The following is a 142,782-nucleotide window of genomic DNA, read 5'->3' as shown; positions in this document are numbered from 1 at the left end:
CCCTCTCCCTACACTTTCCCATTATATGAACATATTTTCGGTTTTGCTTATGGCCATTTGGGTTGAGCTATTTAATACTTGTTGCTTGCAAACAGAAGAGCTAAACAGATCCGGCATATCTGGGGATGCTCGTGTTTTTGTTTGTTTTTGTTTTTGTTTTTTGAGATGGACTCTTCTCGCTCTGTCGCCCAGACTAGGGTGCAGTGGCACAATCTCAGCTCACTGCAACCTCTACCTCCTGGATTCACGCCATTCTCCTGCTTCAGCCTCCTGAGTAGCTGGGACCACAGGCACCCGCCACCACGCCCGGCTAAGTTTTTGTATTTTTAGTAGAGACGTGGTTTCGTCCTGTCAGTCAGGGTGGTCTGGATCTGCTGACCTCATAATCCGGCCGCCTTGGCCTCCCAAAATGCTGGGATTACAGGCGTGAGCCACCGCGCCCAGCCAGGATGCTCGTTTTTTTCTGTGGGCTGAGAGTAGCCAGCTCAGACCAAGCCTCTGACAAGAGAGCCTGAAGTACTGGGAAGACGGATTGACCCCTCCTGGGGGCGATTTTGGTGAAGCCCCTAATTTGGGTGAAGTTTTGAGATCCATCTAAGATTGGGCGAATGGCCTCCCTGGGAAAACAAGAAACAGACATAGGCGGCTGTGGGTGGACAGGCCCCAAGTTAGTTTCAGATGGAACCTGCTGGAGGGAGCATAGCACAGCAGTTAAGAGCCTGGGCTGCCGTGTTTGATGTCTGGGTCCAAACTGGCTTCTCAGGCTTTGCCTCTTGTTCGTTAAGCCATGCCAGGCTCCCTGCCAATCTGCTGACAATGAAGAAGGCAATCTCACATAGACTTGGGCTGCTCTGGTCCCTACAGAGTTACACCTCGCATTGTTTTAATAAATTAATAAACTGGCCTTCTGCTTCTTACGTCACTCCTGTGGGCTGGGTTAGTGGACATCTACTGAGAGTTGGAAAATTCAGTTTGTGTGAATGCAAGGTTGAAGGTTGACTCTGGATTGCGAAACATTGACCAGGAGGCCTCTGGGAGACAGGCTGTCAAGCGTGGTAGCTCCCTGTTGCTGCCCGTGCTGGCATGCTTAGATTCTTGTCCAACATTTATTGATCATCTTCTGTGGCATTTGACATGCTTGGCCTCTTTTAATTGTCCTGCCCTCACTGTTGAGGAGTTCCCATTTGGGAGACCTGCCCCAGGGGCCTAGAGGAGGATGCTGCAGTGGAGGGGTAGAAGGAGGAGGGGCAGGCCTGTAATCCTCAGAACAGCCCTCCTCTGTAGCACACTCTCTGAGCCTCATTTTGAAGTGACTAATCTTCTACTTTGAAGATCAATAACTCTGAAACGTGTTCAAAGGGAAGTGGAAGGGTGAAATATAGCAGCAGCCTTCAAACTGGATTTCTGATTCTGTTGGCCAAACCAAGCCCTGAGGCTGTGGCTCATAAATTGTTCTGTGTCTCCCACACCAGCTACCTGCACAAGAAGGACAGTGATGGCGGGTGGCACAGCAGGGCTGGTAATGGGGTTTGATTGACAATGGTGTCAGGGACGTCTGCCCTGTGTCACTGAGGCTGTTGGTACCTGATGGATAAGAAGCAGGCTGCCTGCCCCAGCCAGGCCCACATGGGGACAGCAGGGTCTTAGTGGGGCTCCTCAGAAGCCAGCAGTCTGAGGTACTGAGACATTGTAAGCCATTCTCAAATCCACACTGAGGACTTTTCTTACTCATTGTTTTCTTCTTTCCTGGATTCCTGATTTTGAAAATGTGGTTGCCAAACTCTGTATATAAAGTGATGTAATAGTTAAGTAACTATATCCATCAGAATTCCTTCCAGATAGAGCCCATATTCCTAGTTGCTAGAATATACAAAGAATGCTGAAAGCTCAACAGTAAAAAACCAATCTACTTAGAAAATGAGCAAAAAATGTGAACAGACATTTCACCAAAGAGGATATAGAGATGGTAAACAACCACATGAAAACGTGTCCAACCTCATTAGTCATTAAATGAGTGCAAATTAAAATCACGAGATACCCCTACACACCTATCAGAATGGCTAGAATACAAAATAATGAAGACACCAAATGCTGGCAAAATGTGGAAAAACAAGATCTCTCCTACATTGCTGGTGGGAGTATAAAATGGTACAGCCACTTTGGAAAACAGCTTGGCAGTTTCTGTAAAAGTAGACAAGCAACTACCATGCAGCCCAGAAATAAAAACTTGTGTTCACACAAAACCTGTATCCAAATATTCCTAGCAACTGTATTCATCATCGAGACTGGAAACCATTCAGATTTCCTTCCATAGGCAAATGGTTTAACTGTTGTGTGTGCACACCATGAAATACTATTCATTGATAACGACGAGTGAACTATTAACAGATACAACAATTTGGATGAATTTCCAGATAATTATGGTGAGTGGATAATGTCAATTCCAAAATGTTCTATACTGTATAATTGCATTTTGATGGCAATCTTGAAAGAACAAAAGTATAGAAATGGTGACTAGATTAGTACTTGCCAGGCGAGTGGGGAGGAGATGGCTCTGGCAATAGAAGGGTGGCTTGAGGGGTACCTCTGATGGAACTGTTTCATATATTGATTGTGGTGGTGATTACACGAATCTGTGCATCTGATAAATTGCATAACTAAATGTGCACTTGCACACGCACACACACAAATGAGTGCATGTGAAAGGAAATCCGATACAGTGGATCATATCTAATATGGTGGGTCATATCTGAATACAGTGGATTATCAACCAGGGCTTTCTTGGTTATGATGTTGTACTACAATCATACCATAGGAGGAAAGTGAATGAAGAATATATGGAATCTCTATATTATTTTTTCCAACTGTATGCAAATCTACCATTATTTCTCAATAAAATATTTAAAAAAGAGAAACAGAATTTTAGCCGTGGAGTTAATTAATTAATGTGTTGTTTTGACCCGTTTACCTTTTGGGGTAGATAAATCCAAATTGCTGTGACTGGTCCCAGGAGGACCCATAAAAGTTCTATGGTCGGTCCTAGGAGAGTGGTCTCTGGAAAGCAGCCCAGGATCAATAAACTGCTGCTGTCTAACTTTGAGGGCGCTACCTCCAAACACAGCCACATTGGAAGTCGGGGTGTCAACCTAGGAATTGGGGGGAAACACAAACCTTCATTCCTTAATGGGAATCCAAGTCAGGGGGGTCATAAGTTGAGTGTCAGAAGAGAAAGATGAAGGAGGTATTATTAGTGCCTGTGGGCCGAACTTGAAGTCTAGACACATTACTTAATCATTACATTCATTCATATAGTAAATATTCACCAGGTACATATATATTGAGTGCTGGGCTAGTTTCTGATGATGCAAAAATGAATGGCTTTATTGTCTTTGTCCTCAAGGCCCTCATGGTCTAGTGTAGAAGGCAGAATGTAAATATTTACCATTCAGTATGATATGTGCTGCTGCAGAGCGTGGTTTGGGCACTATGGGGAACCAGAGGGCATGGAGCCTGGTTTGGAGGGGTAGGGAAGACTTTCTGAAATATGGGAGACAAGTTGAAACCTATCTGACAATGGCAACATGCAGGAGGAGGCGGGACATTCATGGCACAAGGCCAGCATGGCAGCAGTGTGAGCTGTGATGGGCGCGATCCGTTCGAGGAACTGCCAGGTGCCCCATCTGGACCAATATGTCCGAGCTGGGGGCCTGGCATGAGGGTCATGCGGTCCTGTGGGTGCCAAAACAAGGTGGTTAATTTTATCCTGAAAACAATTGGCATCTACTGAGGAGTTTTCTTTGGGAAGATGTAATATTAAATTAGAATGGGCAATGTATCTCTGGAAGCAGAGTGAAGGGGGAGCTGGAGGGGCAAGCCCAGAGGCGGGGCCGACACTGAGCTGCATGGTCCCTGCAGTGGACAATGTGAGCCTGAGGTAAATGAGCTGATGTGGGACTGATGGATGCAAGGTGACAGGCTAAGTAGGGACCGTCATTGCTCCCAGTCACACTGCAAGCTGCAGCAGGGCAGAGCCATGTCTGATTTGACCCCAGTGCCTGACCAGAGTTGGGGCTCAGAGTTTGTTGAGTGAATTCTTACTGCATGGCCAGGGTTTCTGGTCCTGGCAGCTGGGTGGATGGAGGGGTCGTATTGAGAATCCTGGAGTGCAGTAGTAGCCATGTGTGAAGAGTCAAGCAGGTCTGCAGCCTGAGGATGAGTGTGGCAGCAGGAGGGTCCTCTGGGAGCTGGTCGTGAGTTTGATATGGACCGTGGGATGGGGCCCACTTTTGTTTGTATCCTGGGGTACAGAACACAGCTCCATGAAGGTTTGAGCTAGGCAGGTGAGCCACGCTGGGAGCAAAGATGGTGGTGGCTAGGTACTTGCTTGTCCCTAACAGAAAGCCTGTCTGAACTGGCTTGGCCTGAATAGTTACAAAGATCTACCCAGATGGCAGGAGAGCTCCTTGCCCTGAAGTAGAGGTGTGGCTGAGAAGGAGAAGTCAGAGTTGGAGAGGGGTACCAGGATAGGGTGAGGTGAACAAGCTGGGTATGGGTGCACAAGGCTGGAGCACCAGTCCTATGTGTGAAGATGGGAGTCAGGTTTTCTGCTCCCATTTGACCCCCTTTTCCTAGTGGTGTACCAAGGTAGGAACAGACACATTAGGACAAGGACACTGCCAGCATTGGCTGCTGTTCTGAGAGCAAAAGCATGGCTGCCATGTGAGTTTTTGTCTTCAGTATAGTCATGGTGCTGAGAATCATGCTTTGAAATCCGGCAGCTCTGTTAAAAACTGAGCAAGGTGTACTTCGGGGTTGTATTGAGAAGAGTGGTGTTCAGCTAACTCAGGAGGGAAGGCCAAGGAAAATCAGGCCTGGTACATGTCAACAGGTGGGATCCAATAGCCAAGCACATGGTCCTGTACACTGTACTACCCAATCTTCACAGCAAGGATTCCAACTTCTCACCAGGGCCTAGAAAATTTGCCTTCATGTCAACCACCACCTTAGCCCTTGACTTTGCCCAACAGACTCTTCCCAGGTCAACAGCCACTTCCTCCCTGGGGCTTAACAGGCATTCCTTGAATCCTGCCCTTGAGTCCTTCCCTTTTTTGTGAACTCATGGCTGTTTTCATTGTCTGCACACAGAGCAGTGGTCTAAGGAGTGAAGGGTTTGGGAATGGACCGTTTCCTTTCTTAGCTTGCTGTAGGGAATGTGTTTCAACTAAGCAAAGTGGAAAAACAGAAGTACAAAGCAAGGGTCCCAGACCTGAGGGCTCTGCAGCTCTGGAATCTGGATTTTATTCCAGATTCAACACTTAGCAGGGAGCTCAAGTGGTCAGCCCTGTGCTTTACAAGGCTGATTGAGCAGCACCCATAGTAGAATTGTCAGCATAAAGTAATTGAAAGGATCAGAATCCAGGGTTTTTTAAGTTGTTTTTGTTTTTAAGTTTACTTCTCTTTAATCGGTCTCACTTTATTGACCAGGCTGGTTTCGAACTCCTGGGTTCAAGTGATTTCTCCTGCCTCAGCTTCTGAAAGTGCTGGGATTACAGGCGTGAGCCACTGCACCCAGCCCAGAATCCAGTTTTAAAGAGTTTATTCAAGCCGAAAGCTGGGAATGACCATCTGAGAAACACAGACTCCAGGGAAATGGGGCCAGGGCTCTGAAGTTAAAAGTTAAGGTCTTGCTGACATAGGCAGAACACAAAGAAATTTAGTAACCTTGTAGAACATTTTCTTGTATAACTTTTCTTGTTTAACTTTGTTGTTTAACATTTTCTATGCGAGGCTGGTTTATGAGTTACAACGTATAATTAATTATAGGTTGTTCCCCTATCCCCACCTTGTTTTCTTTTCTCTACAGCTTGTTTTCATTTCCTTTCCAATTTAAGAATGTGTTTAACATTCTATCCCAGACAATGTGATGGTCATGAAGTCTCTGTGAGAGAGGACGAGACGGGCGGATCACGAGGTCAGGAGATCGAGACCATCCTGGCGAACACTGTGAAACCCCGTCTCTACTAAAAAAAAATACAAAAAACTAGCCGGGCGAGGTGGCGGGCGTCTGTAGTCCCAGCTATTCGGGAGGCTGAGGCAGGAGAATGGCGTGAACCCGGGAGGCGGAGCTTGCAGTGAGCTGAGATCCGGCCACTGCACTCCAGCCCCGGCGACAGAGCAAGACTCCGTCTCAAAAAAAAAAAAAAAAAAAAAAAAAAAGAGGGAGTTAATCTGTACTGAAGATCAAATCAACAGTGAAGAGGAAAGGGGTCTCCCCTGGAGCCCTTCAGTCATATACAACATTTTACACAACAATGTAAGTAAGGAAAAAGGCTGATCTATAATCAGAGAAACAAAGGTTGCAGCTGCCTGTTTACATGACTCAGGTCCCATGATCAAATTCCCTTAAGGCTCAGAATATTTTAAAGTTCCAACAGCTTAGATTTTGAATTGCTTATTTTCACAGAATGGATCTGCCTAAGGAGGTATGTGTGGGAGAAGATTCCAGAAGGTCTTGAGACACTCCAGATGAAGGTTAGTGTGGGGCTGTGCTGCTGGAGCACCGGAGAGTAAAAAGAGGCAAGTGATTTATAGTCTCATTAAATATCGACAAGTTTGGGTTTTCCTTTAGAGTTGGGCAAGGCTTGGCTTGACTTCTTTCTCTGCCGGTCTCCATAAGGCTCAAACATGTTCTGATTTTCAGGTTCTGAAAAAGCTCTCAGGGAAAAAGCAGCTTCCATTCTGTTTTTTTGCACTTTCTGAATTCCACTTCCCTTCGATTTTTGGCCTGGTCATTTCTGTCTTACCAGCTTTTAGATGTCCTTGAGATTTTTCTTTTCTTTCATTTGTTTTTTTTTCTTGAGACAGGGTGTAAACCAAAAACTCTTTTATTCTTTTTTTTTTTCTTTTGAGACAGGATGTACACCAAAAGTAAAATTCTGAGGCACCCCCACCCTGCAACCATCTGAATGGATTTCCTCCTGGGCCAGGGCATTCTTAACCTGAAAGACTGGTTCAGGCCATGATGGAAAGTAGAGGTCAGACAGGACTCATTATACCTCTCTGATGAGAAGCATTTACAATCTATTCGCTCTGAAGCCTGCTACCTGGAGGCTTCATCTGCATGGTAAAACTTTGGTCTCCACAACCTCCTGTTGCAACACAGACATTTTCTTTCTATTGATCCCAGATCTTTAGATAAACTCAATCAATTGTCAACTAGTCAATTTTAAATCTACCTATAACCTGGGAGCCCCCAACCTCTGCCTTAACAATTCAAGTTGGCCGGGCGCGGTGGCTCAAGCCTGTAATCCCAGCACTTTGGGAGGCCGAGACGGGCGGATCACAAGGTCAGGAGATCGAGATCATCCTGGCTAACACGGTGAAACCCCGTCTCTACTAAAAGATACAAAAAAACTAGCCGGGCGAAGTGGCAGGCGCCTGTAGTCCCAGCTACTCGGGAGGCTGAGGCAGGAGAATGGCGTAAACCCGGGAGGCGGAGCTTGCAGTGAGCTGAGATCCGGCCACTGCACTCCAGCCTGGGAGACAAAGCCAGACTCCGTCTCAAAAAAAAAAAAAAAAAAAAAAAAAAAACAATTCAAGTTGTCCCACCTTTCTGTATAGAACCAATGTATGTATTAAATGTATTTGATTGACATCTCATGTCTCCCTAAAATGTATAAAACAAAGCCATACCCCAATCACCTTGGGCATATGTTCTCAGGATCTCCTGAGGGCTGTGTTATAGGCCATGGTCACTCATATTTGGCTCAGAATAAATCTCTTCAAATATTTTACAGAGCTTGACTCTGTTATGCCCAGACCGTTTGTTCCCCGAAAAAGACCACCAGAGTCCAGAGTCAAAGCCAAGCGGCAAGGATCTTTAATGCAAGTTCGAACTTGGTCCCTCCGTTCCACAACATACAGGAGGGCCCTGAACAATGCGTGCGCTTGCCTTTTATAGCCTAATGTAAACAGGACTTGTAAAGTTGCAGAGGAACGAGGGAATTCTCTAGGTTACAGCATTACAATTGGTTAACATTTTAAGTTTATACATTTAGCAGTTTTTTTATTGGTTCCCGCGCTCTCACAAACGGCTGTGTTCTTATTGGGGATTTTCCAGGTGGTGTCCTTCTAAAGTTGAGATATATGGTAGTCTTTGAATTGAAAGATATATGGTAGGGAGACATATGGTGGGATGAGCCCAGGAAGTTGAGGGATATATGGAGGGGAGACATATGGTGGGATATGTTTATACTGGGCTCAGGAAGTTGAGAGATATATGGCAAGCACTAGTAATTAGAACAGAAAAAGAACAAGACAGGGACTTTCACATTGCTTGTCTATACAACATCTGAAATCTATAGATAACATTATCGGTTAGGTCCGTCGTCAACTTTTAACTAGGCTCAAGGCGCCGCCCGGGCTGTCTGCCTGTAGGGTCAACTTCTAACTAGGCTCAAGGCGCCGCCCGGGCTGCCTGCCTGTAGATTTCATTTGGTCTCTTTCAACTCTTCATTTGTTAATAATCTCAGTCTGTCGTCCAGACTGGAGTGCAGTGGTGCAATCACGGATTACTGCAGCCTCTACCTCCCTGGGCTCAAGCGATCCTCCCTCCTCAATCTCCCAAGTACCGGAGACTACAGGCATGCACCACCATGCATGGTTAATTTTAAAACTTTTTGTAGGGATGGAGGTCTTACTGTGTTGCCCAGGCTGGTCTCAAACTTTTGGCCTCAAGTGATCCTACCACCTCAGCCTCCCAAAGTGGTGGGATTACAGGGAGAAGATTTTTATTTTATTTTTATAGAGATGGGGTCTCAGTATGTTGCCGTGGCTGGTATTGAACTCCTGGGTTCAAGTGATAACCCTGCCTCAGCTTCTCAAACTGCTGGGATTACAGGTGTGAGCCACCATGCCCAGCCTGGGAGAAGACTTTTAAAACATATTTTGTTTAGGCCGGGCGTGGTGTTGAGGTCAGGAGTTCAAGACTAGGCTGGCCAATATGGTGAAACTGTGTGTCTGCTAAAAACTATAAAAAACTTAGCCAGGTGTGGTGGCAGGTACCTGTAGTCCTAGCTACTTGGGAGGCTGAGGAAGAAGAATTGCTTGAACCCAGGAGGTGGAGGTTGCAGTGAGCCGAGATCACGCCACTATACTGCAGCCTGGGTGACAGAGTGAGACTCTGTCTGAAAAAAACAAAAACATGTTTTGTTGAGTTTGTTCAGCTGTGCATGCATAAGTTGATTGGAATCTCTCAGCCTGTCCCAACCCCACTCCAGAATGCTCTTCCCAGGCTTCCTAACAGGTATTCTTCTTTACCTGGATTGCATTTGTAGAAAACACTCTGCTTCAGTGGGAGGCAAGGAATAGAATCTTTCTCTGTCTAGGGCATACTCCTCCAGGTTATCTGATTCCAATTCTATGGGACCTGTTTTATAGTTCTCAAAGCTACAGATAACTGATAGCAATGAAAAATAATTCTTGTCTATGGACATGCAAATGCCTGTGTTCTGAAGAGAGACAACCCTTCCTCACTTCCCCCCAAATCCCCCAGTTTGCTTCCATTTTGCACATTCATTTCAATATTTCTCTTCTGTTCTTTCTTTTCTTTTTTTAGGGTGTCTCCCTCTGTGCCAGGTCAGAGTGCAGTGGTGCAAGCATGGCTCACTGTAGGCTCAGCCTCCTGAGCTCAAGAGATCCTCCCACTTCAGCCTCCCAAGTAGCTAGGACTACAGGCACGTGTCACCATATCTGCCTAATTAAAAAAAAATTATAGAGATGGGCTGTCTGTGTTTCCCAGGTTGGTCTCAAACTCCTGGGCTCAAGTGATCCTCCCATCTTGGCCTCCCAACTTGCTGGGATTATAGGCATTTGCCACTGTGCCCAGCCTATTTCAGTATTTCTAATCAATAAATGTGCCTGACCTTCAGATTCTCATTTGAATTAGCTGTCACACCTCTTCAGTTTCTTCACTGGGGAGTTAAATATAATCTTTAGCACATGATATTGTTTAGCTCAGTGTCCCCACCAAATCTCATCTTGATCATAATCCCCCTGTGTGTCAAGGGAGGACCTGGTAGGGGGTGATTGGATCATGGGGACGGGTTTCCCCATGATGTTCCCATATAGTGAATGAGTTCTCAGGAGATCTGATGGTTTTAAAGTGTTTGGCAGCTCCCCCTTCTCTCTCATTCTCTCTCTCTCACTCTCTGGCAGCTTGTGAAAAAGGTGCTCACTTTTCCTTTGCTTTCTGCCATGATTCTAAGTTTCCTGAGGTCTCCCCCAGCCATGTGGAACTGTGAGTTAATTAAACCTCTTTCCTTTATAAATTACCCAGTTTCAAGTAGTTCTTTATAGTGTAATGCCCAGACCCGCGATGACCCGAAAGCAATCACCAGAGTCCAGAGACAAAGCCAAGCGGCAGGGATCGCTTTATTTCGAGTTCGAACTCGGTTCCCTCCAGCTAGGTATCCGATCCTAGGGAGAGACCCCGAGCTTGGTGTTCAGCCGTCTTTTATAGCCAGACACAAACAAGTTACAGCAAGTTACAGAGTCACTGGGGATTTTTACAGTTGTAGGTTTACAATTGGCTGACATTTAAAGTTAAACATTAGTCAGTTGTTCATTGGTTCCTGCCCTTTGACCAAACCACAAACAGTCGCTTGCCCTGCTAGGGACTTTCCAGATAACCTTGTTGTTTTAGCATTAAGGGGAGTTTCCTGACTTTTCTGACCTCTGATATTCAGTATTTTTCCACTCCTCATTCCCCCCTCTCTCTAGTATCTTGAGAGCCAATCTTGGGTCTCATATGTCTGACTCGGAAGTCTCGGTGAGTACAGGTTGGTACTGGGCTCTCAGGACCATAAGCTGGACAGTGTTGAGTCTTTCTTTTACAAAGTTTGTTAATCTGTTTATTATACATGGTCCTATAGTGAGTAAGAGAAATATACTTATGAATGGTCGTATGAGGGGCACTAGAAGGGAGTACATGGAGGAATTCCACCAGCTGTTGGCAGCAGAGGTGAATTGTTGTTTCTGCAATTCTAGGCTGAGTTTATATAGTTGTTGAACTCGGCGTTTCTACGAGTCCAGATTCATGTATGTAGAAACAACAATCTTCTCTGAGGAAAAGACAGGTCCCTCCTTTTTCGGCCTTTAACAGGTCTAGTGCACGGCGGTTTTGTAAAGTAACTTGGGCAAGGGAAGTCAATTGTCTCTGTAATGAGGCAAGGGATTTGTCGGAAGCTTCCATAGCTATGGAGAACTGATGAGAGAGTTTTGCAGTGCTGATAAGGGAGTGACCTAAAGCTCCCCCGGCTAGTCCTGCAGCAACTAAGGACGTGGTGAGTGAGACTCCGGCTACTAGGGGGAGGAATATAGCTCGTTTTGGTCTAGGGAAAGGGGCGGAGTCCCACCTGGAAAATTCTGCAGGGGTGCGCAAGGTTAGTTGGGGGACTAGCGTGACAGGGAGACACAGTAGGGTTATAGTGGCCTGAGTGGAAAGGTTCTTATGTAGGGTCCCATTGCACCAGAAGAAAGAACCCGGAGGGGCAAAGAGGGTTGAGTTGGGAGTGGAAGTTGTATTACAGAGGGTAGTGCCGGCATTTGAATAACAAAAGGAAACTTGTGTCTGTCCAGGGTTTAGGAACAAGGGGACGTCAGGGATCGGGGGTGGTATGTGGCTATTGTTAGGGTTCAGGCTGAGAGAAGCGTTAGACGGGCCTGGAAGTGGAACTGCGGTTAACGGCGGTCGCCCTAGAGCTGCGCAGAAGAAGCACGCAGAGAGATTGCCTAGGCCAGTGGCGTTTGAGATTTCTAACCCTTCTCTTAATAGGGATAACCAGGAAAAGGGGTGGGTAGGAGTTAAAGTTGAAAGCTGGACATTTAATTCCCTTTCCTGGTTCTGTGTAGCCGCGTGTAGGGTGGTCTGGATCTGAACAAGGGAACGCTAGAGAAAGAGACGGCTACTAGGCCAGGTAGTTCCTGAAGTCAAGTACATAGCCCCTTTTTGCTGGGAAGTCCAGCGGGAGTCCCAGGGGTCCCAGATAACCCAGGTGTAGCCTGATGTAGTTTTAAAGAAATTGTGTGACTGCCACGTTTGACTGGATAGGGACTCAGAAGTTTTTAAGATTTTAACGGTGTGGATGTTGCAGGACCTATATGGACAGCTGACACTTTGTTCTACACATGAGTTATTATAATAAGAGAGTGTTTGGTCAAAGAGGAAACAAATTGCTGGTGCTGCTTTTCCTGGCTGGTGTTTAAAATCAGTGACATTTAGATGGATGGGAGTGTTACAACCCCCAGGGGGACAGTCAGCAGTGCCTAATACAGAGCCCTTTTGTTCTGTCTGAGCATAATTGGTCCAGTTCTCAGTCAGGAAGAGACGCCAAGCGAAAGGGGATGTTGCCGGGTTCGCCTGGGTTTCCCCACAAGGGATCCATAAGAGTAGAAGAGTTATAAAGGAGGTAGGTGTCATAGTTACAGTTTAGGTTGCTGACGGCATAGAACAAGTTTCAGGGGGTTTTCTTTGGTCCGGTCAACTGTCCAGGTTGCTGCCTCTCCCGTCGAGGATGTAACAAGGTCCGAGAGCGGGTCTATAGGCTTGGCGTGGGTGTGATGAATCCAGGCGGCGATGCCTTCCACTTTGAGGGCTGTAGACATAGTCAGGATCACCTGGAATGGTCCTTTCCACCCGGGTTCTAGGGTTTCTTGTCGGTGGCGCTTGATGAAGACCCAGTCTCCCGGTTTGTATTGATGTGGAATGGGTGGAGGCCCAGCTTCATATAGTTGTTTTAGCTTGGGCCAGACTTCCTCATGAGCTCTCTGTAGGGCTTATAAGGAGAACAAAAGTTCAAGACCATTATCTGTGTCAGCTTTGAGGAGATTGTCTTTAAGGTTAGGCAGGATAGGGGGTGGTTTGCCATACATTATTTCATAAGGGGTAAGTCCTAGTTTATAAGGAGAGTTACGTGCCCGGAACAGAGCGTAGGGGAGGAGGACTACCCAGTTAGCGCCAGTCTCCATGGTCAATTTAGTTAGGGTCTCTTTTAATGTTCTATTCATTCTTTCTACCTGACCTGAGCTTTGGGGTCGATAAGCACAATGTAGTTTCCAATTAGCCCCAAGGATGGAAGCCAGTCCCTGACTTACCTTTGCGGTGAAGGCCGGCCCATTATCCTATCATGACTGGAAAGCCGTACCTGGGCAGGATTTCTTCTAGGATCTTTTTGGCCACAATCTGTGCAGTTTCTTTTTTTGTCGGAAAAGCTTCTGCCCATCCTGAGAATGTATCTATAAAAACTAGTAAATATTTGTATCCATATTTTCCTGGCTTTATTTCAGAAAAGTCAATTTCCCAATATACTAGGTCTATCTCCCCTGTGTCTTTTTCCCGAGGTCTGGGTCCCGTGACTGGCGTTATTGAGTTGACATACTACACAGTTTTTAACCGTGGCGTCTACTTTTTCAGGGGCGTTTTTAATTTTTAGTCCAGTGTGTTGAATCAAATTTAACATCTGCCGCGGGCCCAGATGAGTGCTTCGGTGGATTTGTGCTATTGCCCCAACCTGTCCGGGAGAATGGTATTGTTGTTAGAATCTTTCCACCACTGATTACTGACCTGTGTTCCAGGGAGTTTACTTATCCACTGAAGGTCTTCTTCTGAGTATTCTGGGTGAAAGGGCAACTCTCTGGGCCCGGGATCAGGCAGCTGGAGGGCCAGCAGCTGAGGAGTGGTTTTAGCCACGTCTTTTGCAGTCTGGTCAGCCAGGTTGTTTCCTCGAGTGACTGGGTTAGTGGCTTTTTGATGTCCCGGACAGTGGACGATAGCCAGCTTTTTGGGTTCCCAAAGGGCAGCCAGAAGATTTAAGATTTCTTCTTTATTTTTAATGTCTTTTCCTTCAGCTGTGAGAAGCTCCCTCTCTCTGTATATAGCCCCATGTATGTGGGCAGTGGCAAATGCATACCGGCTGTCAGTTTACGGTCTTTGCCTAGTTTCAGGGCTTGTGCCAAGGCTATTAACTCAGCCTTTTGAGCCGATGTTCCTGGAGGTAAAGGCTCAGCCCAAACTATCTCAGTCTCTGAGGTTACCGCTGTCCCCGCATACCTCTGTCCTTGGTGAACGAAGCTGCTTCCCTCAGTGAACCAGGTGAGGTCTGCATCTGGTAGCGGTCGGTCCTGGAGGTCTTCTCTGACTCCATGTACCTGGGCTAGTATTTCAGCACAGTTGTGGAGCGGCTTACTTAAGTCTGGGTCTGGCAGCAATGATGCTGGGTTTAGGGTTGTCGGGGGCTTAAATGTTATTCTGAGGGGGTTTAGTAACAGCCCTTGATAATGGGTAAGCAGAGCATTGCTGAGCCATCGGTCAGGGGGTTGTTGGAGGATGCCCTCGACAGCATGAGGGGTGGTGACTTGTAATTCTTGGCCCATGGCCAGTTTGTTAGCATCTTTGTCCATCAGGGCCATTGCAGCAATCATCCGGAGGCAAGGAGGCCATCCTGCAGCTACCGGGTCCAGTCTCTTTGAGAGGTATGCAACCGGTCTGCACCAGGGACCTAAATTTTGAGTTAATACTGCTTTCGCTATGCCCCGGCTTTCGTCCATGTATAAGTGGAAAGGCTTAGAGACATCCGGAAGACCCAGCGCGGGGGCCGAGAGCAGAGCAGTTTTGATTTGCTGGAAAGCTTGCTCAGCCTCTTCAGTCCAACTGAAGGGCTGCTGCTCTTTGGTAGCCTGATAGAGGAGTTTTGCCAGTTCAGCGAAGCCAGGTATCCAGAGTCTGCAGAACCCTGCAGATCCCAGGAACTCTCTTACCTGTCGTGTTGACTGCGGTCTGGGGATCTGTAGGACAGTTTCTTTTCGAGCATTTGTTAGCCAGCGCTGTCCCCCTCTAAGTAGATACCCCAAGTAGGTTACCTCTGGCCTGCAGATCTGGGCCTTTTTAGCTGAGGCTCGATAACCCAGGTTTCCCAAGGTTTTCAGGAGGTCTTTGGTTCCTTGGATGCAGGCCTCTGGGGACGTTGCCGCTATTAAGAGATCATCAACATACTGCAAGAGAGTTATACTGGGGTGTTGGCGTCGGTACTCACCCAAGTCTTCGTGGAGCGCTTCATCAAACAGAGTTGGGGAGTTTTTGAATCCTTGTGGCAGTCTGGTCCACGTCAGTTGGCCACTTATGCCTCTCTCAGAGTCTGTCCACTCAAAGGCAAAAATTTCCTGGCTTTTAGGGGCTAAAGGCAGGCTAAAAAAAGCATCTTTTGGGTCTAGAACAGTATGCCATTGATTTTCAGGACTCAAGGTACTCAGGAGGGTGTATGGATTTGGCACCGTCGGGTGTATGTCCATTACCCTTTTATTGACGTCTCTTAAGTCTTGTACCAGCCTATATTCTTTACTGTTGGGTTTTTGTATTGGTAGCAGCGGAATGTTCCATGGTGAGTGGCAGGGGCGTAGGACTCCATGATCTAGGAGTCGGCAGATGTGTGGTAGAATTCCCTCTTTGGCTTCCAGGGCCATTGGGTATTGGCGCACGCGAACAGGGTCCATCCCGGGCTTAAGCTCAACAAAAATGGCGGGATGGTGCTTTGCTAGCCCTAGCCCTCCTGTTTCTGCCCAAGCCTCCGGGAAGCTCTGGAGCCAGGAGTCTATATTCTGGTTAGGAGGCATTAACTCCTGGTGAAGCCGGTACTCCTCCTCTAGAGTTGCGGTAAGAACAGATAGTGGCCTGTTTTGGGAGTCAGTCACTTTGGGCCCTTCTGGTTGAAAATGGATTTGTGCCCCCATTGTTGTCAACAGATCTCTCCCCAACAGGGGACAAGGGCTGTCAGGGATGACCAGGAAGCTATGGGACACTTTCCCGGTTCCCAAGTTTACTGCTCTCTGGGTTGTCCATGGATATTTCTTGGTTCCTGTGGCCCCTTGAACCCAGGAGGAGTTGGAAGATAACTTTCCATAGGGCTTGACTAAGACTGAATGTTGTGTCCCGGTATCGACCAGGGACTGGACCAGGGACCCCTCCACTTGTAAAGTTACCCTAGGTTCGGGGAGGGGATCCGAACCCCATCTCCCCTAGTCTGTATCTTGGGTAACTAGTATCGGCATAGATTTGGGCTGCCGTTGTCCTTGGCCTGGCTGTCGCTGTTTCTTTTTGGGGCAGTCTTTTATCCAGTGACCAATTTCTTTACAGTATGCACATTGGTCTTTACTCAGATTGCGCCTTGGGGCACGTGTGGATTGGGTGCTTCCTGGTGGTGGTTGCTCTTTTTGAATGACCGCTGCCAGGACTTTGGTCATTTTCTCAGTGGCCCTAATTTGTCTTTCCTCTGGAGCATCTCTGTTGTTGTAAACTCTCTGTGCTATGTGAAGGAGGTCCTGGACCTGTTTCCCTCCAAATCTTCTAATTTTTGTAGCTTTTTAAAAATATCTGGGGCCGCCTGCTTGACAAAGGACATAACGACTGCTGCCTGATTTTCAGGTGCCTCTGGATCTATAGGTGTATACTGTCTAAAGGCTTCCATTAGTCTTTCTAGATAAACAGCAGGGCTTTCTGTTTTTCCCTGTAAAACAGAATATACCTTAGCCAAATTAGTGGGCTTGCGAGCTGCAGCCCAGAGACCCGCCATTAGAGTCTGGCGATAAACGAGTAGCTTTCCCCTACCTTCTGCTGTATTGTAGTCCCACGTTGGCCTGGTCAAGGGAAGTGCTGCATTAACGAGGTCAGGGTTTGCAGTCGGTTGACCATCATCTCCAGGAACCAACTTTCTAGCCTCTACCTGGATTCTCTCCCGTTCCTCCGTTGTGAACAGAATGCGGAGGAGCTGTTGGCAGTCATCCCAGGTGGGCTGATGAGTGAACATGACACTATCTAGAAGGGCTGTTAGGTCCTTGGGGTTATCAGAGAACCGGGCATTCTGAGTCTTCCAGTTGTACAGGTCACTGGTAGAGAATGGCCAGTACTGGAGTCTAGGGTTACCTGTGTCATCGGGGGGTCCTATTTCCCTTAAGGGGAGCGCTACAGTGGAATCGGGAACTCGCGGAGTTGCCTCACGCTGGACACGCCTGCGCGTTCGCCCTGCCGGCCCTCCCGAGCCATGTTCACTTTCAGTTTCTCCTGGCGCCGCGGCCGCTTCTTGGCCCTCATGGCTTCCTGGGAGTGCGGCCTGTTGGGCTTGGGCATAGGGTCCGGGAGGGGGAGGTTAAGGCGGGGGTTCCAAGGATGCGAGGTCCTGGCTGTCAGGCAACACAGGGGGCAAGGGGGCAGTTGGAGTTTTTGGTCTTTTGGTGGTCCCAGTTGGTTGCGCGACTAGGGTTTTACAGGGTTCAGAGGTCAGCAGAAAGGGAGCTAGCCACGGGGGCGGATTTTCCACCAGATCTTGCCAGACTAAAATGCAGGGGATCTGATCTGGGTGTCCCGAACGACCTGGCAGGAAAACCCTTGATTTTACCTGGAGGATAATGGGGAGGCAAAAAGTTCCCTCGGCTGGCCAGCCTACGCCTAAGGTGGGCCACTCAGAGCGGCAGAGGGTTATTAATTTTCCCTTTTTAAGTTCTTTTTTTTTTTTTCTTTTTCTTTTTCTTTTTTTTATTATACTTTAAGTTCTAGGGTACATGTGCATAACGTGCAGGTTTGTTACATATGTATACTTATGCCATGTTGGTGTGCTGCACCCATCAACTCGTCAGCACCCATCAATTCATCATTTATATCATGTATAACTCCCCAATGCAATCCCTCCCTCCTCCCCCCTCCCCATGATAGGCCCCAGTGTGTGATGTTCCCCTTCCCCAGTCCAAGTGATCTCATTGTTCAGTTCCCACCTATGAATGAGAACATGCGGTGTTTGGTTTCTCTTCTTGTGATAGTTTGCTAAGAATGATGGTTTCCAGCTGCATCCATGTCCCTACAAAGGACACAAACTCATCCTTTTTGATGGCTGCATAGTATTCCATGGTGTATATATGCCACATTTTCTTAATCCAGTCTGTCACAGATGGACATTTGGGTTGATTCCAAGTCTTTGCTATTGTGAATAGTGCTGCAATAAACATACGTGTGCATGTGTCTTTGTAGTAGAGTAATTTATAATCCTTTGGGTATATACCCAGTAGTGGGATGGCTGGGTCATATGGTACATCTAGTTCTAGATCCTTGAGGAATCGCCATACTGTTTTCCATAATGGTTGAACTAGTTTACAATCCCACCAACAGTGTAAAAGTGTTCCTATTTCTCCACATCCTCTCCAACACCTGTTGTTTCCTGACTTCTTAATGATTGCCATTCTGACTGGTGTGAGATGGTATCTCATTGTGGTTTTGATTTGCATTTCTCTGATGGCGAGTGATGATGAGCATTTTTTCATGTGTCTGTTGGCTCTATGGATGTCTTCTTTTGAGAAATGTCTGTTCATATCCTTTCCCCACTTTTTGATGGGGTTGTTTGTTTTTTTCTTGTATATTTGTTTGCGTTCTTTGTAGATTCTGGATATTAGCCCTTTGTCAGATGGGTAGGTTGCAAAAATTTTCTCCCATTCTGTAGGTTGCCTGTTCACTCTGATGGTAGTTTCTTTTGCTGTGCAAAAGCTCTTTAGTTTAATGAGATCCCATTTGTCAATTTTGGCTTTTGCTGCCGTTGCTTTTGGTGTTTTAGACATGAAGTCCTTGCCCATGCCTATGTCCTGAATGGTACTACCTAGATTTTCTTCTAGGGTTTTTATGGTATTAGGTCTAACATTTAAGTCTCTAATCCATCTTGAATTAATCTTCGTATAAAGGGTGAGGAAAGGATCCAGTTTCAGCTTTCTACTTATGGCTAGCCAATTTTCCCAGCACCATTTATTAAATAGGGAATCCTTTCCCCATTTCTTGTTTCTCTCAGGTTTATCAAAGATCAGATGGCTGTAGATGTGTGGTATTATTTCTGAGGACTCTGTTCTGTTCCATTGTTCTATATCTCTGTTGTGGTACCAGTACCATGCTGTTTTGGTTACTATAGCCTTGTAGTATAGTTTGAAGTCAGGTAGCGTGACGCCTCCAGCTTTGTCCTTTTGACTTAGGATTGTCTTGGCAATGCGGGCTCTTTTTTGGTTCCATATGAACTTTAAAGCAGCTTTTTCCAATTCTGTGAAGAAAGTCATTGGTAGCTTGATGGGGATGGCATTGAATCTATAAATCACCTTGGGCAGTATGGCCATTTTCACGATATTGATTCTTCCTATCCATGAGCATGGTATGTTCTTCCGTTTGTTTGTGTCCTCTTTGATTTCACTGAGCAGTGGTTTGTAGTTCTCCTTGAAGAGGTCCTTTACATCTCTTGTAAGCTGGATTCCTAGGTATTTTATTCTCTTTGAAGCAATTGTGAATGGAAGTTCACTCCTGATTTGGCTCTCTGCTTGTCTGTTACTGGTGTATAAGAATGCTTGTGATTTTTGCACATTAATTTTGTATCCTGAGACTTTGCTGAAGTTGCTTATCAGCTTAAGGAGATTTTGGGCTGAGACAATGGGGTTTTCTAAATATACAATCATGTCATCTGCAAACAGGGACAATTTGACTTCTTCTTTTCCTAACTGGATACCCTTGATTTCTTTCTCTTGCCTGATTGCCCTAGCCAGAACTTCCAACACTATGTTGAATAGGAGTGGTGAGAGAGGGCATCCCTGTCTTGTGCCAGTTTTCAAAGGGAATTTTTCCAGTTTTTGCCCATTCAGTATGATATTAGCTGTGGGTTTGTCATAAATAGCTCTTATTATTTTGAGGTATGTTCCATCAATACCGAATTTATTGAGCGTTTTTAGCATAAAGGGCTGTTGAATTTTGTCAAAAGCCTTTTCTGCATCTATTGAGATAATCATGTGGTTCTTGTCTTTGGTTCTGTTTATATGCTGGATTACGTTTATTGATTTGCGAATGTTGAACCAGCCTTGCATCCCAGGGATGAAGCCCACTTGATCATGGTGGATAAGCTTTTTGATGTGCTGCTGAATCCGGTTTGCCAGTATTTTATTGAGAATTTTTGCATCGATGTTCATCAGGGATATTGGTCTAAAATTCTCTTTTTGTTGTGTCTCTGCCAGGCTTTGGTATCAGGATGATGTTGGCCTCATAAAAAGAGTTAGGGAGGATTCCCTCTTTTTCTATTGATTGGAATAGTTTCAGAAGGAATGGTACCAGCTCCTCCTTGTACCTCTGGTAGAATTCAGCTGTGAATCCATCTGGTCCTGGACTTTTTTTGGTGGGTAGGCTATTAATTGTTGCCTCAATTTCAGAGCCTGCTATTGGTCTATTCAGGGATTCAACTTCTTCCTGTTTAGTCTTGGGAGAGTGTAAGTGTCCAGGAAATTATCCATTTCTTCTAGATTTTCTAGTTGATTTGCATAGAGGCATTTATAGTATTCTCTGATGGTTGTTTGTATTTCTGTGGGGTCAGTGGTGATATCCCCTTTATCATTTTTTATTGCGTCTATCTGATTCCTCTCTCTTTTCTTCTTGATTAGTCTTGCTAATGGTCTGTCAATTTTGTTGATCTTTTCAAAAAACCAACTCCTGGATTCATTGATTTTTTTGGAGGGTTTTTTGTGTCTCTATCTTCTTCAGTTCTGCTCTGATCTTAGTTATTTCTTGCCTTCTGCTAGCTTTTGAATGTGTTTGCTCTTGCCTCTCTAGTTCTTTTTTGTGATGTTAGAGTGTCAATTTTAGATCTTTCCTGCTTTCTCTTGTGGGCATTTAGTGCTATAAATTTCCCTCTACACACTGCTTTAAATGTGTCCCAGAGATTCTGGTATGTTGTATCTTTGTTCTCATTGGTTTCAAAGAACATCTTTATTTCTGCTTTCATTTCGTGATGTACCCAGTAGTCATTCAGGAGCAGGTTGTTCAGTTTCCATGTAGTTGAGCGGTTTTGATTGAGTTTCTTAGTCCTGAGTTCTAGTTTGATTGCACTGTGGTCTGAGAGACAGTTTGTTATAATTTCTGTTCTTTGACATTTGCTGAGGAGTGCTTTACTTCCATTATGTGGTCAATTTTGGAATAAGTGCGATGTGGTGCTGGAGAAGAATGTATATTCTGTTGATTTGGGGTGGAGAGTTCTATAGATGTCTATTAGGTCCGCTTGGTGCAGAGATGAGTTCAATTCCTGGATATCCTTGTTAACTTTCTGTCTCGTTGATCTGTCTAATGTTGACAGTGGAGTGTTGAAGTCTCCCATTATTATTGTATGGGAGTCTAAGTCTCTTTGTAAGTCTCTAAGGACTTGCTTTATGAATCTGGGTGCTCCTGTATTGGGTGCATATATATTTAGGAGAGTTAGCTCTTCCTGTTGAATTGATCCCTTTACCATTATGTAATGGCCTTCTTTGTCTCTTTTGATCTTTGATGGTTTAAAGTCTGTTTTATCAGAGACTAGGATTGCAACCCCTGCTTTTTTTTGTTCTCCATTTGCTTGGTAGATCTTCCTCCATCCCTTTATTTTGAGCCTATGTATGTCTCTGCATGTGAGATGGGTCTCCTGAATACAACAGACTGATGGGTCTTGACTCTTTATCCAGTTTGCCAGTCTGTGTCTTTTAATTGTAGCATTTAGTCCATTGACATTTAAGGTTAATATTGTTATGTGTGAACTTGATCCTGTCATTATGATATTAACTGGTTATTTTGCTCGTTAGTTGATGCAGTTTCTTCCTAGCCTCGATGGTCTTTACATTTTGGCATGTTTTTGCAATGGCTGGTACCGGTTGTTCCTTTCCATGTTTAGGGCTTCCTTCAGGGTCTCTTGTAAGGCAGGCCTGGTGGTGACAAAATCTCTAAGCATTTGCTTATCTGTAAAGGATTTTATTTCTCCTTCACTGATGAAACTTAGTTTGGCTGGATATGAAATTCTGGGTTGAAAATTCTTTTCTTTAAGAACGTTGAATATTGGCCCCCACTCTCTTCTGGCTTGGAGAGTTTCTACCGAGAGATCTGCTGTTAGTCTGATGGGCTTCCCTTTGTGGGTAACCTGACCTTTCTCTCTGGCTGCCCTTAAGATTTTTTCCTTCATTTCAACTTTGGTGAATCTGGCAATTATGTGTCTTGGAGTTGCTCTTCTGGAGGAGTATCTTTGTGGCGTTCTCTGTATTTCCTGAATTTGAATGTTGGCCTGCCCTACTAGGTTGGGGAAGTTCTCCTGGATGATACCCTGCAGAGTGTTTTCCAACTTGGTTCCATTTTCCCCCTCACTTTCAGGCACCCCAATCAGACGTAGATTTGGTCTTTTAACATAATCCCATACTTCTTGCAGGCTTTGTTCATTTCTTTTTCTTCTTTTTTCTTTTGGTTTCTCTTCTCGCTTCATTTCATTCATTTGATCCTCAATCGCTGATACTCTTTCTTCCAGTTGATCGAGTCGGTTACTGAAGCTTGTGCATTTGTCACGTATTTCTCGTGTCATGGTTTTCATCTCTGTCATTTCGTTTATGATCTTCTCTGCATTAATTAGTCTAGCTGTCAATTCTTCCACTCTTTTTTCAAGATTTTTAGTTTCTTTGCGCTGGGTACGTAATTCCTCCTTTAGCTCTGAGAAGTTTGATGGACTGAAGCCTTCTTCTCTCATCTCGTCAAAGTCATTCTCTGACCAGCTTTGATCCGTTGCTGGCGATGGGCTGCGCTCCTTTGCAGGGGGAGATGCGCTCTTATTTTTTGAATTTCCAGCTTTTCTGCCCTGCTTCTTCCCCATCTTTGTGGTTTTATCTGTCTCTGGTCTTTGATGATGGTGACGTACTGATGGGGTTTTGGTATAGGTGTCCTTCCTGTTTGCTAGTTTTCCGTCTGACAGTCAGAAGGACTGTCTGTTGGTCTGTTGGAGATTGCTTGAGGTCCACTCCAGACCCTGTTTGCCTGGGTATCAGCAGCAGAGGTTGCCGAAGATAGAATATTGCTGAACAGCGAGTGTACCTGTCTGATTCTTCCTTTGGAAGTTTCCTTTCAGGGGTGACTCCACCCTGTGAGGTGTGGGGTGTCAGACTGCCCCTAGTGGGGGATGTCTCCCAGCTAGGCTACTCAGGGGTCAGGGACCCACCTGAGCAGGCAGTCTGTCCATTCTCAGATCTCAACCTCCGCGTTGGGAGATCCACGGCTCTCCCCAAAGCTGTCAGACAGAGTCGTTCGCGTCTGCACCGGCCCCCGCTGCTTCCCCTATTGGACTTCAGCTGTGGGCTGTCCCCAGAGGTGGAGTCTACAGAGACAGGCAGGCTTCCTTGAGCTGCTGTGAGCTCCACCCAGTTCGAGCTTCCCAGCGGCTTTGTTTACCTACTTAAGCCTCAGCAATGGCGGGCACCCCTCCCCCAGCCTCACTGCTGCCTTGTGGATAGATCGCCACAGATTGCTGAGTTAGTAGTGAGGGAGGCTCCATGGGCGTGGGACCCTCCCGGCCAGGTGTGGGATATATTCTCCTGGTGTGCCTGTTTCCTTAAAGTGCAGTATTGGGGTGGGAGTTACCCGATTTTCCGGGTGTTGTGTGTCTCAGTTCCCCTGGCTAGGAAAACGGATTTCCTTCCCCCTTGCGCTTCCAGGTGAGGCGATGCCTCGCCCTGTTTCAGCTCTCGCTGGTCAGGCTGCAGCAGCTGACCAGCACCGATTGTCCGGCACTCCCTAGTGAGATGACCCCAGTACCTCAGTTGAAAATGCAGAAATCACCGGTCTTCTGTGTCGCTCACACTGGGAGTTGGAGACTGGAGCTGTTCCTATTCGGCCATCTTGCTCCCCCCCCCCCCTTTTTAAGTTCTATACTGAGATCATGTCCCCTTGCTCTCACATCTTTAAAATTATTGACAAGGAGAGAAAGTGGTGTGGTCTGGGAGTTGCCCATTCTGAGGAAGTCCTGTTGATAGAAGATGGGTGGTAAGGGATATTAGTGCCTGGTACAGGACTGGCTCCGAAGCTCCTGTAAATCAAGGTAAATTAGTAAGGGGTGAGCAACAGATAACTTCCAACAACCAAGATATGTTGATCGCTAGCGCATCTTGGGCTTAGGACCCAACCAGAAGCAGATGGGCCACAGAATACAGAGCCCCAGATGAGTACCAGAGGACGTCTCCCACCGGCCTCCACTGACTGTCCTATAGCGCGTCCGCCAGGACTAGATCAGTCTCATATACAGACCCCGCGGGATTATTCAGAGGCAGAGAGACAACATATAAACAGAGCCGGCTTACTCACTTTTGCGATGACCCGTTGGCCTGGGGTCTGGTGGGCTTAGGGGCAATCCCGGACGAGCCCCCAAGATGTAATGCCCAGACCCGCGATGACCCGAAAGCAACCACCAGAGTCCAGAGACAAAGCCAAGTGGCAGGGATCGCTTTATTTCGAGTTCGAAATCGGTTCCCTCCAGCTAGGTATCCGATCCTAGGGAGAGACCCCGAGCTCGGTGTTCAGCTGTCTTTTATAGCCAGACACAAACAAGTTACAGCAAGTTACAGAGTCACTGGGGATTTTTACAGTTGTAGGTTTACAATTGGCTGACATTTAAAGTTAAACATTAGTTAGTTGTTCATTGGTTCCCACCCTTTGATCAAACCACAAACGGTCGCTTGCCCTGCTAGGGACTTTCCAGATAACCTTGTTGTTTTAGCATTAACGGGAGTTTCCTGACATTTCTGACCTCTGATATTCAGTATTTTTCCACTCCTCAATAGCGGTGTGCAAATGGACTAATACAGCACATATTCATTTTTATATCTATATTGAGTTATCATTTAACTTGTTTTTCAAAATTATCTTTTAACATGCATTTTTCTCTTTCTTATTATCTTCTTTTGCTAAAGCCTGTTTTCCAGTAGCTTCCTAAGAAAGGGTGCACAGGAGGCCCATTTTCTGAGCCCCTCCTTATCTGACAATGTTTTTGTTTGACCCTCACCTTTGATTAATAATGTGACTGGATGTTGAACTTGTGAAAGGAAAATAAAAACTTAGGACCCCAATTCAGTATGCCAAAAGGAAAAAAGAAAAAGAAGCTGAAAGCTGAGTCATGCAAGAAACTGCCTTTCCTTTTGCTCCTAAGTAGATGGCTACAGATAAAAGGTTAAATATCTCCACAGGTAGCTACTCTGTGTTTACCTTATCTTATGTAAAGTGCCCATTTACTGAGCAGGAGACAGATATGTAATTGACTATTCCCTAGCTGCTCTTTTCCCCTTGCAACATGTGGATTACCATACTCTTCCTCTATCCCCTCCAGAGAGGAATTGTTCCATGTCTGTTTCCCCCATTTAAATATTGAAGCACTCGCTATCATCTTTGGAGAAAGGGACAGATCATAGACTGTTTCTATGATTCTGTGTCCTTTTCTTCCATGCATGTCCTTAACCTTGGCAAAATATACTTCTAAATGGATTGAAACCTGTCTCAGATACTTTTTGGTTCACTAACTCTAGGATGGGAAATATTTCTCCTCAGAACTTTGAAGGCATTGTCCCCTCATCTTCTAGCACTCAGCATGGCCATTGATATTTGATGGCATTTTAAATTCCAATATGTTTATTAACGGGACCAGTTTTTTCTCACTAGAAGTTATACATAAAATACTTAAAATAGTCCCTGGAATTTAATGAACTGAATTAATGTTAGCTATCACTATTATTGAACTATTTTTTTCTCTGACATTCTTTAATATTTTAATTTTTTTTTCTAAAAGGCAGGGTCTCACTCTTTTGCCCTGGCTGGAGGGCAGTGGTGCAATCCTAGCTCACTGCAGCTTCGAATTCCTGGGCCTAAGTGATCCTCCTATCTCAGCCTCCTGAGTATCTGGGGCAACAGGCATGTGCAACTATGGCTGCCTAATTTTTTAATTTTTTGTAGAGATGTGATCTCGCTATATTGCCCAGGCTGGTCTCAAATTCCTGGCCTCAAGCAATCTTTCTAGATTATAGAACTTCTTGACTTCCACAACTGCATGAGTCAATCCTTTATAATAAATCTATATCCATCTGTATATGTCTTATGTCTGTCTCTCTACCTATCAATCTATCCATCCATCCATCCATCCATCTATTTTATTGTTTCTGTTTTTCTGGAGAACCCTGACTAATACAAAAGGTGAACCCAACTTCTTACTGAGGATTCTCAAGCCTCAGCCTCTTGAAGTGCTGAGATTACAGGCATGAGCCACTGCATTCAGTCTCTGATTGCCATTGACAATGATGTGCTCTAGTGTGAGTCTCTTTTACCCACTGTGCTGAGTATTCACTGGCCCTTTCAACTTGGAAACGTGTGTCCTTTGGCTTTGCCAAAATATCTGTAGCATTGATTGCCTGATTTCTCTCCCTCTGATCAGGGCCTCTGCAGCGTCTGACTCCAGGGCACTGTTCACCCCATATTCTATGAATGGCATCCTCTGGAGTTGTGCTGTTGCACGTGCACCTTTTATTTATTTATGTTGAAACACACTGGAGTCAGATGCCAGACTGCCTTGATCCTCTAATTATCTGATCTCTTTCTTCCTGTTTTCCATCTTTTTGTCTTTTCATTCTACTCTCCTCAACTCTTGGTTGAGGAATTTTTCATTCTGCTCATGCCTTAAAAAAATCTAAGAGCTTTTTTTTTGTTCCCTTTTTAAAAACATTCCATTGTTGTTTGATGTGTGGGCTCTCCTGTTTTCTTTCTGAGCATATTATATCTCATTTTTGAAGGTTGTATTTTCTCCCTTGTTTTAATTTTCTGCAGATACTTTTTTTTTTTTTTTTTTTTTTTTTTTTTACTTTTCCCAATTAGTTTCTTTCTGACTTTCTTCCTCAATCTCTCCTGAACCATTGTTTCTTTTTAAGATCAGAGCAGATTCTTAGGAACTTTTCAAACTGTATATGGGTGGGATTGTCACCTAGAGTGCTTTTTTTGGAGAGTAATTGGATGGTGTGATAATTAGTTTTATGTGTCAATTTGACAGGTTCTTAGGGTGTCCAGTTAATTGGTTAAACATTATTTCTGGGTGTGCCTAAGAGGATGTTTCCTGATGAGATTAGCGTTTTAATGGATGGACTAAATAAAGCAAGCTGCCCTCCTCAGTGTGGGCGGGCACCGTACCCTTGAAGGCCTGAATAGAACAGAAAGGCAGGAGAATTTGCTCTCTTGGCCTGAACACTTGAGCTGGAACGTTGGTCTTCTCTTCTCTGTGAACTAGGACTTACACCATCTGCTCTCCTGGGTCTCCAGTTTAAAGGTGGTAGATCATGGGACTTCTCGGTCTCCATAATTACATGAGCCAATTCTTTATAACAAATCTATATCCATCAGTCTATGTGTTCTGTCTATCTACCTGTCAGTCTGTTGACCAATCCAGCCATCCATCTGTCATCTATCTATCTTACTGGTTCTGTTTCTCTGGAGAACCCTGCCTAGCAAAAATGATGAGCCCAACTTCTTGTTGGGGATCCCCAGATATCAGCGGGCAGAGTATCTCCTTCTGGCACCTTCAGTTTCTCCAGAAATGAACCTTTCCATTTCCATCCTAAGGGATTGCGAGGGCTGTGGACTTGCCAGGAGGGAAGGGAGCAGAGGCCCCCGCAGTTCACAATGTAGTGTTTCCCTTAAACACAGCCCCACTTTCAGCTGGGATCCCACCCTTTCCTCCCCTGTGCTTTGTGTCCTCAAGACTGGACAGGTGTGGTTTCACCACACAATCATCTGGGGTCTCCTGAGGGAGGTGGGAGGAGGGGTGTGGTCTGCTTGAGCAGGTGAGGGAAATGGATTGGGGTGCTAGCTGGTAACCGTATACCGACTTTCATTTGTAGAGGCAGGGTCTCACTCTGTTGCCCAAGTTAGAGTGTAGAGGCATGATAACAGCTCACTGCAGCCTCAAACTCCTAGGCTCAAGCAGTCTACCTGCCTCAGCCTCCTAAGTGGCTGGGACTACAGGCGCGCACAACCATGCCCAGCTAATTTATTGTTTGTAGAGATGGGGGTCTCCTATGTTGACCAGATTGGTCTTGAACTCCTGGGCTCAAGTGATCCTCCTGCCTCAGCCTCCCAAAGTGTTGGGATTGCAGGTGTGAGCCCCTGTGCCCAGCCAGTATACTGACTTTCAGTCAACCTCATGCTTTCAGTGCCAGTTCTTCTTGGTGCCTGATGTTTGCAAACCCAGGATTTATTGGAGAGTCTCTGTTCTCGATGCCCACCCTGCCCCTCCACTCTCCCACACCCCCTTCACCTTTACCATACACTGTCCTCAACTCTTCTGAGGCTGCTCCCAAGTGTTGGGTGCTTTGATCCTGTCTGCCATTGCCTGAGGTCATGTTCTCTCCATCCCTGTGAGTTAACAGCTTTTATTTTGTTCATTCCCTTACTGTCATTTTCATAGAGTTAAAGAGGTAGGGAGGAGATAGAGGCGGGAAGTTATTCTATCACATTTGTCCAGAGTCCGCCCTGTTTTGGGGCATCAGTGGGTGGAGCTGGGAAGCCATGGTGGCTGCTGAGATTTGGAAGTACAAGACCAGGAGGAAGGAAGGAGGATGCTTAGGGATGGGGCTCAGGTATGGGGTTCAGGTAGCCCATGCGTGGTGAGGAAAGGGAACAAATGAGGAGAGTGTGGTAGATGGTAGTGTGTCCTGTTTATTTTGATGGTGGGTCAAAAGAAGGAGGTGAGGAATGGGTGGAGAGGATTTAGCCCCACTTTGAATGCAGGGCAAGGGGAAACCAGCATCTCGGATGTGCCTCAGTTTGTGCAGGGCTAAGTGGGACCCAGAACAGGAGGGGCAGACTTGGACAGGAGGACAGTGAGCTCAACTGGGGACCTCTGGAGTTTGCAGTGAATATGCAGGGTCCTGGGTATGACGCTTGGGTTGTTTATCTGGCCTAGGGGAAGTGACCAGCAGGCACATGCCTCCAATCCAGCCAGGCCGCAGGTGTTAAAAATCTCTGTAGTCACATTTTCTGGCTTCTCTGAACAGCCCCTGTAGGTGCTCACACATGTACACATGCATGCATATATATATACACACACACATATATGTGTATACATTTATATACATATATTTAGATATATTTATGTATATAAATGTATTTATATGTTTTTATATTTAAATATATTTATATATATTTATATATCATATATGTATGCACACACATGCACACAGATGTACACACATATGCACATATACATATGTACACACACACCCTGCAACTCAGACCTTTCCTTTCAGAGCTACCCCTGACGGAGACTTCCTTGCCATGTTAAAAATGAGCATCTCTTTTAGAGTAGTGTAATAGAACGTGGCACTTCTTGATAAAAATAGAATTCTTTGACTTCTGCCCAGGCTGCCTGGTAGGCAGGCTCAGAGCCTCGTTCTTTCTCAGCTTTCCATGTTATTAATTTTTAGTGCCAAAAGACAGCTTTGCTGCTCCAGGCCTCCAGCCAAGCTCTACTAGGTTGGAAGTCCCTTCTCAGCCTAATTCCCATTAGCACAAAGCTTGGAGAAGCCCCTTCCTCACTCTGATCCCGCTGCCTGGAACTGGCAGATCCGCTCCTCACCCAGCAGCCAAGACCCATGCTTCTGGTTTAGAAGGGTCCGTCCTGACAGCTCTCTCCGCTGGGCAGCCCAGGGCTCCTCTGAACACAGGACCCTGCCAATTTGTGACTCATGGCGGCACCAGATAGACACAGCTTCACCCAGCGATCTGCCGGCACTGCTGTCTCTTCCTCCAGTCCTGGGCTTCTTCATGTCTAAACCACGTGGAGAACTAGAGAACTAGGATCAGCTCTTTTGGAGATAAAAGTCACCTTCCAGCCCGGAGGCAGTGGCGTAGTCTCAGCCCGGCTCTGGAGACAGGGAGAGAAGGCTGCCATGCCCGCCAGCCCCATCCAGCCCCAGCTGGCAGCAGTGTGAAATGGTGCTTGCTAAAATGAGCCTGCTGTTGGCCTGGATGTGTGTTTCCCAACAATTCAGAGACCTAGAGAATGGGAAAGGCAAACATTGTATTCCCACTTCCCTCGCAAAAAGAGAACAGTGCCGCAGCCACAGGCAAGGCGCAGCCACAGGCAAGGCGCAGCCACAGGCAAGGCGCAGCCACAGGCAAGGCGGGTTAGAAAACCTGTTTGCGGCCGGGCGCGGTGGCTCAAGCCTGTAATCCCAGCACTTTGGGAGGCCGAGACGGGCGGATCACGAGGTCAGGAGATCGAGACCATCCTGGCTAATATGGTGAAACCCCGTCTCTACTAAAAATACAAAAAAACTAGCCGGGCGAGGTGGCGGGCGCCTGTAGTCCCAGCTACTGGGGAGGCTGAGGCAGGAGAATGGCGTAAACCCGGGAGGCGGAGCTTGCAGTGAGCCGAGATCTGGCCACTGCACTCCAGTCCGGGTGACAGAGCGAGACTCCGCCTCAAAAAAAAAAAAAAAAAAAAAAAAAAAAAAAAAAAAAAAAAAAAAAACCTGTTTGCTGGCAGATGATTGTCTGTAACTTGCCTCCTTAGTTCTTCCAACACTCTCTTCTTCCCCCTCCTCCCCTCCCATGGTCCAACCCTGAGGGTCCCACGAGCAGCTGGGAGGCCTCTGATGTTATCTCAGAGCTCCTGATCTGCTGACATTTGAAAATCTTCTGGCTATAAGTTGCTCATTTAGCAGCCGCTGTTCTGCAGGCCTGAATCCTCCTAAACGAGACCCTACACAGAAAAGTACAGAGTAAACAGTCATCACGTGAGTCCCCCCAGCCAGAGATAGCCTTTGGGTACATTTTGCAATATTTTGTTTTGTTTGCTCTCAGCCTGGACTTGCCCCCCCTTTTTAGCACAGTCGAGTTCTACTACGTGTACTTAAAAAAATTCCTTGTTCTTTTTGTTCGGCATTACATCCTAAGCATTTCCCTGCATCATCCAACCTCTATGGGATGTCATTTTTCACACACACACAGTGTCCTCTGGTGTGGTTGTATGACACGTCACTTAACTATTCCACACCCAAAGCCTCCCCTTTTCCAAACTCTTCCCTGGGATCTCCTGAAGGTAACAGCAAGATCAGAGCAGCGCTGGATGGATCCTACTCCTAGTCCCCTGTCTGGGAACGACCCTGAACCTTAACAGGGATGTTAGCTTCCTAGGGCTGCTGTAACAAATCCCACAAACTGAGTGCCTGCAAACATTGTCTGATAGTTCTGGAGGTCAGAGGTGCGGAATGAGTTTTACTAGGCTGAAACCAAGGTAGGGCCGTCCTCTCTCCTGAGGCTCTAGGAGAGAATCTGCTTCCTGGCCTTTTCTAGCTTGGAGAGCTACATTCCTTGGCCCATGGTCCCCCTTCCTCCTCTTCAAGGCCAGCAGCGTAGCATCCTCAGATCTCCCTCTGCTTTCATCTTCACGTTGCCTTTCCTTTTCTGCAGTCAGATGTCCCTCTGTCCCTCTTATAAGGACACTTGTGTGATGACTTTTAGGGCCTATGTCAGCGATCCAGGATCATCTATAGGTCTAGAACTTAATATGTTTTTTAGATGTGGTCTCACTCTATCACCCAGCTTGGAGTACCGTAGCACCATTTCGGTTCACTGCAACCTCTGCCTCCTGGGTTCAAGCGATTCTCCTGCCTCAGCCTCCCAAGTAACTGAGATTACAGGTGTGCACCACCACCTCCAGCTACCTTTTTGTATTTTTAGTAGAGACAGGGTTTTGCCGTGTAGGCCAGGCTGGTCTCGAACTGCTGACCTCAGGTGATCTGCCTCGGCCTCCCAAAGCGCTGGGATTACAGGCATGAGCCACCGTGCCTGGCCTCAAGATCTATAACTTAATCTTAAGCAGTGTCTGCAAAGTTTATTTTGCCACATGAAGTAACACTTATAGGTTCCAGAGACAAAGACCTGGCTAGATCTGTGGGGACATCATGCAGCAGACCACACCAACCCAGGGGTCTAACCCTGAACCTTGAGGCTAGCGAATGTGCCCTTGGCCCCTCTCTGCTCCATCCCCTGATGTTTACTTGTGGAGTACCCGTGCTGAATGCTCGGCTAGATTTCCTTCTGAGTGCAAGAAGAATGTGACTGCTGTTTCAGCTTGCAAATCTCACAGTGAATTTCTCTTGGGCCCCTGGTAACCTGCAGCTATACAGGAAAGGAAATTCTGGAAAACGTATTTCTAGCTTAGCTAAATTGACCCGGCACAAATCCACACAAAAGCACAGACCTCTGTGTTTTTAGATTAAGAAATGGAGTAGCTTCTGGGCTGAGATATTCTCCCACTCTTCATTCAGACACCCTTCCTCTCAGATGGTCTCTGAGGCCTCCCACAAAAAGTCCCTGTGGCCTCAGCAGCTGGATCTGATTGCTGTTGGCTCACTTCTTCTCAGGAGCTTTACTGTGGTTGAGATGATTTGTTATTCTATACTCGTTTAAAGTTACGTTATTCTTTTTTTTTTTTTTTTGAGACAGAGTCTCGCTCTGTCGCCCAGGCTGGAGTGCAATGGCACGATCTAGGTAGGCTCACTGCAAGCTCCACCTCCCCGATTCACGCCATTCTCCTGCCTCAGCCTCCCAAGTAGCTGGGACTACAGGCACCTGCCACCATGCCCAGCTAATTTTTTTGTATTTTTAGTAGAGACAGGGTTTCACTGTGTTAGCCAGCATGGTCTCCATCTCCTGACCTCGTGATCTGTCCTCCTCGGCCTCCCAAAGTGCTGGGATTACAGGCATTATCAGGAGAACCCACTCCCAATGTTTAACGTGGGTTCTTTACTATTTCCTAAGTGTCTCGGCTGGGTTGAGAAATAAAGGGAAAGAGCACAAGAGAAAGAAATTCAAAGCTGGGTGTCCGCAGGAGACAGCACATGTCGGCAGGAGCCGTGATGTTCCCCGAGCTGTAAAACCAGCAAGTTTTATTAGCGATTTTCAAAAGGGGAGGGAGTGCACGAATAGGGTATGGGTCAGAGATCACATACTTCACAAGGTAATAAAATATCACAAAGCAAATGGAGGCAGGGTGAGATCACAGGACCACCAGATGAGGTGAAATTAAAATTGCTAATGAAGTTTCGGCATGCATTGTCCTTGATAACATCTTATCAGGAAACGGTTTGAGAGCAGATAACCTCTGACCAAAATTTATTAGTCAGGAATTTTCCTCCACCTAATAAGCCTGGGAGCGCTACAGAGACTGGGACTTATTTCATCCCTTGGGCTTTGACCATAAAAGACGGAATGCCTTAAAAGGGGCTGTCTATAAGCCTACCTTCAGGGCGCATTCTCTTTCTCAGGGCTGTTCCTTGCTGAGAAGAAGAATTCAGCGATACTTCTCCTATTTGCTTTTGAAAGAGGAGAAATATAGCTCTGTTCCGTCCGGCTCACCAGCAGCCAGTTCAAAGTTACCTCTCTTGTTACCTGAACATCGCTGTTACCCTGTTCTTTTTTTTTAAGATGCCCAGATTTCATATTGTTCAAACACACATGCTCTACAAACGATTTGTGCAGTTAACACAATCATCACAGGGTCTTGAGGTGACATTCATCCTCCTCAGCTTACAAAGAAGATGACAGGATTAAGAGGTTAAAGTAAAGACAGGCATAGGAAATCACAAGGATATTCATTGGGGAAGTGATAGGTGTCCATGATATCTTCACAATTTATGTTCAGAGATTACAGTAAAGACAGGTGTAAGAAATTATGAAAGTATTAATTTGGCCTCCGTTCGGGGTCCTTGACTTTCCGCAACAGGCGTGAGCCACCGCGTCTGGTCACATTATTCTTATATACAAAACAAATACTCATCTGGGGAAAGATATCATTAGCCATTTTCCTGTTTCTGCCAGATGCACAACAGGTGGAGGTGACTGAATGCGAAAGTGGAAGTCATGATGGGGGATCACTAGTGCTGTCCGGTGAAATCAATCACAAAGGTGATTTTCCACTTTTACTGAAGAAGCATGCTATTCTGCAATAAACTCCCTAACAAATGTGGCTTTTCAAGGTCCTTAGGACTATTACCTTTCAATATTACTGGGAAGTTCTTTGCTCTTAGCAGACTGCGAAACTCAACTCTGTGATGACAAGATACGGAATAAATGCATATTAACTGAAATTCTAGGCTCATACCTATGTGAGCTTTTCTCTCTCTAACAAGATGTCAGGGCCGGTTCAGGGAGTTCATCTCCAGCCACCTGTGCTAATCATTGCCCATCCTTTCCAAGTATCTAATGACACTCCCAACCGAGGTCTCTATAATTTCCAGCCAAAAATGAGTTACAACATATGGAACATCTAATTTTCTGTTTCCATTCTAGTTATTTTATTCTTATGAGCTTGTGGGCTCCATCTACCCAGCCTCTGGGCAAATGCTCATCTGACTTCCATAGACACACAGCAAGCAGACTACACAAAGAAGAAGAGGGAGAATATTTACCAGCCATGGAACATCTGCTGTGTGCTTATATCTCATATGCATTGTCTCTAATTATCAAAAGAAGGTATTATTATTATTATTCCCCATTTACTGATGACAAACTGAAGATCAGGTTGGTTAAATATTTGTCCAACATTAACTTAGCATTTGGGCATCATAGTTGGATTAAAACTCCGGCCTGCTCATCTCCAAAAACACCCTAAGCCTTACTACACTCATGGGACATGGTTGCAGCTGCAGATTCTAAAAGGAAAATTAAAACTTGGGAACCCAATTCACTATGCCAAATAGGCAAAAAAAAAAAAAAAAAAAAAAAAAGCTGAAAGCTGAGTCATGCAAGAAGCTGCCGTTCCTTTTGCTCCTAAGTAGATCGCTACAGATAAAAGGTTAAATAGCTCCACAGGTAGCTTCTCTATGTTCACCTTATCTTACGTAAACTGCTGATTGCTGAGCATGAGACAAATACATAATTGACTATCCCCTACCTGCTCCTTTTCCTTTGTAACATGTGGATTCAGTCATGTGACCATATCCTGCCTTTCTCCCCTCCAGCTTGCTTTTCCATTTTAAATATCAAAGCCCTCAAAATCATCTTTGAAGAAAGGCACAGACTAGAGACTGTTGCTGGAATTTCGTGTTTTTTTTTTTTTTTTTTTTTACTTCCAGGCATGTCCTTAACCTTGGCACAACAAATCTGTAAATCGATTGAGACCTGTCTCAGATACTTTTTGGTTTACAAGATGGAGGCTGAAATTAAAGAGAAAGATCCTCACTCAATTCACAGAGGAGCAGAGTGGGAAAAGGACTTAGTGATGATGCCCTGAACACAGGAGAAAACTGAAGCACAGAGAGTGGATGGCCAAGTCCAAGGTCACACAGCCAAGTCCATCCGAGCAGCACAGGATCCAGGTTTCCTGCCCCAGTGCTCTTTTTGCAGCCGGTTCCACCTGTTTTCATACTATCTCAGTTCACCTTCCAGCTACATGCCTGCAATCAGAAACAGGAAGTCTGAGAGCGTGTGTGGAGCCAAAGAGGGGACAACAGTGGTGTGGTCAGTTTCATGCCTTGTGATTATTTATTTTCTCTCTTTCTTTTTGGACTTTAATCTTAAGTGGACAGCAATTTGAAGTAGTACCAGCACCTTGTTGGATTGTGCTGTTTGCGGGGGGGTGACACAGAGTGTTTTAAAAGGCAGAGCAGGTTAAGAACTTTTCATAAAGAATCAATTGAGAAAAAAATAAAATAGAAACAAAATGTCCCACATTTGGGCTGAGCACCAAACAATGGTTTTTTTTTTTGAGACTGAGTCTTACTCTGTCACTCAGGCTAGAGTGCAGTGGCACGATCTCGGCTCACTGCAGCCTTCGCCTCCTGGGTTCAAGTGATTCTTCTGCCTCAGCCTCCCAAGTAGCTGGGATTACAGGTATACACCACCACACCAGGCTAATTTTTGTATTTTTAGTAGAGACGGCATTTCACCATGTTGGTCAGGCTGGTCTTGAACTCCTGACCAAGCGGTCCACCTGCTTCGGCCACCCATAGTGTGGGGATTACAGGCATGAGTCATGGCACCTGGCCTCAAACCAGCTTTTTAATTGCATTCAGAAGTGCACCAACTAGGCACAGACCTCTGGCATGGGGACAGAATGGGAGGTTCTTGGTGTCTGGCCTGGTCTTGCAGAAATCAGGGAGTTGCAGGGACCAGGCAGCCGCTGTGCATCAGATAGGAGTTTCAGCAGCAGGCAAAAGACAGCCTGCTACTGTAGCTGAAATAAGAAGCACTTATTTTTATCCCTGAACAGAAGCTTCCAGCACTGGTTCATCAGGTCAGGGCACTGAGCTGGCATCCCCATTTATACAGTTTTCCTTTCCTTCACCTTTGTAAGATGCCTGGCACAGCTCTGAGCATCAAATATCTGTGCCGTGTGGGAGCACACGAGGGGACAAGTGGGGAACAGGGTCTCCTCCATCCTCTGTCCCCAGGCTGGCTTCTCTTGTGGTAGAAGGACCCCCACAGCACCAGGCCTCACAGCTACACTGCTGGTAAACTGCAGGTGCTGTCAAGGCTTCCTGCCTTTGTATACTGCCTTCCTATATGAAATGTTCCTTGGCAGTTGGACGGCTGTTTGCTTACCGCACGCACCGCCCTGCTGCCTCTTGGTTGCACCGGTGAGCTATTGCTCCATGACAAGCCACACGAAATGTAGCGAGCAGTTACTGTTGCCCGCATGTCTCAAGTCAGCTGAGTGTTTCTGCCTATCAGGGCCTGGCTTGGCCCACCTTGGCTGGGCTTGCTGTGGTGTCTAGGGTCAGCTAGACAGTTCAGCAGGGGACCAGCTGCTCTAGAAGAGCCTGGACAGGATGAATTGGTTCTCCTTCCATGTGCATCTTGCATCCCTCCAGCCAAGGATTTGAACCAAGGTCTCATCTGACTCCAAATGCACCAAGAGGATGGAGCCCAGAGTGACACAGAGGAAGAGGTCCCTGGATGGATGCATGGGGAAGGTAAGGCCCGGAGAGCTGATGTGCTTGAGATCACCAGGCTCTTCTGACCGTGGGGGACCTTCTCCTATGATGGTCCTGCTCATCCAGACCCAGCAGGCAATTTCCCCAAAAGCCGCTTACGGTGAACACACCTGATAGCAATAACTTAAGCATCCCCTAAGAATGACCCTTGTGGCAGGTGCAGGTGAATGTGGTTTGGAGTTCTGAGCTAATGAATCTGGGCGTGGCCAACCTGGAGATTCATTCCCATTCCTTATCTATGACGAACATCTGAGCTCCTGTCCGGTCCTGTGCAACACAGACAGTACAGGGGATCAAGGCCCCTTGTTTTAGGTTAGGTAAATGTTGCCAGGTGGAGACTGTTGGGGGCGGGTGCTAAGTGAAGATGCTATATACGCTGCATGCGTTTTGCAAGTTGTGTGGCTCTCCTGCCCAGCCTACCACTGCTAGATGCTCTCCCCTGCATGTAAGCCCCAGTAAAACTCCGTGTCTCCTTCACCAGGCCTGGGTCCCTTCTTCAGCTTCTCGAACCTGCTGCCATCCCCATTGGAGAAGATAGGGGTTCGGCATAACAGCAGTCACCGGCTAGGGAAAGGCATGGCATTTGGAGCTCCCTACATGGGCTTGACTCTAACATGGAGGGAAAGAAAATAGACACTGGGCCGGGCATGGTGGCTCATGCCTGTGATCCCAGCCCTTTGGGAGGCAGAGGCGGGGGGATCACAAGGTCAGGAGATCGAGACCATCCTGGCTAACATGGTGAAACCCCGTCTCTATTAAAAATAAAAAAATTAGCCAGGCATGGTGGCGGGCACCTGTAGTCCCAGCTACTCGGGAGGCTGAGGCGGGAGAATGGCGTGAACCCGGGAGGCGGAGCTTGCCGTGAACCGAGATCGCGCCACTTCACTCCAGCCTGGGAGACAGAGCAAGACTCCGTCTCAAAAAAAAAAAAAAAACAAAACAAAACAATAAAAAAGAGAAAAAAGAAAATAGATTCTGCCCTGCTCAATAAAGCCCTCACTGGGCCTCCCATCCTGGACTGTGGACAAAGCATATTTTTTTCCTATGAGGTCTTTACAAGTGGGTTCATGTCACTGCACATGGGTTCTTATCTGGGGTTGGTAGATTCAACTCAATTCCACAGGTTTACTGGGTGTTGCCTCCCATGCTTGGGGCCAGGAGGATGCAGGGATATGGGGTTACCACCATGCCCACTCTTCTTATGATCACAGCATGTCATTGCACCCCGTTGGGGCCTGGCACCCTGCTCTGGCACTTTGCCTCTATCATCTCCTTTAACCTCTGAGCACTGTGAGGAAGGCATTACTACTATCCCTAGAATACAGACAGGAAAATTGAGTTGGATCGAGGCTCAGAGAGGTTAAGTCACTTACCCAAGGTCACAAAGCTAGAGAGTGGCAGGCCAGCATCCAAGGCCAGAAACACGAGCTCCCTCTGATCCAAATGGTGACTCTATATTTGATCAGTGCTCAGAGAACTCTCTAAAGATCTTTATCAACTGTCATCTCTTCATTGCCCAGGCCCAGATGGGGAGCCACTTGGCTGAGGTCCCACTGAGATGTAGGGGCAGGACCCGGATGTGAGGTGGAATGCCTGGTTATGCTGTTCTACCCTCCACCAGTCACTCCTGACTGGGTATGGACACTTAGTGTGCCCCATCCTGTGTGCAACGCAGTGTGGGAAGGGGATCAAGGACCTTGGCTAATCCCAGGCATTTCCCCAGAATGTCCCAGGTGTGGACTCCTTGGGAGGTACTGCGAGGCAGGCTGGTGTCCCACAGGCCTTGGTTCCATCCCAGCTGTGCTGTGCTAAAGCTGAAACTCTTTGGGCAGCTTGCTTCACCTCCTGAGCCTTCTTTTTCTGAACTGTTAAATGGGATGATTCGACCTCTGCTTGGGTTTTGGTGAAGATTAAACGAGATACTAGCTGTAAACCATTTCATCCAGGGTCTGGTATAGAGGAAGCACGCACATGATAAATGAAAGCTCTATTGAGTATGATGATCGATCTCCCCAGGTGTCATTGGGATCTCACAGCAGGAACAGTGCCTAACTCATAACTGATGCCCAGTAAACATCGGGTGGATGCAATGTCCAATGAGACGGGTATTCATGTTCAGTTTTACAGAGAAGGCGATAGAGGCCAGAAAAGGAAGGAAGTGCCCAGGTCAACCAACTAGTAAGAGGCAGAGTTGAAATTTGAACAGGGTTCTGGCTGGCTGCAGCTCCACTGCTCCACTACTGCCCTGTCTGAGAGCCACAGGCACTGTGTAGTCAGGCAGGCAGGGAGCTGGCTTCTTGCTGTCCTGCTGGATCCTGCCCTGGTGTGGCCCTCCCTGGAACCAGGGGTGGGGCTGGAGGGCAGGGAGAGAGATCTCCTGGGAAATGTACCATCTGCACAAAGGCCATCTGCTGGGCACTCTGCTGAACGCTCTCTGCAAACACCACTTCCTGCCTGCCTCCCTGGGGGCTCGAAGCTCAGGAGGGGGTGAGGGCCCTGTCTGCGCGTGGTGAGGCCCCTGCTGGGTATTGTACCACAGCTTCGTCGTACTCAGGGTGGCCAGTGGAGGCCCTTCCCGGACTCCAGCTCTGGTCACAAGCCCAACCCCTCCTTGCTCCTGTCTGGGCTCACCTGGAATCTCCTGCCTCACTCTATGGCCAGAGACCCCTTTGGAAGCTGAGGTCACCCCTACTACTCATGCCCCTCATTTGGAAATTTCCATAATCTACCTCTTGTTAATGATTCCATCCCATCTGTAATGCTTTTCTATTTCTCGGAATTTTTCCCGATAGGCTATAACTGCTGCAAAGATAGAGAATTGCAATGATTAATATGCATTTCTGTATTTCCAAAAAGTTACCAGAATATCAAACGCATGATTTTGTCTATAGTTTTGATTAGATTCAAGCTATTTTCTGTTGATTAGATTCAACATAAAATTTTTTTATTTGTAATTTTTGTGGGTGCAGAGTGATGTGTTTATGGGGTACCTGAGATGTTAGAATGAAGCTATTAAATGTGAGTGTGAAAGTTCACCTTTTTACAGATCATGGAAATTACAAGTGACATCCTGAAGTATGACCACAAATGTTTCAAATTAAGCCTTCCTGCTAAGTTTCCAGAGGTGTGTGGCTTGGACGAAGTGTTTCCAGAGTGGACCCTGGTCTACTGAGTGTCCTGCCTGTTGCTGGCTCTTTGCAGCAGTCCATTGACCAATGCTGTCTACAGCTTGAGAGCCTCTGCAGGCCAGGGCTGCTCTTTGCACCATCCTACGTTACTATTCAATCTGCATAGCAGCCTGAAAAACAGGCCTGCTTTTCTCTCATTTACACATATGTGAAGAAGACACAGCAAGTGAGAAAACGTGACCGAAAGCCATCCGCAGGGCCAAACCCGACTTCCATGATGTGATCTGGCTACAGTTTGGAGCCCACATATTTCAATAGTTATCCCCAGGCCTGACACGTCAAAGAGGCTCCAGAAATGTTTGCTGAGTGAGTGATGAATCAGCAATTTCTGATTTTCTCCTAAATTCAGAGAATAAGTGGCTTGTCTGCAGTCAACCAGGGCGTCCCTGACAGTGGTACAAGTAAAGCCCAGATCTCTGCATCTGTGGTTCAAGGCCTTTTGTACTACACACCACTGTCTCTTTGTCATCATTAAAAACAGGGCTCAAGGGACATGTTTTCTAGCCTCAGTTCCCCATCTACAAAATGGGCCTCATGGAATGGAATATCTCTGCTTCACTCCAGCATCAACAAGCGGGGAATTCCAAAGGATTCAATTAAACTTCTTTCCATGGGCATGTTCTAAGCAGCCTCTTTGTTCCAGAAGCTGCCCTCAGCCAGAGTTGGATAAGCAATCCTCACTCTCCAGCCTCCTTTGGATAGGGATGAAGACCCCACTGGGGTCGGAAGTACAGAGGCAGACAGGTGTATGGAGTCACCTGTGAATTGATTCAAGTGAGCCAGGAAAGCAGCAAAGAAAAGAGAAACCTGAGTGACGATGTAGTGGAGGAACAGGGTTGGAAAGAGGCTGCTGGCTGTCTGGCTTCGCAGCTCTGGCTTCCTAATCAGCCTCGCTCTTGTCTCTGGTGTTCTCTGGCTCTTGTCCACCTGTCTGTGTTTCTCTTTGCCAGCTGTTGACTAATCTCTGTTGCAGCTGAGCTAGAATTCTGGTGTTTATAAGCCCGTAACTAGCTTAAGCACTAGTTGATAACTTTGGAGTTAGTGGATGACCACAGGGCTGGGCTACTAAGCTTTTTCAGTTGAAAAATAAATAAATAAACAAACACCACACCCAGCACTTTTTGTATTTCTAGTAGAGACAGAGTTTCACGTGTTAGCCAGGATGGACTCGATCTCCTGACCTTGTGATCCACCCACCTCGGCCTCCCAAAGTGCTGGGATTACAGGCGTGAGCCACCGCGCCCAGCCACCTTTGTCCTGTTTTCTACAGATTGGAAGCAATGCACAGGTCATACCTACATTCAAGGACCGTGCAAAGGATAAACTGCAGGAGGTGAAGAACTTGGGAGCTATTTTAGAAGCTGCCTTCCACACTTTACAATCTACTTTGCAGCTACACTGAGCTCTTAGCAACTCCCTGGGCCTGCTGAGCACCTCTTGCCTTTCTGCCTTTGCATATGCTGTTCCCTCTGCCTGGAATTCCATCTCTTCTGCCTTTGCCCACCTCCTCCTAAGGCCTCTGCTTAGATGCAATTTCTTTGGGCTCTTATTAGCAGCATCCAAATCTGTGCTGGTTTATTCTAATGCTTACTCTGCATCATAATTTTTCTGTTTACTTGTTAATCCCCTCCCACTCCTGCCAGTACCTAAAGTAAAATCTACACAGGGCTTGGCACATTGTGGATGCTCAATGAAGATGTGTTAAATGAGTGAATGATGGAATGAAATGAGCCCCAGCTTGGAACCCAGGGCTGTAATTTCCAGTTCTGGTCCCTGTCCGCTGCCCAGGGGCTAAGGGCTCATCTCTCCCAGGAGTCCCTGTATCATCTCAGTAACTAGACCAGTACCCAGTACCATATCGACTTCCCCGACTTTGAAGTAATTTTCACATGCAATTCTCAGGTGCACTTCCCTAGAACCTCTCTCGCTGTTCTTTGCCTTCCTCCTCTCCCTGCCTTGTATCTCCGTGGTCCTGCCAAAAATCGGAAGCTCATTATTAAACCAGGAGCTGTCTTACATTATCCCAGAGACTATAGATGTTAAATATTTGCTTCTATCTCAGCTGAGGACTGACATAGTAAAGGCTCCTTGAGATGTTAGCCGTCAAGGAGGGGAATAAAAGTTTTTCATCTGCATGAGTAATTGTTTCCTGTTTTATCCAGAGAGACAACAGATTTACATCCCAGACACATTCACACTGGGCCAAGAGCAGCTGCCATTGCAGATTCGAGTCACGTCCTTTTTTTCCCTCCTTCTCCTTCTTGGAGTTACAACAGAAGCTGGGGAGGTGAGAGTGCAGGTGAGAGAGGAGGGGGGCTCTGGAACATGTAGCCTGTGAGGAGGGAAATCAGGGTGGTGCTTGGGTGGAGGTGGGAGCTGGGCCAGGGTCTTGGCTGGTCAGGAAGGCTGGTGAAGCGCGTACTGGGGAGGCAGAGGGCCTGCTTTCCTTCCTCTTTCCTTCACACCCACCTCAACCCACTGTCAAGTCCTATCAGCTCTGAAATAGATCCTGCCTCCAGCGCCTTCTCACCTCTCTCTCCCCCGTTCCAGTCCGTGCCACCTCATCTCTTACTGGGACTTTCACAACAGCCTCCCGAGCGGTCTTGGCTTCTGCTCTCAAATCGTGCAGTGCCTTCTCTGCGGAGCCACAAGACAGATCTTTTTAATCTGCTCTCCTTGTTTTCTCACAGTCCTTGGAATGAAACCTTGGCCTGCAGCCCTGTGTGACCTGCTGCCTATTCTTACCTCCTAACCTCATCTAAGATCCCCCTCCCCTCCTCATACCGGCCTTTCTGTTTCTCAAACACTCCAGGCTTGTTCTGCTCTTGGACCTTCATGCTGTCTTTCTGTCTCCTGGGAGTCTGTGCCCCCTTTGCCAGGTCATGCAGCTGGCTCTCTGCCTAAATACCCTCTTCCGAGGGGTCTTCCTTGGCCCTGTGGTCTGAATGGTACCCTCCGCCATCCCTCCAGCCCATTACAGTGCCATAACACTTTTATTGCCATCTAGAGTAACATCAGTTGGTTTTGTTCATCATCTGCCACCCCACTAGAAAGGACATGGATGAAGCAGGGAGGCACGTGCCTGTCTCATTCACCTCTGGATCTGCTGTGTCCGGGACCATGCCGGCACAAAGTGGGAGCCCGAGAAATATTTATTGAAGAAATGAAAGGTGACAGAAAGCAGAAGGAGGGAGACTCCAAGAAGAGGTAAATTTGGTATCTTAGCAAGTGGGTGACTGCCACTGTCTGGGGGAAAGCTGATATACGAGGACTTGACAATAACGACAGCAGTAAACATCGCTATTTTGTTTTGAGATGAATTTTAGTTTCTGAAATTGTCCAAAGCACTTTTATCAATAGAAACTTGTTACACCTCCCTCCAACAGGGAGAATCAACACAGGAAGCTGCCCCCTCAAACACTGAAGGCTCCTGGAGTTATTCACAGTGCTGGGAAACAACCAGAGGAGGAGGAGGAGGACACAGGGAGAGGACATTTTTTAAAAAATCCCAAACAAAACTAAACTCTGTACATGTATATCTCGAGTGAGTAAATGTGTAACATTCAGCAAACTCCTACACTTGCCAGGTTTTATGGCTTCATGGAGGCATATAAAATGTGCTTCACAAAGCTAGGAGTCTGCACAGAATATAGGGTTCTGATTCCTATTTTATTTATTTATTTATTTTTGTAGAGATAGGATCCCACTATATCGCACAGGCTGGTCTCAAACTCCTGAGCTCAAGCGATCCTTCTGCCTTGGCCTCCCAAGGTGCTGAGACTATGGGTGTGAGCGACCACTCCCAGCCTGATTTATATTTTATCAAGAGGCAAAGATGGAGTGCACAGCTGAGCAATCTCTTGCATTTCTGGACCTTGAGCATCAGGTAGCTTAGGGAGGGTGAAAACTCAGAAGAAAGCTCGGAATTGAGACCTTTGATTTTTGCCCAGAGAGTCCAGCTAACACACTTTATAACCCAGAAGGCCTTACAAATATTTCAGAGAAGAGGCAGCATTTTTGCACTGGATAAACAAAGGTACGATAATTTCTTCATAGTTTATTTTCATTACAAGTAATTATTTTCCTGAAGAAAAATGTATATTTCTGATTTATTTCCCCTCTGAAAGGGGAGGGGAGTTATAATATTCTGTTTTCATAGCACCGTTTCTCAAGATCAAACCCAGGCAGGCATTTTTACAGCACACATTTCCATATGTCGTTGCTAATCCTTGCAACCTTGAGGAAACCTAGGTGCAAAGGGGTTGAGGAATGTGTTCACCATCCCAAAGCCGACGAAGTGCCAGAACCCAAATCCAAGCTAGGCTGTCTCATCCCCAAGGACATACTCTTGATCCTGTTCCTTATGACTTTTCTTGCAGCAGGCATGAGGGAGCAAGAATTTGGCTCTCCTGACATTTCTCAGGCACCTGGTATGTGCCAGGCCTACTGTAAACCCCAAGGTGACATGGTCTGTGTCTATCCATTCAGCATCAGAGAGACTGTGATCACGACTCAAGGCCTGAGGCACAGCTCTGAATCAGATACAGGCCTCTGGTGTTTGCAAAGGATGAGTGAGTGTGTGTACATGTATGCATGCATTGTGTGTAGGGGTATGTGTATGTTGGGGGTTGGGGGCAGAAAATTCTCCCTGAACTGTTGGTATTAAGGCAAATCTGTGATGGAGTGACTAGAGTGTGGGGACTCGAATCCTAGTTTCAAAGTGGGGACTTCGAACACTAGTATGGCCAGCAGACAGGCTGGAGTTGCTGAATTCTAAACTAGGTCTTTAATCCACTCTCCTTCTCTAAATCAGGGTAGAATTGGACTCAGGGCTGGTTCAGGGCTGAGGATGCAGGGAGATGAATGGTTCTAGACACTAGGAAGGAGAAGGGCTGGATGATGAACCTGGTGGGTCAGAGGATCATGGACTTGGCTGTATGTTGGATGTCTGTGTAAGATCTGAGTTGAGACTTTTGATTTTTGCCCAGAGAGTCCAGCTAACACACTTTATAACCCAGTGAGACCAGCCAGTGGCTGTTCATTGCTTCTGTCTTGCCCCTATGCCTGTCTGCCTCCCATAGCAGGTCCCTATAGCATAAGGAAAATGGGAACAACCTTTTCTCTGGACACTAGGGAATCTAGTTTGATGGATAAAGATGGATGGTTGTTAAACGATCACGTCTTGGGCTCTGAGTGTTCAGTGAAGCCTCATTTACCAGATCTCTCTGATGAGAAAGGTGAATGGTGGGGACAAAATACATGCTGTTACCAGAAGTCTGGCAGGGGCCATGTGCAGTGGCATGCACCTGTAGTCACAGCCACTCGGGAGGCAGAGGTGGGAGGATCACTTAAGCCCAGGAGGTCGAGGCTTCAGTGAGCTATGATGGCACCATGGTACTCCAGCCTGGCTGACAGAGTGAGACCCTGTCTAAAAAAGGAAAAGAAGTTTGGGGGGAAAGCTTTTAGGAGATGGATGATGGTTCATTTTAATTCCACCTAACATTTTAAACTTTGGTATGTCAAAAGGTGAGAATTGCCAGTGTCAAGGCACGGAAACCAAAGGAAAACCAGAGGGTTGAGAAGGTGGGAAGGGCTGCATTGTGGCAGACAGCAGAGTTACTGGGATGACTTCTGCTAAAGGAACTGATCATCCATCACCTTCAGGAAGGAGGCGCCTGGGGCCCTTTAAGAAATCAATTTCAGTGGAGGCTGTGGGCAGGTTGGCAGAAACAAGATCATGAGATGGTCTGTATCAGGAATCAGGCTTGAGGGTTAGTGCCTCTAGACTTTTCTGAGAAGTCTGGCTTTGAAGGGAAGGCTGGAGGGCTAGCACAGTACTCAGTAATAACAATACCTAAGGCAGTTAGAATGTGCCAGGCACTGTTCTAAGAACTCAGCACATTTCAGCTCATTTAATAAATTCCTTACAACTATATGAGGTATGTAGTCTTTTCATTATACCTTTTGACAGGTGAGTTACTTGCTGGAATTCACATGGCTAGTAAATACCGGAGCTGAGATTTGAACCCAGGCAATCTGGCTCCAGAATCTGTGTTTTTAACCCACATACTACATTGACCATCATGAAAAGATGGTGGTGGGCAGGCTTGTTTCTAAGGATGGGAGGGTCCTCATAATGTTTGTATTTACAGAGAGTAGGGAGAGGTGGGTTACTTCCTCTCCCAACCCCAGAAAGCCAGGCATGTTGGCTGGCATCCCTGGGACCTCAGATATTCAAGCAACCATGGCCTTGGAAATCAGGCATTCTATTTATTAGAGTTGTGTAGTGAGGTCCCCTCCATTTCATCCCCAGAATATCTCCTAGACAAGTTGGATCCTACAGGGCCTGAGTACAAATAAGATGGTACCCTCTGTTGTTATGGAGTAGCTTGGAGCTGGGCCCCAGATGCTCTGTGTGGATTAGATGAGTCATTTAGTATTTGGCAATGTAACTTGAGAGGCTTGCTGAGTTACTGGGGCATATGTCCCCACCTCATGAGTACCACCCTGACTTCTGACTTCTCTCAATCAGTGAACAGGGTTTACAGTGTCCACCAGGTACCTGTGGTATAGTAGAAGAGAGTTTGAACTTTGGAATCAAACATGCTGAAGTTCAGATTCCAGCTCCTCCACTAGCTACCTCTGTGATCTTGGCTAAGTGAGGTCACTTTTTTTTTTTTTTTTTTTTTTTTTTTTTTTTGAGACAAGGTCTCATTCTGTCTCTTAGGCTGGAGTGCAGTGGCATGATCATGGCCCAGTGCAGTCTCAACCTCCCGAACTCAAGAGATCATCCCACTTCAGCCTCCTGAGTAGCTGCAACTATGGGGCGCGCGCCATGATATCCAGCTAATTTTTTACCTTTTGTAGAGATGGGATTTTGCCATGTTGCCCAGGCCAGTCTCAAACCCCTGGGCTCAAGCAATCCACCCACCTCATCCTCCCAAAGTGCTGGGATTACAGGTGTGAGCCACCGTGCCCATCCTGATGGTTGCTTTCAGAGCCTTGGTTCTTCATCTCTAAAACAAAGATAGGAACACTGCCCATTTTCCATGGAGAGCTCGTAACACATGGGGGCCTCTCTCCCCTTACCCTTCAGTTAGATACTTAATATTTGCAAAGACCCAATTTCTTCATCATAAGAAGGCTGCCACCATGCTTGAGGGAGTGACCCATTTACAAACAATTGCTTCCTTCTGGGTCATTCTGATGGATTAAATGAGGAACCATTTAAAACCATAGCCCAAAGAGCCAGAGGGAGAGGCAGCAGAGGGAAGATGCAGGTGGATCTTCATGCACTGCATGAGGAAGCTTTGTACCACGGTCAGGAAAAGCTCCAGGCACACAAGGGCAGCCTCCATGGCCAATCAGAGCGCACCTCTCACCTCGGCAACTCTGCTAACCTAAATAGACCAGTCACACAGCAGACCTGCAAAAGAAGACATGATAATTACAGAGACCCCGGGGGACCGTCTGTGCGGACTGATGCTTTGTTTCTCCTGACCCCTCAGACCTTTCTATTTTACTGAAAACTCTCAATACCCAGGGCCTTTGTTTTGCTGTGAACACTTTCATTCCTGAGTACATTTTCTGTGAGGAGTTGGCAGGAAGGGAGTCAGAATGAATTATATTTTCAGCACACCTCTGGGTTCATGTTGACCCAGGAAACAATTTGACTAAAGGATATTTCAATCCAACAAATACTCTCTGGGCCCTTCTAATGTTTCTGGCACTGGTTTGATGCTGAGGACATAGAGATGAACAAGAAATGGTCTCTGTCCCCCAACTGATTATCAATTATCAATTATCATTGATGATCTGCCATGTGCCAGGGACTTTACAAATGTGATTACCATTTCTTACAACAACATAGTAAGGTAGATGGCATCTTTGTGTTACAGGTGAGGAGTAGGAAGTTCAAAAAGGTTAAGTAATAAGGTCAAAGTCACACAACTAGTCAGAGGTAAAACTAACCTTTGGATTTGGGGCTGTTCACCATCGAACCCTATATGCTTTTGATATAGACAGGAGACCCGGAAATACTGGGTAGAAGAGGGTGGTTCCCTGGCAAAGGCCCTACCCTCAAACCTGGAAACCTGCAGCCCTAAATGGGAAGAGGCATTCCTGTTTTCATGCCCAAAAGTTGCCTTTTGGCCCGCCATGTCCCCTATCCTATACCTGTATAAACCCCAGACCCCAGGCTCCAGAGGCAGATGAGGAGACAAACAGAAGAGCAGAAGAATGGCAGAATGGCAGAATAGCACAGTAGAGAGAAGAAAAGGAACATCTGAATGTTGAGAGGAATTTGGCTGGGGGCAGTCAGAGAGGAGATTAGCCACTAGACAGCCAAACTCCAGGGGAAGATCATCTTCCCACTCCATCCCCCTTCCAGCTCCCCATCCATCCTGCTGAGAGCCACCTCCACCCCTCAATGAACCCCCTGCATTCATCCTTCAAGTTTATGTGTGACCTGATTCTTCCTGGACACTTGACAAAGACCTAAGTACCAAGAGGGCCCACTGAACTGTCTAACACTTAAGTCATCCATGGACCGCAAGGCTAACAACGTTGTAACATGTGCCCACTTGGACTCCGGGAGTCACAGACACCCACCCATAGATGCTACCGTGGGGCCGGAGCCCAAAACGTGCTCACCCTGGCTCCTGCACCTGCCCATCTGTGTGCTTCCCCTCCGGTAAGGGGTTTGAGGATGTGGTGGCTAAACATAAGAGCTATGCCCCTGTCACACGTCATGGGACAGGGGTCAGGGAACTCTCCCATTTCAGTTTCAAATATTCCAGGTCCCCTTTTCATTTGGGACCCAGAGGCCAGTGGAGACAGAGATAGAAAGCCTGAAATAGGATCCAGGCAATATAAACCTACATGCTGTAAGCCAAGTCAGAGTGAGGCTGATGTGATAACAGAAGTCTGAAGAAAAGGTGGGAGACAATTATTCTGACTGAAAGGGAGGCAAGAGTTCCTGCCATAGGCTTGATGCTGTGTGCCCCTGGCTTCCTAACTCATTTGCAAATGGAAAATACTATTGCATTGTAGGAACCGTCTTTCTCCATTTATATGGGGAAGGAGAAAGAATGGCTGGGCTGAATGAATTTATCCCTTGGTCCTCTTCCAACAAAGCTCAGCTATGAAGGATAAATCCAGCTCTCCCCACCCCCTCTCAGTGGAGCTGGGGAGAAATCAAAAGCCCCTCTGACAATAATGAGACCAAAGTTTGCAAGGGCAGGACAAGCCCGTGCTAACGGAGAAAGTGTTGTTTCCTCAATTTGGTTTTAGACTGTCTTGTCCTATGGGAAAGAAAAGGTCTGCCCTTGGGAGAGGTGCCAACTTTATAGATCTATTAATAAAAGAACTGGCAGGCTTACAGTTCTTGCCAATGAGGAAACTTGAATGAGAGAAGCCAGGCTCAACCTTGGCTAACAGGCTGGAGCCCATCACCCTAATTTCACCCCGCTTCTCCTTACCCAAGCATCCAAGGCTAGATAGCACCCACCCAGCAGCTTCCACCTGGCCGAAGCCTGCACCTGCTCCAGACCAAGGGTTAGGTGGAAACTTGGCATGGGAAGAGAGGGCTCACGTGTGGGCAGGATAGAATCTATCCAAGAAGGATACCTGAAAAATTAAAGCCTATGAGACAAGGGGTGATCCTGAAGGCAGGCAGGAGAAAGGGCTGGAGGGAGAGGCCACTGGGGAATTTTTCCTGGTGAATACTGAAGTTACTAGATGTTTTGCCTTGCAAAACTCAAGGGAAAACTCTCAAACTCTAACATTTGTCTATTCTGTGTCCAAATTGTCCTTTTGAAATGGACCCAACTTTCAGTAAAGAAACTTGCGCTGGCCTGCCCAGCCTGGTATGCTAGTTCTGTGGAAACTGACCGGCCAGGGTGGTCACGGGAGGAAGAGCCTGGTTCTCCCTCACCAGCTCCTGTGAAGAAGGGACCTGGTCAATAAGGCAAATGACGCCGCTTTCCAACATTTGATATTGCCAAGTGCTTTTGTTTGGCACTACTATAGATTTTAAAAATGTATCTCACTTTTAAAATTTGCATTTTCTTGATTACTTGTGAGACTGAGCATCTTCTCATACAGCAACTGGCCATTTTCATCTCCTTTTCTGCAAATTCTAGCTGTTCCCTATTTTTCCAATGGGTTATTCCCTTTACTTATTGATCTGTAAGAGTTCATTACATATACTGGAAACTAATACTTTGCTATATATTGTTACTATCTTCTCTTACTCTGGTCACTTTTGAAAATTCATGTATTGTCATAAGAAGTCATACTTTTCAGTGGCTCATGCCTGTAATCTCAGCACTTTGGGAGGCCGAGGCAGGCGGATCACCTGAGGTCAGGAGTTTGAGACCAACCTGACCAACACAGAGAAACCCTGTCTCTACTAAAAATACAACATTAGCCTGGTTTGGTGGCACAGGCCTGTATTCCCAGCTACTTGGGAGGTTGAGACAGGAGAATTGCTTGAACCTGGGAGGCGGAGGTTGTGGTGAACTGAGATCGTGTCATTGCACTCCAGCCTGGGCAATAAGAACGAAACTCCACTCAAAAAAAAAAAGAAAAAAAGTCATTCTTTTGCTTTGTGCATCATCTTTAAGAAGGTCATCCCTATCAAAGGTCATAAACATGTTCTTAATATTTTCATATGTTTATTTTCCAAGGTTAGGTCTTAGAAAATTACAAAATAACCATTTGTAATTTCATGCTGTGAAAGGTGGAGGAAGGGAATCTCCTCTTCTTGCCCCCAAACCTAAAACCCTTACTTGCCTCTGAGCTGATTCTCCTTGTTCCTTTCAGTTACACTGGAAGAAGAGTCCCTCCTTCCTTCAAGCCAAGTCATCCCCTTGGGCTCTCACCACTGTGCTTGCCTTCAGTTTATACCTTGCCATTCTCTCCCGCTTCAATTCCATCAGCACAAAGACATAATTTAATTCCTTCTACCTTAAAAAAAAAAAAAAGCTCTCCCTCTCTTAGGGTAAGATGAAGTGGTTTGTAACAGGCCAATGCTACTTTCAGAGGCGTTTGAACCAGAGTGACTCCATTTTGAATAAGGGCTGAGTAAAATAAGACTGAGACCTTACTGGACTGCATTCCCATGAGCTTAGGCATTCTAAGTCACAGGATGAGATAGGAGATCAGCACAAGATACAGGTCACAAAGACCTTGCTGATAAAACAGGTTGTGATAAAAAAAAAAAAAAAAAAAGCCAGTCAAAACCCACCAAAAGCAAGATGGTGAAAAAAGTGATCTCTGGTTGTCCTCACTGCTGATTATTCACTAATTATAATATATTAGCATGATAAAAGACACTCCCACCAGCACCGTGGCAGTTTACAATGACATGGACACATCAGGAAGTTACCCTATATGTCTAAAGGGGAGGAGCCCTCCGGTCCAATTGTCCACCCCTTTCCTGGAAAACTCAAGAATAATCCACCCCTTGTTTAGCATATAATCAAGAAATAACCATGAAAATAGCCAACCAGCAGCCCTCAGGGCTGCTCTGCCTATGGAGTAGCCATTCTGTATTTACTTTCTTAATAAACTTGCTTTCACTTTACCCTATGGACTTGCCCCAAATTCTTACATGAGGTCCAAGAACCTACTCTTGAGGTCTGGATTGGAACCCCTTTCTGGTAACACTACAGCCACGCTATGGAAAATCTAGATAAAAATAAAGATTGTATTTTCCAAACCATCGGGGAGCTATGGAAGCAACAAGGGCCAGAGGAAGTAAAGTTCTGGAGAAGGGAGGACAGCTCAGAGGTGCGCATCTGCAGATGCCTTTCCCTTGCTGTCACTTGATAATTCTGGCAGAGGCTAAAGACTGAAATTCATGCTGAGTCCAGTCGGGGGCTGCTGTGGAGTAATCAAATGAAAGGCCTGACGGGCCTCAAGCATCCAGCCAGCTTCCTCCTTGAGACATGCTGAACTGTGAAGCTGTGTGATGTGAGAGGCTAACAGGCTAAGTTGAAGACCTCAGGAAAGTAGAGTGGAATTTCCTGTGGTCTTTTTTTTTTGGGGGGGGGGGGGCAGGGTCTCTTTCTGTCACCCAGGCAGGAATGCAGTGGCACAATCACAGCTTACTGCAGCCTGGACCTCTCAGGCTCAAGGGATCCTCCCATGTCAGCCCCCAAGTAGCTGGGACCACAGGCACGTGCCACCACACCCACGTACTTTTTGTATTTTTTGTAGAGTGGGTCTGACCGTGTTGCCCAGGCTCCCTGTGGTCTCCTGAGAAGACAAAGGCTCACCACAGAGTGGAGTTCCTGAGAACAACTTGGCAGGAGCAGAAAACACTGGAGAGCAGGTGAACTGACCCCTGCTGTCAGGCATCTCTACAGCTGCTTTTTCCTGAGAACATTAGCCATGAGTCTTTGTGCAGCTGGACAAATGTGGAGACTTGAGGGAATCTCAGATGTGTGGCCAGTACCCTCTAACCACAGGTTTTTACAATTTGAAGCAGTTCAGGGCAGGATGCTGAAGAGCAAAGCCAAATCCCCCCAAAAGCAAAATAATTTCCTGCAGTCTCTTAGTGTCATGAACAAATGTGAACCCAAAAGAGCCAATCTTTCAAGAAAGATCCTTAGTGGCCAATGGGGCCTAAATGTAAAATAGAGCCAAGCAGCCATCTGCTAACTAGAAATCACATAGGTACTCTGAGTTCCCAGAAGTCCAACACCTCTGTTCGACTTGGGGACTTTCAGAGCACGCCTAAACCAACCAGTCAGAGCCCACCTGCCTTGACCAATCAAGGCTCAGCTGTACCAACTAATTGGAACTACCTGAGTCTGAATCTCTCAGTTGCATAAATGGACCTGATTGGGAACCTGGGGTGGAACTTTTGCTGCAGAACCCCAACCCTCCCTTTGTTCTCTGGAACACATCTTGTTTTACACTGAAGGCTGCCTCTCCCTGGTGTGCAAACGATTCACTGGAATATAAAGTCTCTTTCCTCTAATTTCCTTTCCAGAGAACTTTTGTTCACGGTGCTGAGACAAAGACCTACCAGCCTCTTGATTGAAGGTCATACTCTAAGAACAGGGCAAACTAGAGGTAGATAGGCTATTTTTTTTTTTTTTTAAATAGAGTCTCACTCTGTCACCCAGGCTGAAGTGCAGTGGCTTGATCTTGACTCACTGCAGCCTTGCCCTCCGGGGTTCAAGTGATCCTCCCACCTCAGCCTCCCAAGTAGCTGGGGCTACAGGCATGTACCACCATACCCAGCTACTTTTTGTATTTTTTTTTTTGTAGAGATGGGGGTCTCACTGTTGCCCAGGCTGGTCTCAAACTCCTGAGCTCAAGCGATCCACCCACCTTGGCCTCCCAAAGTGCTGGGATTACAAAGTGAGCCACTGTGCCTGGCCACATAGACTGATTCTTTTCCAAAGTCCCTATTGGTATTGAACTGTTTAATACTTCACTCTATCTGCCTAGCAGAGAATAGGGTTAACTGTATTTGGGGGGAAAACACTAGAGCCTTTCCAGTGCTTTTATACAAAATATTTGGCATTCCTTTAAATATTACTCAAGAGAAAAGACCATTTAACTAAAAACCAAGAGAAAAAGCAGACAATAGAAGGAGGCCCACCAGCAAACCAGAGTTATTAGATAAGAACTTTAACTATGATTATGTCCAAAGAAATAGAATGATGGACAAAATGATTAAAAGTGTAGAGATTATCAGATAAAGTTTTAATCTTTCAAAAAAAGCATCAAGTGGGCATCCTGGAACTAATAAATATAATATTTGCAGCAAAGAAATCAATTGAGAGCAGATTGGATATAGCAGATGTCAGCATTCGTGAACTGGAAGATAAACCAATAGAAAACATCAAAATTGAAGCTCACAGAGGGAAAAAAAGGGAAACAAAACAGAACAGCATAGAGAGCATGGTACACAGTTTAAAGGGTCTGACAATGTGTAGTTAGAGTCACTGAAAGAGAGGGAAAGAGGAAAAGAAAGGATGAGACAGGAATAGTTGAAGATAACAATGGCTAAGACATTTCCTCAAAGAATAAACTATTAGAGTTAAGTCAATTTATCTAGGTCTTGGATAGAGTGTCAATGTACACAAACCAGTTGCATTTTTTTATAACAGCAACAAACATAATACAGAATTTAAAATAACATTTAAAATGGCATCAATCAAATACTTAAGAGTTAATTTAATAAAATCAGAGAGAACAATCAAAGACAACCCAAAATATGGGAGGATACAGTATGCAATCGCTTCGGATTGTAAGGCTTAATATGGTGGAGGTGTTAATTCTCTTCAAATAGACCTATAGATTCAACACAATCCCCATCAATCTTAGCAGGCTTTTGGAGGTGGGAAGGATTAACAAGCTGACTTTAAAATGCATATGCATATGTAAAGGGAAGCCAATAGCTGTATTAGGGTTCTCCAGAGAAACAGAATCTTACTATAAGATATAAAGACCTATTTTAAAGCTATAGTAATTAGCAATGTGGTATCAACACAAGGAGAGACAAGCAGACTAATGGAATAGAAAAGTGTCCAGAAACAGACTCATACATGAATGTTCCCAGATTTGTGACAGAAGTGATGATACAGTACAGTAGGAGAACGGGTAGTCTTTTAAATAAATGGCATTAAGTTAATTGGATATCAACATGGACAAATGAATCTAAATAAAACCTTTAGAAGAAAATACTGTACATTTTCACCTTGAAATGAGCAAAACTTTCCTAAACCCCCATTCTTCAGTTCCATGGTTGGGTTGAGTTTCTTTTACCACTTTGCAAGTTTGCTCTGGACGTTCTTGTTTTTGTTATTATCTGCACAGTCTCCATCCAGTCTTTTCTCTAGTAGTCATGATCTACTTGATTATTAAGCCACTCTTTGGTTTCATCATTAGTTCAAACATTAAGTGCATACTTATGTCACTCCTTGTCTCAGACATTCATTGCTCCTCATTCAAAACCAGCTGCTGGCACTGGCGTGTTTGATCCTTACAATGGAGCATCAGCACCACCCCTGCCCCCACCACCCCACCACCACCACATTCTTATTCTTTATCATATGAGCGTGGATAATCCTCATTATTCCTGATCTCCAGACACACCATGACTTACCTCTTGTCCAGGTCTACTCATGCTGCTTCCTTGGTGGGATAATTTTGCCAGTTCCATCTATACCACGCTCTGTCTAGGCTGTCTGCCTTTGGCATCTTGTCTGCCCTGCCATTTTGGTCCAGTACCTAGGAGGAGCTGAAGAGAACTGTGCAGAGGTATCAGTGACTCTTACCCAGCCTTCCAATCCCTGCACAGTGCCTCCTTGTTTGTGGTCTGGAATCCTTCCAGCAAGCGGGTGTCCAGCCTCCATGTCCCCGGGGGCTTGGGGCTTGTGAAGGGTTCCCTCTGCTGGAAGAGGAGAGCATTGCGCCCAGGCATGAGTGCACTGTCAGTACCAGGCAATCCTGGGAGAAATTCTGGAGAGATTAAAGTGCTTCTCAAAGACATTGGTGGCACCTACCCCCAAGAGTGAATCCTTCAGGTCACAGGTACCAGAGATGGACAACTTGGCCAGAAGACATAGCCTTATCTCAGACATGACATGGACAAAGGCCAGCTGAAGGACCAGTGACCAAACTGTTCTCACCTGCAGCTCCGGGGCTTTTTGCAGAGCAGATCCAAGGGTTGAGGAGTGGGAGACCTGGCCAAGGAGGGTGATCGGTGAAGCAATCAATTTTCCACCTTGAGGCTAACTGGTAGTTATTTCTTTCTGCCTATGGAGAACTCTACTTACCTTCTGACCACCCACTCATGGGAAGGTGTTCTCTGTCTGCACCTTCAGAGCCCACCAACATTTCTTCAGTAGCCACTGTGGATCTCCCTACTCCAGGTTCTGCCTCTTCCATGTAATGAGCCAAACTTGGCAAAGGCAGACAACAAGCAGCATGCATGTTAGAACCAGGAACAGCTGGGTCCATATGCTTCCTCTGCTACCCACTTCGTTCAGGTTACTAAGCCCCTCAAGCCTCTGATACTTCATCTATGAAATGTGGGTGACAGTCTCTAGTTTATGGAGTTGTTGGGAGATGTCAGTGAGATACCCTATGAAAAATGTCTGACATGGCATAGGGGCTCCCCACATATTAAGCAACCTTTACCTCCAACCCCACTGACAGCTACACACCTGCCCATCAGGGAATGAGGTTGAGAATATCAATATATATATTTGCAATAGAAAGTGATAGAGATAAATAGTAATTGCATCGGGGTTACAAGGGTAGGACTGATGGATTCTGCTTGGGAGAGGGAACTCGTCTGAGAACGTAACTATTGACCAGGGTATTTCAAGTATTAACTATGTGTCAGGCTTTAACACTTTACACACAGCCTCATCTGATCCTCAGAGGAGTCCCATAGGGTAGGTACTTACAGCAAACAGGCTACGGGGGGCCCAGGAGACCAGGGGTCCCCATGATCCCTGCCTCCTAGTATTCATAATCTTGAGTAAGGGTAGGACCTACCCCTGACCAATAGAATGCGGCAAAGGTGACATACGTACATGATTCCACATATAATGTGATTCCACATCACATTATATGAGACTGTGATGTCCCTTGTCTTCCTGGCCTACTCCATTCCCACCCCAAGTGTTGGTTTCTTGGAAAAACACTGGGGAAGGAGGTGGAATTGCCATGAAAACAAGGCTCAGACCTCCACAGAAGCTGCCCGGTGAGTTCTTCAAAAGTGGTTACCCTACCTGCCACTTACACTGGATCAGGACTGTCCAGAAATCATTTTCACATCTCCCCAGCAGAATGGCATCATCTCAATACTAATTTTCACTTGAACTAGAAGAATCATGCATGTGGATTTCAAAAGGAAAAGGTTCCTATTCATGGTGCATTTAGGAGCAGCCCAGGGTGCTTATAGAACGGACCTTGCTATGTTCTTGAGCTTCTGTGGCCTCTTGACAAAGTCGAGCAAATAAGACGCCCAGGCCAAGTGGGCACTCTGGGTCCCGTGGCCAAGGATGAGCTGGCCAGGTGGCCACGTGGCCTCGTTTCTGTCGGTTTTATCTGATCCTGATCTCAGATGCTGATAGGGCCCTGGCTTATTTTCTAAGGAGAGGGAGCTTGATTTGTGCAGGATGCGCCTTCACCAGATACCTCCTGGGGCAAGAGTCCACAGAGGTTACAGCGCCCCCCGCCCCCCATGCCTCTAAGCTCTAAGCTCAGAGAAGGACCCCTGACACGGAGTCCTGTTAAAGGAATGGCCACAGGAGTGGGAGAGACTAGGGTCGTGCATGCCAGCTCAGGATCTGGGGCAGGATGGTTGGCAGGGGGTCGCGAGGAGCAAAGGAGGGGAATCACTTGCCAGAAAATTGGGCAGGGGGAGCTCAGAGAGGAGGCTGAGGAGGACTGGGACCAGTGGAAGGGAGGTGGAATAGGTCTTTGGAGCCAAATTCCTTGCAGAGGCCTGGGGTGAAGCCTGGGCAGCTCTATCCCCGGGAGCTGCCCTTTTGCCCCCAGCAGCTCCCAATCCAGCCCCTGCCCCTCCAGGAGACCCAGGCCGGGTTCCTAACCCTACTGCTCTTTGGCTTGGTCCCTGCCTAGCCCCGATGCAGGTTGCTTTTATTTCCTCCCTCCTCCCCCTCTTCCCCCCTCCTCCCCCCCCTCCTCTGCTTCTGCTACCTCCCCTTCCTCTGCTACCCACTTCGTTCAGGTTACTAAGCCACTCAAGCCTCTGATACTTCATCTATGAAATGGGGGTGACAGTCTCTAGTTTATGGAGTTGTTGGGAGATGTCAGTGAGATACCCTACGAAAAATGCCTGACATGGCATAGGGGTTCCCCACGTATTAAGCAACCTTTATCCCTCCTCCCCGCTCCTCGGCCCTCCTCCCCCTCCTCAGCCCTCCTCACCCTCCTCCCCCTCCTCCCCCCTCCCCCCTCCCCCGACTGGCCCCGCCTCCACTGCTGGCCCCGCCCCCACCCACGCTGGAACTGCTGCATTTAAGGAGATTGCGCACCTGGAAAGGTCCACACATGTGAGCCTCCAGGCTGGCTCCGGGTGCAGACTTGCCATGGCCTCCGAAGCTTCTGTGCGTCTGGGGACGCCCCCTGACCGTCTGTGGATCCAGAAGCCTGGCATCTACGAAGACGAGGAGGGGAGGACCTGGGTGACTGTGGTCGTGCGGTTCAATCCCTCGCACAGGGAATGGGCCAGGGCCTCAAACACCCAGGGCAGCGCCTCCCAGGGCAGCACAGTGAGTCCTGGGCACGAGGGGAGGCTGTGGGAGCGCTGCGCACTGACCCCTGCCCGTGTGGGACCGCGGTGGGGGTCAGAGGGGGCCGTTCTTACCCGTACTGGAAAACACTTCTGTGCAGGTCTAGGAGAGCAGCAATGCCCTGGCCCCAGGAACACCCCCGTGAAGGGACCACAGGCACAAACTTATCCACATGAGGTAATATGGTACTGCGCGGTGAAGCCGAGGCTAAGGTAGCTCAGGGCTTTGTGCTATTCCCAGTGTATGCTAGGAAGGCTCACAAATGGGGCAGCTATTGAACTGGGCTTTGTGGGATGAGTAGGAGTTCTCCAGGTCTAGAAAGGAGGCAGTAGTAGTATAAGCAAAAGCATTGCAACTTGGAGGCACCAGGTGGGCCAATAGGATGAAGGTGAGATTGGTTTCAGATTACTAATCTGCAAAACGAGAATAATATACCTCTGTGGCAACTGAGTCACAGACATGCTCCTGTACGTGGCTCACCGCCTGACTGGCCTGGGGAAGCATTTGACTGATAACAGATTCTGGAAATTAATTCAGGAGGCTTGGGTGGAGTCCTAGATTCTTTACTTTTGAAAAGCTCCCCAGGTGATAACGATAATGACTCAGGAGGCGGCCCTAGATGAGGGCTTTAGATCACAGCCGGTCTTTGAGGAAGAAAGTAAATACAGTAGAGTCTCTGGTGAGGGCGGGAATTGATTCCAGGACCGACTGTGGATGCTCAAGTCCCTGATAGAAAATGACCTGGGTAGTAATTATATACAACCTCAGCACAATGATAGAAATTAGGTTACTAATAACACCTAATGCTACACCTACACGTCACTTCAAGCTCTGCTTCTTGGAACTTTGTGGAATTTTTTTTTCCCCCAAATATTTTTAATCTGAGGTTGGTTAAATTCATGGGTGCAGTATCCACGGAAATGGGGAGCTGGCTGTACCTCAGTATAATATGGTGAAAGTTTATCTGGATATTTAAAATGCCATTTAGGGCCAGGCACGGTGGCTCACGCCTGTAATCCCACCACTTTGGGAGGCCGAGGCTGGCAGATCATGAGGTCAGGAGATCACGACCATCCTGGCTAACACGGCGAAAACCCGTCTCTACTAAAAATACAAAAAAAATTAGCCAGGCCTGGTGGCGGACGCCTGTAGTCCCAGCTACTCAGGAGGCTGAGGCAGGAGAATGGCGTGAACCCAGGAGGCAGAACTTGCAGTGAGCCGAGATAGCGCCACTGTACTCCAGTCTGGGTGACAGAGCAAGATTCCGTCTCAAAAAAACAAAAACAAAAAAACCCAAACATTTAGGTCATTGTAAACAATTCACTGCCTGTTTGTTTTTTGAGAGTCTTGCTCTAGTGTGGCTGGAGTGCAGTGGTGTGATCTCGGCTCACTGCAACCTGCATCTCCCAGGCTCAAGTGATTCTCATGCCTCAGCCTCCTGAGTAGCTGGGATTACAGGCTATTTTTTTTTTACAGCTATTTTTTTTTGTTATTTTTAGGAGATACAAGGTTTAATCATGTGAGCCAGGCTGGTTTTGAACTCCTGACCTCAAGTGATCTGTCCACCTTGGCTCCCAAACTGCTGGGATTACAGGCGAGCCACAGCGCCCAGCCAGTTCACTGACGTTTTAAACAATATAACACATTTCCTAAAAAATCTTCAAATAGGTTCTTTCAAAAAACATTGGTAGAGGACATGGAAAGGCTTTTCTGTACATACACTAAATAAAGCATGCAAAAATTGTGGAGCAAATATTTTAAGTTTTTCAAAAGCCTGAGAAAGTGTTAATGGAGGGGACTGTGAAATGGTGCAGCCACTATGGAAAACAGGATGAGGATTCCTCAAAAAAGAGAATTACGGCACAATCCGGCAATGCCACTTCTGGGTGTATACTCACACGACTTTGAAGCAGGAACTTAAGCATGTATTCGTACATCCATGTTCACAGCAGTATCATTCATACTAGCCAAAAGGTGGAGGCAGCCCCAGTGTCCATTGATAGACGAATGGGTAAACAAAACACAAACCATGAAGTATTCACACTTAAAAAGGAAGGAAAGTCAGACACATGGATGAAACTTGGAGACATTATACTAAATGAAATATGCCAGTCACGGAAGGACAGATTCTCTTGTATGAGGTACTCAGAGTAGTCTCATTCATAAAGTGGAATGGTGGCTGCCAGGGGCTGGAGGGAGTCGGGGATGGGAAGTTAATGTTAATAACAGGTATGGAGTCTCAGTTTGGGAAGATAAAAAGTTCTGGAGGTGGATAGTGCCGACGGTTCCACATGTCAATGCACTTAATGCCACCGAACTGTACTCTTAAAAACAGTTCTAAGTTTTTTTTTTTTTTTTAAATGATTCAAGGGAAATACAATGGATTCTTCAAATAACTTAGCCATGGGTGGGATAAGGGACCTACTTAGTATTTTTTTCCCTCTTTCTTAAAAATAGATTGATGTCTTAGGATGGGAATTAAGCTTCCTGGGCACATCTAATGCAAAGAGCAGCCAACTATTTTTGTAAAGGATCTGATGGTAAACATTTTCCGCTTTGAGAGCTATGCTCTTGCAGCTACTCAGCTCTGCTGTTGCAGTGCAAAAGCAGCTAAAGGCAACGGTAAAGGAATGAGGGAAGGAGCCTTAGTTTATTTACAATAAAGCTCTATTTGCAAAAGCAGATGGTAAGCCGGACTTCGTTTGCTGATCTCTGATCTAAAGTCAGAATACACAGAGGAGAGATTTTTGCCACATAATTTAAAATATTTCTCTTTGCAAAAGCAGTCCATAAAAAAGCTAGGACAACAGACTGAGAAAAATCATTCACAACGTGTCTTTTTGATAAAGCGCTAATATTCTTAATTCAAAAGACGTTTTATCACTAACGACAAACACTTAGAAAATTGTGTAAAAGACTTTCCATTTTGTTGCATACCATAGGAAGCTTTGGTTTTACTTTTCCTTTCATCTTTCTAACTTCCAGTACCAGCCTAAGTTTGTTATTTTTATTATTATGTATTTATTTTGAGACAGGGTCTTTCTCTGTCTCCCAGGCTGGAGTGCAGTGATGTGATCATAGCTCACAACAGCCTCTACCTCCCGAGTTTGAGAAATCTTCCCACCTTAGCTTCCCGAGTAGCTGGGACTGTAGACACATGCCACCATGGCCAGCTAATTTTTTATTTTTTGTAGAGACAGAGTCTTGTTATGTTGCCAAGGCTAGTCTTGAACTCCTGGCTTCAAGCAGTCCTCCTGCCTCGGCCTCCCGAAGTGTTGGGATTACAGGCATAAGCCACTGCTCCCAGCCTTATTTTGTATATTTACTATAATTATGTGAAGGTCTGGCCGGGCGCGGTGGCTCAAGCCTGTAATCCCAGCACTTTGGGAGGCGGAGACGAGTGGATCACGAGGTCAGGAGATCGAGACCATCCTGGCTAACACGGTGAAACCCCCGTGTCTACTAAAAAAAAAAGACAAAAAACTAGCCGGGCGAGGTGGTGGGCCCCTGTAGTCCCAGCCACTTGGGAGGCTGAGGCAGGAGAATGCCATAAAACCCGGGAGGCGGAGCTTGCAGTGAGCTGAGATCCGGCCACTGCACTCCAGCCTGGGCAACAGAGCGAGACTCCGTCTCAAAAAAACAAAAAGTATGTGAAGGTCATGATCAGAACTGCAGTATATTTTGGGGGGAAAATCTATCACCCTCAGAACCAGGAGTCCATGGATATCTTGTTTTTAAAACGAAGATTTAAAAAATTATGGCAATGGCAGAGATGGAGCCCCAAGAGAATACTTAGCTTTAACCCAAGGTGGTGACAGGTTGGAAACAGTGGCTAAATTTGGGGGTTGCAGTGGGGCAAGGCAGGGTGCATGTCAGAGGGGGCCAGAAGAGCCCCAGTCATCCTAGATGAAGCCACAGGCACCAGTGCCAAGGGTCTTGGTCTGGAATTCTGAAAACATTTACCTCTGACCCTGGCAGCCCACTGGCCGGGCTGGGGCATCTAGGCCTGCATTGCTAGTATGCAGCCCAGTTGGCAGGGAACCCTATCCCTGATCTGCCGCCTCCTCTCCGGTCCCTTCAGTATGAACCCAGCATCACGGTGCACTTGTGGCAGATGGCAGTGCATACCCGGGAGCCACTCTCCTCCGGCCAGATGCCCTTCTCCCAGCTGCCCGCCGTGTGGCAGCTCTACCCCGGGAGGAAGTACCGAGCAGCGGATTCCAATTTCTGGGAAATAGTGGACCATGGCCAGGCAAGTGTGTGGTGGTTCCAGGTGAAAGCGATAGGTGGCCCCCTGGTGACTGCCGTGGCCCTCTCTCTTCTGTACCCCTGGCCCCCTCGGGGTTCTTGTCTCTCCTCTTCCTGTCGCTCAAGTCTTCCTTCAAGGAGGCCTGAATGTGGATGGGTGGATCAGTACATGAGTTCCCATGTGGGATGTAGGCAGAATGGGGAGAGAGGGAGGGTTGCCTTCCCTGGGCTAGGGAAATCCACAAGCCGGAGTTCCCACCTGCCTCACCCCTGCCTGCTGCTGCCAGCCTGCATGGGCGGCCCTTAAGGCCAACTGGAGGAGCATCTCCCAGAGGTTCTGTTGGTTGCTCCCTCTCCTGCAGATCGACTCCATGGAGCAGCTGGTCCTCACATATCAGCCAGAGAGGAAAGACTGACAGTGGAGTGGCTGGTATGTTGGGGGCCCGTGCCTCTCAGTGCAGGGATCAGACGAAAGCGCGAATACCTCTCCTCTTTTCAGAAAGACGGCCTGGCCTCCTTCTCCTCCCTGCTGTTTCCTGAGATTTTTCTTACATAGCCACCTGTCACCTCTGCTCCCCAGCCCCTTGGATGTGATGGTCTACTGTGGGTGGGCCCCTATAATAAGTTCCTAAAGCATGGGATCTCATCGAATAAGATTAATCATTTAATCCTTGTGAGAATTCTGTGAGGTGTACATGTTAATGACCCATTTCACAATGAAAAGACTAAGACTCTGGGGATGGGAATGATTTCCTCGAGACCATACAGCCAGGAAATAGCAGTGATCAAGCTCACATCTAATGATCTCGGGTCCCTAGGTTTAACCATGGCACTGAGGTGCCATGTGACGGTGGCCTTCGAGGACCCAGCACTGACCCACAGAGGGCTCCTCCCAGATGGGCTGCAGCTTGGAGCAGGCCAGGCAGGGCCTGGTCCATTGGAGGGGCTGGCACTGGGTTTGCCTTTGACCCCAGCAGCTTGGATGGGGTGCCAGGCTCCTCCATAGTTCACTGACTATCTCTTTTGGTCTTCTCCCAGGCCCTGCTGGCCCTGCCCCTCTGGCCTGGTGTCTCCTCGTGCCCCCTCAGTGAGGATCTTCATGTACCTGCTCTTCTGTTTGCACACCCAGCATAGCTTCCTTGAGGGCAGGAGGCAGTGGGGCCCCTGAACACTCAGCTTCTCTCATTTTCCTCAGTTACGCGTCCTGTCCTGTCCCACTCGGATCTGCACTTCGGGCAACTGGCCTGGATGGACTTCACTAGGGGCCCTGTCTGTGCGCTGAGCCAGTTTCCCCTGCTGGCTGCAAGCTGTGGGTTCTCTTTCTCCTCTGTGCCCCTCATGCTGATCTTCTAGATGCCACTCCCAAATTCCCTTCATACCCACTGGGATGTGTGCCCAGCCAGGCCTCCGGCACCCCCAGTGCAGCTCGTGATTGGAAACTCACCATCAGCAGGCAGTGGCTCGGTTTAAGAGATGGCCACAGAGGGAGCCCAGTCTGGATGTGGACTCAGATGCCTTGTGGGTATCAGTTCTGCTGACACTTTGGCCCGAAATAGATCCAGTGCTGAGCCAGTAGTGTACCCAGAGCCTCAGTGAGCCCATCTGCACAGTGGGGAGCATGGAAGGATGGGTTTGGCTTGTGCTTCTGCTTGTTCAGTTTTTCAGCTCACGAAGGGATGCTAGTCCGTGAAGGTGGCCTTGCAGTACTGGTTAATTAAACTTTATTGCACACTGTCCACTTTCGTGCTGAATTGGAGCTTCTCTTTGGCCTCTTTCTAGCATAGAAGTGCAGCTTCTGGTACCGAAATGTTAAGGTAACATTTTAATGTTTCCTTTCATACTTTTCCACACTGGGAAGGAAACTGTAATTGATCCATTCAGCAGCAGGATGCCGGTGGGAGGTAAGGAAGGGGAGGAGACTTGTGCAGGCTCTGGGTGAAGCCCTGCTGTGAAAGGGCAGGAAGGCCCGTGGTGGTCACAGGAGAACTGGGAGCAAGGGAGAGCTTCCAACGCGAGACAGTGCAACAGCGTGTCAGTGCAGGAGATGCAGAATGCAGGTGCAAGGGAGGAAGGGCCCATGTGCGGGAGAGAGGACATGACAGAGGAGCAGAGTCCTTGAGCAGGGAGGGATGGGGCAGGGGGCCAAGGCACTGAGCGGGGCCACTATTGTGACCGGGAAGAAGTGGACGATACAGTGCAGGTCAGGGTGACCATGCAGTGGTGGCAAGGAGAGGGGATTCCCTCCCTCATGTCATTCACAAGAAAAAATCACCCATGGGCTAAAATCCCAACCTTACAAAATCAATCTGTAAAAGCATTCACAGAAAGTTTGGGGAAATATGTTCATGAACGTGGGGTACAAAAAACCCAAGTAAGACACAGGTGTAAGCAAAAGACAGTGTAGGACAAACTTTTTCAAGTGAAGCATTTCTGTATGACAAAGTATTAGGAAGCGTCAATCACAATTTAGCACGGTACGTAAGGCACGCCGGTGTTTGCCTGGAGCGGATTTGCTCAAGCCTGGTGGTGCTGCGGCGAGGGGCTGTCTTGGGCATTGTAGAATGTCTAGCAGCATCCTTGGCCACCACCCACTGGATGCCAGAAGCATCCCCTGACCCCAACTTGTGAGTACCAAAAATGCCAGATGGCTCCTGAGGGGGCAAAATTGCCCTGACTGAGAATCACTACCCTAGATAAACACTTGCACATGTGGTGTACACAAGAGGCATGAAGAGGGAGCGTTGGGGTAAGAGTTGAGATTCCACAGTGTTGGCACAGTTAAAGGGAGGCCCTGTGAACAGGGGCTGGGGTGAGCACTGCAGGCTGGCATGGTACCTTCTGCTGAGAAGCTTATGTTGATCTGGCAGCCTGGTCTTTCAGGAACCCTCTTCCCCTAGCCTGCCTTCCCTCCCACTGGCCTGAGTCGGGGGTATGCAGGAGAGGGTGTGTCATGCAGCATGCATCCCAGTCCACAGAGAAGGATTTCATGATGACACCAGTCAAGAGTTAGGAAAGGTTTTTTTTGTTTTTTTGTTTTTTTCTTTGAGACGGAGTCTCGCTCTGTGGCCCAGGCTGGAGTACAGTGGGTGATGGCGGCTCACTGCAAGCTCTGCCTCCTGGGTTCACGCCATTCTCCTGCCTCAGCCTCCCGAGTAGCTGGGGACTACAGGTGGCCACCACCACGCCTGGCTAATTTTTTTGTATTTTTAGTAGAGACGGGGTTTCACTGTGTTAGCCAGGATGGTCTTGATTTCCTGACCTCGTGATCCGCCTGCCTTGGCCTCCCAAAGTGCTGGGATTACAGGCGTGAGCTACTGTGCCTGGCCTAGGGAAGGTTTTTATTGTTAAATGGGAAATTTACAGAGCCAGAGAGGGAAGGAGGCATTGTTTACCTACCCACAGAAACGTGCCCCCAGAAAGGAGCGGGCTCTGCTGGACACACAGTGGGTGTCTGCATCCAGGAGAGAGAATTCAGTCCCTTAGCTGCCGCCTTATAGGGCAGGCTGGGCACAAGTGCAAGGATGAAGGCTGCACAGACTTCCTGGCTACCAGGTGGGTGGGGCCTGGGAATGCTCCGTCCAGTGCCTGGACATTTGGGGTCTATGTGTAATTGTAATAGGTTTGTTGTCAAATGTCCTCATATCCCAACACTGGGTTGCAGCAGAGAAAGCAGGTTAATGGTAGGGTCACCGAAGGAGGGGATAGGAGGAAACCTCAAATCCATCTCCCAGAGAAGTTTGGATTAGGAATGGGCCGAAGTGTGGAGATTATTGATTGGTTGAAAAGTGCAGGATGACATCGTGGGACAGGGAGATGAAGCAGCTGTATTCTCATGCTGATCTGGTCCTCTGTGGGAGTCTTCAAACTGGTTGCTGGAATTTAGACTCTGAAAAACATCTTAAGTGATTTATTCTAATGTCAGAGATCCTGTCTATAGGAATAAAGGGGATACAAATAAATTATTAAACAGTCTTATAATCCTAAAGTCAGAAATCCTATCTGTAGAAACATCAGGTATGCAAATGGTCACCATCTAGAGTGCTACGTGACTTTCAGCAACAAGAAAGTGGGGCTAAGTGCAGCCTGATCAATGCTTAATTATGACTATTTCTGTCCAGAACCCAGCATGCAAACTGCAAGGGGGAAAGTTTCCTATGGGAAGTTTCAGGCTCCCAGGATGACGGAAGGAAGCCATCAGTTCCATGGGAAGCAGAGCTTGGGTGCTGCTTCTTCCTTGGGAAATAGGCCCTCATCCCTGCCACCTAGGACACCTCTGCTCCTTGACCTTAGAGCGCCATTAGTCCTGTAGCATTGGGAGGGGCCCCCAGCCCAGGCTGGTCCCCAGGGAAGCACACTTTGGGATATGCTGCCCCTCCTGGGCGCCATCCTGCACTTGCTGGTGGTCTGTGTGCTCTCCTGGCCTCACTGCTGAGGTCTGCAGCAGAACAAAGCATGTTCTGTGCCTGGTGACTCCCAGGGCCTGGGTCACTTGGCTTCACCTGGGATCCTACTGCTTGTTCTGCCCCAGCTGTTTGCTGTGACCCCTTTCCAGCTGCCATCTGGCTGGTCTACGCCCAAGCCTCTGCTGAGGTCAGCCCTGGCACTTGGCATCAGTGCTGGATGGGGCATGGCGGTGCCCCACAGAAGATGCACTCCAGAGAACCTCTCACCCCAGCTCACCATAGTGATATAGGAGTTAAAAAGGAATTATTTAGGCAGATAGCAAGGGCATGGGAGTCGTCAGTAAGGCTTTTCTTCTTTTTTATTTTGTTGAAATGGAATTTCGCTCTTGTTGCCCAGGCTGGAGTGTGATGGCGCGATCTCGGCCCACCACAACCTCCTCCTCCTGGGTTCAAGTGATTCTACCTCAGCTTCCCAAGTAGTTGGGATTTCAGGCATGTGCCACCACGCCCAGCTAATTTTTTGTATTTTTAGTAGGGACGGGGTTTCTCCATGTTGGCCAGGCTGGTCTTGAACTCCTGGCCTCAGGTGATCTCCTGACAAAGTACTGGAATTACAGGCATGAGCCACTGTGCCCAGCCTAGCCTTTTCTTTTTAATGAAAGCAGCCCCAAATCATTTTCTAATAGCAGCCTGCAAGCCGGGAGCTTGCACGGGTGAATGCTGGCAGGAACTAAGGACTAGACATGTGCAAGGTAGCAGACTTTTCTGTCAGCCACATGTACTGTAAGGAGCAGACAAGATGGGGCCAATCAACTGGGAAGCCCATTTGCGTAAGATCGTGCGGGGTACCCGACCAGCCTTCCCCTCACAAAACTAATGTGTGAGTCCTATATGAATCGAATACCACCTCCTCAACTGGGTCATGAAACTCGGAGCATTCACCACCAACTGTCTTTTTTCCACTTGGAGACCCCTTCCTATATACAGGAAGCTGTTTCTCTTTCTCCCCTCTTCTACCTATTAGACCTCTGCTCTTAAACTCCTCATGTGTCTGTGTCGTATAAGGAACTCCAGGGTATATACCCCAGACAAAGTAGCCCCTTCAGTAGTGGACTCTTTTGCATTGCCTGGGCCCAGAGGCTCTGGCCCAGGCTCCTTTTGCTGTTAAGTTTCTGTAACATTGTGATACATTAAGAAATACAGATTTGGTCTCCATCCTCAGATCCTAGCATAGAGCTCCTGAAACCTCTGGAATTTTCTAAGTGATAGGAGTGAGAGGAGCATCTTTTGTTCTTCATAATAAACCCCCTTCAACCTACCATGTGATTACAGGATTGGAACTTCTAGTCCCACCCTTCTGACCTCCAGGAAATACAAAAATAACAACAGTGTTTCCAAGCATTGGGAAGGGGAGAAGAGAGAAGGTAGAGGTAAAGTACATAGGTTTTCCTGTGGAAAGACGTCCAGAAAATACAGTTGAAAGATCAAGTCACAGAGCTAGGAACATATGATTTAAAGGAAAAACTAGAAGAAATAAGACTCATAAGAAAACTAACCAAAATTGGCAGCAGGAGATACGGACAGGAGGAGAGAGGAAGCACAAGGATACTATTTCCTCATCCCTCACAGAGGACAGTTGGGAGAGGTCACAGAACAATCAACAGAACGGCCACATAAAAGCTCTAAAGGGCTGGGCGCGGTGGCTCACGCCTGTAATCCCAACACTTCGGGAGGCTGAGGCCAGTGGATCATTGGAGGTCAGGAGTTTGAGACCAGCCTGGCCCACACGGTGAAACCCCATCTCTACTAAAAATACAAAAATTAACCGGGTGGTTGTAGTGCATGCCTGTAATCCCAGTTACTCAGGAGGCTGAGGCAGCGGAATTGCTTGAGCCTGGGAGGTGGAAATTGCAGTGAGGGGAGATCACGCCCCTGCACTACAGTCTGGGTGATAGAGTGAGACCCTGTCTCAAAAAAAATAACAAAACCTCTACAAGTGCAATGCAGACCTTCTGAATTATATAAGAAAAACAACCTTTCCAGAATATATTTGAACCAATAAGAGAATTCAACAAGTGTTTATACATTTAACATGTAACACCCAACAGTTTTCTACTATATAGACACAAGTCAGAAAAAAAAAAAATAGGTGATCACATGTAAAATACTTATAGGAAGCAAATTTTAAAATTCTGAAGGACAGTAAAGAAGTCTTGAATAAACCTAAAAATCTTAAAATAGTAATGTAAATTGAACAATTTACCTCTGTGCCTCAGTTTCCTCATCTGTAAAACAGGGACAATAAAAATAGCCATCTCATGGGCTGTTGTACAGATGAACATATTGGGTTAAGTAAGCATTTGTAAAGCTCTTAGTGGTACATAGGGCTATGGAAAAGTGTTCCCTAAATCAATCGGAGGCTTCGTTATCGCAAAGATATAATATCTCCCTAAGCCTATTTATGAATGTAATGCAATCACAACAAAGAACTTAAGAGTTTTGTACCTGGACAATATGAACCTCAAATTGATATGGAGAATTTAAGATGTAAGAAAAGCTGGGAAAAATCTGAACGAGGAGAGCTATGAAGGCGCACTAGGGTTAGCAGCCACCAACAAGCAACCCAAAGCTGCAGCAACTAACCCTGGTGGTGCTCACGTAGGTGCAGGCCTCAGAGCAGTGAAAATGGAACAGAGGCTGAGAGAGAACTGAAAATACAAGTGGAAATTTAGCACATGAATGAAGGCTGGTAGAACTGCCACTTGGGCATAACGATTATTTTATGCTAATGGCTCTTGATAAAGAACAGATGCACGAAGAGCACTCTGCCTTCTCCTTTCTCTTCCTGAAAGCAAAAGAGAAACCTCCATGTGGAAGATGTCCTCCCTCTATCAGAATGAAAGTAACACGTCACTGGAGCTGAGAGTTGAGGCTGAGAGAATTCTGTATAAACTAACATCATAAATGAACCTTTCTCCTTCAGCCACAAGGAACTCCCCTAGCCCAAGGCCCCTTGCCTGGTCACATTTTCACCATATACTACTCTTTGTCCAAAATTAGTGTTTAACTCTGTTTCTTTGTGTCTTTGTTTTCCTATGAGGGCTCCTGTGTCACAGAAAACTTATATTAAATCAATACGCTTTTCTCCTATGAATCTGTTTTACGTCCATTGAATTCTCTAGCCCAGCCGAAAATGCTAAGAGGGTACCAGTGAACTTTTGCCTTGCTTACACAATCAAGGTGGCATTTCAATGCACTGCCAAAGGATACATTAGTCACTAAACAGTGTCATGACACCTGGCTAGCCATTTACCTAAAAAAGTTGGAGCACTGCTTCATTTCTCATATAAAAGTAAATTCCAGATAGATTAATGACTTAAACAAAGGAAACGACAAAAAGACAAAAACATGAAGGAAATTTGTTATTGTGGAGCAGATAAGTCCTTATTAAGAAAAACTTGGGCCGGGCGCGGTGGCTCACGCCTGTAATACCAGCACTTTGGAAGGCTGAGGCAGGTGGATCATGAGGTCAGGAGAGTGAGACCATCCTGGCCAACATGGTGAAACCGTGTCTCTACTAAAAATACAAAAAATTAGCCGGGCGTCGTGGCGGGCGCCTGTAGTCCCAGCTACTCGGGAGGCTGAAGCAGGAGAATCGCTTGAACCCGGGAGGCGGAGGTTGTAGTGAGCCGAGATTGCACCACTGCACTCCAGCCTGGAGACAGAGCAAGACTCAGTCTCAAAAAAAAAAAAAAAGAAAAACCTAAACCCAGAATACACAAAAGAAAAGCAATATATATGACGACAATGTTAAAAAATAAAACATTTCTGCCTAGCAGAAACAACAACAAAATAAAGTACAAAACAATGTAACCATGGCAAAAACACAGATAAACACTGACACAAAGGACTTGTTTCCTGAATATCTAAATTCTTTATGGCTGTTTCCACACTTCATTCATCCCTCACCAGCTTAGATTCTGTGCTCCAAAAACTCCTTCACACACGGGAGACCGTCTGCCCCACTCTTCTGTATCACTTGCCAGGTGAAATGGCACATTTGGTGGAACCCACTTTGCCTTCTTATTTTCTAAACCTGACAGATAAATACTGATAGACAAAATACTCATAAAAACAGGCTGACAATTTCCACTTTGAATTCCTGCCTGCAAACCTCAAAAGGCCAGATCTGCTCAGCAATTCTATCAAGTTTCTCTAGTAAGCTGGTTTCCCCTGGATCAGAGATAGCTGTGTCAGTCCATCTGTTCTACTTGGCTGAAAAAGACCTCAAATGGGGAATTCCCAGAGGGGCCTTGCCTGAAGGGTCCACACAAAGCTCTTCTGCCTTCCTGATCACTCTGCTCTGTTTCTTTCCATCATGGGACTTCCCTCTGTACTAGAATGCATACCCCCTGCACCTAGCTCAGGGCCAAAGATTGAGTTGAATAAACAAATACCAGAAGGGAAAAACAGGGTAGATTCTGGCAACATCCAGACCACACCACTTACTAACTTGGGGCAAGTAACTTCTAGTCTCGGAGCCTGTTTCTTCACCAAGAACTTGGGGGTAACAAGAGTACGTACTTCTTCGTAAGGCCTAAAGGAGATAATCTGTGTTAATCACACATCACACTAGCTAGTCCACTGGGATCACTTTTTGGACCAACTGCCTTTCTCTTTTTTTTTTAGCTTTCCTTCTTTATTAAATTCCCTTAAGCATTACTCATATTATAATTCAAGTTTAAGACAGGACAAATCTCACAAAGTATTTATGGTAAGTTCTCTTCTTCTTATAAATGAACCCATAAAAAAGTATCCCCTAATTCCTCTAGTTTTTCCAACCTCTAAAATTGAAAAAAAGTTATTCTGGTATACTAAAACCAGAACCAAGTTTCCTCAACATCTTCAGTTAAACTACCTTTAATTCCTCAATCAAGGCATACCACACAATGTTATCTACACTTTACAGTAAAGGATTCTGAGTGACTGGTGTTTTTTGCTTAGTGTAACCATTACACAACAGTATGTACTTGTCACCCCTGGCCTCCTAAAAAAAAAAAAAAAATCCGGAATTTATTATCTTGACCTTAGGTGCCAAATGAGGTTGGCCAGGCTTTCTCCTGGGGTAAGATCGTAGATGGTTAGGAGTGAATAAAACCCCAGCTTCGTGATTCTGTATGACATCACACACTTTCAGCCTAGCATTGCCAACTACTGGGCACATTACCCTAAGCTTCTTGTAACAAAGGTGGTGATGTTCATTTAAAAAATATCAAGAAACAGATTAATAAAATTCAGAATATGGTATGTACAAATCCATCTTTACGAAAGGATTTTCTAGAAATTCAAGGAGAAAAATGCATAATATACATATTTTACTGTTTTCCTTATATATACAAAGACCTTTGTTATAAGTAATTACTAAGCTAATGATACAGTTTTACTTCAAGTTTAGTTTTTCCTATTGTGACATTAGCATCTGACTACATTCATTCTGAGATAGCCTGAAGCAAACGTAGGTGGGGGTGCCTGTCACCCTGTTGAACAGTTGCCAAAGAAAGTAGAGATGTTGAAAAAAGGCAGTTGTAACTTTGAGCAAAAATCGACCTAATTATTTATGATTATATGTCATATTTTTTAAGGTGAGCATCTCAAGCCAACTGTTTGATTTTTTAATAATACAGCAAATTGTGTTATTCTTGCAACATTCTTGATCTCTTTAGTTGCAGACCAGTAGTAATTCTTCCCTCCTGCTTAAATTATATGAATAAAAATGAAAGGACAGGCCGGGCATGGTGGCTCATGCCTGTAATCCCGCCGAGGTGGGCAGATCACAAGGTCAGGAGATTGAGACCATCCTGGCTAACACGGTGAAACCCCGTCTCTACTAAAAATACAAAAAAAATTAGCCAGGCACGGTGGCGGGCGCCTGTAGTCCCAGCTACTCGGGAGACTGAGGCAGGAGAATGGTGTGAACCCGGGAGGTGGAGCTTGCAGTGAGCCGAGATCGCGCCACTGCACTCCAGCCTGGGTGACAGAGCGAGACTCTGTCTCAGGAAAAAAAAAAACACCCTTAACAAAATGCTAGCAAACCAAATCCAACAGCATATAAAAAGGATTATACACTAGGACCCATTAAAATTCATCTCAGAAATGCAAAATGGTTCAACATACCAAAAAAAATGAGTGTATCACACCATATCAGTACAATAAAGGACAAACACCAACATTCCAATAGATGATCATCTCAACAGATGCAGAAAAAAACATTTGACAAAATCTAACATCCCTGCATGAAAAAAACACTCAATAAACCAAGAATAGAAGGGAACTTCCTCAATGTGATAAAGGACATTTACGAAGAAGCCATAGCTAATATCAGACTTAATGGTGAAAGATGAAGATTTCTAAGATCAGGACCAAGGCAAGGATGTCCACTCTCACGCTTTCTTTCTTTCTTTTTTTTTTTTTTCCCCGAGACAGAGTCTTGCTCTGTCGCCCAGGATGGAGTGCAGTGGTATGATTTCAGCTCACTGCAACCTCTGCCTCCTGAGTTCAAGCAATTCTCTGGCCTCAGCCTCCCATGTAGCTGGGACTAGAGGCACCTGCCACCACACTGGGATAATTTTTGTGTTTTTAGCAGAGACGGGGGTTTCACCATGTTGGCCAGGCTGGTCTTGAACTCCTGACCTTAGGTGATCCACCCATCTCGGCCTCCCAAAGTGCTGGGATTACAGGCATGAGCCACTGTGCCTGGCCCACTCTCACTATTCAACACAGTTCTAGAGGTTCTAGCCAGGGTAATTAGGCAAGAAGACAAAAGAAAAATCATCCAGATTGGAACAGAGTAAGTAAAATAAATATCACATCATACTTGTGAGGATGGCCGTTATCAAAAAACCAGAAAACAACAAATGCTGGTGAGGCTGTGGCAAACCCTTGTGCACAGTTGGTAGGAACGTAAAATGTTGTAACTGTTACGGAAAACAGTATGGAGACTCTTCAAAAAATTAAAAATAGAACTACCATATGGCTCAGCAATCCAACTTACGGGTATTCATCCGAAAGAATTAGGAAACAGAATCTTGAATTGATATTTGCATGCCCACATTCATTTCAGCACCATACTTAATAGCGAAGAGGTAAAAACCACCTCCTATCCACTGGTGGATGAATGAAGGAGGAAATGGTGGTGCATACATACAATGAAACTTTATGCAGCCTTAGAAAAGAAGGAAGTCCTGCCATATGGATGAGCCTTGAGGACATCACGCTAGGTGAAATTAATCAGTCACAGAAGGACAAATACTGCATGATTCCTACTTAGATGAGGAAGCTAAAGTTGTAAAACTCCTAGAAGCAGAAAGAAGGGTAGTGGTTTCCAGGAACTGGGGAAGAGGAGGCGATGAAGAGTTGCTCTTTGGAGGGCATAGAGTTTTAGTCATGCAAGATGAAAAAGTTCTAGAGATCTACTGTACAACAATGTTCATATAATAAACAATACTATACTGTACACTTAGAAGTCTGTTATGAGGGCAGATTTCATGTTAGTTTTTTTGTTTGCACTTTTTTGTTGTTTGAGAGAGGGTCTTGCTTTGTCACCCAGGCTGGGGTGTAGTGGCAGGAACACAGCTCACTGTAGCCTTGACTTCCCGGGCTCAAGCAATCCTCCTGCCTCAGCCCCACAAGTAGCTGGCACTAATGGTACATACCACCCTGCCAGGTTAATTAGATTTTTTAAATCATAATAAAAAAAGTCAAGTTAGGAATCAATTTAACAAAAGAAATGCAAAACCTATACTCTGAAAACTGCAACATGTTATTGAAATAAATTAAAGAAAATATAAATAAATATGTATGCAATAAAATATGTAGAGGGAGGCTGGGCACAGTGGCTCACGCCTGTAATCCCAGCACTTTGTGAGGCCAAGGTGAGTGGATCACCTGAGGTCAAGAGTTGGAGACCAGCCTGACCAACATGGTGAAACCCTGTCTCTACTAAAAATACAAAAAAAATTAGCCGGGCGTGGTGGTGGGTGCCTGTAGTCCCAGGTACTTGGGAGGCTGAGGTGGGAAAATCGCTTGAACCTGGGAGGTGGAGGTTGCAGTGAGCCAGGATTGCGCCACTGCACTCCAGCCTGGGCAACAACAGTGAAACTCCATCTCTCTCTCTCTCTATATATATATAAATATATATGTGGAAAATTATGAGGTATTTAGAATGCATTGGCAAAACAACTTTGTGTTTCCAGCCAAAACCCTAGAGTCAGTCTGGTGGAAAACTGAGATTCTGCATTGCATTTAGTTAATTTATTGGGGTCATTTATTCTTACAAAACAGCATTTCTTTTAGTAAGAAGTAATCCTTTTGCTATGTTTTTAATTTCCACAGCAAATCAAATCTGCACAGCGCTTGCCATCCCCTCTTCCTGAGAATCTAGCTCCCTCTTTTTCAAGGCCCAATCTTAAATACCACATCCACAGACAGGAATTTCCTTACCAGCCAATCGAACTCCCTACACTCTGTTACCCTGTTCTATGTTCTTCTGGGATTTCGCACCTTCTTTTTATCTTTCCCCAGAACTAAGGCTGCATGAGAGTAGGGCCTTCGCCTTGCTTGTCCTTGCTACGTCCCAGTTCCTGACACTGTTCATGGTGATGGTCAAATATTTGGTCAACAAAAGAATCTGGCGCAAAAGCTTTCCTCTTCCTGGGTCCTCGCATTCCTATTCCTAAAATGAGGGGGCTGCCTGATCGCCCATGGCCCCCCTGCTCTGCCTTTCCATGTTTTGGCCCTGCTGAGAGGCATCTGTACAGTAATTGCTCCCATAGACCAAACTCCATTGCTGCCATGGGCTGTGCAGGGTGACTGGGTTACAGGAGACACAAACCCTGGCACATTGGGCATCAAGTGTTTCTTCTCTGTCTAGTGCTGGTTAAGAAACCTGGGTTCAGAGACTGTAAAGCGGGAGAAGCAGTGTTTTTCTTATACAATTCTGTTAAAACAACTGCAGTTATACATCCCGCTGAATCCTCAGAAGAACCCTCTAAGATCATCTGTGACAAGAAAGCTGTGGACTAGAGATACATGGAAATGGGAGGGCCAGGATTCGACACAGGATGGATTCCCTTCTCTGGAAGGCATCGCCTGGTAATATTTGAGGTCCAGCTACTGTCTATGGAGATACAGGAGGGGCGGGGGGGCCTTGAGAAGGGAGCAAGAGGACAGGGCATGGGGTGGGATCTGCTGTGACTGCAGGTCATGGGAGGTGGGGAAGGGAGTCTGCTTGGGGCCTGAGTGGTCAGGGACAGTTTCAGGCAGGAGGGGCTTCTGCTGGTATTGTGAACAGAGAGGACAGAAGTATCCGTGCAAGGACAGAGCCTGGTGAATGCCTGGGCGAGGAGAAGGCAGCGCTGGTTGGAGCCGAGGGCACATGGGAATGAAGAGGGTGAGGAGGCAGGACCAGATAGAGGCAGGAGGGGCTCCTGAATACCAGGCATTGCCGACGTTTTTGAGATTGCTTACTCCAGTGGTTCTCAACATAGGCCTCCAAGAACACTGGGGTTTTAAGCATTGGATTACATGGAAAAAAAATTGTAGTCCCTTATCTCCAAAGTAAAATAAATAAATCCATGAGTATTTTTTATTTGGTGGCTGCCTATTCTAACTTCTCTTCACCAGAATCTAAGTCAAGGATAGAAGCTGATTCAGCATGAAGTTAGATAAACTATCTTGCATTTAATCAATCATTACAAAAAGTATTCTTGACACATACAACCTCATATAACACCCAGGTGTGTGACCATCTATAAAAGGGGGGAAACCCAACCTCTATCCCTTATCCACGTGGGCAAGCCAAGGGTTCTGAGGGTTCGTCCACAGGGCTCGCTGGCCTGGCCTCCTGCTGCGTCCTGGGCTGTGGACCACTGACGCAAAGGCTTCTGAGTCCTGAGCACAGACAAGGGCTCCTTTCAGGCCTTTTCTTGAGCTGCACCTGAACCTGTGTTCAGGCAGGGTTTGCAGGCAAAGCACCATGTAAGACCACTGGTCCAGGGTCTCAGAGGCCCTGCTCAGGTGAATCGGCTGTGTTCTCACAAGTTCATGGAGCTGAGTGAGTGTGCAACATGAAACAGTAGTGCTGTGAGGGACAGCAGGGGCGGAAAGAGGCTGAAAACCATCAGCCAGCTGAGAAAAGCTGAGGCACAGGTAAAGGTGGGCACCTGGAAGAAGCTCTGCCAAATGGAGTCCTCCCTGGCAGGAGTGGTAGTGCTGAGGGGAGCAGAGTGGGCTACGGGCAGGTCCAGCAGGCCCTGGGGAGAGCTCATCCTCTGTCCGTTCCCTCCCAGACCCCAGCGTGGTGGAGGAGAAGACACAGGCATCGTAAACGAAGGTGAACAGAAACACAACACCCCCATTGTAGGCTGGCCAGGCTCAGGCCCTGGGGCGAAAGGAGACAGGTGCTGCGAGACCTGGGAAAGGACAAGAGAAGACAGAGTCAAGGGTGAAGGAAAGGACCAGGCAGTGGCGAGCAAGTCTAAGTGGGAAGCCTCGTGGTCAGGGATGGCCCCCAGAGGCCTTCTGAGCCAAGGCAAATTCTGAACAGGGCAGAAGGCTTGTGGTCAGAATACGGTTTTGACACCTGGCTCTGCAATCTGAAGATGTCACTCACTGTACTTCTCAAAACTCATTTTGGAGTTTTGTAATCTTACTTCCTCAAAACTCAATAACATACCTAATATCTGGCTCAGTTATATTATCAAGCACCAGTGCTTATTTAATAAAGCAATGGTAAGGCTGGGCATGGTGGCTCAAGCCTGTAATCCCAGCACTTTGGGAGGCTGAGGTGGGCAGATCATGAGGTCAGAAGATCAAGACCATTCTGGCTAACATGGTGAAACCCCGCCTCTACTAAAAAAAAAAATTAGCCGGGCGTGGTGGCGGGCACCTGTAGTCCCAGCTACTCGGAAGGCTGAGGCGGGAGAATGGTGTGAACCCAGGAGGCAGAGCTTACAGTGAGCTGAGATTGCACCACTGTACTCTAGCCTGGGCAACAGAGCGAGACTCCGTCTCAGAAAAAAAAGGCAATAGGAAATGAAAGTGCTGGCTGAAACTTGGGAAGTACTGTATAGATATGAGCAGCTGCGATAAAGGGGGCTGCCTACAAAGCCCTTGGCTCCCCAAGTGGTAAGGGAGAGACACGGGTGCCTCCAGGAAGACTCTCCCATCCCTGGGAACCCTGAGATGGCAGCAGTCGGGGAGGGGTTAGCACTGCCTTCATGGAAAAGGGGTGCTCTTTCCTTCTGGTACAGCCACTGTGGACTAAGGGGTCAAGCCGCAGTCAGTGGAGCTCACCGTGCCACAGTCAGTCATCTGGCAGCAGCTCGAGAAGCATGTCCTCCACGCTGTCAATCTGAGAGGCAGAGAGACAGGGAAGGCATTGATCAGCCAGAGCCCTCCACTCCCTCCGTTCCTCACTCCTGCACCTTCCCCTAGCTGGAAACAGCAGGTAGGAACCCAAGTGTGAATTTCAGGGGCTCTGGGAGACTGCTCCTCCTCCCACCAGCCTTCAGCCTGTGGCTGCTCACCAAGGATGTCTTCCTGCGGCCAGCTGGGGGGCTGGGAGGAAGGGGAGGTAGGGTTCTGTTAGATACCTCAGAGGATCTATCTTCTCTCTGGGAAAGTCCTTTAGAAATCCTCAGTTGTACATTTCCCCCAATTTTTGATGCTTTTGGGACTGGGATGGAGGGAAGATAAACCACTAAGGCCAGACACGGAGGAAGGGAAACCCAAGATCACCCGATAGATCCCTGGGAGAAACACACTCGCCTTGATGTGGTACACTAAGCGCCAGAAACTGGAGTCTGAGGATCGGTATCGTCCATCAGGGTAGAGCTGCCACAAGATAGGCAGCAAGCTTGGGCCTATCTGGCTGGGGGTCATAGGAGTCCCCAGGAGGATGTCTTCCTGACGCAAGAGCACCCGTAACCTATCCTCTATCTGAGGAGAAGAAAAGAACAGGGCATACTTTCAGGTTCCGCTTGCCAGGGCTCCTCCAGGCACAGAAAACCAGAGTCCTTCCTGCCAGCCACCCACCCATCTGGGCAGGGGTCCGAGTATGAAATGACAGTCATCACTGTTCATGCTCCTCTCAAGGACTCTGGCTGGGCCAGACATGCACATGTGTCTAGCCACCCAGACAGGGCCATGAAAAGCACGCTTTTTTTCTGGCGGGTTGCAGGGGCTCACACTTGTAATTCCAGTGCTTTGGAAGGCTGAGGCAGGAGGATCGCTTGAGGCCAGAAGTTTAAGATCAGCCTGGGTGACAGAGCGAGACCCTGTCTCTACAGGGAAAAAAAAAAAAAAGAAGAAAGAAAAAGAATACTGGCCTTTTCAATGATGTGAGGCAAAATCTGTCCCACAGTTTGCTAGTGGGTTTTTGTGTGGCATTTATCATTACATGAGAAACTATCTGGTTTGTGGTTTTGGTGTCACGTTGAAGAAGAGATTTCTCAACCAGAGATTTAAAAAAAGAAATTCACTGAATCTGCACATTATTTCTTCAAATTTTGATTTTAAAAAAGTAAATGTTTAACTTGATTATTAAAGTAAAAACATACTTAAAAAATTGAAGTGCCAATAAAAAAGCAAATTTTGGTGGTGGTTAAGAGCCTAGAATTCCAACCCCATTACCTACTAGCAGTGCTACCTTGGACAAATGTACATTTTTGTGCCTCCGTTTCCCATCTGAAGAGACACAGTTAACACTCAATAACTTTTGATTGTTTGCTACTGGACATACATGTTCTAATTTGTTTTAATTTTTATGCTTTCTTCAGTCTATGTTTGTAAAGAGTTTGAACATTTTTTGACTCTTTTTCATTGAGTAAATCCAAATACTTGTAAAAGAGTTATATATTTCTTTAACAAAAACTTCACATGGACTAAGGACCCATCTTAAGGCATCACACATAAAACAAAGTCAATATTGATTCAATACCAGCGCTTACACTACGACATCCCTTGTTCAATTTGTTTTCTAAATAAAGCACAGAGGTCATGGAAAATACTTCACACTCTAGGGCAGTGGTGGCTATGCCTGGTTGAGGTGCTCTTTTGAGCTGTTGAGGGTTCTTTTTAAAATACAGATTTCTGGGACCCACCTAAGATGATTCCGATAATCGGCCATATGGATAAGTCACTTAGAGATACCCATTTTTAAGGATTAGGACCCCGAAGCCCAGAAAAGGGTGCTGTAGTCAACATTATAGTCACACTCCACAGGCACTGGGTCCCCTCCTTTGGCCGACATTCTTTTGCGGTTTTCCCACCCTTTTCCCCTGCCTGGAGAACTCCTATTCATCCTCCAGAGCCCGGCTCAAAGTGGCTTCATCTGTGGGGATCCTCCCTGCCCCACAGTGGGTGCTCCTCAAGGCCTCACCCTTCCTAGGGCATCCCAAACTCCCGGGGGCTGCCCCTGCTGCCTCGCCATCCGCTCCAGAGCTGGCTGTACCTCAATGGTTAAGGGCAGCCAGGCGCGCTGCTTCTCGTCCAAATACACGAACTTGTCCCAGGCCCACAGGCGGTCTGGGTGGTCGGTGACTTCCTCCCCACGTAACGGGCACTCGGCCATGGCGCCCTAGGGTCGCCTAAGAAGCAAGAGCCAGAGCCTCTCGAGGCTGCTCGCTGGTCCCTGGGATGTGGGGCCGACGCTTTATATCCGGGCAGCATGCGGCCGCCACCAAGCGGCGGGGCGGGAGGACGGCCTTGGGGCGGGCCCCTGGGTCGGGAGGAAGACCTTGGGGCGGGGCGTAAGGGAGGATGGGGCGGGGTTTGTGGGGGTCTTGGTGGCAAGGGAGGGTCCCACGCAGGCGCTACGTCCCGGCCTGACTTGCTCTCTGGAACGGTGGCAGCGCCTGGGAACGGAGACCTAGCCCTAGCTGACCCGCGGCTTCCTCGAGGCCCCAGCCAGCAGCGACCCCGACCGCCGCCCTCCGCTGCTGCTGGAGAGCCAGCCGGGGTGACCTTGGCCCTTTCTTCTTCTGGGAGACGCCGCCGCTTCCCTCGGCTGCCGGACCGGGACTATGGGCCTCTGCTGGGAACTCACAGTCTACACCAGGATGCCCAGAGCCAGGACCCACTTCTCATCTTCTGGGATCAGAAGAGACCCACGCGGGCCTGAGTTAGGCCTCGGCTTTCCCGGGTTCCCTGGATCTCCTCCAGCCTGTGCCTTTGAGTGTCAGAGTCCATTTCTTGGCAAAGGACAACTCCTGACGCACCGTCTTTCATACACAAAGCCTGCGTTTTCCACAAGTCTGATGATGCTGTGGACATCCAATAGCTATTACAAAACGGAGAAACATGGGTTTTTCCCCTTGGGCTTTGAATTTAGTAGTGAAAGCATAGTTCAAAATGAACACTTAAAAAGAAACCCCTCCTTCCACCCTTAAATCAATGGATTTGAAAAGTCCTTGGTTTATATTATCAAAACCACCCCTCTGTAAATTACAAGCAATAAGGAAAACAATTTCACTTTATTTTGCAGTAATGCATTCCCACTAAGGCAATTAAGAAAGTCATGCACAATGAAAAACATGTGAAACCAGCTCCAACCTGGTTCAAACATCACCATGGGATGGAGTTTGGTGTCCCACCTTCTAGCTCTTTCCCGGTTCTCTGACGAGGCACTAAGAAAATAATATGTGATCCTTTGAAATATCACAAAAGTGGAAATTAAGAGATCTGATGAGGACATCTGATTCACCTGACAGCTGGATCGCTGCCTCTTTGCCTATCCAGACAGCCTAATTCCCAAGATGGGGCTGAGGTGGCCTAAGGTAGTCGAGATATTATGGGATTTACCAGGAATACAACATAGAAGAGAAAAGTCAAGGGCAGTTGCGGGTGGAGTGAGAGCCCTTAAGCTCAGCAAACCTCTTTTCCACTGTAGCCCTTAGTGGTGTTAATATTTAATATGCAAACTTATAGGTTTCAGGCTGATTTTCCTTTGAATGGCTCTTGACTCCAGACCCAGATAGCCACAGAGCACGATGAAAAGCTTGCTAATAAGCTCTGTTGGGGAGGTCTCAGCCCAGGCCAGAGCTTTGAGGTGAGAAATAACAAGTCCAGTTTAAATAGTGCTGCTGGGACAGACTTTTGTGGCCAGGGAAGGGATACCCAGGAGCCAGTGTGGCCACTGACCCAGCCACATCAATGGCCCTAGGACCCAGAATGCTACAAACAATGGAGCAAGAATCAGATCCGTGTGTCTGGTAAGCAGAATGTTCTGGGAATATAATTCCTTTTTCCTTCTTTTGTAAGAACAATTTATTTCTTCAGTTTTGCATGAGGGCTTCTTAATATTGAGCAGGAATATATATCATTATTGTGTGGGATTTGGAAAATTATTTGAGAAAGGGTTCCAATAAATGAAAATGAATTAAGGATGACCATGGAGTTCATTGGGCAACTTATAGAGGTTTTGTTTTGTTTTGTTTTTGTTTTTTTGAGACGGAGTCTTGCTCTGTCGCCCAGGCTGGAGTGCAGTGGCTGGATCTCAGCTCACTGCAAGCTCCGCCTCCCGAGTTTACACCATTCTCCTGCCTCAGCCTCCAGAGTAGCTGGGACTACAGGCGCCCGCCACCTCGCCCGGCTAGTTTTTTGTATTTTTAGTAGAGATGGGGTTTCACCATGTTAGCCAGGATGGTCTCGATCTCCTAACCTCGTGATCCGCCCGTCTCGGCCTCGCAAAGTGCTGGGATTACAGGCTTGAGCCACCGCGCCCGGCCCTTATAGAGGTTTTTTAAGTGAACAGTCCACAAGAGGGGAAACAGTAGCTATTGCATAGTCTCAGAGCTGTCTCTGAGCCTCCGTGGCATGTTATCTGCCCCATCCAAGGGCTATAAAGGCCATAAGCCTAGCTTTAGAATTTTATGTTCCTTTCTGAGTCTTTATTAGTCTGATTTCCCTATGTTTCACACAGAAAGCTACAGGAAGCAATCATTTTGACAGAATCCTTAATGGATGCGTTCACGTCCTGATTTAGATCTAGTTTCGCTTTTACTACGGTCACCTGTGAACTAGGCCAATCCTTTGCTAACTTGGCCTCAGAGCCATAGTTTTGTAATGAATGGGCCAAACTGCCTGCTCTCTAAGCCTGTTACTAACTCAGTAGGCCCCAATCCTCCCATAACATTGCCTAGTGGGAGGAGGGAATCGTTAAGAAAAGAGATGGACAAAATATATGATGTTAGTTCAGGAAAGCCTACAGTTTTGGGCACAGTGGTTCTGGATCAAGGACCCCAGTGGAATTCATGAAAGCCATTCTTCTTGTTTGGGTTCCAAAGAAGGGGTTGAGGGGCCATCAGGATGACCTTGACTCAAAGTGTGGTCCCTGGACCAGCTGCAATAGCATCATCTGGAGCTCATAAAAATGATAGAATCTGGAGCCTCCCCTAAGGCCTAGTGAGTCAGAATCTGTATTGGAACAAGAGCCCCAGGTGATTCATGGGCATGGTAAGTGTTGGGCTACATGGAGGGAGGGTCAAGAGGGAGAGATAGGGGGTGTCTGATTCAACACACCAGTGCCCTCTAGATTTCTCCAACTATGACACAGGACTTATATTGATGTTTATGTATCATTTAGTTCCAGGCTATCTTATTTTCTGTCAAAATCACCTCTAATATATAGAATGTTTTCCTCTTAAAAGAAAATCCTGTAAGCAAGGTCATCCTAACCAACCCTGGGGTCTTTGATTGTCAATGATTATAGCAAGCTGTAAAGAGCCTATTTAGAGGCTACTCAGGTGTTTAGGCCTCTGGGCCCTATGATGACTGACCCTAAACCACTGAGAATCACCTGGGAAGCGTTAATAAAACACCTGTGCCTGGATCCCACTCCAAACCAATTAGATCAGAATCTCTGAGATTGAGGCTTGAGAAAAGTAGGTGATTCTAACATGCAGGCAGGGTTGAGTACAATTTCTCTAAGACCTGAGTGATTGTTTTGATGTGTGCACAGATTTATAAATCTAAGTAACTATGAAAATGTCAAAGCTATTCTTTCTACCATCAATTCTCATTGTAAACTTCACCCCAACTCCATATTTTACTTCTTTCCCTTTGCCCTACTTTGCTGCTTCCAATCCTTTGTGGTCAGGGATCTGTAGCCCTAAGTTTACTGGAATCATAAAGGTTTGAGATCTTGCTAATGTGTAAATCACAGATTCTGTGATATATATGTAGCTGTTAAGGCATCCATGCCTGGAGTGTTTCATTTGTTTGTTTTTTGAGACAGAGTTTCCCTCTTGTTGCCCAGGCTGGAAAGCAGTGGCGCTATCTTGGCTCACTGCAACCTCCATCTCCTGGGTTCAAGCGATTCTCCTGCCTCAGCCTCCTGAGTAGCTGGGATTACAGGCATGCACCACCATGCCTGTCTAATTTTGTACTTTTAGTAGAGACGGGGTTTCTCCATGTTGGTCAAGCTGGTGTCGAACTCCTGACCTCAGGTGATCATCCCACCTCGACCTCCCAAAGTTCTGGGATTATAGGCATGAGCCACCGCGCCCAACCTGTTTTTTGTTTGTTTATTTTTTTATTTATATGTCTGGCCATAGTTTAAATAATTAAGGCTGCTAATCAAGTGAGTTGAGGGTAAAAAAGATGTTGTAGCCTTTACTCCTAAGGGATGAAATGGTATCTCTAAATTAATGGAGAATCTGAGACAAGGATATTTCAACTAGAAATTAGGAACTGATCCTACTCTGCCCACTACATAGCTATCTTCTCTCTCTTTAAACTTAACAGTTCTAAGAAACTTAAAGCTTCTCCAACTTTAAGGTGCATATGGAGATTTTATTTAAATACAGATTATAATTTGGTAGGGTCGAGGCGATTCTCCAGATTCTGAATTTGTAACCTATTCATATCCTTGGAGTTGAGGCAGGTACTGATGGTCTATAAATCACCTCTGGGTAGCAAGGGCCTATACTAACCCCCATACTACCCTTGACACCCACACAAAACACAAATGGAAAACACAACTCACAACCGCTACTCAAAATGCACCGAATAGTTGATTCTGCCAAGCTAGTGAGTAAGCAAGATGTGATAGAATTGCACTGGACACTTTGAGCTACAGCTGTGGCTCCCATTTGCCAGAGGCAAGCTGAAGTTGACCTACATTTGTGTTGGAAACATTTCTCCATCCTGGGATTACTCCACACCTTGGATGTTACTGTCCTACTCATGCTATGATGCCTACAGCTTTGTTTTTGTTTTTCCGTTTTGTTCAAAAATGCTTTAGCTATTCAGATCTTTTGTGGGAATTTCAAGATTATTTTTTCTGTGAATGTGAAAGTGTTGTTGAAATTTTGGTAGGGATTGCGTTGAATATGTAGGTTGCTTTGAGTGGGATGAACATTTTAATAATTTTAATTCCTTCAATCTATGAACAGGAGAGATTGTTCCATTTTTTTGTGTCTTCTTCAGTTTATGTCATGGGTATTTTGTAGTTTTCAGTGTTCAGATCTGTCACTTCATTGGTTACATTTATTCCTAAGTGTTTTTTTTACTTTTTATAGCTATTGTGAATGGGATTTTTAAAATTTCTTTTTCACATAGCTCATTGTTAGTGTATAGAAACGTTACTGATTTTTGGCCGGGCGCGGTGGCTCAAGCCTGTAATCCCAGCACTTTGGGAGGCCGAGACGGGCGGATCACGAGGTCAGGAGATCGAGACCATCCTGGCTAATACGGTGAAACCCCGTCTCTACTAAAAATACAAAAACTAGCCGGGCGAGGTGGTGGGCGCCTGTAGTCCCAGCTGCTTGGGAGGCTGAGGCAGGAGAATGGCGGAAACCCAGGAGGCGGAGCTTGCAGTGAGCTGAGATCTGGCCACTGTACTCCAGTCCGGGCGACAGAGCGAGACTCCGCCTCAAAAAAAAAAAAAAAAAAAAAAAAAAAGAAACGTTACTGATTTTTGTATGTTGGTTTTTGTATCCTGCGATTTTACTGAATTCATTTATCAGTTCTAACAGCTTTTGGATGGAATCTTTAGGAGTTTACTATACATATAAGATCATGTCCTCTACAAACAGAGACAATTTAACTTCTTCCTTTTCATTTGGATGCGTTTTATTTCTTTCTTTTACCTGTTGCTCTGATTAGGATTTCCAGTTCTGTGCTGATTAGAAGTAGTGAGAGTGAACGTCCTTCTCTTGTTCCTGATCTTAGAGAAAAAGCCTTAAACTTTTCACCATTCAGTATGACATTAGTTGTGGACTTGTCAAATATGACCTTCATTGTATTGAGGTACATTCCTTCTAGGCCTAATTTGTCGAGAGTTTTTACCTTGAAAGGATATTCAATTATGTCAAATGCCTTTTCTGCATCTATTAAGATGATCATATGGTTTTTGTCCTTCATTCTGTTAATGTGATATGTTACTTTTATTGGTTTGTGTACATTGAACCATCCTTGTATCCCTGAGATAAAGATCATTTGATAATGATGAGTGATCCTTTTAATGTGCTGTTGAATTCAGTTTGCTAGTATTTTGTTGAGGATTTTTACATCTATATTCATCAGGGATATTGGCCTGTAATATATATATATATATTTTTGAAATTTAAAGAAAAAATTTATTGAAGATCTGAAAAACAATTCCTAAAAGATTGACTTTTCCAGAAAACTAACTACACAATGCATTGCGTCTATCATGTTAAAACGTGCATTAGACACAAATACAAAAACCATGAAACAAGCCACCATTCTTCAACAATTTGAGCAAAGATAAAATGCCTAAGTAACAACATGGATGACTTGCAAATGATGGGCTCTTTAAGCACCATTGAAAAAAAAAAAAGGCCGGGCGCGGTGGCTCAAGCCTGTAATCCTAGCACTTTGGGAGGCCGAGACGGGCGGATCACGAGGTCAGGAGATCGAGACCATCCTGACTAACACGGTGAAACCCCGTCTCTACTAAAAACTACAAAAAACTAGCCGGGCGAGGTGGCGGCGCCTGTAGTCCCAGCTACTCGGGAGGCTGAGGCAGGAGAATGGCGTGAACCCGGAGGCGGAGCTTGCAGTGAGCTGAGATCCGGCCACAGCACTCCAGCCTGGGTGACAGCGCGAGACTCCGTCTCAAAAAAAAAAAAAAAAAAAAAAAAAAGGAGCACAAATGGATGAGTGTGGTCAGTTATATACACTGAATTGAACCTTTGGCCCTAGGAATCAGAGCATTTTGTCATATAGCATTAACACGTATTATAAAAGTATGTAGTGTCAAAGGAATAGAACCACCAGCATTCAAAAGCAGCTTTGTCAACTAGGTAATAAAACACTCTACAGCATATCCCTCTGTTGTCCATCATTGAAAACACTGGCAGCAAATTTGAAATGAAAAAAGAAAAAAAAAAAGAAAAAAGGACCTATTACCCCTTTTATTTTCTCTGTTTAAAAATCAAACAGAAAACAAACATCAATTGTTATACACGAACATCTTCAAAGCCCATCATTTGTACAAGAGATAGACTAAGAACAAAAATGTGTTTACGGAGATCCAAACATAAGGGAGTGAGAGTGCCTCTCACACAGCTTTCCGATGGTACTCAGGAGGAGCCACTTCATAATCTCTGGCATTAAACAAAGTTTCAGAATTCTTTGCCAGGTACTTTAGGAAATCGTGAAGATAATTGAGTAATAAAGCAAGGCTCTTCTCATCCAGAGATGTATAGGCCAACATTGCTCCAATTCGTACAAATAATCTGAGGAGATATGGTGCTCCATACACCTGGGACATGGGTGCATCAGGATGATCTGCAAGAATTTCGGCATACTGTGGTCTCTCAAATTTGTAGAGTAGCTGGCTGCCCAACATTACGTTGAAGTATTCTTTTGTCCCTGCCACAACTTCATTAACTGCATACTCCTTATTATCTGTGTTTCCACGAGATTTCTTGTAATTTGCGTAATCCTCAAGAATGGAATCCACATTCTTCTTGGCAGGAAGATAAAAGAGCTGTTTTTGCCTGGTAATTAAGTCCCAGTCATCAACAAGCCACAGTTTTAGCTCTTCAGGAATCTTTAACTTCAACTCTGTTCATGAATGTTTCCTCATTTTCAACAGTAGGATCTACCTGGGCCCTTTCCTTCTGAGGAGGCTGAGGGGTCTCACTGGTACTGCCACCATCTCCATTTCCAGGTGTTTTCTGTTTGTTCTTTTTTGTTTTCACTTCAACATTTTTCTGTTGCAGACCAGATGTCTTCTTTCCTGGGGCAGCCCCTCTCATATTCCCCTCTGCATACTGCTCCTGACTGGCTTTTTGAAGTTCTCGCTGTTTCTGCAAATTGGTGTCCACGTATTTGGGTACTCTGCTCTCTGGAACCCACTCATCCCAATTTTTATTCCAACCACTGTAATGTAAAAAGTATTTCACTTGTTTGTCCTTTATGGCAACCTTTACACACTTTGCCTCATAAAGAAGAGGCCCATGAAAGCACAGCACTCACTCACCCTCCTGGAATTTCTGTAATACATTTTTTTCTTGCAGTGTCCTTGTCTGACTTTAGTATCAGGGTAATGCTGGCCTTATTCAATAAATGTGGAAGTATTCCTTCCTCTGCAAGTTTTTGGAGCACTTGGGAAGGGTTGGTATTAGTACTTTAACTGTTTGGTAGAATTCAGCAGTGAAGGATCAGGTTATGAGGCTTTTCTTTGATGGGAGACTTTTTATTACTGATTCAATATTCTCACTTTTTATGCTCTGTTCAGATTTTCTATTTCTTCATGATTTAGTCTTCCTAGGTTATATATATCTAGGAGTTCATCCATTTCTTCTAGTTGATCCAATTTGTTGGCACATCATTGTTCATAGCCGGCTCTTATGAACCTTTATATTCTGTGGTATCAGTTGTAATGTTTCATCTTTCATTTCTGCTTTTGTTTATTTGGGTCTTCTCTTTTTTTAGTCTAACTAAAGCTCTGTTGATTTTGCTCTTTTCAAAACATCAACTCCTAGTTTCTTTGATCTTTTCTACTGTTTTTCTAGTACATTTCATTTATTTCTGCTCTGATCTTTATTATTTCCTTTCTTGTGCTAATTTGAACCTTAATTTGTTCTCTTTTTCTAGTTTGTGGAGGTATGATGGTAGGTTGTCTATTTAAGATCCTCCTTTTTTGATGTAGGCATTTATTGCTATAAACTTCCATCTTAGAACTGCTTTTGCTACATCTCATATGTTTTGGCATGTTGTGTTTCCACTTTTATTTGTTTCAAAATATTTTTAAATTTTCCTTGTAATTTCTTCTTCAATCACTAGTTGTTTAGGAGCATGTTGTTTAATTTCCACATACTTGTAAATTTTCAAAATTCCTCCTATTGATTTCCAATTTCATGCCATTGTGATTGGAAAAGATACCTGATGTGATTTCAGTTTTCTTAAATTTGTTAACACTTGTTTTGTGGCCTAACATATAATCTATCTTGTAGAAGGTTCTCTGTGCTCTTGAGAATATATTCTGCTTATGTTGTGTAGAATGTTCTGTATATGTCTATTAGGTCCATTTGTCTAAAGTGTAGCTCAAGTTCAATATTTCTGTATTGACTTTCTGTCTGGATGATCTGTCCATTGTTGAAAGTGGAGGTATTAAGTTCCCTTACTGTTATTGTATTGCAGTCTATGTCTCTCTTCAGGTCTATTAATATTTGCATTATATATTTAGATGCTCTGAGGTTGAGGGTATATATATTTGTAATTATTTTATCATCTTGATGAATTGACTCCTTTATCATTATATAATGACCTTTGTCTCTTTTTATAGGTTTTAACTTAGTCTCTTTTTTTATGTAGTCAATGTTCTCCTGAATTAAAGTCTATTTTATCTGATGTAAATATAGCTATCTCTGCTCTCTTTTGGTTTCCATTTGTATGAAATATCTTTTTTCATCCCTCCACTTTCAATTTATGTGTGTTCTTAAAGGCAAAGTGAGTCTCTTGTAGGTAGCATGTAGTTGAGTCTGTTTTTTTTCCTTTTTTTAAATCAATTCAGCCACTTTTTTTATTAGAGAATTTAATCCATTGACATTCAAGGTAATTATTAATAGGTAAGGACTTACTACTGTAATTTTGCTCATTGTTTACTGTTTATTTTGTAGATCCTTTCTTCCTTTCTTGCTCACTTGCTGTTTTCCTTTGTGATTAGATGGTTTTCTCTAGTGGCATGCTTTGATTCTTTACTTTTTATCTTTTCTGTATCTACTATAGATTTTTGCTTTGTGGTTACCATAGGCTTACATAAAACATCAAATAGTTACAATGGGCTATTTTAAGCTGATAACAACTTAACCTTGATCACAAAAACCTCTACGCTTTTACTCCAGTGCCCCTCCAACTACATTTTATATGTTTGTGTAATAATTTACATCTTTTTATATTGTGTATCCCTTAACAAATCGTTGTAGTTGTTACTCTTTTTAATAGTTTGGTCTTTTCACCCCCCTCCCCTGCTTTTTTTTTGAGATGGAGTTTCACTCTTGTCACCCAGGCTGGAGTGCAATGGCATGATCTTGGCTCACTGCAACCTCCACCTCCTGGGTTCAAGTGATTCCTGCCTCAGCCTCCTGAGTAGCTGGGATACAAGTGTGTGCCACTAAATGCAGCTAATTTTTGTATTTTTAGTAGAGATGGGGTTTCACCAGGTTGTCCAGGCTGGTCTCAAACTCCTGACCTCAGGCGATCCACCCACCTTGGCCTCCCAAAGTGCTGGGATTACAGGCGTGAGCCTCCATGCCCAGCCTTAACCTTCATACTAAAGGTATAAGGGATTTGCACACTACCATTTCAGTATTAGGGTATTGTGAATTTGACTGTACTTACTTTTACCAGTGAATTTTATACTTTTATATGTTTTCATGTTACTTGTTAACATCCTTTTCTTTCAGGTTAAAGAATTCCCTTTAGCATTTCTTGTAAGGTATGTCCAGTGGTGACAAACTCACTCAGCTTTTCTTTTCTGGGAAGTCTTTATCATTTCCTAAAGGACAGCTTTGTCAGGTAAAGTATTATTGGTTTGCAGGGAATTTTTCCCTTCAGCATGTTGACTATGTCATCCCACTCTCTCCTGGCCTGTAAGGTTTCTTTTTTTTTTGAGGCGGAGTCTCGCTCTGTCTCCCGGACTGGAGTGCAGTGGCCGGATCTCAGCTCACTGCAAGCTCCGCCTCCCAGGTTTACACCATTCTCCTGCCTCAGCCTCCCGAGTAGCTGGGACTACAGGCGCCCGCCACCTCGCCCAGCTAGTTTTTGTATTTTTAGTAGAGACGGGGTTTCACCGTATTAGCCAGGATGGTCTCGATCTCCTGACCTCGTGATCCACCCGTCTCGGCCTCCCAAAGTGCTGGGATTACAGGCTTGAGCCACCGCGCCCGGCCAAGGTTTCTTCTGAGAAATCCACTGCCAGCCTTGTTAGAGCCCTCTTATATGTGATATGCTTCTTTTTTCTTACTGCTTTCAGGATCCTCTCTTTGTCTTGGATTTTTGACAGTTTGATCATAATATGGCTTGGTGCAGTCTTATTTGGATTGAATTTGATTGGAGACTTTTGACTTCCCTATACCTCAATATTTATATCTTTCCCCAGATTTGGGAAATTTCTAACTTTTATTTATTTGTTTATTTATTTTCTTTGGTGCCCCTTATGCCCCAGGAAGCTTTTATTTTTTTAGATAAGCTTTCTGGTTTTTGTTGTTGTTGTTGTTGTTGTTGTTCTCTTCTGCTTCTTGGTCATCCATAATTTAAATATTTGTTCTCCTGATGCTGCCCCATACATTCTTTAAGCTTTCTTCATTTTTAAAGTTTTTTCTTTTTTCTCCTCTGACTTATACTTTCATATAACCTATCTTTGAATTCACAGATTCTTCTTTTGCTTTATTAATTCTGCTGTTGATGCTCTCTGTTGCGCTTCGCATTACATTCACCAAATTCTTAACTCCATAATTTTTATTTTTGCATATGATTTCAATCTCTATTTATTTTATATATGATTTTGATCTATTTTGTTCATTTATGTTTCTCTGATTTAATTGAATTATTTTTCTGTATTTTTATTGAAATTCTTTGAGCTTCCTTATAACAATTATTTTGAATTCTTTGTCAGGCAATTTATATATCTCCATTTCTTTTGGGTCAGCTACTGGGAGATTATTGGTTTTTTGTTTGTTTTATGGCGTGGCATACTTCGGATATTTGTCTCCTCTAAATCTTATGTTAAAATGTAATCTCCAATTTTCAAGGTGGGGCCCGGAGGTATTTGGATCACAGGGAGAGATCACTCATGAATGGCTTGGTGGCCTTCCCACAGTAATGAGTAAAGAACTATAGAGTAAGTTCTTGCTCTATTAGTTCATGTGATATCTGGTTGTTAAAGAGTCTGGGACCTCCCCACAATCTCTTGCTTCCTCTCACCATGTGACATGCCCCTTTACCTTCTACCATGAGTAATAGCTTCCTGAGGCCTCACCAGAAGCAGATGCTGATGTCATGCTTCTTGTACAGTCTACAGAACCATAAACCAAAATAAACTTCTTTTCTTTATAAATTACCTAGCCTCAGACATTCCTTTATAACAATGCAAAATGGACTAATACAGAAACATTAGTACTGGGTAGTGAGGTATTGCTATAAAGATACCTGAAAATGTGCAAGTGGCTTTGGAACTGGGTAACAGGCAGAGAATGAAGGAGTTTGGAGGGCTCAGAAGAAGACAGGAAGATACAGGAAACTTTGGAACTTATTAGAGACTGGTTAAGTGGTTGTGACCAAAATGCAGACAGAAGTATGGACCGTAAAGGCTAGGCTGACAAGGTCTCAGATGGAAATGAGAAACTTACTGAGGACTGGAGCAAAATTCACCCTTGTTACTCCCTAGCAAATAACTTAACTGCATTTTATTCATGTCCTAGGACTTTATGGATGGCTAAACTTAAGAGTGATGACCTAGGATATCTGGCAGAAAAAGTTTCTAAGCAGCAAAGCATTCCAGAAGTGGCATGGCTACTTCTAACAACCTACAGTCAGATATGGGAGCAAAAATCCTCAGCCTGCTCATATGGTAGAGAAGGAAAGACCATCTTCAGGAGAGGAATCCAAAAGAGAAGGATCCATGCAGGCTGGGGAACAAACTCTTCTAGAGAGATTAGCATGACTAAAAAGGAGTCAAGTGCTAATATTCAGTAAAATGGGGAAAAGGCATTTCAGAAATCTTCCAGGCCACCCCTCCCATCACAAGCCCAGAGGCCTGAAAGGACAGACGGGTTTTAGGGGTCAGGCCCAGGGCACAATTGCCCTGTGCTGTCTTACCTTGCAATGCTGCTCCCCGCATACTTGCAGCACAGATTCCAGCCTTGGCTCAAACAGCCCCAGATACAGCTTGCCACTCCAAAGAGTGCAAGTCATAAGCCTTGGGGCTTCCACATGGTATTAGATCTGCAGGTGTGCATAATGCAAGAGTTATGGAGACTTGGCAGCTTCCACCTATATTTCAGAAGATGTATGGGGAATCCTGGGTGCCCGGTAGAAACCTGTCACAAGGGCAGAGCCCCTACAGAGAGCCTCTACTAAGGCAATGATGAGAAGAAATGTGGGATTGGAGCCCCCATACAGAGTCTCCACTAGAGGACTACCTAGTAGAACTGTGCAAACTGGGCTAACACCCTCCAGACCCCCAGAATGGTAGAGCCACCAGCAGTATACACTCTCAGCCTGGAAAAGCTGCAGACATTCTACTGCAACCCATGAAAGCAGAGCCACGTGACCTGTACCCAACAAAGCCACGGTGATGGAGCTATCCGGGGCTTGGAGGGCCTACCTCTTGCACCAATGTGCTCAGGATGTGGAACATGGAGTCAAGGGAGATTATTTTGGAGCTTTAAGGTTTAATGTCTGCCCTGTTGGGTTTTGGACTTGCATGGTACCTGTTGTCACTTTCTTTTGGAAGATTTCTCCCTTTTGGAAAGGGAATGTTTACCCGATGCTTGTACTATCATTGTATCTTGGAAGTAAATAACTTATTTTTGATCACACAGCCTCATAACTCTAAGGAATTTGCCTTGACTCTGAGATGAGACTTTTGAGTTGATGTTTGGAACAAGTTAAGACTTTGGGAGACTACTGGAAACGGATTGTATTCTGCAATATGAGCAAGACATGATGAGATCTGGGGGACCAGAGAGGAATAATATATTTTGGATATTTGTCCCCTCCAAATCTTATTTTGAAATGTAATTCACCATGTTGGAGGTGGGGCCTTGGGAGAGGTTTTACACCATGGGGGCAGATCCCTCATGAATGACTTGGTGCCTACCCTATGATATAATGAGCGGGTTCTTGCTCTATTAGTTCATATGAGACCTGGTGGTTTAAAAGAGTATGAGACCTCCATCTTTCTCTTACTCCCCCTATTGCCAAGTAATATATCTGCTCCCCCTTTGCTTTCTGCCATGAGTAATAGCCTCCCGAGGCCTCACCAGAAACAGGTGCTGGTGCCATGCTTCTTGTACAGTCTGAAGAACCATAAGCCAAAATAATCCTCTTTGTATATAAGCTATCCAGCCTCATGTATTCCATTATAGCAATGCAAGTGGACTAATATGTGGTGATATGTATTCTTGGCTTTTCATGTTTCTTGCTGCCTTATGTTGAATTCTGCACATTTGTTAAGATCAATCCCTTTCAGACTTTATGGGCTAGTTTCAATGTGGAAAGATCTTCTTCTCCTTGGAGGTGTGAAGGCACTTCCTGGATGCTGTGTAGCAGTTCTGACACCAGCGAGGGTGCCACTGTTGTGTGGTCCCTGTGCAGCTCTGTAAGCTCAGGTGTTGATGTTGCTGAAGATTGCAAGTGGCCAACAGTGTGGATGTCTGCAGTGGTGGTGAAGATTGTCAGGGGTTTCACTGGTAATAGCTGCTAAGATCCTCTCAACTTTTTTTCTCCAACTGGGGAAGTTGTGGAGAGGAGTTCTCTTTTGGTACTGGGTCCAGCTTGCGGGCCGATTTGCACTGGCAGCAGCATCAGTATTGATGAATGGTACCCTGGAGTAGCCTTTAGAGCTGAGATCTGAAGCTTGGACATGTGTGGAGGAACTATGGCTGTGGGGTCTGCTGGTGCCTGGGAGAAGGCACCCCTGCTGCTGCATTGGTAACATATGAGATGTGAGCGCTTGTGAAGTGTCAGCCAAGAATGGGAGCATAGACATGGTCAGAGTTACAGTGGCTCCGGGGTCAGGGCAGGGCCTAGTTCTCTATGGCAGCTGAGCTGGTGCCTGGAGGATGGGCACGTACATGTGCAGAGAGACCTTGATTCTGGGCTCTGGGATGTAAGCTTGTTCTATGGCTATGTCTCTGGTGTCTGACACATGAGTGGGTGAGGTGCAGCCACAGAGCCTGGTGTCTGGAGTGTAGTCACTTATGAGGCAGCTGAGGCTTATGTGTCAGGGTCACACCCAAGAGGGGGGATGGTGGCTTTGCCTTGAAGGCACACAACAGCATATTTTTCTTGGGCAGGGAAAACCCAAGAGTTTCTTCCTCTTTCATATTGCCAGTGGTAATGGCTGTGGTTAACATCAGGGCAGAAGATGCTGTTATACCCCGAGAAGCAGGCTGTTGAGGACAGGATGGCTTCTACCATATGGCTGATGCCAGTAGCCTCTGCCTTTCTTCTTTGTTTCTAACCATTTTCTGGCATCTCTGTTCTGCCAGTCTCACAAGCAATCCTTTCTGTGTACGTATTCTATTTTGTTTGTTTGTTTGTTTGTTTTTTCTCTATTGTGTTGCTGCAGATTCTTTAATGGGCTTTATTTTATTTTATTTTTTTTGAGATAGAGTCTCGCTTTATCCCCCAGGCTGGAGTGCAGTGGTGCGATCTTGGCTCACTGCAACCTCCACCTCCCGTGTTCAGCGATTCTCCTGCCTCAGCTTCCCGAGTAGCTGGGACTACAGGCATGCACCACCATGCCCAGCTAATTTTCTATTTTTAGTAGAGATGGGGTTTCACCATGTTGACCAGGATGATCTTGATCTCTTGACCTTGTGATCCACCCACCTTGGCCTCCCAAAGTGCTGGGTAATGGGCTTTTGAGCCCTCCCAGGGCTATTTTGGTTTGTGGATAACTGTCTATATTTGTTTTGTTGTTTGGGGGTGAAGGCTGTTTTCTCCTACTCCACTCTCTTAAGTGACATCACTCTACATTTACTTCTTATATCCATTTTTTCTTCCTAGATTCACTTCTTGATGGAGTAATTCCTCTAAGAGCCCTTATATATAAGGCCTTTGTGTGATTAACTTTCTAAAGATGTGCCATCCAATATGTGACCATTGTCCACAGTGGCTATTGAGCGTGTGAAATATGGCCATTATATTGAGATATACTATATGTGTGAAATGCGCCCTGGATTTCAAAGATGGCATACATGCGTGCACACACACACACACAGGCAATGTAGTGTTACTCATATCCCCATATACACCAGCTTTCTTCATTTTGCTTTTAATCTTTGTCAACAAAAAATTCATGAATTTCTTAGGATTCTGTGTGTTGTGCAAGCAGATGGGCTCTGAGCAGAGCCCGAGAGGCTCCCATTAGAGCAGAGACATGAGCTATAATATGCAGATATTAAGTCATCTAAAAGCTGCGTGGAGAGCTTTTCAGTGACTGTCGAGTCCTGGAAACTCTCCTGGACAATCAGGGCTGCTGTTCAAGTACACTCTGGGCAGAGATGATGTCACAGTACCTCTCCATAAAGGAGGACATTATTCTTACATTTAATAAAGAAATTGGAATTAGGAAAACTGTAGGGGAATTTGGGTAGAGGTGGAAAGTAGGGATTCAGCAGTCAGGTGCACCTGGGCAGGAGGCATGCTGTGACCTGGGTCCACAGGCCTGAGGATGGGAAGAAGCTGAGATCAGGCCAGGGTGTCTCCAGGTGGGTGAGGCCACAGGGTGGTGCGCTGAACAGATGAATAAATATAGAATAAATATAGCCTTGCATAAATTACTCAGCAATGAAGTGGAGCTGGGGAAGATTAACCAGGATTACACTGTATTTATAAACATGGGTTTTAAGCTCATTGTTATTAAGAAGTATAACTGAGAGGGTATCATGGAAGATTCACTAACTTTGGCAAAGTGGAATAAGAATAGTAACAGTATTTATTATTTTTTGTATCACTAGTAAATGAGAGTATTATATATAAGTCAGAGATTGCAGGCTGAAGTTCAAAGCTAGGCATCAGAGTCCTGTAATTGTGCGCAAAATTTTCTTTATGTGTAAATAAATGACTTCTTTTTCTAGGGAGAGGGCCTAAGACTCTAAAAGTTAAGAACTACTGATCATGTGGTTTATATTCATAATAATTTAAGTTTTTTTCTCCAATTATGACAACTTAAAAATATCATTGGCAGTAGGGGGTGGGGCAGAGAATTCTCTCTAGAGGGCAACATCACGTCTGTCCTTGAGTTCATAAATGAAGTAGACTAAATATAAATAACTCTTCTTTTCCGCGCTCTATCATGTCAAGTTTTTGCACCATGTAATAATTTGGAAATGTTCACAAGGAGCCTGAATCAGGATGCTCACCCCTTAAGAGTTAAAGTCTGTGCTCCCCAACTCCTGTATTTCTTAGCTCCATTTGCCTTGCAAGGTATTCATCTACTTTCTCTTCTCTTCCTGTTAGCCGTCACTTTCTGATGGTCTCTGTGCATCTTCATTCTCCGAATCTGTTGTCTAATTTTACATGCTCTTATCTGAGTGAGATGCTAGGGATGGCAAAGGCTGGATAACACCCATTTTTTCCTAAAGCTTAGAGGCCTCATTAAAATCTTTTTCATTTCCTAGTTTCTGTTTGTGCCAAAACGCTGACCACTGGATTAGTCTGGGCATTGCTATATTGTGTTAAAATTGAGCAGAGCAGTTGTGGCAATAACCTCTAGAGATTAGAATATATTGCTGGAAAATCAAGCCAAAGAGTTGCTGTTTTTTTTTTTTTTTTCCTCATTTTAATTTCCAACCCTCTATTGCCGACTTTATCTCTTCCCAGGCTTCTGAGCGCTGCTGGAGAAGGTCATAGCATCTTTCTGATTTTATACATTCATCATGTCTAATCCCAGCTCAACCCACTCAGCAGTCTTGATGATTTATTTCATTACTCACATTGAAGATTTCAGACTTATGCTTTTCTAACTCCCTATTGGAATGTAAGCTGTATAAGGGCAAAGCTTTTGTTTTGTTTTATTGAATCCTACACAGCCAGGAGACAGCCTGTCACACAGGAGATGCTTAAGAAATACTTGAATGAATGAACTGCTGTCCAAAAAGAAACTTTATATTGGGAAATGGCAGAAGCTCACTGGGCCACCCAGAGTGGGGCAGAGGGTAGCACAAGGAGTCACTAAACTCTACCTAAAATATTCAGTAAAAGACACCAAACACACAATAATAAATATGTGATTTTATGTACATGAAATTCAAAATGGCAAGCATTTTAGGGGGAAGTGCTAACTACTGGCAGAGGAAATAAGAGTGCTTGGTGGAGTACTAGAAATGTTTTCTATCTTGGGCATGGTGGTGGTTACAAGGGCGTATGAATATGTGAACATTTATTGACCTGTATTCTTAAGATTTGTGCCTGTTAGTATGTGAAGTTATGCCTCAATAGAAAATTTAAAAAATGAAAAGGAAAACAAAAATTTTAAATGAAAAAAAAGGAAAATTTCTCAACATCATTCATCACAATAATGACAGTAAATTGAGAAACTAAGAAAAGTCCAATGAACTTTTCTATAGATGCAGAAAATGTATTTTGTAAATTACAGATCTTTTGAGACATGATATATATGACAATATAACTAGAAATACATCGGAATTTATTTTAATTAATAACATCTATCTGAAGTCTGTTTAACAGCAGATATTGCACTTAATGGGAACTTTGAGACACAGTATTTCTAGGGCTGGAAGCAGTGAAATTAAATGTTGCCAGATATAAGATCAACATACAAAAATCAGTAGCATTTCTTTATATTAGTAATAACCAACAAGGAAAAAGTAATAGAAAATAAAACACCATTTATAATGAAGACAAATCTAGTAAATATCTAGGAATTAATCTGTTAAAGAATGTATAAGACCTGGCCGGGCACAGTGGCTCATGACTGTAATTCCAGCACTTTGGGAGGCTGGGGTGGGTGGATCACCTGAGGTCAGGGGTTCAAGACCAGCCTGGCCAACTTGGAGAAACCCTGTCTCTACTAAAAATACAAAAATTAGCCAGGTGTGGTGTTGCATACCTATAATCCCAGTTACTGGAGAAGCTGAGGCAGGAGAATCGCGTGAACCTGGGAGGCAGAGGTTGCAGTGAGCCAAGATCATGCCATTGTACTCCAGTCTGGGTGACAAAAGTGAGAGTCCATCTCAAAAAAAAATGTATAAGACCTTTACAAAGAAAATACTGTGAAATGATGTAAGAGGAATCCCAAGTAAATGGAGAGACACCAACATATGCCTGTGAGAGAGGAGAGAGGAAGGAACAAGTTAGGCAGATAGTTAGGACAAGGCCTCAGAAGAATTCTTTTCTAACAAAAAGAGCAGCTTGGAAGATCAAGCTACAAACACAAATAAGGAAATGAGGTCCAGTGGGCTTCAGTGAGCACACCCCTTATCTTTTTGGGGCATACTCAGATAAGGGAACTTGCACAGAAGGTTTTCCTTAAAACATGCCTGCAGCTGATACACAGAACCAGGCTCATCCACAGATACTAGCCCCAAGATAACCCCACTCCAGGCTGGAAAGATGTCTATCCCAAGATAAACTCCTCTCCTCTCAGAAAGAGTCCAACCCCACCATAAACTTCTCCACACACATAAACATTCCAAGCTTGTGATAAGCCCCCTCACCCTAAGACCAATATATACTCTTAGTCTGTTGAAGGGGGCCAGCACCTCCACACCTGTGGGTGTTTCTCGTCAGGTGGGACAGGAGACTGAGGAAAGAAATAAGACACAGAGACAAAGTATAGAGAAAGAACAGTGGGCCCAGGGGACCAGCGCTCAGCATACAGAGGACCCCCACCGGCACTGGTCTCTGAGTTCCCTCAGTATTTATTGATTACTATTTCTACTATCTCAGCAAGGGGAATGTGGAAGGAACAGGGTGATAGTGGGGAGAAGATCAGCAAGAAAACATGTGAGCAAAGGAATCTGTGTCACAAATAAGTTCAAGGGAAGGTACTATGCCTGAATGTGCACATAGGCCAGATTTATGCTTCTTTCCACCCAAACATCTCTGTGTAGCAAAGCGTAACAGAGCAGCATTGCCACCAGCATATCCTGCCTCCTGCCACAGGGTGGTTTTCTCCTCTCAGAATAGAACGAATGTACGATGGGTTTTACACTGAAACATTCCATTCCCAGGGGCAGGCAGGAGACAGAGGCCTTCCTCTTATCTCAACTGCAAGAGGCCTTTCTCTTTTACTAATCCTCTTAGCACAGATCCTTTGTGGGTGTCAGGCTGGGGGTGGTCAGGTCTTTCCCTTCCCACAAGGCCATATCTCAGGCTGTCTCAGTGGGGAGAAACCTTGGACAATACCCAGGCTTTCTTGGGCAGAGGTCCCTGTGACTTTCCGCAGTGCATTGTGCCCCTGGTTAATCGAGAATGGAGAATGGCGATGACTTTTACCAAGCATACTGCCTGTCAACATATTGGTAACAAGGCACATCCTACACAGCCCTAGATCTCTTAAACCTTGATTCCATACAACACATGTTTCTGTGAGCACAGGGTTGGGGCTAAAGTTACAGATTAACAGCATCTCAAGGCAAAACAGTTGTTCAGGGTACAGATCAAAATGGAGTTTCTTATGTCTTTCTTTTCTACAGAGACACAGTAACAGTCTGATCTCTCTTTCTTTTCCCTACAGTCTGTAAGAGAAAGCACTTCTCACCAAAATCGGCCAGGAGTCTCTCTCAGGTTTTATCTAAAGAAAACCTGTCTTTAACTGCCAGCCACATTTCCTGTTTCTTTCCTCTTTCTTTAACTCTTACACTTTCTTCTTTTGCTTATTAAACTTTTACTCCAACCTCTCCCTTGGTGTTCTTGCTCCTTAATTTTCTTGGTTGTGAAACAAAGAACTTTGAGTGATGCCTTGGGCAATGAGATTGTTTCACCTGGATGGATGTGATGACTCAGTATTGTAAAGATGTCAGTTTTCCCCCAAAGTGGTTGACAAATTCAGTGTGATTCCAATCACAATAAAAGCTTGACATATTCTAAATTTTTTATGGAAGAATAGAGTTCTTCTAACAGCAAAGTTAAAGCAAAGAGGGTGTTCCTTATGCATTTTAAAAATATTCTAATAGCCATAATGATAAAATGGGGCACAATTTTTCCAACAACAGACAAATAAAAGGAATAGAGGGGTGAACCCAATATATATGAAGATTATGTATAAGATCAAGGTATCATCTAATGAGGAAAGCATGAGCCTTTTAATAAACAGTATTTTGGAAACTGCCTTACTATATGTAGAAAACTAGGTTCCTATCCTTCACAATATTTTAAAAACAAAACAAAACTCCAAAACAAAAACTCTAAATGGATTAAAGAGGCACACATGAAAGGCAAAAGAATATATATGTTTGTAACTCAGGAGTGCAGGAGAATCTCCTTAACCCTCAAATTAGAAAGCATACAGGAGGCTGGGCATGGTGGCTCACGCCTGTAATCCCAGCACTTTGGGAGGCCAATGAGGGTGGATCACCTGAAGTCAGGAGTTCGAGACCAGCCTGCTCAACATGGTCAAACCCCATCTCTACTAAAGATACAAAAAAAAAAAATAGCTGGGCGTGGTGGTGGGTGCCTGTAATCCCAGCTACTCGAGAGGCTGAGGCAGGAGAATCGCTTGAACCCAGGTGACAGAGGTTGCAGTGAGCGGAGATGATGCCAGTGCACTCCTGTCTGAGGGACAAGAGTGAAACTCCATCTCAAAAAAAAAAGAAAGAAAGCATACAGGAAAAAAAAAAAAAATTGGGAAGAAAACTATCAGCAAAAATGACAGGCAGGTACCAGGACAGGGAAATGTATTTGCAGTATCTAAAACCTATGAGGAATTAACATCTAGAGCATTCCAAGAGCTTTTTTATATCAACAATATAAAGACAAAAAGTCTAAAGAAAATGGGCAAAGTCCATACAGAAAATTCAGATGGGGAAACCCCATTGCTTGAAAAGAGGTGTTTAGTCATAGCACTAGTCAAAGAAATGCAAATTAAAGCAACTTAATACCATGTCACACCCATCACATTGAAAAACAATAGGAAGTCATCTAATACTGAATTCTGGGGAATCTGCAAAGAATAAAAACCTGCAGGCGTAGCTGGTAGGAGGGTAACGGATGCAGCCTTTCTGGAGATCCATCTGGCAGGACTCTGAGATTAAGTATGTGTACCTCCTTTGACCCAGCAATCTCACTCAAAGATGTAATCCCCCAGAGTAATAGTTGCTATAAGGGTGTTCAATTTAGTATAATTTAACCCCAATATCTAGATTACTGCCTGAAGGATAAAAGCACTCAACAGATGTTTGTGAATCAGGAAATGCATGGGTGTCGAATGAATGTCACAAAGAGAGCAGAAAGTAAGCAAACTGCACCTGTGGGCATGGATAAGTAAAATGTGGTATATTCCTATGAGGGAAGAGGATACTACAGGAGTTACAAGGAGCAAACTGTATTTACGTGGAGCCTCTTGGATAGACTGCAAAAGCACCTGTCAAAGGAAGTAAGTGAAAAACAAAATCAGATTTGTGGAAAAAAATCTCATTCATGTAATTTTTAAACCCACACCCCTCAAATTATTTTTTTAAAAAGTTATACATCCAAACAAATATTAGAAGGGAAATTGGGAGGATGCATAGGCACTAGGTTGGATACTCCATAACATCGACAGAATTGGGATGATGGATGGAGGATGGAGGAGAGAAATAATGAGGTATCAAAGGGGCTTCTTGCCCAAAACTGTTACCAGAAAGGGGTCCCAATCCAGACCCCAAGAGAGGGTTCTTGGATCTCACGCAAGAAAGAATTCAGGGTGAGTCCATACAGTAAGGTGAAAGCAACTTTATTAAGGAAGTAAAAGAATAAAAGATGGTTACTCCATAGGCAGAGCAGCAACTTGGGCTGCTGGACTAAGGATATATATTTCTTGATTATATGCTAAACAAGGGGTGGGCAATTCTTGGAACTGAGTGTTCCTCCCCCTTTTAGACCATATAGGGTGACTTCCTGATATTGCCATGCCATTTGCAAACTGTCATGGTGCTGGTGGGAGTGTCTTTGAGCATGCTAATACATTATAATTAGTGCATAATGAGCAAATAAGGCAATCAGAGGTCACTTTCATCGCCATCTTGGTTTTGGGGGGTTGGGGCTGGCTTCTTTATCACAACCTGTTTTATCAGCCAGGTCTTTATGGCCTATATCTTATGCCATCTCATCCTGTGACTAAGAATGCATAACTGCCTGGGAATGCAGCCCAGTAGGTCTCAGCCTTATTTTACCCAGCCCCTATTCAAGATGGAGTCTCTCTGGTTCAAATGCCTCTGACAAAACTGGTGCTAATGTGCCAGGAAGTGACCATGAGGAACCCAGTTCTGTGCACCTGAGCTCCTAAAAACCACCCACCTCCCAAAATTTCAGACCACCTCTTGGTACAGAAAGTGGTCAGAGGAGGACTCCATTCCTTGTTTCTTGCCTCCCAGCTCCCTTTCCTCCCTACCTTGAATAACCTCTTTCTCCCTCTGTGCATCCATTTAGCTGACCAGTCCCCACTCCCAACAAAGTGCCCAATGCCATGTGTCTGTAACACAAGGTGAAAGCCTCTGGGAGCAGAAAGTATAGTTCTCAGACAAAATTTAATCTGCAACATGAGAAAGCAGCAAAATTAAAGCCCCAAGGGCTTTGTCTGGAGTTACTCTCCTTAGAGGAGGAACTTGGCAGCTTGGCACGTATATGTTGCTCTCATGGAAGACAGAGAATGAGAAAGTAAGTGATGAGTTTGAAAGGTTTTTGCCCTTGTACAAAAAACAACTAAGCACCTTCTGTGACCCTAGTTCTGTGCTGAGGAAAGAGAAATTTACTCAGGTACGATATCAGTCACCCTGTCTGCTGTAGCAGAAGGAATATAGACCTTGGAATCAGACATTCCAGCATTGGCCTTGGGCTGTGTCATGCACAAAAAACCATGTGACCTTCAGCAAACTGAGTCATTGATGATACTCAGTTGCTGTATCTTTAAATTGGGGCCATTTATACCTATCTCAAGGACTGGTGAGGGAGTTAGGGTATGTCAAATTGGGAGCCCAGTGTCAAGATCTCCTTTAGAAATTACAGCCTGTTGGGGAAATAAAATACGTGCTTTGAAACTTAAGCAACCATCTTGCTAGATTGGTTTGTATAAAACCAATATACAAAAAATTCAATAGTATTTCTATGTGCAAGAAACAAAGTAAAATTTTAAAGGTACTATTAAAATAGCATATTATTCATATATAAATATAACAAAATATGCATAAGATTGTATATTGAAATCTGCAAAACATTACAGAAAGGAAACTTAAATAAATGGAATGATTCAATATATCATGGATCAGAACACTCAATATTATAAAGACATCACTCAAAGCAATCCCAATCAAGATCCCAGCAAGTTTAATCTTTTTTGTTGTTGTTCTTGTCAGAAATTGACAAGGTGGTTATAAAATTCATATGGAACGGCAAGAACCAAGAACAGCCAAGGCCATTTTGAAGTAGAACAAACCTAGAGGATTACCAGATGAAAAGCTACAATAATTAAGACAGTATGGGCCAGGCGTGGTGGCTTACGCCTGTAATCCTGTTACAAATAAAGTTTCAGTGCCACAAAATAAATAGCACTTGAATATAAAATTTTCTTTTTAATTCTCAGCAAGGCAAGGTATTCTATAAAAAGGTGCACCCGGCCGGGCGCGGTGGCTCAAGCCTGTAATCCCAGCACTTTGGGAGGCCGAGACGGGCAGATCACAAGGTCAGGAGATCGAGACCACCCTGGCTAATACGGTGAAACCCCGTCTCTACTAAAGAATACAAAAAACTAGCCGGGCGACGAGGCGGGCGCCTGTAGTCCCAGCTACTTGGGAGGCGGAGGCAGGAGAATGGAGTAAACCCGGGAGGCGGAGCTTGCAGTGAGCTGAGATCCAGCCACCGCACTCCAGCCTGGGCGACAGAGCGAGAATCCGTCTCAAAAAAAAAAAAAAAAAAAAAAGGTGCACCCTTCTGTAGCAGTGGTGAGCACACACTTGGACAAGGGAGGGGAAGGGGTTCTTATTCCTGACACACGTGGCCCCTGCTGCTGTGTCATTCCCCTATTGGCTAGGGTTAGACCGCACAGGCTAAACTAATTCCGATTGGCTAAAGAGAGTGGGAGGTGGGGGGTGAGTGGTTTGGTGGGAAAAATGGTTATGACCCAGAGGTAATCCGAATGAGTCAGGGTGGAGCAGGTAATCGGAATGAGTCAGGGTGGAGTGAGTAGTCGGAGTGAGTCAAGGTGAAATAGGTAATCGGAATAAGTCAGGGTGGAGCAGGTAATGGAAAAAGGTTGCTTTTTGAGGAAGTTAAGTTTAAAAGTAGAAGGCAAAGAATAGAACATACTGACATATTGATTCTTTGAAAAGAAATTTAGAACTCATATCTAGCAATCCCAGCCTCCCACTTTGGGAGGCCAAGGTGGGTGGATCACCTGAGGTCAGGAGTTTGAGACCAGCCTGGTCATCATTTTGAAACCTTGTCTCTACTAAAAATACAAAAATTAGCTAGGCGTGGTGGTACATGCCTGTAATCCCAGCTACTTGGGAGGATGAGGCAGGAGAATTACTTGAACCCGTGAGGCAGAGGTTACAGTGAGCCGAGATCACGCCACTGCACTCCAGCCTGGGGGACAGAGTGAGACTCCTGTCTAAACAACAACAATAACAACAACAAAAACACAGCTTGGTAGGCTCAAGGATAGAAAAACTCCACAATGGAACAGCATAGAGAGTCCAAAACAGACCTAGAAAAGAGACACCACAAGCAGTGGGGGAAAGGATGGCCTTCCCAGGCATAGATGCATGGACCAAAATGAATTTCAATTCTTACCTCACACAATGTACAATGGATTGCAGATTTAAACAAGAAAAGTTTTTACCTTTTAAAGGAAAATGTGATCGAACGTATTCATAGTCCTGAAGTAGGCAGATTTCTTAAGGAGCACATAAAATCACTAACCATAAAAGAAAATCTTATAAATCTGGGCTAAATTTGGATAAAATGAAAGATGCTCGTCATGACACACCATTAATAGAGTGAAAAGGCAACCTACTTCTTGTACAGAGTATTAGAAGATATTTGCACTGCATGTGTCAGAAAAAAGACTCTTATTCAGAATATATAAAGAACTCTTAGACATCAACATGCAAAAGACAAGCAACTCAATATATAGGTGAGCAAAACACTCAGATAAGAGCTTCACCAAAAGGGTTATCGAGATATCCAATAAACATAAATAAGCTCTACCTCACTGGACATCAGGAAAATGGAGTTTAAAACCAATATTAGACATCAATATTACATACTTACCAGAATTGCTAAAATGAAAAAGAGAAAATACTAAATGTTGGTAAGAATGTGAACAACTGGATTTTCATATTTTGTTAAGTATACATTTATTCAACCACTTTGGAAAACTGGCAATTTCTACTAAAGCTGTGGTTTTGCTTTCCACATTTTCAGTTATCCATGGTCAACTGCAATGCAAAAATATTAAATGGAAAATTCCAGAAATAAGTAACTACTAAATTTTAAACTGCATGCTATTCTAAGTATTGCGAAGACATTTCTCACTGTCCTGCTCTTCTTGCCTGGGATGTGAATCATCCCTTTTCCCAGCATATCCACGCTGTCTACACTCCTTTCCAGTTGCCACTTAGTGGCCATCTTGGTTTTCCGACTGACTGTCGGGGTATTGCAGTGCTCATGTTCAAGGTACCCTTACTTTACTTCATAATAGCCCCAAAGTGCAAGAGTATTGATGCTGGCAATTTGGATATGCCAAAAGGAAGCTTTAAAGTGCTTTCTTTAAGGGAAAAGGTGAAAGTTCTTGACTTAAAGAAAAAAAAAAGTATGTTGAGGTTGCTAAGATCTACAGTAAGAACAAATCTTCTATCCATGAAATTGTGAAAGAAGAAAAAGAAATTCATGCTACTTTTGTTGTCGCACCTCAAACTGCAAAAGTTACAGCCACAGCACATGATAAGTGCTTAATGAAGGCAGAAAAGGCATGACATTTGTGGGTGGAATACATGAACAGAATCATGTTCAGACTGACAGCAACTGGGTTCAGTATTATTCCAGATTTCAGGGACCTACTCTTCTTACCTAGCAGGAATGTGTGCACACGTCCACCAGAAGACATGTATTGGAAGGTGCATTGTAGTGCTGTTCAAAATAGCCTCCATCTGGTAAGTACCTGAAAGCCCATCTCTGCAATGAGAATGAACAAACTACAGCTATGCACAGAAAGATGGCTGAAACTCACAGACATAAGGTTGAGGGGAAGAAATCAGCCATGAGTGAACTTCACAGACATTCTGTGGGCAAAAGCCAACAGGCTCAAAGGAGTATACATTGTATGACTCCATTCATGATTCCATTTACAGAACACACAAAAACAAGCCAAGCTAATCTGTAGTGCTGGAAGTTAGAAGAGAGATTACCCTCAGTGGGGAGAGGTGGTAGCTGGAAGGGTGTATAAGTTGAAGGATAATGGAGGTGTTAGTTATGATCTCCTTTCTTGAGCTGGGTGCTGGTCACACAGGTGCATTTGTGAACATTCACCATGCTGTATACTCAAAATACTTGCACTATGCTGTATGTCTATTATACTTCAGTTAAAGCGTTTTTATTATCAACATTAAAATTCATATCTTTGGTGAAGTTTCTTAGTATTTTGCCTACTTATGTATTGGGTTGTTTGTCTTTTCATGTTGATTTGTAGAAGTTCTTTATATATTCTGAATAATAGTCTTTGACACATGTACTGCAAATATCTTCTACTACTTTGTGGGTTGCCTTTTCATCCTTTTAATAGTGTGTCACAATGAGCAGTTAAATAATAAAGAGAAGTTGCCTGAAACGCTGACCATCAAGAACTAAAGGGGCCAGGGGTGTTGGCTCATTCCTGTGATCCTAGCACTTTAGGAGGCTGAGGAAGGAGGACTGCTTGAGGCCAGGAGTTTGAGAACAGTCTAGGTGAGACCCCATCTCTACAAAATTAAAAAAAAAAAAAAGAGGCTGGGCACGATGGCTCATGCCTGTAATCCCAGTGCTTTGGGAGGCCGAAGTGGGTGGATCACTTGAGGTCAGGAGTTCAAGAACAACCTGACCAACATGGTGAAACCTCATCTCTACTAAAAACATAAAATTAGTAGGGTGTGGTGGCGCATGCCTGTAATCCCAGCTACTTGGGAGGCTGAGGCAGGAGAATCATTTGAACCTGGGAGGCGGAGGTTGCAGTGAGCAGAGATTGTGCCATTGCACTCCAGCCTGGGCGACAAGTGAGACTCTGTTTAAAAAAAAAAAAAAAAGAAACTTAGCCAGGCATAGTGGTGCATGCCTGTGGTCCCACCTACTGGAAGGGCTGAGGCAGGAAGATCACTTAAGCCCAGGATTTTGAGGCTACAGTGAACTATGATTTCACCATTGTACTCCAGCCTGGGCTACCTGAGTGAATGAGATCCTGACTCAAAAGAAAGAAAGAAAGAAAGAAAAAAGCCACACACATACACACACAACAACAACAACAACAACAACAAACAAAGGATGAACACAGGTGGTTGGTGTGGCCTGGAGAGGTCCCAGGGGTCTTCTTGAATAGGAGCATTTAAACAGCCTTGAAAGATAGCTGGGCTTTTGATGAATGGGAAGAAGCCCTTTGGCTCTATGTAAAAAAATAACCTTTGAAAAATAAGTTGATGATTATAACCAGTTCTTTCCATGCAGGGAAATTTCTGAACAGCCTTGTATAATTTTGAAGAAAAGGATTAAAAAGAAATTTCAGTGTGATGTAGTAGGTATGGAGAGAGGCATACTTTCCTCTATGAGCCTAATAAAGTTACTTGCTTCTCTGAGCTGCAGTTTCTTCATCTGTAAAATGAAAAATAATGCCCCTTCAGAGGGTTATGAGTGCTAAATATGATGGTTGGCATGAAACTGTTATGTGGGAAAAAAAGAACCCTAGACAGCCTTTATTAGTCCCTAAATAAACAGTGTATTATGTATTGAGTTTAACCATAGCAAGCCTTTTCTAGATCTCCCATCTCCAAGAACCTGTGGGTGACATCGATAAATATATAAACAGCCAACTTCAGGCTTCTGGTCTCCAAATTGGAACAGCTGTTCATCAGCACAGAGGCTGAGGGTATTGGTGCTGGGATGATTCATAGAGAGGACTGGAGTGGGTCTATGGTCATTATACAGTTTATGACTTAATTCCCTTTGGCTGCTCCATGCCCTGCCTAGAGATGAAGCAGCACTTTTATTTGAGGACAAGAAGCTGGCTCACAGTGGGTTTGTGAGTCCCCCATACCAAATGTGCTTGCTTTGTCAGACTCTGCAAGGTTGCTCCCTCCTGCTGAAATCCTGGAGGTGCAATGTCATGAGTTACAGGCATCCCAGGATACAGGAGATGGAGAGTGAACCCAAAGCCTTTACTGCCTAATTTGCTGCTCCTTGGGATTGTACCACCTCTCTCCTGGTCTCCTGGTAGCAGCCGAGACGGGCAGATCACAAGGTCAGGAGATCGAGACCATCCTGGCTAACACGGTGAAACCCCGTCTCTACTATTGCCATTTTCTCATTCTTTTGCAGTGTGTCAAAACCACTCTAGAAACTCTTTTATTTTTATATCAGGAGTGCAACAGTACTCTTTCTGGGCAGTTATACCCTCAAGACAAATCTCCTAGCACCCCTCTTAGTCTAATTGCCATCCCTAAGTCCCTTCTGTCAAGTAAGTCTGTGGCACCCCCTGTAGAGAGAGAGATAAATGCACTAGTCATCAAAACCTCCCATGTGTTGAGATAAAGGTCTCCATAACGTATAAGGCAGACACAAAGGCAAGTCAGCTCCACTTAAGATGATGCCCTGGGCACAAAACTTACGTTAGTTTATATTGGTAACATTAGCTGCTGTAGCAACTAAAGTCCCAAGTTCCAGTAGGTTAACAAATGCAAATTGATGTCTCAGTCCATTGTGGGTATGATGGCTAATTTTACGTGTTGACTTGACTGGGCTAAGCCATGCCCAGATAGCTGGTTAAACATTATTTCTGGGTGTAGGTGTGTCTGGAAGGTTGTTTCTGGAGAGACCCTCATTTGAATCAATAAAGAAAATTGCCTTCACCAATGTGCGTGGGCACCATCCAATCTGTCCAGGGCCTAAACAGAACGAAAAGGTAGAGGAAGGGTGAATTTACTATCTCTATTTGAGCGGAGACATCCATCTTCTCCTGCCCTCAGACATCAGCACTGTAAGTTCTTAGGTCTTTGGAAAGACCAGGAGTTACACTATCAGCCTCCCCAGTTCTGGTTTGGATCACAACTTATACTGTGGGTTCTCTTGCTTCTCAAGCCTTCTGACTGAGACTGAATTATATCATTGGCTTTCCTGGTTCTCCAGCTTGCAGACAGAAGAAGGTGGGACTTCTGAGCCTCTATAACAAAAAATTAATATGTGTGTGTGTGTGTGTGTGTGTGTGTATGTGTGTGTATGTATCATACTGATTTTGTATTGATTTTGTTTCTCTGGAGAACTCTGATGAATATGGTGGATACTCTTGTTTGGAGGTGGTCGTTCCCAAGGCTCTCCAGGTAGCCATGTCCCTCTCATCTTGTGGCTGTGCAATCCCATGGGGTCTCAGATTCCTTTGCTGGATCCTCTGTATCTGGGTAGGAGACAGGGAAGGACAGGAGCCAACCATGGGAGGCTCCCATGGGCCAGGCTGTGAGTGAGTCCCATCACTTCTGACTCATAGTCCAATGTCCAGAATGCAGAGACCCTGGCTTCAGAGGAGGCTGGGAAATAGGGTATGACTATGTGTGCAGGAGGAAAGGGAGCAGGTTTGGAGAACAACTGGTCAGTTTCTGTTGCACACTTCCACACTCAATCAATCCCATTTTCCTGAAATTGCTTCTCTGCAAATGTCTGTTCCCATCAGAGTGTGCCCTTAAAGGGCAGAGGCCACTTCACACTGGAATCCCATGCTGGAACACAAGGTCTTGGGCATAAAAGGAGCTTGACACGTTTCTGTTGGCTGACAGATGAAGGCATCAATGAAGACTTGGGTTGGATCTCCATCTAATTATATTCTTTTGGATTAGCATTGTGATTTGCAAATGTCACACTTAGTTGTGTACATGAAGGGCTCTAATTTGGAAAAGAAGAACCTCTTTCCCTTGGAAACCAACTTGTTCTGATGATTGAGCAAGTCTCAGCACCGTTATTCATGGGATGGCAGACAGACTATGTAAACTAGCCTGTGTGTTATTTTGGCAAAAATAAAATAGGATGGCAAACATCATCGTTCTATTCAAAAGAGAGAACCTTTTCTTTGGCAATGACTGTCATTATTGGGTTCATTATGTGGTTGATCAGGAAGCCCCCTCAAGAGTCATTTGCCATTAGGGAAAGACAGGCAAAGATTAGTGGGGGTGAAAACAGCTGCCCAATGTTTTTAAAAGCCCTGAAATATTATCTAGACCAGGGTTCCTCAGCCTCAGCCTTACTGACATTTTGGTTGGGATCTCTGTTGTGGGGGTGTCCTGTACATTGTAAGGTGTTTAGCTGTGTCAATGGCCTCTGCCCACTGGATGCCAGTAGCTGCTCTCCAACCGTTATGACAATCTAAAATCTCTCTAGACATTGTCAAACACCCGCTGGAGGTCAAAATCACTCTGGGCTGAGAATTGCTAATCTAGAGAGTTCCTGATGAAGGGTGCAGAGGCAAGGACCATGTTTCCCAGCTCTCTCTCGCACCCTCTGTAAGCAGCGGCATGGATCACCAAGCACTATCGTTTTTGACAAGGCGTTTGCACGCACCTCAGTTATGTTTTAGGAAAACGTGGTTATGAACAGTATCTCAGCTGTCACTTTCCAGCCCCAGCACAGAGCAAAATGTCAGGTTGGAGGGATGAGGTGAGTAGTTCATGCTGCCTCAAAGGGGGCTGTTCCAGCAACATTGTTCCATGCCACATGTCACACCAGGTGGCATCCACAAAGGGAGTCTTCTGATGGAATCTCAGAAGGGGCTCTCTCCCAGTGGGCCTAGGTCAGTAGAGAGGACTTGGTCATAACATGAGATAGAAAAGCTGGCATTCCTCCCTGGTCACCAGGTGTTGGACGGTCATCGCCTGGCTTCTCTGCCCCATGACCCTAATTCAGAGAGAAGAGAGCATTGTTCAGTGTAACTCTCTTACTTTAGAAAAGGGTTCTCTGCAACATGACTCTACATTTGGTGTCTCCTTTCTGTTTTCAGTTCAGCAACAACCTTGGAAGGTAGACTGGAAAGCATTGGCCCCATTTCATGGATGAGGACACTGAGACTAAGGTTGAGTGACTTTTCCCAAGAACTCAAATCATTATATCATGGACCAGATGAGTCCAAGCAACCCAAGTGTTTCCAGTTTGCAGGCTGCTGTTTATAATGCAAATTTAGGTGGAAATTTGAAGTTGTTAGATTCCCAGCCATTTGCCATGATGAACCTGGTGAGGACACAGGGTTTGCAGAAAATGTATGCCTCTTATCCTCCCTTAGGAAGGATACTTGGGGGATGGGTAAGAACCCAGTGGCCAGGGGAGGGGTTGAGGAGTGGGGTGGCGGTGCTTGTTCTTATGCATGTGGTGAGGACAACATGTGCAATTGTTCTTGTCCAGGATATGTTAGCCATGATTGCCCCTCTCCGGTTTTGTTATCCTGCTATTCAACACAGCTGGTTCTGTTCTCCATAAAACAGGGATGAATCCCTCACAGGGGAATAGGTCTTGTTTTTGTTTTTGAGAAATGTAATTAAAATCTGGAAAGAGTTCACTAGTTCTGGAGAGAAGAGAGGCCCTCGCTCTGTGGCTCATCCCCACGCCTATTGCCTTGAACGCTTTTGAGTATGCTGTTCTTCAGAGGATGTTCTTGTTTTATTTCAGAGTAATTAGTATTTATTAGATTAGCAATTTTTAATGAGACAAGCAATTAGAACTCAGTGAGCTGGCAACATAACAAAGTAAATAGAGGGCATGGAGGTGGGGGATCCAGCACAAAGGGAAGTGGAAGAGTCACCCACATCTTTCCAATGGTCCTGGAGGTACAGGGGCAGCAAGACAATGGGATATGTGGATTATTGGGAAAATGGGGGATGGAAGGGAGCTCTTATCAGTCTGGAATTGAACTATAGGCATTGCATTCATTTTCATGTTTAACCCTCTCAACACCCAATGATAAGGAGCTGCTCTCCAGGAATGCCTGAAAATCCCCTATGTCTCCATTAAACCAACATATTTATGGGCTTTCTGGGTGTATGAGGTCTTTTATTTGATTATCACAAATTCTGAGACTTGTCTATTATTATCCCTATTTGACAGGTGGGGAAATTGAGGCCCAGACAAGTTAAGGGCCATAAACTTAAACAAAGCAAGTGTTTACTGAGAGAGTTGTATGGAAAACTAGGCCTGCCCCTTCCATGGCACCAGGCCATATCTCAACCTTGATCATAATCAAGTGCAACAACCGGAAATGGGTTCTGGGCCAAAAGATAGACGATGCATTTTGCGTGGGAGACAGGTTGCTGATGCATTCAATGAAGAAACAATTTCCTGACATTTTGCATTTGGTTGTGGGCAGTGTAAGGTGAGGGAGACAGAGACTAATTAGATTTCTGGGAAACAGAGAAGTGGGTAGCGGCAAGATGGGAAGGAAGCTGAGAACTGGAAGGAGGACACATCCTCAGGGAGCAGACAACTGTGTGAAATGGGGGGCAACCAGGATGCCCTTTAAGAAGGAGAAATAGAAGCTAAATGTCAGTCTAAGTGCCTGCCTAACCAGAATAACCAGAGAGATTTCAGAGAAAACAAGAACTGGGGAGTGACAGTGATTTCTGGCACTCAGTCAGTGGTAAAGCTCATTGAGATGAATGTTTGAATCCAGTTCTCTGCAAAGCCAGGAAAGGAGACCATGTGGATCTCTATTTACTTTCTGTTTCTAGGCTCCATTGTGTCTCTCTTCTCAGAGCCATAGGAATTTCTGAAGGCATCAGCTGCCTTAATTAGATTGGAAGGGTCACAGTCTCTCTGTAACTCTTTTGATGCACTCAAATGGCCTGTTTCTTTTATGTAATTAAGCGTGTGCAATGTTTCCTGTAGAGGATAACTCATTTTCTTCCTTGATCACATTTTCTACTTTGGTCCTTAAACTAAGAAATTCTATCTTTTTGGAAATCATGGAAAGAGGCTGTGTCTGTTAGTTCACTCATATCAATTCATGACTCCTGTAGATAGGAAGAGGGACTTCATTGGTCTGGAGCAATGGGCAAAGGGAATGAGCATAGGTGTCTTGGGTTCTTCTGGGCTCTCCCTATCAGCATATCCAGTCTAAGATAATATGCTTTTCCCTTCGCTCCTGTCCTCCATAGGGTAAGCAAACCTAGGTGAAGCCCAAATCAGTCTTGGCAACTCAAGACTTAGCCCCTCTGTGATTAATCAGCTAGGATTAGCCCCTTTCTTAGCCCCTCTGTGGTTAATCAGGTAGGAGTCAGTTTCAGTTCTCCTTCAGCTGCTTGGGGAAGTGTCTGCTCTGCATACCTGGCTTTCCCATTGTGTATATTCCATGATCTTTATGCTTCCCAGAGGAGATGATAGCTATGCTGAGATGTGAAGAATTACTGGGACTCAGCAAAGAGAAGATGCATTGGAAGAGCCATCCAAACAAAGGGCATGGCATGAGCAGTAAGGAGGTGAGAGATGGGATGATGAAGGTAGGGATGGGCACGTGTCTGCTGTTTCCACAGCCCAGGAGGTAAGGTGGGGAGTAGTAGGAGTCAGACTGGAGTGGTCAGTTTGGTCAATATCATGGCATCCTTAGATGCTGACCTCTGGAGCTCTGACTTTATGATGTAGACTAATGAGTCCTAAAATACTTTTCTTAGAAAGCCAGTCCTGTGAAATGCTCCTTAGGAAAAAGTCCTGAGGCCAAGTATGTTTGGGTAATATCTTAGAGATTCCCAATAAACAGTAGCCTGCTGGGCACTGAGAAGTCCTCCAATGAAGAAAACTATTCAGTTTATTAACTTGGTAACAATTTTTAACATTCTGAAAAGCCATTTTTTAAAAACCTCTTTGGTAAACACTGCTTATGGGCAATCCAGGGTCTTTGAAAGGTCTTAAAGAAGAGAGTGATTCTATAGGATTTATCTCTAACAGTGTGGAGAATGGATTTGAAGGAAATAAGGCTGTATATAGGAGACTAGTGAGGCAAGGGTTATAGGAATTCAGGGGAGAGATGCTAAGGATACACACAACACTAGGAGATATTAGGAAGTAAGCAGTTTCAGAGACATTTAGGACATAAAACAATCAGAACCTGGAAATCTATTGGATGTGATGAGTGAGGGAAGGAAGAGTCAAGGATGACTTCCAGGTTAAATCAGGTGGATGGTCATTTTACCAACTAAGAGAAAGAGCACTTTGATATGTTAACTTTGAGGAGTCAATGATGTGTCAAGGAATAGGTCAGGTATGCAGATAGATTTGAGTCTGGCTCATGGTAGAAGTTTGGGTTGATGTTACAGTCTTTGGAGTTGTCTGTATTTAGTTGGTGATTTGAATAAGAGCCCCCAGACAAGGGTATGTGTAAAGTTAAAAGAGTCATGGTCTGCTACTATAATGTTAAGGAATAACTTCAAGGGGCGGAAAGGGGAGGAGGTACCCATGAAGAATTTTGAGAAAGAATGAAAGTGGTATGAGATAACCCAGAAGCTGTTGCTCCATAGAAGTCATGGGGGTGGGAGATTTAAGAAAAATACAGTGAATCACAGAGTCAAATCTAAGAGACAGGCACAGTGAGATGAGGCATGGAGGAAGGATGTGGCCATTGGATGTTGGAAGCTCCCTGATACCTTCCTGAGAGTGGTTCCAGGAGGTCAGTGTGAAGGAAGGCTGATTTTAATGGACTTGGAAGTGAATGGAAGTCAGTGAATGTCATGGAAGGCAAGTCCTTTAACAAGTTGGGAAGAGAAAAATATGAGAGATGGGATGACACTGAAGTGAGAAAGATCTAAGTATGGAGCCAGTGAAGAAGGGGAGGCTAAAGGTGCAGGAAAAGAGGGGACAATTTATAGAACAACAAGAGCAAAGATGGAATTAGAGAGTTGAAAAAGGACAAGTGGAAGGTTTTGACAATGGAGTAGGGAGCCCAATTGAGGAAAGACCATTACTTTTAGTATATTTGATCAATGTAGTTGCATGATTTTCCTCCTGCTTGGCAATCTAGCATAGAAATAGAGAGGGTGGGGCCCTGCATTGATAGAGTGATGGAGTTTCATCAGCTGGTTGCAGGGCGCAAGAGAGATGCAAGGGAATTAAGGATGTTGGTTAAAGAATGGCTTAGAAAGTCCATGTGGGGTAAAAGCACCAGCGGGATGAAAAATGGGCACAAATGATCCCCAAGACTGGGAGAAAAAAGACAGGCTGAAGGGGGAAGAGTGCTGATAAGGCCAATCTGAAATAAAGTCTTGAGAAGATGGGATAGTTAGATCAGAGTAGAGAATACTAGACATTATGACTTCAGAGGGAGGAAGATCCCAGGGACGAGGAAATAAAGGAAGTGGCTCAGGGAATAGTTACTGAAAGGTCAATGAATTGGAGGCAAAGGTGTTGCAGGGTCTGCTGCAGGGATGATGAGGCTGGAATAGATGACTTCCATGGCCTCCTCTGGGTCTGCGATAGAATGTGCTGGAATGTGTCAGCCAGCATTTTCAGCGCTTGAGGTATACCTCCACCTACTCTGAACATCTCACCCAGATGTCACACAATCACTGTGAACTCAACTAGACAAAAAATTGATTTCATTGTGTTGTCCCTGAAGCCTGCTTCCCTTCCTGGGCTCCCTCTCCCAATTAATGGTCCACCACCTATTCAATAACTCAAGTCAGAAATCTCCCCAATACAAGTCTCATCATTTCTGTCTTTGATATATCTCATATTCCAGTGCTCTCCTCTTTGTATCTCCCCAATACTACTACCACTTCACCCTCATGGGCCTCTGCTCTGTTACAGTAACTGCGGCCTGCCTGGTTTTCCTACCATGGAAAGCTGCCCCCACTCCATTCATTCTGCCTTCAAGGTGCTCCTACAGTGATTCCCTTAAACCGTTACTCAGAGCATGCCATTTTTCTGCTCAACAACAGAAGTTCGAACCCTTAACCAAGTATTCAAGGCCCTTCAGTATCTGCCTCCAACCTCATTAGCAGTTTCATTGTCTGTATCTTCTATCCACACATCTTCAACTTCCAGCCAAAGGAGTCTATCTCCTGTCTGCAGCTTCTGAGTGTTCTAACTCTTTTTCTTTCTTTGGGCTATTGCTTCTGCCTAGAAAGTCTTCTGCCTCCCCCAATATGCCCTTTAAAATCCCACCCCCTTGTTTAGGACCAGTTCAAATGTCACCCCTTCCATTAATCTAATCTCCCTTTGCCTCTCTCCAACTAAAAGTAATATACTCCTTTTGTAAATTCTCAAAGGACTTTAATGAAACTTCATACAGTTATAGCCTTTTTTCTGGGCTTCTGGTCAATGCCATGCACATCTGACCTCCCCTGTTATGCTGGGAGCAATTGGGAGTAGCAGTCAAGTCTTCATGTTTTTCCACATTGCTTCTTTTGAGGTAATGGGGGGCCTATAGTTAGAGTCAAGTGGGAATCTCAGTTTCACCACTTGGAAGCTGTGTGACTTGAGTAAGTTTCTGAACCACTCTGAGTTTTAGTTTCCTCAACCCTGAAACAGGGATAATGATACCAACCTCCCAGCATTGCTGTGAGAATTAAATGAGGCAGCAAAGGCAAAGCAATGACACTTGCCTGGCATATTGTAGGTGCTAAATAAACACCTCCTTTCCCTATAAAGTCGTAGTTTTGACTATGTGAAAAAAGAAATGGAATGAAAGGAATCAGTTGTTACCCATGATTCTCTTTTGGAGAGGACCTGTGATATGGTTTGGATCTGTGTCCCCACCCAGACCTCACATTGATATGCAATCCCCAGTGCTGGAGGTGGGACCCAGTGGTGGGTGATTGGATAATGGGGGCAGTTTCTCCTGGTTTAACACATCCCCCTAGTGCTGTTCTTGTGATAGAGTTCTCAGGAGATCTGGTGATTTAAAAGTGTATGGTACCCCCCACCCTGGCTTTTCCTTTTGCTCCAGCCACGTGAGACACGCCTGCTTCCTCTTCCCCTTCCACCATGGCTGAAAGTTTCCTGAGGCCTCCCGAGAAGCTGCAATGCTTCCTGTACAGCCTGCAGAACCGTGAACCAATTAAACCTCTTTTCTTTATAAATTACCCAGTCTCAGGTAGCTTTTATAGCAATATAAGAAGAGACTAATACAACCTGTTTACTGGGCAAGGGAAAGAAGCAAGGGGGTAGGACCAAAGAAGATTTCTCCTCTTTTACTTCCAGGATTTTCTTTAATGAACATCTCTTATGTTTTAACTTAGAAAGCATTTCTGTAAGTGTGTGTATACACGTAAGTACATACATATAAGTATTTACACACATAAAACACTTGTAAGTTTATAAATATAAACATTTATATGTATGTAAATATGTATACACATACTTACATATGTATATAAGTGTTTATATATAAGTATATATATGTGTGGGTAGACATATATACACATATGTATATACACACATACTTATTTTATATTAGAAAAGCCTTTATTCACTGACCACTCCAGAAATGTTTTTGGGCTTGCTCCTGAGTTTGCATCTGAAGACCGCCAGCTAAGGCTGCTTTAAAATGATCATCTCTCTGAACAGTCCTGAAGTTACCCAGATCCTCTATGGAGATCCTGCTCTCCCCTCATTTTCACATTCAATTTCCTTTCATTTGTCTCTAGGGCAACTCCTGCAATGAGAAGTTTTAATTGTTTAATCCTCCACCAGGACTGGAAAGGGCACACAGAGCATGTTTAATAATTGGTTTTCCTGTTGGAGTGGGTGATGGACGAGATGCATTCATGTGCTATTTCTTCCCCAGATATGTTGCTGCCATTCTCCTTGAGGTGGGGAGAACCATCATGCTGAGGATCCTGAGATATGCAGGGGCCACTCGAAAGCCCTAGAGAATGAGAGGTGCTGGGCGGGGATGGGGGCTAATGTGAGTCTGAGGTGGGATGTAGCTGAAAGAACACTGGGTGAAGAGATAGCCCCATCTGTGTTTGGTCCCAGTTCTGCTGTGTCCTTACTTTGTGACCTCAGGCAAATGTCTTATCTTTCCGGCCCTCAGTTGGTCATTGGGAACATGAGAGCACAAACACCTATCTCCTAAGCCTCTTGGAGGGCTAAGCAAAGGTCATTAAAGACCCCAGCCACAGTCTCTATGCATGAAGTAAAGGCTCGATAGATGAAATCCCGGGAATCCAAGGTTCCTCATCTGACTGGAGAATATGGCTTTTCAGAGAATGCTGACGTTCACATGACATTCAATTTCAGGGCAAGCACCTACTAGGCAGGTCCAGATAATACGGACACGTCTGCCTCTGTCCTCAGGACATGACAATGTAGTGTAGCTTGGGAAAGGATGAGAGGATGAGGAGATACTGTTAGTCCTCAAGTCCAGAAGAGTTGGCTGGGCCAAGCAGGGTCCTAGGGAGTGCATCTCAAAGGCTCCAGAAGACTCCAGAAAGCAGCAGGAACAACCCATCCCCAAGATCTGACACCAGAGACATAGCCTTTGTTCCTGAATATTGACACCCTTCTTTCACAGATGAAGAAACAGAGGCCCAGGAAGGTTCAAGTGTCCCATCCAAAGACACAGGTTCTGCCTGACATAGGGAACTCAACAGCCACTTCTTGTATAAGTTAGTAAACAGGTGATGATGCTCTTACTGCTGACTGGTGACCTCAGAAGGTTTCTGATCCTCCCCACCCTTCCACAATCCATTCTTCCTACTTGATCGCATCATTGTCCTGAGGAGCTGTCCTCATTCCTGCATGCCCTGGTGCAAACACCTTTAATGGACTCCCATAGCACATGCAAGTCCTAGGGACAAAATCCAGGGCTCTGCAAAGCCTAACTTCAACTCACCTGCCTAACCTTACCTCTGATTACAAAGTTCTTCTTGGTCGTCTCCTCCCAAGCACCCTAGGCTCTGGATTGCTATAACCTTTCATCTCACAATCCTTGTCGTTTCCTTCCTCCATGCCTTTGTTTATCTTAGTCCTTTTCCTCACCCTTTCCTTTGTTTCGCAAGCTCCTCTTCATCACCTCTTGCCTTTGAAGTTCTAGTTAAATGTGACCTCCTTGGAAGGAACCATGTCCTGTGCTCACAAGGCACTGCCTGTCCCTCTGGAGTTGCCCCGTCACACCTTGCCATGGAGTGGAGCCATTTGTGTTCATTACCCACTCATGAGTGAGCTCCTCAAGAATGGGAGAATGAGGCTGATATGCCTCTGTGACCCCAACTCCCACCCAGGGTTTGGCATGGAGGAGGTGCCCAGTGTGCGCTTACTGAATAAATAAATAAGTGAGCATAGTTCCTATTAACCTACCAGGAGCTTGGGGTAAACAGGGCATGGTGGGGTGGGGTGGTTGACTGGGGGAATTGAGAACATATGAGTTGCTGAGAGGAATGGGGAACAAAGGCAGGGAAGGAGGCTGGGCTCAGACAAGGAGCTATGGTGAGAAACTGGACCAGCCTGGGGGTTGTGTGCCATAGGTGCCATGGTGGAGGCGGTGGGTAGACATCATAATGCCTGTTAGCATGTAATGGATTCCTATGATGTGCCCAGACTTGTATTGGATTCATCCCATGCCTTCCTTCATTTGCTCCTTATAATAACCCTGCAAAGCATGTTTCATTATCCCCATCAGTTATTATTATTCATATTTTCCAGACAAAGAATTAAAGACTAAGTTGGGTGTGGTGGCACGCACCTGTAGTCTCAGCTACTTGGGAGGCTGAGGCAGGAGAATCACATGAACCTGGGAGGTGGGGGTTGCAGTGAGCCAAGATCGCGCCACTGCACTCCAGCCTGGCCACACAGAGAGACTCTGTCTCAAAAAAAAAAAAAAATTCAAGACTAAGAAGAGTGAAGTATGATGTAATTCACCCACAGACACCCAGCTAGTGAGTGGCAGACCTGGAAGTGAAACTAGTTCTATTTGGTATCAGAATCTATGCTTTCAGCCACCTCACCACATTCATGTGACATCTGACAAAGTGGTGCCTTCACCTGCTACTAAGTCTTGCTAGGGCTAGTTCCAGAGCCAAGACTACGAAGTGGACAATGATCAATGAAGTGCTAAGTGAACAGGTGTCACGTAAATAGCTTGGATCTCTGTGTGCATGTGTGCATTGTATATGTTTACTAAAGATCTTGTTACAGTGTTTTTAGGCATGGCTCACTTTATAAAGGTTGTCACAGTTGGCCAAGCTGTCTCGTATTCATTACTCATTTGATACTCACACCTGCTCGATGATGCTGGTATCATTAGTCTCCATAATGATTCTCCCATCATTTCACAGATGGGGTTCAGAAAGATCAGGTGGCAGATCCACAGTCACACTCTAGTTAATTGATAAGACTGAGAATTCAATGCATGCCCATTGCCTTCTCTTACAAGTCTTGGGGTATTTGAGTGTAATTCAATAATGACAACCCCTTCTCTGTCCAAAAGGGGTCAATGGAACATCAAGCTGTCTCAAAGCCTAGGTTGGAGGGCATGGCTTATATCCTTGGGTAAGTAGGCTTACTAAACTTAAACCCTAAAGTTGGACTGGCTTAACTTCCCAGTCCCAGCAGCTGGAGTGTGACAGGACACTGGGTCTATATGGAGAGGGGTCTGCCCAGATTAGCTTTAGGACGTGGAGAAGCAGAGAACTCATGTTCCCACAAACAGGTTCACTCTCAAGATAAAGACAAGGAACCAACCTCAGCCTGCCTGCTTTATTTTTTCATATTTGCCAATCAAATAAGTCACTTCAGCCCCCAGAGAGATTTAATAAAGGAGCAGAGAAAGACTTCTAATAAAATTCCCTCCACATGGAAGGAAACAGAAGACATTGGGAGTTACGTTAATCATACTCATTTCTTAACAGCGTGAATATCAAGAGTTAGAAATAAGAGTTCCTGGCTGGGTGTGGTGGCTCACTCCTGTAATCCTAGCACTTTGGGAGACCGAGGCAGGTGGATTGCCTGAGCTCAGGAGTTCGAGACCAGCCTAGGCAACACAGTGAAACCCCATCTCTACTAAAATACAAAAAAATAGCCAGGTGTGGCAGCATGCACCTGTAATCCCAGCTACTCGGAAGGCTAAGGCAGGAGAATTGCTTGAACAAGGGAGCCAGAGGTTGCAGTGAGCCAAGATTGCTCCACTGCACTTCAGCCTGGGTGACAGAGTGAGACTCTGTCTCCAAAAAAAAAAAAAAAAAGAAACAGAAATAAGAGTTCCCATGTGACAGCAAGAATCACTAAAAATGCTGGACCCACTGTCAATGCTGTATTGTTGCAAAGAAAATGTTTTTCTTGCCTAACTTTAAAGTCACACATCCCTGGGAATTTCCAACTAGAACACAGCTGGCAAAGTGGACACCCTCTCCCTGCACCCTGGTTGAAAATGACCTCCTTTACATTTCCTCACTGAGAATATGCCCAGTGAGGACTGTGGCAGCAGAGTCAGGGAGAATTTTCTAGCTGATTAGGGTTAGAAAATGGAGACAAGGGCTCTCTTGTAATCAGCAGGAAGCTATGATAGAAAAGAATGCCTTTTAACTTGAAGTGCAAAACTAGAAAATAGAAAATTATTAGGGGGGTATGACGTGAAGTTTCACATCAAACCTGCCTGAAGTTTCAGGACTCTTTTCAAGACTGTCTGTTTTGAAGATAAGATTTGAAATAATGTAGGAAGGTACAGTCTAGACTGATGGGTTCAGGATATGCTAACCCAAAATATGGCACCTTGGTGTTTGAGAAAATGGCCGAAGCAGGAAGGTCATTCTCACCATCCGCCTCCCTTTCCCACTGAAGCAGGTCTCCTTTGAGAGGCCCCTCCCTGTACCGGAAGGAAGGAACATTCTTATCTTTGAAGACACAGGGTCACAGAGAAGAATCTGAACAGGACTTGCTAAGTTCTTCCAGTTTGTCACCATTTGCTCATACCGTCTTTGTCCAATTATATTTCTCCAAAGCTATCAAGTCTTCATCAAACTTAGCATAAAAATTGTAAAACCTTACGCATTTCTTCAGTTCTTCCTTTTCCTTAGGAAGCCTCCCATGTCACCTAAAACTTAAATGAAATAAATCTGTATGCTTTTCTCTTGTTAATCTGTCTTTGTGAGGCCTCGGTCACGAATTTAGTGATAGATGAATTTAGTGATAGATTCTTCCTCCCTTACAGTGCCTAGAAATGCATTAGGTTAAATTTAATAATAATTATTTGGAAATGCCACAGTGTCCCTGGGTATTTATCCCTTTTTTAAAAAATCAGCTTTATGGAGGCATAATTTACATACAATAAAATTTACCAATTTTAAGTGTATAATTTATAAATTTTGACAAGTGTATGCAGTCATGTAATCACTAGTAATAATTATTGATTAGAAAAATATCAAATTCTTTCTATAGTGTTTGTCTTTTATAAAGCTTCATGAGGTCATTCAGCATTTTCTAAGACTTACCAGATTTAACTAATTTTATAGAAAATTCTACTTTTGATTAAGGCCAGGAGTGATTAAAAATCTTCCTTCCATCAGCGTGCACTCTTTTTTTTTTTTTTTTTTTTTTGAGACAGAATCTCACCCTGTCAACCAGGCTGGAGTGCAGTGGCGTGATCTTGGTTCACGGCAATCTCCACCTCCTGGGTTCAAACGATTCTCCTGCCTCAGCCTATCGAATAGCTGGGATTACAGGTGCCTGCCAACATGCCCAGCTAATTTTTATATTTTTAGTAGAGATGGGGTTTCACCATGTTGGCCAGGCTGGTCTCGAACTCCTGACCTTGTGATCTGCCCTCCTTGGCCTCCAAAAATGCTGGGATTACAGGCGTGATGCACTTTTAAATTGAAGCCATGCAGTAGGGCAGCCCAGCCTGCTGCAAGGGAAAGTTCCTCAAAGGGGGAGAAAAAACATTGGCTTGATAGCAAAGATTATGAACCTAAATTAATGAAATAGCTAGAAATAGTTGAGCAGAGGTTGGTGGCATTGAGGAATGCTGCTGCCCACACTGCACCCACACCCTCTCAGGATGGCTCACACACTCCTCCCAGCGCACATTTACATAACACTTCACCGTTAGAAAGTGCTTTCACAACCATTTTACAGTTTAGAAAGTGCTATCACATCCATTAACTTATTTAATCTCTTCCTGCTTGCCCTGAAGCTAAACAGGTCCTGAAATGAATTTACCCAGAGCTGGATCATAAAAATACTCATCTCTGTTTGCCTGCATCTCCCTTGCCAGGCATGGGGCTCTCTTAATGGCAAGGTGGATGGCTCCACTGCCATCAGGCGGAAATGAATCGGGACTATTCATCATTTCTTGCGTTCTGTCCCCACCAAACACTGGGTACCAGGGGCTAATGAACCAGGGAGTCTGATCCAACTGTAATTTGGAGCTCTGGGCTCTGCAGCCAAGGCCCGGCTGCTCTGGCCGAGATTTGGGGGAGTATCAAAGGGCGATGCAGAAGGAGGATCCAGAGTGAGTTTCGAGAAAAAAATCTTCGCATTCTTCTTCTAAAGCCTAACTGTGGGGGTAAGGGAGAGTCCTTGAGTGACTAAGAGCTGAAGATCTCCATCTTCAGAGGACATGCTCTGCAAGCCTAGGACATGCACAGAGATGAGACGGGGGATGAATTATGCCAAACCTCATGGCAACTCCCAAGTAAAACCAGGGGAAACCAGGTTACCGTGTACATCAAGGTCACCCAGGGGGATGACTTAGGAGTCAGAGAGCATGAATCCTACCGCCCACTGTGGTGTCAAGTTGCTGTTCACCCTTGAACAAGCCTTTTGCCTTCTCTGGTCTTCAATTATTTTATTTGTAAAAGGAGGAAAGTTGATGATTTGATTTCTGTGTGTCTTCTGGAACTGAAATTATAGGGCTCCGTGGAAGGTGAGCTAAGGGAGGAGATATAGAAGAGTGGTTTGAACAGTGGGCTGAAGAAGAAGGAAGCTTGTGTGTGTGCACTGTGGGTACAGGAATCTCAGTGCCACAATCTTCTTTTCACCTCCTGATGACTCTAATCAACCCCCCCTCTCTCCTCTTACCCTGTCTCGGTGTGTGTGTGTGTGTGTGTGTGTGTGTGTGTGTGTTCAGCCTCCCTAAGAGCCTCTTGGATGCTTCAAATGTAGAACCCTGAGAGATTGCCCCAGTTTTCAAGTCAGTATACATGGCAAAGGCTTTGGAGCAAGCAGATATTGATTCAAATACTCCATCCTCACTAGCTGCGCATTCCCCACTACCTCTCTCTTCTGATCCATTCCTGCAAGGAGGGATATGGCTGCCTCTCTTGCAGGGCTGTTGAGAAGATGACATAAGATGGATAGGAAAACCACCTAACACATAGAAGCCCCTTAATGGGTGACAGTTACTATTAAATAATAATAACATTTAAGTAGTCAGAGAATCAAGACACTGACATTGTCCTTCCATTGTCCCCATTGTGGACATGTAGCTTGACCATTTGTCCTAGAAGCCCTTCCTCCCCATCTCTCTGCAAAGGGGAACAGGCTTGGAGGAGAAGCCTGGGAGTCATGTCCCAGACACATGCTTACCAGCTGAGAGACAGTGAGTCCCCTGAGCCAGTATTTCTTGTGTTTGTGTATTCACTCGTTCACTTGGCAGGCATTTGTTGGGCATTGACTGTGTGCTGGAGGGGTGCTTGTAAGCCCCAACGTTATAACAAGGATGTGCAGCCCCATCTCTACCAGCCTCAAGGGTTGACATGAGGCTCTGAGGAGATGATGTCTGGGAAGCACTTGGTGGGATTGAAGGAGTATTTTGAGCATTGTGCATTATTAGTATTAATAAAGTTATTACTATAATGATATACAAGGCAAGGTATAATACAGGTAGATGAGGCAGGAACGGCCAGAGACCATGCTGGGAGGGGCTTATTTAGGGATCCAGCTCCATGCACCAGTAGGACTCCCAGCTGGGGAGGAATCAGGCAGTAGGTTTGTGCCCCTGGAAGGGCAGGAACAAGCCCTGATATTGCACATCCCCCATGCCCAGTGGCCAACTAGGTGCCAGGCACAAGAGGGTTCCCAGAAAGGATGGAAGGGAGAGATGGGTGTGGCAGCTGTTTCAGCTGAACAGCATAAATAGAGGGATGTGGGCAGGAATGCTCTACACATGTTTGAAGGAACGGACTCCCCTGTGGTCTGAAGGAGTCTGGATGTCCAGGAGTTCCTAAGGGATCGTGTCATTTTCAGAAACAGGATCTTCCACATCCCGGCCACTGTGAGGCCTGTAAAGTGCCCGTTCACCGCAAGTGTCCAGTGTTCAGCAGTTTGATCCGAGGTGCAGTTTGAAGTGGTTGCAATGCATGCTTCCTGCTAATTGTCCAGCTCTGTTACACCGTGGACTCTCAGTCAGTAAGACACTACAGCTAACGAAATTGCCTATCTGAACACTTAGGAAAAAATAATAACACAGAATTGCAATCATTTACTATATTTCAGGATTGTTCTAAGCCTTTTATTATATATTAGTCTATCATCACACCCATTTTCCAGATAAGGACATGGTGGCAAGCAGAGGTTAAGTGAATTGTCCAAAATCACACAGCTAGTAAGTGTCAGAGGTAGGATCTGAACCTAGGCACCTGGATTCCAAAGGCCATCATTTTAACTGCTACAACATATTACCCCAGACAAAATAGACATGGTTCCATTTGAGTTTACAGACTAATGGTGGAGAGGTTCTGAGATTCAAAATCAATTGACAAACAAAATCAATTTTAAAGAAGACAAGTGTTGAGACAGGGATTAGTCTGAGAGACCCTTTTTAGATAGGGTGGTCAGAGGAGAACTCTTTGAGGAGGAAGTATCTGAGTGAAGCGTGAGAAGGGGCCTTGGAAGAGTGTCCAAGGGGGAGGGACAGCCTGAGGCAGTGGAAAGCTTGGTGTGTGAGAGGAGTCAACAGAAGGCTGACTATGGGGTGCGGTGAGTGAAGAGGGTAAGGAACACAAAGTGGGAGTGGTTCTGATCTGACAAGGCTGCCAACTCTCAATCAGCAGCTGATTAGAAGTCATGAACTAGGAGAGGGAAATTTCAACACAGGGAATTAGCTCACAGCAGGTAGTAATGGGGGTGAAGCTGATGTCAGGGGAAACCCGACCAGCTACATAAAGCACACACAGACACAAGCCACAAAGCAGCCCCTTACAGAAATGACTGATTCTTGGGCTAGAAAAGGAGGATGCAAGATGAGCCTGGAGCATCTTAGCATCCTGCAGCGTCAGAGAGCAAGGAAGTGTGCAAAAGGAAATCCACAGTGATGAGGGTGTGTCAAAGGGAGGCAGTGAAGGAGCTCCCAGTGGTCAATGCTCAAACAATTTGAGCAACGTGATAAATAAAGGAGTATTAAATTATAATCCAAATTATAGAATAACTTCCCATGAGCCCATACTGATATCAATATGTGATTGAATAAATAAATGAATGAGACATCACAGGCACATCTCACATGCAGCATTTCAAATAATTTATACAGATGTTCTGCCTTTAACAAGGTAGAGCATGGCTGACTCTGAGAACACTGCCTAGGAGTAGGAGTTAGCCCTGCTCTGCAAGGAGCAGCAAAAAATAAAAAAAACAAAAAGGCCGGGTGCGGTGGCTCACACCTGTAATCCCAGCACTTTCGGAGGCTGAGGCGGACAGATCATGAGGTCAGGAGATTGAGACCATCCTGGCTAACACAGTGAAACCCTGTCTTTACTAAAAATACAAAAGATTAGCTGGGTGTGGTGGCACGCATCTGTAGTCCCAGCTACTTGGGAGGCTGAGGCAAGAGAATTGCTTGAACCCAGGAGGCGGAGGTTGCAGTGAGCCGAGATTGTGCCACAGCACTCCAGCCTGGGCAACACAGTGAGACTCCATCTCGAAAAGAAAAAAAAAATAAGGTAGAACATAACTCTCCAACTCCCCACTCCTTAAGTGTGGGCTGCGCATAGTGACTTCCTTCTAAAGAGCATAGCATGGACGGTGGAGGCAGGAAAGAGTAATTTACAATTGAGAAATCTAACAAGCACTACCATTGCCCGGTGGCCAAGATCAGCATCCAGAGTGATGCGTAGTGAGAACAGCATGCAGCCTCCCTTGGTATGATGTGAGGACCTTTGTGATCTTCCCAAAACCTCATAACCCCAGTCTAATCATAAGAAAAATATCGGAAAAATCCCAGTTGAGGGACAGTCTACAGAATATCTGAGAGTAGGCTGGGTGTGGTGGCTCATGTGTTTAATCCCAGCACTTTGGGTGGCCAAGGTGGGCAGATCACCTGAGACTGGGAGTTTGAGACCAGCCTGACCAACATGGAGAAACCCCATCTCTACTAAAAATACAAAAAATTAGCCAGGCATGGTGGCACCTGCCTGTAATCCCAGCTACTCAGGAGGCTGAGGTAGGAGAATCGCTTGAACTTGGGAGGTGGAGGTTGCGGTGAGCCAAGATCGTGCCATTGCACTCTAGCCTGGGCAACAAGAGTGAAACTCCATCTAAAAAAAACAAAAAGCAAAAAACAAAAAACCTGAGAGTAATCCTCAAAACTGTGAAGGTCATCAAAAACAAGGAAAGTCAGGGAAACCATCACAGCCGAGAGGACCCTAAGGGGACGTGACAACTAAAGCCATGGGTCATCCTGAATGGAATCTTGGAACTGGAAATAAAAAAAAACCCACAACAGGTTAAAAACTAAGGAAATCTGGACAAAGTATGGATGTTAATAAATAATAAGTTATCACTGTTGGTTCATTAACTGTGACAAATGTACCATACTAATGTAAGATGCTAAGAATAGGAAAAACTGGGTGTGGAGGATATGGGAACTCTGTACTATCTTCACATTTTTTTCCTTTATATCTAATGCTATTCTAAAATTAAAAGTTTACTTTAAAAATTCCACTGACTGGGTTCATTCAGTGGAGAGACAAACGGTTCTGTACTCTTTCTCAGAATCTATGTGTCTCCTTGTATTCTAAAATAACACATATTCATTTTGAAGTTTATGATTTTGAAAAAGTGACACTTTCGGACTATTTCGTTTCAGAGAGCAGGGATGAATGTAATGCATTTAGAATGATGCTGAAGACTTCTTTAGCTCTCACAATGGTTGACAAGTCATTGGTGCTTAGTGATAATGTTGGTGTCTCTGTTCCTCCAGCTACAACAAAAATACTTTAGACTAGGTTATTTATATAGAGAGCTGAATTTTATTTCTCACAGTTCCTGAGGTTGGGAAGTCCAAGGTCAAGGCACCAGCAAATTCAGCGTCTGGTGAAGGTGCTCTCTTTGCTTCCAAGATGGCGGTTCTTACCGCATCTTCACATGGCAGGAACGGTGAAAAAGGGCTGCTTCCCTCACACTAGTACAGGGAGTTCTCTTTATACAGGCACCAGTCCCATTGATAAGAGTGGAGCTGTCGTGGCCCAATCACTCTTTTTTTTTTTTTTTTTTTTTGAGGCGGAGTCTCGCTCTGTCGCCGGACTGGAGTGCAGTGGCCGGATCTCAGCTCACTGCAAGCTCGCCTCCTGGGTTTACGCCATTCTCCTGCCTCAGCCTCCCGAGTAGCTGGGACTACAGGCGCCCGCCACCTCGCCGGTAGTTTTTGTATTTTTAGTAGAGACGGGGTTTCACCGTGTAGCCAGGATGGTCTCGATCTCCTGACCTCGTGATCCGCCGTCTCGGCCTCCCAAAGTGCTGGATTACAGGCTTGAGCCACCGCGCCCGGCCCCAATCACCTCTTAAAGGCCTCTTTTTTTTTTTTTTGAGACGGAGTCTTGCTCAGTCGCCCAGGCAGGAGTGCGGTGACGCAATCTCGGCTCACTGCAAGCTCCGCCCCGGGTTCATGCCATTCTCCTGCCTCTTGCTCATTCGCCCAGGCTGGAGTGTGGTGGCACAATCTCGGCCCACTGCAAGCTCCGCCTCTCGGGTTCACGCCATTCTCCTGCCTCTTGCCCAGTCGCCCAGGCTGGAGTGCGGTGGCGCAATCTCGGCCCACTGCAAGCTCCGCCTCCCAGGTTCATGCCATTCTCCTGCCTCAGCCTCCCAAGTAGCTGGGACTACAAGGCCTCACTTTTTAATATTATTTGCATTAGAGATTGTTTCAACATGAATTTGGAAGGGACACATTCAAACGATAGCAACTGGCTTAGCATTGAAAGCACAGGCTTGGCCTTTAGACAGACCTGGGTTTAAATCTCATCTACCAGCTGTGGCTTTGGATAAGTCCACTCAATCTCTCAGGGCCTTAATTTCTCCACCAGCAAAACGGGAATAAAGTATCTGCTTTGCATTCAATACTTTCCTGAGGATTAAATGAAATACAATACATGAAGCACCTTGCAAAAGCTGCAAGGTTCTTGGTCCCTCGTATGCGCTACATAAATGACAACTTCCAAGAAAGTCATGTTCAAGTCAGCACCCTGCCTGGGATACGACTGGAGTTGTCTGAGTTCCTTAAAATTTACCAGCGCACAAATCACCCAAGGATCTGGATAAAAGGCAGAGTCTGGTTCAACAGGTTGAGGGGGTTGGGAGTGGACGCCACATCTCTCACAAGTGTCTGGGCGATAGCGACGCTGCTGAACCGGGGCCCCTGCTGAGTAGGGATGACCTCGGCTGTGGAGCTCCCGCTGACCAAAACCGCGTGGTGCTCTTGGGCAAGCGAGCTTCCCTCGCTGACGCTTACTCTCCCATCTGTAAAACAAAACAAAGAAATGCAAAATAAAAACAAGAACTATTTACTTTCCAAGAGCATAGATTTGCTTCTCCGTGTGATACTATTGGTCCGCCTGGCGCTGCCTGGCTCTGCAGCTGCACACCCAGCTCTGGGAACCAGAACGGTAGCTGCAAGGTCTGCTGCCTCTAGGGATTTCTCAGGGGGTGACCCAGTTTCCTGCTTAACTCCCCTACTGCTTAAGGTTTATAAAGATCATAGTGCAGACCTCTAACAGACTCAAGGGAATACAAAAACCAAAACAAAAAAAACTTCTAATTTTACGGATAAAACTAACTGGAACAAACTGCATTATTTTCATCTGAATTCCTTTCCTCGTGGCTCATTTTGACACGAAGAAAATAAACTGCCGTCTACCCCCAAACCAGCTGCTTCCAGTCAGAGCGAATGGATCATGATTTAATGAAGACAGCCATCTGTTACAGGGTAAAAATCCTAATTAAGCAATATATGAATCAGAACAAAATTAGCCATCAGGTCATTAGACTTCTGTAACTGCTGAAAGGAGGGTGGAGTCACTACCACGTGGGGCAGTCCTTCTCCAAGCACCAGACTGCAAGGACAAACCCATCCCTCCCCTGGAATGCTGCAGCCCAAACAGGAGGGGTTGAAAGATTCTGAGGCGCTGCTAATTGAAATAAATAACCTGCTTTCAGAGAAGCTCTGGTGTCCTACGTAATGAATGTACTTCTTGTCTGTCCAACATGTCAGTTTGACAGATGCTTTCGCACCTAGGAGGACCTGAACCCTCCTCTGCTAACCCCTTGTGTAGGTCTGACGGTGGGAGCTGCAGGTTCGGTGACTCAGTCGAGACCACAGTGGGAAAGGAGCCAAGGCAAGGCCAGCATCCAGGTGTGTGGCCTCCACATCCTGCCACCGACACTGCCTCTTCCTTAGACGAATGTCCCCAAGGAGCGTGTGTTATCCCAAATTAATGAGAGACTCTAATGACTGAGGCTCTTGGCTCTGTAAGATTGGATACCTCTCTGAGCCTTTCTGATGCTAGGGGGATGACTCTAGCACACTGCAAAGCTGCTGGAAGTTTTCTGCACCACACTCTACTTGGCCAGAGGACCAGCTGACTAAAAGACCCTGGCTGCCTTTCATTGCTGTTCCAGTAATGCTGATAGCTCTGCATCCTGCACATAGTAAGTACTCAATAACTAAATGTCGAATGGGTGAAGAATACGTGAATAACCTTGACAAGTCCCTGCATCCCTCTTAACTAACCCTCTGGACTCTAGAGAAAGATATTTAGTTGTTCCCTCTTGTCTATAACGTAAAGCCCTCGATATATCATCTTTATCAAGGCCTTTAAATAGGGACAAGTACCACTAGACAATGCCATCTGCAAACCCACAGGCAAAGAGCAGAAAGATTTCTGCTCCATCCCTTGCCCGCCCCGGGACTCTCCTATGGTCAGAGCTTTGCTAAGGATAAATGGTAGTTCATCTTTATTTCGGTTTACATGTGGTTTGTTGCTACAGAGGAGGGGAGGTGCATTTTCCTTTATGTCTCCCTACTAATTTGGAAATTGTATCCTTTACTCATTTAGTTACAGAAAGCTCAGTTTTTCTTATTTATGTGTGTTTTTTTTTTTTTTTTTGAGACAGAGTCTCTCTCTGTCGTCCAGGCTGGAGTGCAGTAGTGTGATCTCAGCTCACTGCAACCTTCACCTCCCAGGTTCAAGCAATTCTCCTGCCTCAGCTTCCCAAGTAGCTGGGATTACAGGCACCTGCCACCATGCCCAGCTTTTTTTTGTATTTTTAATAGAGACGAGGTTTCGCCATGTTGGCCATGCTGGTCTCGAACTCCTGACTTCTGGTGATCCTCCCACCTCAGCCTCCCAAAATGCTGAGATTACAGGTGTGAGCCACTGTGCCCGGCCATGAATTTTTTATATAATAAAAATATTAACTTTTGGCTGCAAATATTTTTCCTACTGTTTTTCTCCTCTCCCCATCCCAACTACAAGTGCAGAGACTCTAATGACTGAGGCTCTTGGCTCTGCAAGATTGGATGCCTCTCTAAGTCTTTCAGATGCTAAGGGGATGACTCTAGCACACTGCAAAGCTGCTGGAAGTTTTCTGCACCACACTCTACTTGGCCAGAGGACCAGCTGACTAAAAGACCCTGGCTGTCTTTCATTGCTGTTCCAGTAATGCTGATAGCTCTGCATCCTGCACATAGTAGGTACTCAATAACTAAATGTCGAATGGGTGAAGAATACGTGAATAAACTTGACAAGTCAAAATTTGCTGACGTCCCTTCTCCCCATTGTTTTCCTTTGGGCTTGTTTCCAGTGCTGCTATGCTTAGGAAGCCTTTTTTCCCTCCAGATGTTTGATAGATATTCAAGTCTAGTTTTGGTGGTGTACAGATTTTCTCACACTTACCTAACCTCTGTCATCCAGCTGGAATGTATTTTGATACGTGATGTAAGAAGCTTTTCTCTTGGCTCCCTACTTCATTCTCCACGTGATCACAGAGTTCTACACAAGTGCAGGTTAAAGCTGGACACAGTTAGACATTGCTGTGAGCCTGAGTGCATCCTGAGGTTTTTTCTCAGGTATGGAAAGTGTCTAACATTAGACGGCCCCAGGAAAGGAAGTCTTAGTTATCTCAGCACAAGTGGAAGAGGAAACAGGACGGGGAGTTAACTATGTTGTCTTTAGGTCCTAAATTTTACTCATTATTGAAATTCAGATCCAGGTCCATTTCTCCTGGGAAGTCTTTCTTGTGATGCAGCCCCAGTCTAGGTTTGATAACTGCCTTTGGGCCCCATAGCGTTGTCTTACCTGCCTATGAGTCATCACATGGGATGGCTGCTCAGTATCGACTTAGCTGATTCTTCTTTGTCCCCCTCAGGGAAGGGACCTTGACTTCTCGTTGATTTGCTGTTGTTTCTCCAGCCCCTGGCACAGCCCTTGCTCGTAGCAGGCCGTCAGTAAGTATATGTCTAATCAATGTCCAAACTCATGAATAAATGGCACCTGTGACATTCTCCTGGCCACCCGTCATGCATGGTAAGCATCATCTGACACTGTCTCATGAACACTCACACTAACTAGGAGGGCACCGATGACCATTGCATTTACCCACCAGGAAACTGAGGCTCAGAGATGTAAGGAACTTGCCTGCCATTTCTTAGGGCTTTAGTTTATGATGATTCTGCACATCCTCACCTTGTTCAGAAACTGCTTGTTCAGTTGAGGACACTGACGCCCAGGGAGAGGCCCAAGGTCACACTGTCAACATGCTTTTAGGCAGACTCATGCTGCACATGGAACTGGGATGCTTCAGGGATCCCAAAACCCTCATCTCTCGCCTGCTGGGCTTCTAGTGGGCCAGGCCCATGGTCTTGCCTGTGATTGGTTCTCAGAAAATAATGATTAAGCTGCACCGATTTGAACCATGATACCAACACCTACTAGTTTGTCTATGAAACTTTCCACTCTTCCAAAACATTCTTGCTTTTACTGTCTTGGATCCATTCATTCTGTCATCCTTGGACATAGATAAAGTCCAAGGCTATCAGCAAAGCACCCTGCAGGGCTGTTTAAATCACTAGGATTCTCAACTACAACTGCGTGTACAAAAGGAGAGGAAATTCCTGACCTTGAAAAATCTGTGTCCACATAATTAATTTTATGTGTCAACTTGATTGGGCCACAGGGTGCCCAGACCTTTGGTCAAATATTATCTGGGGTGCATCTGGGAGGATGTTTCTGGATAACATTTGAATCAGTAGACTTAGTAAAGCAGATGGGGGACCTCATCCAATCAACTGATGACCTTAAAAGATCAAAAAGTCTGAGTAGGAGGAAACTCCTCCTGCCTGAGTGCTTGATTGGGACCCTGGTATTTTTTGCCTTTCTGACTTGAACTGAAACTCAGCTCTTCCTGGGTTTTGCACCTGCCTGTCTCCAGCCTGGAATGACACCATCAGTTCTCTTGATTCTCCAGCTTACCAACTGTAGATCTTGGGACTTCTAAGCTTCTGGAAGCATGTGAACTGATTCCTCATAATATTTACACACATATATATCCTGTTAGTTCTGTTTCTCTGGAGAGCCCTGACTAATACGTCCATATAAGGAGATGGTGTTTCCAGTATCAATTAGGGGAACATGTGCTTCTCAGGTGACAACTGACTCCCTGTGCTCCATGATTGCTGTTCACAAAGTGTTTCCATGGACATGAAGTTTAGTTTACACAAAAACCTTAGGAAGAAGGAATTGGTATATTCCCATTTACAGATGGGGACATTGAGGCCCAGAAAGCTGAGTTACTTGCCCCTGACTGTATCCATTTTCTAACTCCAGTTCTTTCCGTGCTCTCTTCTGGGGTGTGAGCTGGATTCGTTGTCTTCCTCAGGTGTGGCAGAGCCTCTGGGGAACAGAGCTCTTGGTTCAAAAACTGTCCCAAGATGTAGAAGTGTGGTTTTGTACCTGATCCAGTGGACCCAGTTCAGCAGGACAGAAAGTTAGGAAACTGTAACCAGAAGGTTGTGGACTGGCTTCAGGGATGCAAAGGTTCTGGGTGACAACATGGCTCAGGATGCAGCTGAACTTGGCTGCTGAGTTAGAGGAGAGTGAAGATCATTCAGCATAGTAGACATGCAAGAGACTGCAGCAGGAAGGGTGAAAGAAATAGGGAATGGTAGGGATGGTAGCAAACAAGAGGGCATGCATGCTCAAAGACATCCACCTTATTTTACAGAATGAATGCTTGTGTATTAGTCTGTTTTTATACTGCAATAAAAAACTTCTCCAAGACTGGGTAATTTATAAATAAAGGAGGTTTAAGTGACTCACAGTTCCACATGGCTGGGGAGCCCTCAGGAAACTTACAATCACGGAGGCAGGTGAAGGAGAAGCAAGTATCTCCTTCACAAGGCAGCAGGAAAGAGACAGAGAGTGAAGGGGGAAGAGCCCCTAATAAAATCATCAAATCTCATGAGAACTCACTCACTATCATGAGAATAGCATGGGGGAAACTACCCCTATGATCCAATCACCTCCCACCAGGTCCCTCCCTCAACACTTGGGGATTGTGGGGATTACAATTTGAGATGAGATTTGGGTGTGGATGCAGAGCCAAACCATATCAGCTTGCATCCCCCCAAAATTCACAGGGCAAAGCCCTGGCCCCCAGTATGTCTCTGTTTGGAAATAGAGCCTCTAAGGAAGTAATTAAGGTTAAATGAGGTCATGGGTTGGGGGCCCTAATCTAATAGGATTAGTATCTTTATAAGAAGAGACAGAGCTCATTTATTCTCTCTCTCTTTCTCTCCCTCTCCTATTCCTGCGTCCCTTGCATGCACACAGAGAAAAGGCCATGTGAGGACACAGCAAGAAGATGGTCATCTGCAAGCTAGAAAGAGCACCCTCAGCAGAAACCAATCCTACTGTCACCCTGGCCTCAGACTTCCAGTCTCCAGGACTATGAGAAAATAAATCTCTTGCTTAAGCCACTCAGTCTGGACTATTTTGTTATGGCAGCCTGAGCTGGCTAATACACATTCCTATTTACTAACAAATAAATAATGTGTGCGGGCTGATTCAGCCAGTGGCAAGTTTGCAGCCTGTAATACTCAAAGGCATTCATGGTGCAGCGTTCAGGTGCCAGACTGCTCTGCAGATAAAGAGGAATGTCCAGGGTTTTGAAGACAACAGCAGGAAGGAACAGCATAGGACCATCTGGCCTGAGGATGTGATCCTGAAAGAATGGGCTTTGTATGTGAAGTTGAAGAAATAATGGTCTAGGAGGAGTGGCGGGGATTAGGAGGAATTTCAGCCTGTGTCTGCCCCTCCTGTGAGAACAAGCCTGTCAGGAAGTGGCACCCTCAGGGGACAGCAGAGCCTCAGCAGGGAGGATGAAGGGAGCTGAATGAGAGGTTCAGGATAGAGGAATGATATGGTTTGGCTGTGTCCCCCACAAATCTCATCTTGAATTGTAGCTCCCACAATTCCCACGTTGTTGTGGGAGGGACCCAGTGGAGATCATTGAATCATGGGAGCATTTTCCCCCATACTGTTCTCATGGTAGTAAATGAGTCTCATGAGATCTGATGGTTTTATAATGGGTTTCTGCTTTCTCTCACTCTCTCTTGTCTGCCACCTTGTAAGCCGTGCCTTTCACCTTCCACCATGATTGTGAGGTCTCGCCAGACACGTGGAACCATGAGTCCATTAAACCTCTTTTTCCTTAGAAATTACCGGGTTTTGGGTATGTCTTTGTTAGCAGTGTGAGAGCAGACTAATACAAAGGCATTCCTGCTCTACAGCGGGATTCTGGAATGCACAGTGGAGTAGGGGGCAGGTAGGAGAGCAGAGGAAATTTGGGTCAGGGAGCAACATGAGGTGGTAGAAAAAACTGGGTGCCTGGAGGAGTTTCCACTGGGGATGGTGACCAAGCAGGCAGGTTTGAGAGGCATGGAGGACTGACCTGAGCCCGCAGTGGGTAGGTGATCCTACACCAGGGAGGGGCAGCTTCTCCTCTTCCACTTCTGAAACCGCAATCAGATAGAAGGCCACAGTAGGGTCTGGGCCAGGATTGGGTAGGAGGTAGCAGAGTGAACCCAGAGGCAATGTAGGCCTCAGATCCCATCTCTGCAGCACCAATCAGACTCAGGAAGGCCCATGGCAGTGATGGGTCAGTGGTCTGGAGAAAGCAACTTGATTCTAAGGTGCCACCCGGTCTGGGTGAAAGAGAGCAGGTCTGGGTCAGGGAGAGGCAGATTGGAGAGTGGGGCCTGCAGGAGGCAGAGCCCTGATGAACCAGCACCGAATGAATGGATTCCAGAAAAGAGCCCTAGTTTTATTATTGTCGGTAGTGATTTCCATTTTTATATGTTAATACCCAATTATGAAACACTTAAAACACATACAGAAAAGTAATTCAACAGCATATTCTCTTTGTAGAAAAATGTTGCAGATATTGTAAAACCTTTGCCTCCTTCTTCCCAGAGGTTACCTCTATATTGAAGTTGTCATGGAGTCTTCCTGCCCAGACTTTCATGATTTAAGGATAAATACCTAAACAATTTACAGCACTGTCTTATATATTTTTAAATGCACATACATAGTATCAACTACATATACCCTTATAAGTTTTTTTTTTTTTTTTGAGATGGAGTCTTGCTCTGCCACCCAGGCTGGAGTGCAGTGGCCGGATCTCAGCTCACTGCAAGCTCCGCCTCCCGGGTTTACGCCATTCTCCTGCCTCAGCCTCCCGAGTAGCTGGGACTACAGGCGCCCGCCTCATCGCCCGGCTAGTTTTTTGTATTTTTTTAAGTAGAGACAGGGTTTCACCGTATTAGCCAGGATGGTCTCGATCTCCTGACCTCGTGATCTGCCCGTCTCGGCCTCCCAAAGTGCTGGGATTACAGGCTTGAGCCACCGCGCCCGGCCCCCTTATAAGATTTTAAAATCAATGTGCACATACAAATAACCACTGCCAGGCCCAGGGGGTTCTACAGGTGAATGTTTACAGTATTGCAAGGGCTAGGGAATCCCTCGTTGATACCAGTCCTGCCAGTCTTATCAATATACCATCAAGACCCAAGCTGTCCCCTTTGACATTAGAGATGTCTCCAATTACTGAAAAAGCAACGCTCAAGACCTGTTCCAACACAATTGCATTAAGTTACTACGATTCCTGACTCAAGGTCATTATCTAGGCTGTGTCCTCTTCTAGGAACACTTTTCCTGCCGTCCATATCTAGTGAACTTGCCTATGAAGGACTGTGTCCCTTTCTCATAAATCTCCCTGTCTCCTCTGCCTTTGCCTCATGAGCAAAACTGAACCCTCCTGAGCGTGGGGTTCCTGGGATGAGGAACAGAGAGCATTTCTTTCTGGGTTCTTTCCTTGGCATTGCCAGGAAAACGCAGGTTCCATAAAGGCCATAGTGGTCCCATTTTCTGAAGGTCAGGGACAACTCCAGGAAAGTGTCTGATTTTGAGTTCTGCCTTCGGACACTTTGTTAGACACCTTGTTAACTGCAGAGTGCCTCAGAAGGACACCCGTCCAACAAGGTGAGTGGCATCTTCCCTTCTTTTTTTTTTTTTTTTTTTTTGAGGCGGAGTCTCGCTCTGTCGCCCGGGCTGGAGTGCAGTGGCGGATCTCAGCTCACTGCAAGCTCCGCCTCCCGGGTTCACGCCATTCTCCTGCCTCAGCCTCACGAGTAGCTGGGACTACAGGCGCCCGCCACCTCGGCCGGCTAGTTTTTGTATTTTTAGTAGAGACGGGGTGTCACCGTGTTAGCCAGGATGGTCTCGATCTCCTGACCTCGTGATCCGCCCGTCTCGGCCTCCCAAAGTGCTGGGATTACAGGCTTGAGCCACCGCGCCCGGCCGCATCTTCCCTTCTTAATTGCTTCCTGAAGGCTTTTCTTAACTAGGGCTGCAGACAGATACAGACAACAGCTTCTCGACACCGCGTCAGACCCACTGAAGTGGGTGACAGGCAGACCCAGTTAGATCATGGTATTTTTAGACCCCAGCTTGCTGGAAACCTTTTCCCCTCACCACCCCCCACCCCTAGTTGTGATGTGTTTCTGATAACCTCTGTTCATGCTGAAGGACTAAAGTGTCTATATCTGTGTGTGTAGAAAAAATAGGACATTGAACCCAAAGGAAATTTCTAGTCCATCTTCTTCCACTCTCAGACATCTCAGGTGAGAAAATTGAGCTCAGAGAGGCCTCCTCCCACCAGCCACCTTCCACCCCAACTGCCTGCTTGGTCAACAGAGTGATCTTTCAAAATACAACACTGGCCCTGTCACCTCCCTGTTTAAAATCCTTCAAAAGCTCTCTCTTGCCATCTGGATGAAGTAGGGCCTCTGCTGTCAGTACAAAAGACCCTTATCTGGTCCCTGCATGAATACTTTGCACACTAACTGCCCTTAGTGCACTTCTTCAAGCAAGACACATACCTCCAAGCCTGCTTGTGTTTGCTCTTGCTGGTCCTCCTGCCAGGAACTCCATCCCTGCACCTGTTCATTCACCCATCCTTTCAGACAAAGCTTGAAGGCTGCCTCTTTCTAGAGCTGTTTCCTGACCACATCTCCTGAGATGAATTGGGTGCTCCTTCTCTGTGCCCCTGTGCCATTCGACACAGTCCACATGATGGCTCTGGTGTTGAAATGTCTGTTTCATGCCTATCTCACCCCTTTAAACTCTGAGCTGTCCAAGGACAAGGACTTGACTTTTCAACTCAGACCTTTGTGTGCTTTTGGCATATTTCACACTCAGAAAAAGTTTGTCCAATAAATGAAATGAGTGAGTGAATGAATGAGGAAAGCCCCTTGTTCAAGGTTTTATACAGGTGAGCACAGAATCAGGATTTCCAGGCCAGTGTGAGTCCCACCACCTTTAATACGTGATTTAAAAACATGCTGACTTCACCAATAAAGTTATGCCATTGAATGCCTTACTGGGATTTTACCTACATCTTCGAAATATAGAAAAGGCTTTTTAGCCCTAACAGGGCTGTCTTACTGCCCCAGCTTGGCTGGGAGCTCAGCTGTGGAGAGTGGGCAGCTTCAACTGAGGCCATTAAATAGGGCATTACCTAAAGCCATGTGCCGGATAGCATCGGTCACTTAGTTGGTTTTCAAGCTTTAAGGACAGAAATCGCATTATCTTTACGAACCTCAGAGCAGAGTACCCTCTGTTGGTCATATCTGGAATTGCACAGGGTCAAGGTTTGATCCTGTATTTGGTTTGGGACTCAGCAGCTCTGTGAAATCATCCACCCGCTCACTCAATGCATTTTCTCATTCATCCATCTTATAGACATCCATTGAGTGACTTCCATATTCCCACCATTGTACCACAGGTGGGTGTAAATGGTGAATGAGACAGTCACAGCCCTCCACTAATGGTGTTGATAATCTAGTAGGGAAAGCAAAGAATTCAACAATCTATTTCAAGAGTGATGAGTGCTCTTCTAAGTGGAAATTCAAGATGCTGACAGGACACTAACAGGGACATTCAGGACGCTAACAAGGTGTGGAGAACTCACCTGGGCGGTGTGGGAAGGTGGGCGGGAGGAAGAAATAACACCTATCCACCCCGCTTCATACTCAACAAGTGGCTGTTGTATGCCAGACATTGCGATGGTTCTGGGAGACAAAAACCAGAGTCTAGTGGGGGAAGGAGAGCAGGAGGCCCCAAAGCAATTATGACAGCAGCAGCAACAAAACAACAGCTATTAGGCATTGTGCAGCTTTAGCTCATAAGACTCCTGTGCCATAGATGTAGGTCTAGACCACGGATGTTAGGTCTGTCTGCATGATGTAGATATTATGATCTTCTTTTTTTTTTGAGGCAGAGTTTTGCTCTTATTGCCCAGGCTAGAGTGCAATGGCACAATTTCAGCTCATTGCAGCCTCTGCCTCCCAGGTTCAAGCAATTCTCCTGCCTCAGCTTCCTGAGTAGCTGGGATTATAGGCATGCGCCACCATGCCTGGGTAATTTTTTATATTTTTAGTAGAGATGGGGTTTCTTCATGTTGGCCAGGCTGGTCTCAAACTCCCAACCTTAGGTGATCCATCCGCCTCGGCCCAGCAAAGTGCTGGGATTACAGGCGTGAGTCACCGAGCCCGGCCTATTATGATCCTTTTTAAGGGGAAATAATTTGAACCTCCTGGTTGATTCCACCACATTATGCCCCTCCCACTACATTATCCGGCCTCTCCAAACTGAGTAAGTTCAAAATAGAAGTACATCTGGGGCATGATTTTCACCAAACCCCGTGCTCTGGGGACTGCCATGACTCTTTGCAGGTGAGAGACCCAAGACATGGTGAGGTCAAGGGCCTTGCGCCAGGTCCCACAGCTGTCAGGAGAGAACTGGTCTAGAGTGAACAGTTGGGAAAGAGAGCTGTGCAGTATCACTGCCTGACAGGTGTGTTAGTTCGTTGTGGCAAGAAATACCTGGGGCCAGGCGCGGTGGCTCAAGCCTGTAATCCCAGCACTTTGGGAGGCCGAGACGGGCGGATCACGAGGTCAGGAGATCGAGACCATCCTGGCTAACACGGTGAAACCCCGTCTCTACTAAAAATACAAAAAAAACTAGCCGGGCGACGTGGCGGGCGCCTGTAGTCCCAGCTACTCGGGAGGCTGAGGCAGGAGAATGGCGTAAACCCGGGAGGCGGAGCTTGCAGTGAGCTGAGATCCGGCCACTGCACTCCAGCCTGGGCGACAGAGCGAGACTCCGCCTAAAAAAAAAAAAAAAAAAAAAAGAAATACCTGGGACTGGGTAATGTATGAGAAAAGAGGTTTGGTTGGCTCATGGTTCTGCAGGCTGTACAGGAAGCATGGCAACTTCTGCTTCTGGGGAGGCCTCAGGAAGCTTCCAATCATGACGGAAGGCAAAGGTGGGGTAGGCACATCACATTGTGAAAGCAGGAGCAAGGGAAGTGAGGGGAGGTGCCATACACATTTAAATAACCAGA

General features: G+C 45.5%; 2 protein-coding genes, 2 long non-coding RNA genes and 2 pseudogenes across 11 annotated transcripts; 3 read left to right on the top strand and 3 right to left on the bottom strand.

Annotated features, from left to right (window-relative positions):
• Positions 1-35,798: 35,798 nt before the first annotated feature.
• LOC117071454 lies at positions 35,799-42,181 on the top strand (annotated as a pseudogene). The gene is made up of 2 exons (XR_004432305.1): positions 35,799-36,837; positions 39,905-42,181. The product of XR_004432305.1 is annotated as an uncharacterized LOC117071454 (transcript).
• Positions 42,182-46,973: 4,792 nt separating this feature from the next.
• Positions 46,974-64,156, bottom strand: LOC117071455. 2 transcript variants are annotated; one of them, XR_004432307.1, is made up of 6 exons: positions 64,032-64,156; positions 58,082-58,203; positions 55,847-55,971; positions 55,574-55,753; positions 55,174-55,461; positions 46,974-47,472 (listed from the first exon to the last, which is right to left on the bottom strand). It is a non-coding gene; the product is annotated as an uncharacterized LOC117071455 (long non-coding RNA). The 2 variants fall into 2 exon arrangements; XR_004432306.1 differs by lacking the exon at positions 64,032-64,156 and adding an exon at positions 62,303-62,427.
• On the top strand, positions 58,089-64,325 carry TCL1B (T cell leukemia/lymphoma 1B). 2 transcript variants are annotated; one of them, XM_033191437.1, is made up of 4 exons: positions 58,089-58,318; positions 62,421-62,591; positions 62,950-63,017; positions 63,626-64,325. In XM_033191437.1, exons 1-3 carry the CDS (start codon positions 58,136-58,138, stop codon positions 63,001-63,003), a joined length of 408 nt encoding a protein of 135 aa, XP_033047328.1. In that variant the 5' UTR covers positions 58,089-58,135; the 3' UTR covers positions 63,004-63,017; positions 63,626-64,325. The 2 variants fall into 2 exon arrangements, with proteins under 2 accessions (XP_033047328.1, XP_033047327.1); XM_033191436.1 differs by lacking the exons at positions 62,950-63,017; positions 63,626-64,325 and having other exon boundaries at positions 58,106-58,318; positions 62,421-62,905.
• A 1,917-nt stretch (positions 64,326-66,242) lies between these two features.
• TCL1A (T cell leukemia/lymphoma 1A) lies at positions 66,243-80,750 on the bottom strand. 4 transcript variants are annotated; one of them, XM_033191435.1, is made up of 4 exons: positions 80,501-80,750; positions 78,817-78,987; positions 78,343-78,400; positions 66,243-66,484 (listed from the first exon to the last, which is right to left on the bottom strand). In XM_033191435.1, exons 1-3 carry the CDS (start codon positions 80,618-80,620, stop codon positions 78,353-78,355), a joined length of 339 nt encoding a protein of 112 aa, XP_033047326.1. In that variant the 5' UTR covers positions 80,621-80,750; the 3' UTR covers positions 66,243-66,484; positions 78,343-78,352. The 4 variants fall into 4 exon arrangements, 3 of the variants coding, with proteins under 3 accessions (XP_033047326.1, XP_033047324.1, XP_033047325.1); XM_033191433.1 differs by having other exon boundaries at positions 80,429-80,729; XM_033191434.1 differs by lacking the exon at positions 66,243-66,484 and adding an exon at positions 76,709-77,459 and having other exon boundaries at positions 80,429-80,729.
• Positions 80,751-87,134: 6,384 nt separating this feature from the next.
• On the bottom strand, positions 87,135-88,307 carry LOC117071451 (annotated as a pseudogene). The gene has a single exon (XR_004432303.1). The product of XR_004432303.1 is annotated as a mortality factor 4-like protein 1 (transcript).
• Positions 88,308-106,907: 18,600 nt separating this feature from the next.
• On the top strand, positions 106,908-137,317 carry LOC117071452. Its single transcript, XR_004432304.1, has 5 exons — positions 106,908-107,564; positions 132,093-132,468; positions 133,361-133,509; positions 134,188-134,266; positions 136,650-137,317. It is a non-coding gene; the product is annotated as an uncharacterized LOC117071452 (long non-coding RNA).
• Positions 137,318-142,782: the final 5,465 nt, after the last annotated feature.

The sequence above is a fragment of the Trachypithecus francoisi genome, unplaced genomic scaffold (genome assembly GCF_009764315.1).
Source record: "Trachypithecus francoisi isolate TF-2019V2 unplaced genomic scaffold, Tfra_2.0 Lachesis_group3, whole genome shotgun sequence".
Classification (NCBI taxonomy): Eukaryota; Metazoa; Chordata; class Mammalia; order Primates; family Cercopithecidae; genus Trachypithecus; species Trachypithecus francoisi.
This window is presented reverse-complemented; position numbering and strand designations above follow the sequence as displayed.

Coding starts and splice junctions, on each gene's coding strand:
- TCL1B (XM_033191436.1), top strand. CDS start 58,136: ATGGCCTCCGAAGCTTCTGTGCGTCTGGGGACGCCCCCTGACCGTCTG. Junction 58,319..62,420: donor GCGCCTCCCAGGGCAGCACA/GTGAGTCCTGGG, acceptor CGGTCCCTTCAG/TATGAACCCAGCATCACGGT.
- TCL1A (XM_033191433.1), bottom strand. CDS start 80,620: ATGGCCGAGTGCCCGTTACGTGGGGAGGAAGTCACCGACCACCCAGAC. Junction 78,988..80,428: donor TTTGGGATGCCCTAGGAAGG/GTGAGGCCTTGA, acceptor TCTTCTCCTCAG/ATAGAGGATAGGTTACGGGT. Junction 78,401..78,816: donor GCTTAGTGTACCACATCAAG/GCGAGTGTGTTT, acceptor TCTGCCTCTCAG/ATTGACAGCGTGGAGGACAT.